The sequence below is a fragment of the Lampris incognitus genome, chromosome 18 (genome assembly GCF_029633865.1).
Source record: "Lampris incognitus isolate fLamInc1 chromosome 18, fLamInc1.hap2, whole genome shotgun sequence".
In the NCBI taxonomy this organism is placed as follows: Eukaryota; Metazoa; Chordata; class Actinopteri; order Lampriformes; family Lampridae; genus Lampris; species Lampris incognitus.
This window is the reverse complement of record NC_079228.1, coordinates 42,751,546-42,895,724: the sequence shown is the minus strand read 5'-3', so window position 1 is coordinate 42,895,724 and position 144,179 is coordinate 42,751,546. Positions and strand designations below refer to the sequence as shown.

The following is a 144,179-nucleotide window of genomic DNA, read 5'->3' as shown; positions in this document are numbered from 1 at the left end:
CTCCTAGCCACAACCTGACACACAGGCGGTGGGTGTCTTATTCAGTCGTTAAGCTCTGGGGCTGAGGCAGAAAGAGCTTTTTGGCAGCTGCACCCACGACTGAGCAGCCCTATTTAGGATCCACTCTGCTCACCCCAGTAGGGGAAGGGGCTGGAAAAGGTGCCATGCCTCGGAAACTCCTGTCTGGGCTACTGCACCCAGAGGGATCACCACTAAGTGGTCAGAAACCTAAACGAAAGCAAACTTACATTGGAACCTGGAATACGCGGACCCTCATGGACAATAAATACAGTGATCGACCCGAAAGGCGAACTGCCATCATCGCCAGGTAGCTGAGAAGATTCCGGATTGATATTGCAGCACTCTCCGAAACCCGACTGGCTGATGAAGGGCAGCTGAAGGAGGAAAAAGGCAGATACACTTTCTTCTGGAAAGGAAAACCTGCTGATGAGCCAAGGATCCACGGCGTGGGCTTTGCTATTAAGAACAGCCTCATCAACCACCTCTCCGAACTCCCTGTGGGCATCAATGAAGGCCTAATGTCCATATGCCTGACGCTTGCAGGTGGCCAAAAGGCCACTGTTGTTAGTGCCTACGCTCCAACAGTTGATGCACAGGATGAAGTGAAGGAGGCCTACTATGCTGACCTGGACAAGATCTTAACCCCAAGGAGGACAAGCTAATCCTGCTTGGAGATTTCAATGCCAGGGTGGGACAAAACCACAATCTAGGAAGAGGCACAATAGGGAAGGAAGGAGTTGGCAACACGAACTCCAACAGCATATTACTGCTATCAAAGTGCTCAGAACACAGCCTGGTCATCACCAACACAATTTTCCGCCAAAAGAATAAACTCAAAATATCCTGGACGCATCCTTGCTCTAAGCTCTGGCACCTCATCCATTACATAGTCGTCCGTGCCAAAGACCACCATGATGTGCTCAACACCAGAGTGATGACCAGTGCGGATGACTGCTGGACAGACCGCCGCCTCATCTGCTCCATCATGTCCATCAGTCTCACGCGGAAAAGAAGGGTGCAAAAAAGGCAGTGTCGGCCAAAGCTCAACATCGAACGGCTGGGTGACACCACCTTTCGAGAACAGCTCCAGGCTACTCTCAGTGCTGCTCTGCCCAAGCAATACCCAGAAGATATTGATACACACTGGGACCTGCTTAAGTCTATCACCATGGAGTCCTGCAAAAGCACCCTTGGCTACAAAACCCAGAAACATCAAGACTGGTACGATGAGAATGACAACGAAATCCCACAGCTCATTGACATCAAGCGGCAAACCTTCATTGCCTGGCAAAATGACATCAACTGCAAGGCTAAAAGAGTAGCCCATGCCAAAGCAAAGGCACCTGTTCAATCTTGGGTTAGGCAACTTAAGAACCAGTGGTGGACAAGGAATGCTCTGGAGATCCAGCAGCTTGCTGACTGTGGGGATACCAGAGGTTTCTTCGATGCCACAAGAGCGGTATATGGCCCCAGCCACCGTTGCCTAGCCCCCCCCCCTTTGCTCTAAAGATGGGCTAATGCTGCTGAAAGATAATAAGTCAATGACCAACAGATGGAAAGAGCATTATGAGGAGCTACTGAACAGGGACACACCTCCTGAGATGGAGTCCCTTGACCAACTCCCTCAACAACCCATCAACAGGAATATGGGAGCACCACCCAGTCGGAGCGAGATGCAGGATGCCATAAGGAAGATGAAGAACAACAAGGCTGCTGGACCTGAGTGCATCCCAGCAGAAATCCTGAAGGATGGTGGGCCAGTTCTCCTTAGTCACATCCACACCCTGCTCCTCAAAATATGGGAAAAGGAGGAAATCCCTGCACAACTTAGGGATGCCCTCATTGTCTCCATCTTTAAGAAGGGAGACAAGGCAGACTGCGGAAATTACCGTGGCATTTCCCTGCTATCCACCACTGGGGAAACTCTCGCCCGGGTTTTGGCTAATAGACTCCTCCCCTGTCAGAAAACATTCTCCCTGAGTCTCAGAGTGGATTTCACCCAAATAGAGGTACCATGGACTGATTTTCACTGCTCACCAACTACAAGAAAAATGCTGGGAACAAAATCAACCACTATACATAGCCTTCATAGACCTTACCAAAGCCTTTGACTCTGTGAAACGTCAGGCTCTCTGGCTGGTTCTGGCAAAAATTGACTGCCCGGACAAATACATCCGGATACTGAGACTATTGCATGACAATATGTCAGCCACAGCACTCAGTGGCAGCGGAGATGAAACAGAACCCTTCAGGGTTCACACTGGAGTCAAGCTGTGTCACTGCTCCTACCCTGTTCTCCATTTTCATTTCTGCTATTCTCCATCTTACGGGTAAACGCCTGCCACAAGGAGTCAGAATCATGTACAGAACTGATGGACAACTCCTGAACATCAACAGATTCAGGGCTAAAAGCAGAACCACCACCATATCCATCATGAAGCTGCAGTATGCCGATGACAATGCCCTCGTGGCCCATTCAGAAGAGGACCTACAGTGCATTCTGGATGCTTTTGCCAAGGCATCCAAGCAGCTTGGTCTGGCCCTTAACATAAAAAAGACCCAGATCCTCTACCAGCCACCACCCAACACATATAACCCTGCTCCACCCCCAACTATCTATGTTGACAAAACCAGCCTGGAAAATGTGGACCACTTTACGTATCTCGGAAGCCTCCTATCCTCCAAAGCTAACATTGATAAGGAAATACACCACCGCCTCAGCTGTGCCAATGGGGTTTTCTCAAGACTGAGAAAAAGGGTCTTTGAAAACCGCGACCTCCAGGCCAGGACGAAAATTCTGATCTACAGAGCGGTAGTGTTGCCCACCCTACTGTATGGATCAAAATCCTGGACCACATACAGCAGGCACCTGAAGGCACTAGAGGCACATCAGAGGTGCCTCCGAAAAATCCTCAAGATCACCTGGGAAGATAGACGCACCAACACCAGCGTCCTGGAGGAGGCTAACATTCCCGCTATCACTGCCACCATCACCCAACACCAGCTCAGATGGACTGGCCATTTCATCCGTATGCCTGACTCTCACCTGCCAAAACAAGTCCTATACTCCCAGCTTCTCACAGGACAATGTGCCCCGGGAGGTCAAAAGAAAAGGTATAAGGATAACATCCAAGCGAACATCAAAAAATGCCACACAGACCCTAAGATCTGGGAGGACACAGCAACCAACAGGGCGACCAGCAGAATACTTGTCCGGGAAGGAGCTGCACTATTTAATAATGATCTCCGCCATGCTGCAGAAAACAAGCGCAGACTCAGAAAGGAGGGAGTTTCCACCAAAAAGGCCCAAACCAATCCCACGATTACCACCGCCCACCCCTGCCCACACTGCACCAAAATATGCGGCTCCAGGATCGGCCTCTTCGCCCACCTGAAGACCCACAAGGACCAAGAAGGAGGACAGTCATACTCGACCCCGAGTGACCGCCGATGATGATGATTCGACAAGAGTTCCGGCCATATGCCATTGGGTTAATCGGGTGGGATAAGGGGAAAAACTAGACATAAATTTATTTTTTTTAAAAAGTTCATTGTTGATTAATTGCTCGTGTGTTCATGTGTGAAATATAAGCAAAGTTCAATAAAAATATTGTTAAAAAAACATGATTCTGATGAAACAATAATTGTGCCGCCAGGCTTATAACAACATTATGCTATGACAGAAATGGCAATAAAATCAGAACATTCATCACACTGCACTTTTTTAGGATCATCATCGGCAATCATAAAATGCTCCCAAACTGGTGATTTCTTCGACATCTTTTTTTTTTTTATAAATTTATTTCTGATTTTTCCCTTTTTTCTCCCAATTTAGTGGCCAATCGATCCCTATTTTAATTCAAACACCCACCCTCGTACTGCATGTGTTCGCCAACTGCGTCTCTCCGTTCTGTGCAACCAAACGGTTGCACAGAACATTAAATAGACATAAAAAAAAGCTGCGCTGCATGTTGAATGGTGATTTAGAATTCGAATGTCAACATTATGAATAAAGCTTCAAACAAGTCAGCAGCCCTAAACAGCTCCAGGAGTTCGGAAGAACCTCCACTGGACCAGTTAACACTGACTGACAATGTAGAACTTCCCTCCTAAGAAAGACACCCAGTGTTCTGAACTGATCAAGTGACCACAACAGGCATTCAAATATTTTGAGTGGGAATATTCGCTTTCACCTCCAAGTCTGAGGCCATGGTTCTCTACCGGAAAATGGTGGATTGCTCCCTCCGGGTTGAGGATGAGTTGTTGCCTCAAGTGAAGGAGTTCAAGTATCTTGGGTTCTTATTCAAAAGTGAGGGTAGGATGGAGCGGGAGACTGACAGCCGGATTGGTGCAGCATCAGCAGTAATGCGGATGTTGTACTGGACCGTTGTGGTGAAGAAGGAGCTGAGCTGGAAGGCAAAGCTCTCAATTTACCAGTCAATCTTCGTCCCAACCCTCACTTATAGTCATGAGCTTTGGGTAGTGACAAAAAGGGTGAGATCGTGGATACAAGCGGCTGAAATTAGTTTCCTCCGTAGCGTGTCTGGGCTCAGCCTTAGAGATAGGGTGAGGAGCTCAGACATCTGGAGGGAGCTTGGAGCAGAGCCACTCCTCCTTCATGTAGAAAGGAGCCAGTTGAGGTGATTCGGGCATCTGATTAGGATGCCTCCTGGGCGCCTTACTTTGGAGGTTTACTGGGCACAGCCAATTGGGAGGAGACCCCGGGGTAGACCCAGAACTCACTGGAGGGACTACATGTCCAATTTGGCCTGGGAATGCCTTGGAATCCCCCAGGAGGAGCTGGAGGGAATTGCTGGGGAGAGGGACATCTGGAGTGCCCTACTTAGCTTGCTGCCACCCTGACCCGACCCTGGAGAAGCGGCTGATGATGAATGAATGAATGAATGAATATTCCCTTTCCAATAAAATCAGGCCTAAACAACATCTTATTACTTACAAGAATCTTGTCGTTCTTCATTTTGTATAGACCAGACTGAGATTCTCGGGTCTCCATCCTGTCATCCTCACTGTCTTCAGTGTCAGTCTCACAGCAGTGCGAAGAGAGGAGCTGTCCATCACTAGTTGGTTGTAAATCAGCAGCTGGATCCAAGTTCCCAGCTGGTTCTGATAGTCCACAGTCATCTCCATCAGCTTCTATTTTCATCTCTTCAACTGAGCTGCTGGCTTCCTCAGTTTGGCTTCGGAGTCCCTCCTCTTCCTCTTTAATGTGTGGGGGCTCTGACTCCTCCCGGACCAGACTGGGACTCCACTCTTGCTTCACAGAGGAAACCTCCTCTTCAGGAACTGAGAGCTGCTGAAGGTCTACAGGAGAGAATGAAATGTAACATATATGCAATATAGAAAGTCAGTGCTTGACTGTATATTTACATTTAATCATTGAGCATATATCAAAGAAGGTTGAATCAGTTCATCTGGACACAATGTTTATTGACAGATACGTTTCATCATCATCTAATTGACCTCTTCAGTCTCAACTGACTGCCGGTATCCCCACCTTTATAAACAATACGGTGGCATAACGACCGAAACCAACAGTCAGTTTCATATGCAAATTGCTGTGACCATTAGCTAGAGTTACAACGGCCATGTGTATTATTCACAGAGGATTGGGAATGTTTGCAATCACAGCATTGTAACATGGTGACAGATGTACTCTTAGCCCCCCCCCCTCGGTTCAGGGATGGTCGTTCCCTCTTCACATAGATGGCCTCTTTGACTCCCTGTTCAAACCAGCATTCCTCCCCATCAAGGATGTGCCCATCCTCATTCTTGAAAGAGTGGCCACTGGCCAGTAGATGGTGTAGACTGTGGAGTCCTGGTCTGATGTGTTAGCTCTCCTGTGTTGTGCCATCCTCTTGGCCAGCGTCTGTTTAGTTTCCCCAATGTACAAGTCATGGCAATCCTCCTGGCACTTAACAGCTACACTATATTGCTCTGTTTGTGCCGGGGTACCCGATCCTTGGGGTGGAGCAATTTCTGGCGCAGCGTGTTTTGCGGTTTGAAAGCAACTGTGACGTGATGTTTGCAAAAAATGCATCTCAGCTTTTCTGACACTCCCACCACTTATGGAATCGCCTCTGGTTTACACTTAGGCAGCTGTTGTTCTCCTGTCTTTGATTGGCTGGTGCACTGTTTGGGATCTTCCTGGCTTTGACAAACACCCAGTTAAGATAACCACACTTAACCAGGGCCTAGTTTAATGTGAGATTTCTCCCCTTCCCCGGCCGCTGTGTTGGTGGGAACCTTATCAGCTCAGTGGTGCAGCGCCCTGATGACTCCTAGTCTGTGCTCCACAGGATAATGAGTCAAACCTTAAGAACTGATCAGTATGTGTTGGTTTACAGTAAACATCAACAATCAAATGTCCCCCATCACCAACTGCAGTTTCAGTGTAAGAAGGCTAACCTGTCATTTTTCACATCCTCCCTGGTGAACCTGATATGGTGTCCACAGAGTTAATGTAGTCGGTGAAATGTGGTACGTCCTGACATTTAATTTTCCACAAATCTGAACCAATGGCTAGGTGGTGTACCTGGATAGGACATCAAAGCCCTCTTTTCCACTTCCTCCATATACAAGTTGTTCACTACAGGTGAGACTGGGGAACCCATAGCACACCCAGGCCTCTGCCTTTTTTATAAGGGTGGGATACCTGCAGTCAGTTTAGACTGAAGAGGTCACTTAGATGAGTGATGAAACGTATCTGTCAATAAACGTTGTGTCCAAATGAACTGATTCAACCTTCTTGTATTTTCTTACCTAGATTATTGAGCATGCATCAAGACATTTAGCATATATCCAAAGGAATTGAATCAAGTGCAACTGGACTTGATTCAATTCCTTTGGATAACCATGATCTGGATGAATGAGAACATTCACAGACATTTAGCATAAACTTTTACTCAAAATGACTAACAAGACAGTCAGCTATTGACATATAAATTCAAGTGCTACCAACTAATATCATAGACTGCTACACGGTAATTATATCACAGTAGAGTACATGTCATGTCGAGTACATTTAGTGTAAGTGGGTCTTAGATCATCTAAGCGTGGTAAAAAGTACAAAGTAGAGTTACAATGACTCATATCAGTATAAAGCCCTTTCTCACTGGACAGAAATCGCCCAGGATGTTTTCTGCTACCCCCCCCCCACACTGTGATTTCTTGTTAACCTATACTTTGGGCCATCACAATTTGATAAAGAGCACCCCCAACTCAAGGCCATTTGGTCTCAGGGGGCCCAAAACCCCTTTTTACGGACATGTTTGTGGTAAAATGATGTAAATGCAAATGTTAACGTACTACAGTTACATAACCTCACCTCACCTAGGCCGTCCATCAGGACGCCCCATTACATAAACAGTCATACAAGTATGACATTTGGCAAGGAGTATCCTGAAATAAAGGGGAAAGCAGGAAAATAAGATTCTGGGGCTTGCTGCAAATCTATTTTAAAATATCACCCACAACATCCCCAAAAAGAAAAAAATTACTGTATGCTTGACAGATTCTCATTAAAAATGATTATTTTCCCACACTGTATGGTAATATAACTGCCTAACTTGTATGTAAAAACTTCCCAAGTTCATAAGCTTCAATTTGAACCTATGATGACCCTTCTATTTTGAAAATTACACTTGCTGTGGCCGAAATTCTTCATTATACACAAAGCAGAGAAAACAGAATTTCCAGTCAGCCTTCCAGATGCCCTGCTATGTATCCATTTTACAGCCATGGTAACTGTGGGCTGTATCAGAAGAAACACGAATACCACAAGGCCACTAAAGATTGAAGATTTGTATTAGGTTTTAGATCAGTGACTAACATTTTTTTCAATGATTAGATTAATTATTAAACTGATATTTAACAATATAGAGCATGATTAAAGTTAATCTCTAGGAGGCTTAGCCAATGTGAGATTCCTGAAAAATTAGGTACACCATCATCTAACAAAATGACATAACAGTAAAATTACCACAAATATATTAAAATAATAATGTTTTAGCAAGCTATCACAATTAACTTGCTATGGCTGGAGCTCTCCAGATGGAAGAGATCCTCTGAAGGCCTGCCATCTTCATAGAGGCCGGTCAAGCCCCCGAAATAGAATCTCAAGCTGGAGTGATCTCAAAAGAACTTCTACCTGAGATCTGTTCGAACCATGAAGAAACTGATGTGAGGATGATCATTTACATCAAGTATATCAAAACAAAAATGCCTCATATCAAAACTTTCAGAGTCTGAGCAAAAGACTGACATTTTCTTCATTCTCCTCTATTACACCAAATCATTCACAGATGACATCTTCTTTGACATAGGAGATAAGTTGATCAATATTAACCAGCTGGCTCAAAATTATTCACAAGAACACATTTCAGCTCTACAGGCCTTGCATGCCTTCACTGGTGCCGACTGCAGTTCAGCATTCAAAGGCAAAGGAGAGCTTCAACCAATCAAGCTACTGAATCAGAATTCAAAGTTCATGCAGATCTTTACTGCAGTGGGCAACTGAAGTGGGGAATTCTTGGGAGCTTGATAAGCTTGTGCTTACTGGTGCTGAAGAGTTCACCTGATGCCTCTGTGGCTTTGGTCCTCTTGTCAAGCAACTTGATGAGGCAAGAGAGATTAAGTTCAAGAAAATTGTGTCTTGGGGCATCTGGGTGGCGTGGTGGTCTATTCCATTGCCTAATCTGTATTCCGTTACACAGGGATCTCTGGTTCGAATCCCCGTGGTACATCCCGCTCGGTCGGACATCCCTACAGACACAATGCACTGTGTCTGCGGGTGGGAAGCTGGATGTGGGTATATGTCCTGGTTGCTGCATTAGCGCCTCCTCTGGTTGGTCGGGACGCCTGTTCGAGGGGGAGAAGGAACTGGGGGGAATAGCGTGATCCTCCCATGTGCTATGTCCCTCCCATGTGCTATGTCCCCATGGCGAAACTCCTCAATACTACTACTACTACTACTACTACTACTACTACTACTACTACTTTCGGCTGCTCCCGTTAGGGGTCGCCACAGCAGATCATCCATTTCCATGTCTTCCTGTCTTCTGCATCTTCCTCTGTCACACCAGCCACCTGCATGTCCTCCCTCACCACATGCATAAACCTCCTCTTTGGCCTTCCTCTTTTTCTCTTCCCTGGCAGCTCCATATTCAGCATTGGCGAAACTCCTCACTGTCAAGTGAAAAGAAATGGCTGGCGACTCCACATGTATCGGAGGAAGCATGTGGTAGTCTGGAGCTGTGCCCGGATCGGCAGAGGGCATGGAGCAGCGACCGGGGGCGGCTCGGAAGAGTGGGGTAATTGGCCAAGTACAATTGGGAAAAAAAGGGGGGGGGGTCAAAAAAAAAAGAAAAGAAAACTTTTGTCTCGAGCCTCACGCTTCAAACAGATCTCTCAATTGATCTTTCAACCTTTTCACCTTGCAAGAGGGTCCTCTTGCAGCACATGAAAAGAGTCAACTCTCAGGTATGCATCTGAAAAAGGGTTCATGAACACTACCCAGAAATCCCATCCCCTCTTGACCATGGGTTTCATGTCAGCTCTGAAAATGACAAGCTAGAACCACTATGGTTTGAGGATGACATCATCCCCAAAGCCCTTGCTGATGTCTCGGCTGAAGAGGGTACAGACGAGGAGGATATAGTTAATGAAATCCATACAAATATGGAGATGATGAGAGAGAGGTTTAAAATGACGGATATGATGATGATTAACCTGTTAAAATCCACCAGCTTGGCAGTGCACCAGATCAGGGTTATGGTTTGGGAATGCCAGTGGCACCGCAAACTAAAAACTCACTAGCTCCATTAAAGTTTGGCCCACAAGTCTAAATTCCCCCCGCCCCTTTTTCTCCGAATTGTACTTGGCCAATATACCCTACTCTTCTGAGACATCCCGGTTGCTGCTCCACCCCCTCTGCCAATTCGGGGAGGGCTGCAGACTACCACATTCTTCCTCTGATACATGTGAAGTCGCCAGACGCTTCTTTTCACCTGACAGTGAGGAGTTTCGCCAAGGGGATGTAGCGCGTGGGAGGATCACGCTATTCTCCCCAGTCCCCCTTCCCCTTGAACAGGTGCCCCGACCAACCAGAGGAGGCGCTAGTGCAGCAACCAGGACACATACCCACATCCGGCTTCCCACCCGCAGACATGGCCAGTTGTCTCTGTAGGGACGTCCGACCAAGCCGGAGGTAACACGGGGATTCGAACCATCGACCCCAGTGTTGGTAGGCAACAAAATAGACCGCTACTCTATGCGGACACCCGAGTCTAAAATTTTACACAGATGTAGTTGACATGACGTTATTGTTTGTCTTTGGCTTTTTCTGCTGTTGTTTCTCCCTTTGTCTGTATTTAGAGTGTCTATCTTGGTCTGTTGTTAAATGTTAAGTACTTAGGTGCACATTGAAAGAAGGCTGAATCAGTTCATCTGGACACAACGTTTATTGACAAAACCTTTCATCCCTCAACTAAGTGACATCTTCAGTCTAAACTGGCTGCAGGTATCCCCACCCTTATAAACAATACAGTACAATACAGTGCCTAACGTCCGAAACCAACAACCAGTTTCATATGCAGATATGAGTGTGACTATTGATCATGTGTACTGTTCTCAGAGGATTAGGGATTGGTGCAATCACAGCATTGTAAAATGACGACAGATGTATAACGACCGAAACCGGCAACCACCAGCCTCGTGATCAAATATGGGTGTGACCATTAACTAGTAGTTCATAGTGCGGCCCCACTCTATATTGAGACGAGGCCATACAATCGGCTCCCGAAAGCTTTTTCTTCAGCTGTAACGGGGCCGGTAGGGCTCAGATCCTAGAGGGCTGCGCCTATACCAGAAACTAGAGTTTACAGTACGTAACTATCATTCCATTTCGTGTAGGCTTCGCCCTCTAGGTTATCGCTAGTGGGTTATGGGTGAAGCATGATATGGTCTGCATACTGGATCCGAACGGTACCGCAAGTGTGGCCCCTGGTCTTTGGCCTGCGTGTTGTGCAGCAGCAGCAGCGAGTGACTCGTCAGGCTGTATGGGTTCATTGACGTGTTTTTATTGCGTCCCTCAGTCCCGTGCGTGCTGACGGGACCCTCGTGAGAGACGACGAGCCTCCTGCGTCCTTTATTCCAACGTGGCCAGAGGAACTCTGAGTGGCCTGGTAGCTCCAGAGTGCTATCTGGTTTTCCTCAGCGTTTCCTCGTTGAAAACACTGTATGATCCCTCTTGGTTAGCTTTGTTAACTAATGGGGAGCCTACTGTCCATCCACTCTGCTAACGAATGCACTGTATAGCTTACTGTGCCGCTTAATTAGCGAGCGTTACTCTGCTGCTCACGAAACAGGCAAACACCCTCCCGTCGCAGAATGTCGAGTTGACATGACAGTCCAGGAATTAGGCCACAAATGGATATGAACGTGACTTGAAACTTTTGGCGTTACCTTTTCAACAAAGCCAACATATTTCTCCACTCACGTCCTTCTCTTCCCCTTATCACGTTTAGCGATCACAGCGAGTGCCCACTTTAACACCGTAGGAGGGCGCCAGGAATACAATACCACGTTTCTGTAACTAAAGGTCATGAGAACATTCCTGCCTTGGGAACAATCACGCAATATTTTGAAGAACTCCAACGTATTGACATGCGGGTACTTTTTACTCCTGCTACACAAGCACAAGCACAAACCCAAACCCAAACACATATCTACCTCACCACAAACAAGCTTTGCCATGCAGCCGTGCGTAACGGCACCTCACGACTCCCCATGTGACGTAATACAAAGTCACCCTACTGCTGTTCCCCCATTTCTTTTTTTAGTGTGGCTCTTTCTTTTTGATTGTAGACATTGCTCTTCAGTGCCTGCTACTTGCTGAAGAAAAACGGGAGCAGAACGTATGGCCTCGTCTCAATACTGCAGCGAATTCAGGGGGCAGCCCGGGAACCGCCACAGCCGGGACGCGAACCCGTGGCTCCCACTAACGAGAGAGGGCGAAGCCTATACGAGTAGATCATGACACCCGGGTAGACACGCTAATTTCCGCCCCTTTCCCGGCACGTTCGTGACGGTTCATTATTATTATTATTATTATTATTATTATTAACCAGTCTTGTTGTAACCCCCTATCATATGACAATAGTTCATTTACATTTATGGGTACTTGTGCCTAATGCGGTACTGTTACTTTAAGAGACCGTGGTCCTACGTCAGGCTTGTGGGCGGTACTCTTCCGCATTGCGTTCTATGCAGCTGGCAGGTCACCAGTCGTTACCGTGGTTACAAGCCTGAACATTTTTATTTCTTATAACAGCGAACTGGTGTTTGGACACGGCCCACAACCTAGCCATTAAGGTGGCGTCTTCCCGCCATTCTACTTTGGGACCGGATGTAGTCGGCAGATTCATCCGTCCTAAATCGTCCATCATTGACTGCGTAGCGCCTCCTGTTGGCGAACTCGATAAGCTGTGAGCCAGGAAACGCTTCACGGATGTGTTCAAGTAGAACTTCCAGTTAAGGGCCCCAGCGAGATATCTCCTTTTGTCTAGTAATGTGTTATTTGGGTGTTGGGCACAACAGGGGTATTGCAGCGCTGCAACTTATCAGTGTATAATTCATACTTGTGTTTGGCATATTTTTTTTCTTTGTGTTTGCGAACTGCATTGGTAAATACTGTTATTCCCCACCTACACCTATCTAAGGTGTATTTCCATGCAACTCTGCTTCACCTTGTGCCTCGTCCAGATTATTCACATACACAGTCCACTCATACTGTACCTGACCTGGAGGTACAATTCTGTCCTTATTAAAGAAGGCCGACATTCTCATTTGTCTTGTAATGTATCTGGCTGATAGGACGTTTTCATTTCCCTCCGACAATTAATAAAGTCAGCATCTATGTATCTATGGGCATACTCGTCTACTGGCAACGGGAAGGAGTCAATCGTCTATTTTTAGCGGGTTTTCCCGCGTAAAAAACCCGACACTCGCTAATGTTGGTGGGAAAGGGGGGGCATAAGCAAGTATTCAGCAGCAGCAGCAGCAGCAGCAGCAGCATAACAAACTACAAAGTGCAGGTAGAAGGACAAAACAACGAATAACCATAAACTGTTGCTTAAGTAAAGGCACAACAGCAATGGCCAACATCAGCATCATCAGTAGCAGCAGCGTTAGTGTTTATTATCACTGACCAGAATGTTATTATGTTGCCTTTTATATGTAATGTTAATGTTCTTGTTGTCACCACTACTTCTACTCATTCTTATCAGACATGAGGTTGCTGCAGCTCTGCACTCATTGCTTCAGTGAGCGAATGAAAAGAACTTCTAATGAAAGCAGCTAAAACTGGGGGAAAACGAGAGCGACATCAGGTGACCTGTCAGCGGAACGAGGAAGACGTTGTTGTTACTACTACTACTGTTGTGATGTCGTCTTAGTGAAACCGTGTAGCAATGCGGGGCTGGTACCGACCGGTGGAGGTGCTCAGCAGCCTGCCGTTCTCCTCCTTCAAACGGCAAACTTCCTGCTCGTATTCCAGCAGCGTCTTCTCACACAGCGAGCAGATCTCGTCGACGGCCGCGGCCACGGTCTGGGCGATGAACCCTCTCAGCATCTGCGCCGTCAGCATTTTCTCGCGGGCTTGACGCCAGAACAGCCTGACTATCACTGCTGCGCTCCGCCGTGTGGCTCCTTCTTTTTCACCCCCCCCCCCCCATTCATCTTCTTCTTCCTCATCCCTTTGTGTTAAGAGACTGCACGGACGCTCTGCAGGGCGCTGCTGCCACCTGCCGGTTACAAGAAACGACTACATGGAGACTGTGGAGCCCAAAAGTTTAGTGAAATGGTCGTTTTTTGTTTTTTTTTAACATTTGACAATACGTTTAATATGCTGATGGAACAAATGATCAGAGTGAGCGCACATGGCAATTTCTTATGAATGGTCAGTGACTCGGTCTAAATCCTCGGTCTAAATCCTCGTGGTCCTTCCATGCAGCATGGTCCCTGCTTCAGGACCATCCCATGTTTTTCTGCCAGAGCTGCAAATATGTCTTCTTATGACATTACAAGGGCAAATAACAGTTTGCTCCACTTTAATGAGACTGTGGAAAACAAGCATATCCATTCATATTAAAGTATCTTGTGTGTACGTTTTAATAACTTGTTCCCTCGACAGAAGACATTTTAACACACATGTTCTGTTCCCACAAGATAACAAATACAACATTCTCAGTGCTTGGGGGTTCTAGCTTGCCGTTTTCAGAGTTGACATGAAATGACAAATAAAGTTTTCCTGATTCTAACAGGTCAGCTGTAGCTTTTTACGATGATCTACATATTCATTACCGTCCTTTATATACAATATGCTGTATTGCACAATAACTATTGACACTTTATTTCTAGAACGTCCACAGAACTACAGCCAAACACCATGAAGGTTATCGTTAAGTCTGTTTCAGAGTTTTGTCTCGGGGTTTGTTTTTTTTAATCTTCTGCAGGGTTCTTTTGTATTTGCTCCTCTTTGCCCACGGTGTGACATGCAGCAGTTTTCATACATGTATCTCTTATATTTCTATTTCTATATCTTTATATTTATCTTTATCCACAATCAGCCCAAAAGCAGATGGTTTGATGCAAAATGGAGTCTCCAAGAACCCCAAAATGTTACCACAGGATCTGCAGGTAACCCAAACTGGAGGCATCTACGATGAGAAAGAGATCGCACAAATGTGACCTCAGGCTGCATGGGGGGCTGTTAGGAAATAGCCTTTGCTGTCTAACAAGAACATTAGAGCAAAACTATAGCTTGTCAATGAACATACAGGCAAAGAGCGGGCCTTCTGGAATACTGTGCTCTGGACAGAGGAAGCAGAGATAGAGTTGTTGGGCCACAGTACCAGTAGAAACATTTGGCACAGACCAAAGCTTTGCAGGAGAAGAAGCTCATACCAGCTGTTAGGCACAGGACATGTTGTGGTTTGGGGTTGCTTTACTGCCTCAAGGACAGGGCAAGGGAGTTTGAATGGAAGAGAAACATACCGTTTCTTTGTGTAAGAATACCACCACATTTATCTGAATAGGCACTGTTTCACAGAGGATCAGACGTTTACTTCTCAGAAAATTTGTTAATATATCAACAAAACAAAAAAACAATTTCCGTTGGACGTACTTATTTTCTCAGATGAGCGTATAACATCCACACATACAAGTGTTCTGGACTCTGTTAGTCATTGTTTAAGTTGAGACTGTAGAGGAGCTCAAGCAGGAGTCGTGACAACTTTCTCCTTCGGCTACACAACGTGCACCATTTATTCCTTCCACCATTACAACAACAACCTAAGCCCCCGCAGCGGAAGTGCGTCACTGTAAACCCGAACCGAGAAAACACCAGCTGTAAACCAATGTTCCTACTAGCTCAATAAGGGGAGTTATGTACCCCCATAACCACTACACACGTCCCCCCAGAATTCGCCTTAATAGGAAAAGTCAGCGTGGCGAGGGGGGCGGATCTCTCTGCCCCAACGGCTCCGCTGAACAGGAGCTGGGGGCTGGTTAACCGCAGGCAAAGCAGCAGAGTCCTCACAGCTGGACCGGGGAAAGGGAGGGGCTGGGGTAGCAGGGGGCAGTTCGCTGGGGGAGGGGGGCAGGGCCGGGGGGCGCCCCCGTCGTGGGGGCAGGGCCAGACCAACAGGGCGGTCTAAGTCCAGGTGAGCAGGCTTGAGGCGGTCCACAGAAACCCGCTCCAGCCTGCTGCCAACCTCCACCACAAAGTGCTTATCTCCAGTGTCCCGTACCCGAAATGGGCCGTCGTAGGGTGGCTGCAGGGGACCGCGGTGCGCGTCGTGACGGATGAAAACATACTCCGCCGACCGCAGCTCCGTGGGGACATAGGACTGAGAGCCGCCATGCTGAGGTGTGGGGACCGGTGCAAAAGCCCTGGCTTCTTCCTGCAGCGCAGTCCGTTGGCAGCTGGAGGACCAGGGAGCTGTGGCGGTGGGAAGGAAATCCCCCGGGACCCGAAGTGGCTGTAGATCAGTTCGGCGGATGAGGACTGGAGGTCCTCCTTGGGGGCCGTCCTGAGCCCAAGCATGACCCAAGGCAGTTTGTCGACCCAGCGGTCGTCCTTGAGGGTAGCCCGCAATGCGACCTTCATCGAGCGATGGAACCTCTCGACCAATCCATTCGCCTGAGGGTGATACGCTGTGGTGCGATGGAGCCTCACCCCTGAACCCGCGGCGATCTCCTCCCAGAGCGCTGACGTGAATTGCGGCCCTGTGTCCGAGGAGAGGTCAGATGGGGTGCCAAAGCGGGCGACCCAGGTTCCGATGAACGCTCGGGCAACCTCAGGCGCTGTCGTGGACGAAAGCGGGACGGCTTCTGGCCATCGTGTGGTGCTGTCGACCATGGTGAGCAGGTATGTGAAACCACGGGAAGGGGGTAGGGGGCCTACCAGGTCCACATTCACGTGGTCGAACCTCCTCTCAGGTACCGTGAAAGGTATCAGGGGCGCTTTGACGTGCCGGAGCACTTTGGAGCGTTGGCACTCCACACAGATGTCAGCCCAGTCCCTCACATCCTTTTTGAGTCCATGCCAGACAAACTTTGCCGCCACCAACCTCTGTGAAGGCTTTCTGCCAGGGTGAGACAGCCCATGGCCTGCGTCGAAGACCCGCCGCCTCCAAGCAGTCAGAACGACGGGGCGGGGCTGACCCGTAGAGACGTCGCACAGGAGCGTGGCGCCGGCGTGGTCGAAAGCCACATCCTCCAACTGCAGCCCTGTGACGGCGGTCCTGCATGCCTGCACTCCTGGGTCGGCGGCCTGGTCAGCCGCCATCTGGCTGTAGTCGAGTCCCAAATGGGCGGCACCAGCGATGGCCCGGGAGAGACAGTCGGCGACCGGGTTGGACTTCCCAGCGACATGCCTCACGTCGGTGGTAAACTCTGAGATGTAGGCCAACAGTCGCTGCTGGCGGGCTGACCACGGCTCTGCCACCTTGGCCATCGCGAACACCAGCGGTTTGTGATTGACGAAAGCCCTGAACTGACGGCCCTCCAGTAGGAAACGAAAGTGCCCTAACAGCGAGGAAAAGGCCAAGCAGCTCACGATCAAAGGTGCTGTATTTGCGCTCTCTCAGGTTCAACTGCCGGCTGAAGAAGGCACGCGGCTGCCACGCGCCGCTCACCCACTGCTCGTAAACCGCGCTGACAGCGTAGTCCGAAGCATCCGTCGTGATGGCGATGGGCGCTCCAGACACAGGGTGTGCCAGCATCGCTGCGTCAGCCAGGGCGGCCTTCACATCCTTCAAAGCCTTGTCCCTCTCTGCAGACCAGTCCACGGCGTGTTTGGGGGCTGTGCCCTTCAGAGCCTCATATAGGGGGCGGAGGAGATCGGCAGCCCGGGGGATGAACCGGTGGTAGAAGGACACCATGCCAATGAACTCCCGGAGGGACTGGCCCGTGTGTGGGCGTGGAAAGTCTGCGACGGCCTCCACCTTAGCTGGAAGGGGGGCCGCCCCGTCCTTGGTGACCCGGTGGCCCAGGAAGTCGATGGTGTTCAGACCAAACTGGCATTTGGCCGGGTTAACTATTAACCCGTGCAGGCTGAGTCTCTCGAAAAGGGCTCTGAGGTGGGACAAGTGCTCAGACACGGAGGTGCTAGCGACCAGGATGTCATCCAGGTACACAAAGAGGAAAGGCAGGTCCCCCAACACTGAGTCCATGAGGCGTTGGAAGGACTGCGCGGCGTTCTTGAGCCCAAACGGCATGCGCAGGAACTCGAACAGTCGGAACGGAGTTGTCACAGCCGTTTTGGGGACATCAGCGGGACGGACGGGCACCTGGTGGTATCCACGGACGAGGTCCACCTTGGAAAAGATCACTTTCCCAGCCAGGTGGGCGGAGAAATCTTGGATGTGAGTGACCGGGTAGCGGTCCGGTGTTGTTGCGTCATGGAGCTGACGGTAGTCCCCACATGGACGCCACCCACCGCCAGGCTTAGGCACTATGTGGAGGGGTGAAGCCCACGGGCTGCTGGAGCGGCGGATGATGCCGAGGCGCTCCATGTTCTCAAACTCCGCCTTGGCGACAGAAGGCCTGGTCGGGTCGAGGCGCCGAGCTCGGGCGTGCACCGGCGGGTCAGTGGTGACGATATGGTGCTCAACCCCATGTTTGGTCGTAGATGACGAGAATGTGGGCTGAGTGAGGTCAGGGAACTCGGAGAGAAGATGGAGAAACACGTCCTCGTTGGAGAGCATGCTGGACAGCCTGACGGAGCCTGTATCGCTGAGTGCACACGCGTGTGAAGCGAAGGTGACGGCATCAATCAGGCGTCGATTCCTGACGTCCACCAGCAGCCCGTGAGCACAAAGGAAACCTGCACCGAGGAGGAGAAATGCCACGTCGGCGGTGACAAAACCCCAGCTGAACCGCTGTCCGTTAAAACACATGTCAGTGTGCCTCGTGCCGTACGTACGGATAGAGCTGCCGTTAGCAGCTTCCATGGGAGGGCCGTGAGCGCCCGACAGGGCGTCCACCCTCCATGCAGGTACGACACTCCTCTGCGCCCCAGTGTCGCATAGGAAACGCCGCCCCGAGATGGAGTCTCGCAGGAAAAGTAGCCTGTTGTCCTCCACGCCGACGCCCATGGCCACTAGTGAGCGCCGGCCTCGGCGTTTCCCGACGAGCTGAGATTGCACGGGGAGGTGCACTTTTTCGCCTTGGCCCCGAACTGTGCATGGTAAAAGCACAGGCCGGGCTCCTGTCTCCGACCGGGGGTTGCCGTGGCGACCACCATGGAGTCACCAGGTGGTGGCGTGTGGGGGTGGGCAGGGGTGAGCACGGACGCGCAGTGCTGCTGTTGGCTGGCCAGGAAGAACTTGTCAGCTTCTTCAGCTAGCTTGCAGCAATCGGTAATGCTGGTGTTAGCCAAAGCGGTCCGCACCTGAGCAGGCAGGTGTCGCAGAAACAGTTGGACAAAGAGGAAATCAGGTGTGTGCGCCGGTCCCAGCAGATTCAGCATTGTGTCCATGAGCTCGGATGGCTTGCTATCACCCAAGCCTTGCAGAGAGAGACGGTGGGCCCTCTCGGCGTCGGACAGTTCAAACATCTTCAAGAGGTGGTCTTTGAGCCCCTTGTATTTGTCTGCCGCCGGAGGATTTGTAAGGAGACTCACCACTCTAGTTGCAGTCCAACATCCGAGCGCCGATACCACGTGGTAGTATTTAGTAGCATCATCCGTTATTTTGCGGATAGCAAACTGCGCTTCCGCCTGGGCGGACCATGTCGTTGCCGATGACTCCCAGAACTCTGGCAGTTTGAGAGAAACCGCGGTGATTTCGTCAACCATGTTCGTTCGAAAGATTGTCTCTGATAACTACCAAGAGACAAACGTCGGGGTCACCAGTGTAGAGGAGCTCAAGCAGGAGTCGTGACAACGTTCTCTTTCGGCTACACAACGTGCACCATTTATTGCTTCCACCATTACAACAACAACCTAAGCCCCCCGCAGCGGAAGTGTATCACTGTAAACCCGAACTGAGAAAACAGCTGCTGTAAACCAATGTTCCTACTAGCTCAATAAGGGGAATTATGTATCCCCATAACCACTACAAGACCTTTATTCTGTCGACGTACTTTTATTTTGAAGTACTTCCTTTGTAATCAGGGAGTGTCATACCATCTTACCAGTACATTGTGTGTGCCGCAAAAGGTTATCCGCCATCCTTGATTCTTACGTCTTGATAAACGCAATGTTTTAAGTATTTCAGTTTATGTGGGCTATATTTACTACAGCATTACAAAGTCTATTCCATTCGTTTTTTCGTTTTAGCTGTAGTATGTTTAGCCTTGTTGGTTTGTGCTAGCTTGCTATGTGTTAGCATGTTCCCCTTTGCTAGCCGTATGTTACGTTATACCTATCTGTATATTGGCTAGTCTACAGCTCTTATTTCGTGCTCCGAGGCACTCTTATTTGTACCTTTGATATGTCTTATGTGTTCATTTTGTGTACTTTGTAGTACTTCCATTTTATAACTGCAGTGTTATACTGTGTTTGTATATTTCAGTTCACCTTTTGGCAAGTAAACATCATAAAATTCACCCCGCCTCCTGAAATGATTGATTACCGAAGAGTTTAGCTGACTGGATAGTTGGGTTATTGCTCAGATTCTCCGAGATCCATACGATGAAAAAACAGCATATCATCAAGCCGTAAGAAGGGAGCGGCAGCCTGCTACATCCATCCCACTCTACAGACCCCTTCCAATGAAAATGGAGCCGCTCTGGCAGAACGACAGAGGAGCGGACAAGAGAGATCAACAATGACCCCTCAGTGATCCTAATAATAACCAAAACAGAGCGGTCAGCCCAGGCACCCCTGACACCTCCACCAGGTTTCTTGCACGGAGCCAGTTGGTGACCTCAGGGTTGGCCAATTTCGATGACAAGCCAGAGAATTACTGGGCATGGAAGTCCACCTTCAATGGAGCCATCACAGGCCTGTGCCTGTCAGTGGGAGAAGAACTTGATCTTCCCATCAAATGGCTTGGCAAGGAGTCTTCAGAACAGGCACGGAGACTCAAAGCAGTCAACATCAGGCGCCCTCAGGTCGGATTGATGATGGCTTGGCAGAGACTGGAAGAATACTATGGCTCACTTGAGGCAATCGAAAGGGCTCTCTTCAATAAACTTGAAGACTTTCCGAAGGTGACGCACAAAGACCCGTACAAGCTCCGTGACCTGGGTGACCTGCTCCTAGAAGTGGAAGCCGCAAAGAGGGATGGCTACTTACCCGGTCTGTCTTACCTGGACACCTCCAGAGGAGTGGCTCGCATCATCAACAAACTTCCATACAATCTTCAGGATAAATGTGTTGTGCGTCGGAAAGGAACCAGTGCAGGGGCCAGGCAGGGTCAAGCCCGTAGGCACGTTTATTTATACTCAGTGAAGGGAAATTCGGGACGTGTATGGTGCAACCAGAGTCCTGGATGTGGGGTGTGTAAAAGACGATGTGTCTGTGTGCAGGGCGAGTGTGGTGCATGTGTGCAGGAATGTAAATGACTGGAGGGTGTTTGTGCGTGTGCATGCTGGTGATGCGCAAGTCCAGGAGTAGGGGTTCTGCGGGAGGCAGCGTGGGAGCACAAGGGAGAGGTCCGAGGAACACAAGGGACGCGAGGAAGACGGAGCCCGAGAAGCACCGAGGGTTCTGGGAGGACGGGGGAGAGAGACACACGGAATTAGACTCAGGAATCACAACGCAGGAATTGCAGGAGAAAAACACAGCCAAAGTGTCTAGTGATCTACTGGGTAACTACCGTACTAGATGGCACAATCTGGCACCGATTGCACGTCAGCGTCTTCTCTTATAGCTGGCTGCAGATTGGCTTCAGGTGCGCTGATTTCCGATGAGCCTCTGGTGCGTGGCTGCGCTCTCAACGAGCGCGCTGATTGAACCCTGCTGGTGGACTCAGGTGGAGACGCGCCTTGCGTCTGGACCACAACAAAATGGGAATCATTTGGATCTACGTGCAAGCAACAAAACAATGTGGCCTTCCCTCCATTCACTGTGTTTGCTGACTTTATCCGCAGGGAAGTCAGAGTAAAAAAGATCCCAGCTTCAACCTCCCACCATACCACACGGCACCTGAAAGGAATGAGAGGTCAGACAGACAAGGGAAGACAGCTATATCAGTACATAAGACGCAAGTGTCTCCTACAGAGAAAACTGAAGGTCAAAAGAAAGATATTGACCCTGGAAAACACCGCCCAATCCACAATAAGCTCCATCCACTGCGGAAATGTAGAGGCTTCAAGGAGAAGACTCTAGAAGAGTGAAAACAGTTCCTCAAAGACCATCACATATGTTTCCGATGCTGCTCCTCCACAACCCATCTTGCTAGAGACCACAACATAGAAGTGGACTGCACCTCAGTACTCCACCCGGGTCTGGCTCCCTGGAAGTCCAAGTCGTCTCCTCCCACTTCAGAGAACGGCGGGGAGGGAGAACAAGCAGACAACCAGGAAGTCACCTCCAACTGCACTGAAGTATGTGGAGAAGGAATGAGTCTTAGGGCATGTTCGAAGAGCTTCCTAGTCAACGTTTATCCTGAAGGATGCCGGGGGGGGGGGTCCAGAAGGATGTATGCCATCCTTGAAGAGCAGAGTAACCGTTCCTTGGCAACACCAGAGTTCTTCAGCATATTCAAGGTAACGAGTAGTCCATCATCATACACACTCAAAACATGTGCAGGACTCAAAGAGACAGCCGGCAGAAAGGCCTGGGGCTACACTGTGGAGTCGGCAGACGAGAAGGTCAGCTTCCCTCGCCCCACACTACTCGAATGTGATCAGGTCCCAAACAACCGGACGGAGATCCCACCCCTGGACCTGGACGCAGGCATACTGCTGTTGCTTGGCAGAGACATTCTGAGAGCACACAAAGTGAGGAGCCAGATAAATGGTCCTCATGACGCCCCATTCGCCCAAAGACTGGATCTTGGATGGCTCGTCATTGGCGATGTGTGCCTTGGAGGAGCACACAAGCCACCTCACGTCAGAACTTTCAAGTCCTCCATTCTGGAAAGTGGACGCCCCAGCTTTCTCAGCCCATTCAGCAGCCAGGTCCGGGAGAAAGAGACATTTTCCCACATCTACCCGGTGTCAGCTGCCCTAGACAGCACACGGAAGATGCTCGACGGAGAGAACCTGGGTCAGTCAGTCTTCCTTCACACAGCCAGCGACCACAAGCTTGCTCCTTCGATAGATGACCTGAGATTCCTGTAGATCATGGACAATGAGTATCGCCAAGATGAGTCTAAAAGCTGGGTCGCACCCCTACCCTTCCAGTCACCACGGAAACGACTGCCCAACAACAGGGAGTATGCCCGAAGCCGTCTCAACTCTCTTCGCCGTACTCTAGACAAGAAGCCACAGATGAAAGCCCACTATGTAGAGTTCATCGAGAAGATGCTTACCAACAAACATGCAGAGATCGCTCCACCCCTGCAGGAGGGCCAGGAGTGTTGGTATCTCCCATCATTTGGAGTCTACCACCCAAAGAAGCCAGACCAAATCCGTGTGGTTTTTGACTCCAGCACACCTTATGAGGGAGTCTCTCTCAACGACGTGCTCCTCAGGGGCCCCTATCTCAACAATAGCTCATGAGATTTCGGAAGGAACCTGTCCCCGTCACTGCTGACATTTAGTACATGTTCCACTGTTTCATAGTACATGAAGACCACAGGGACTTCCTCCGCTTCCTGTGGTTCTGCAACAATGACCCCGACAGCAACATTATGGACTACAGGATGCGCATCCATGTCTTCGGCAACAGCCCAACTCCTGCAGTCACCATATACGGCCTGAGGAGAGCAGCCAAGGAGGAAGAAGAGAACTTCGGTAGCAACGTGATAAAGTTCATCGAACCAGAGTTCTATGTAGACGATGCACTGAAGTCTTTCTCTACCGAAGCAGAAGCCGTCAGTGTCCTTGGATGTGCCCAAAGGATGCTTGCAGAGTCGAACCTCAGGCTGCATAAAATACCCTTCAACAGACTTGCTGTGATAGAAGCAATCCCTCTGGAAGATCGTGCTAAGGATATCAAGGACCTCAACCTTGTTACTGATGACCTTCCCCTTCAACGCAGTCTTGAATTGTCCTGGAACATTGCCTCAGACACGTTCACATTCCAGGCCATGGATGAGAAGAAGCCCTTCACCCGTAGAGGGGTGCTGTCTACGGTGAACAGCCTATATGACCCCCTTGGTCTCTTAGCCCCTGTCACAATACAAGGCAGGCTGCTCCTGAGGGACCTCTCCAAGCAAGCTGAGGACTGGAACTCACCCCTCCCCAGAAGCATGGAAGCAGAGTGGACAAAGTGGAGAGACTCACTAAAAGACCTACAGGAGCTACAGATACCCCACACTTATACGTCTTTCTCATCCTCTGGCACTGTATTCAAGGAGCTTTGTGTCTTCGCGGATGCCTCTACGAAGGCCATTACAGCAGTAGCTTACCTGAAAGCCACCACTGAAGAGGGACAGACCGAGGTTGGCTTCATCTTTGGAAAAGCCAAGCTGGCACCCCAACCAGACCTCTCAATTCCTAGACTGGAATTGTGCGCAGCAGTACTTGCAGTCAAGATTGCAGAGTCGATCGTCGAAGAGATGGACCTGGAGTTTCACCGCACCACATACTACTCAGACAGCAAGGCAGTCTTGGGGTACATTCATGTTCAAGAAAGGCGGTTCTATGTATACGTAAACAACAGAGTTCAGAGGATCCGGCAGTCCATCTCCAGACCAATGAAGGCATGTTCCGACTGACGACAACCCAGCTGACTATGGGTCTAGGTCTATCCCAGCAACTCTCCTAGGCAGCACGACATGGCTCTCTGGACCAGCCTTTCTTCGGAATCCATCTCCCCACTCTTTCGAACTCCAAGAGACATTCAACCTCGTCAACCCTGCCTCTGACTCCAATGTACACCCTTAGGTTGCTGTGAACCTTACCTCAGTCTCTCAAGACCTGTTGAACCCCAACCGCTTTGAGCGTTTCCCAAAATGGACCACTCTCATCCCCACAATCCCATGCTTGATCCATATTGCTCGCCTGCCCAAGACGGCAGCTGCCGTGGATGGCATATCTGTCAAAGAGGCCTCTCAGAGGAGGAGCTGGATAGAGCCAAGATCCTTGTGATGAAGAGCGTCCAACATGAGCTCTATGCTGAAGAACTGAATCCTCCAAACAAAGTCTTCCCTCTCGGAGTAGTCTGCTGAAGCTAAACCCTATCAACGACAACCATGGGCTCCTCAGAGTTGGAGGCCGTACAGCTCAGTCCAAGCTAGCAACTGAAGAAACGAGCCCCATCATCATCCCAGGTCATCATCAGCACGCGAACCTGCTCGTGCGACATCACCACAAGGCCGTAAAACACCAAGGGAGACACTTTACAGAAGGCGTCGTCAGAGCAGCAGGGCTCTGGTTGGTCGGAGCTAAAAGATGCATCAGCAGCCTTCTCTTCAAGTGCGTCACCTGCAAGAAGCTTCGCGGGAAGACAGAATACCAACAAATGGCAGATCTGCCTGCCGAGCATCTCCAAGTAGGATGTCTTCGGACCATGGGACGTTACCTTACGTCGTAACAGAGGAGGACACACCAACAGCAAAAGATGGGCTGTCGTGTTCTCATGCATGTGCACAAGAGCCGTGCACATCGAAGTAATAGAGACTATGAGTGCCAGCAGTTTCATTAATGCCCTGAGAAGGTTCTTTGCCATCAGAGGTCCAGCGAAACAAATACGCTCAGACCAAGGCACTAACTTCATCGGCGCCTACAGAGAACTCAAAGATGGATAAACCAAGCTCCAGCTCAGAGACTGTGGAGAAGTATCTCCAGGAGCACAACTGTACCTGGGTATTCAACCCACCCAACTCTTCTCACATGGGGGGCGCATGGGAGCGCATGATTGGAATCGCCCGTCGCATCCTCGACTGTATTCTCCTCCAAGGTGGATCATCGCGTCTCACACACGAAGTCCTGACTACCCTCATGGCTGAGGTTACTGCAGTCATGAATGCTAGACCCCTCGTCCCAGTGTCCTCAGACCCAGAGTCTCCTCTCATACTTACTCCAGCTATGTTCTTGACCCAGAAATCATGCGCAGGAGATCTTTTCTAGGAAGAATGGAAACGGGTTCAGAGTCTAGCAGACATCATTTGGAGCAGGTGACGAAAGGAATATCGCCACACACTTCAAAGCCATCGCAAGTGGCAGGACAAGCGGTCCAACCTCCAAGTAGGAGACATCATCCTAATGAAGAACAGTCAAGCCAAAAGAAACCAGTGGCCTATGGCTATGGTTGTAAAGACGCTTCCAAGTCAGGACGGGATGGTGAGAAAGTAGACATCAGAGTCGTCAAAGAAGACACCTAGAGAGTATTCTCCCACCCAGTCTCCGAAGTGGTCCTGTTGCTTTCTACAGAAGACTGATAAATAGTTTTGGGTTTATTTAAAAGACCCCAGGCGGGGAGTGTTCTGGAATCTGTTAGTCATTGTTTAAGTTGGGACCTTTATTCTGTCGACATACTTTTATTTTGAAGTACTTCCTTCGTAATAAGGAAGTGTTATACCATCTTACCAGTGAATTGTGTGTGCCGCAAAAGGTTAACCGCCATCCTTGATTCTTACATCTTGATACACGCAATGTTTGTAAGTATTTCAGTCTATGTGGCCTATATTTACTACAGCATTACAAAGTCTATACCATTCATTTTTTTTCGTTTTATCTGTAGTATGTTATGCCGTGTTGGTTTGTGCTAGCTTGCTATGTGTTAGCATGTTCCCCTTTGCTAGCCGTATGTTACGTTATACCTGTCTGTATATTGGCTAGTCTACAGCTCTTATTTCGTGCACTGAGGCACTCTTATTTGTACCTTTGATATGTCTTATGTGTTCATTTTGTGTACTTACTCTGTAGTACCTTCAACTTTATAACTGCAGTGTTATATTGTGTTTGTATATTTCAGTTTCACCTTTTGACAAGTAAACATCATAAACTTCACTCCGCCTCCTGAAATGATTGATTGCCGAAGAGTTTGCTGACTGGATAGTTGGGTTATTGCTCAGATCCTCCGAGACCAGTACACTAAGCAAAGCCTCCCTGCTGCTAAACAATAAGCAAAGCATCCCCACTGCTAAACACTAAGCAAAGCATCCCCACTGCTAAACACTAAGCAAAGCATCCTCACTGCTAAACACTAAGCAAAGCATCCCTGCTGCTTAACACTAAGCAAAGCATCCTCACTGCTAAACACTAAGCAAAGCATCCTCACTGCTAAACACTAAGCAAAGCATCCCCACTGCTAAACACTAAGCAAAGCATCCTCACTGCTAAAAAATAAGCAAAGCATCCCTGCTGCTTAACACTAAGCAAAGCATCCTCACTGCTAAACACTAAGCAAAGCATCCTCACTGCTAAACACTAAGCAAAGCATCCTCACTGCTAAACACTAAGCAAAGCATCTCTGCTGCTAAACACTAAGCAAAGCATCCCCACTGCTAAACACTAAGCAAAGCATCCTCACTGCTAAACACTAAGCAAAGCATCTCTGCTGCTAAACACTAAGCAAAGCATCCTCACTGCTAAACACTAAGCAAAGCATCCTCGCTGCTAAACACTAAGCAAAGCATCTCTGCTGCTAAACACTAAGCAAAGCATCCTCACTGCTAAACACTAAGCAAAGCATCTCTGCTGCTAAACACTAAGCAAAGCATCCTCACTGCTAAACACTAAGCAAAGCATCCTCACTGCTAAACACTAAGCAAAGGATCCTCACTGCTAAACACTAAGCAAAGCATCTCTGCTGCTAAACACTAAGCAAAGCATCCCCACTGCTAAACACTAAGCAAAGCATCCTCACTGCTAAACACTAATCAAAGCATCCCCACTGCTAAACACTAAGCAAAGCATCCTCACTGCTAAACACTAAGCAAAGCATCTCTGCTGCTAAACACTAAGCAAAGCATCCTCGCTGCTAAACACTAAGCAAAGCATCTCTGCTGCTAAACACTAAGCAAAGCATCCCCACTGCTAAACACTAAGCAAAGCATCTCTGCTGCTAAACACTAAGCAAAGCATCCCCACTGCTAAACACTAAGCAAAGCATCCTCACTGCTAAACACTAAGCAAAGCATCTCTGCTGCTAAACACTAAGCAAAGCATCTCTGCCGCTAAACACTAAGCAAAGCATCCTCACTGCTAAACACTAAGCAAAGCATATCTGCTGCTAAACACTAAGCAAAGCATCCTCACTGCTAAACACTAAGCAAAGCATCCTCACTGCTAAACACTAAGCAAAGCATCCTCGCTGCTAAACACTAAGCAAAGCATCCTCACTGCTAAACACTAAGCAAAGCATCCCCACTGCTAAACACTAAGCAAAGCATCCTCACTGCTAAACACTAAGCAAAGCATCTCTGCTGCTAAACACTAAGCAAAGCATCCCCACTGCTAAACACTAAGCAAAGCATCTCTGCTGCTAAACACTAAGCAAAGCATCCCCACTGCTAAACACTAAGCAAAGCATCCTCACTGCTAAACACTAAGCAAAGCATCTCTGCTGCTAAACACTAAGCAAAGCATCCTCACTGCTAAACACTAAGCAAAGCATCCTCGCTGCTAAACACTAAGCAAAGCATCTCTGCTGCTAAACACTAAGCAAAGCATCCCCACTGCTAAACACTAAGCAAAGCATCCTCACTGCTAAACACTAAGCAAAGCATCTCTGCTGCTAAACACTAAGCAAAGCATCCTCACTGCTAAACACTAAGCAAAGCATCCTCACTGCTAAACACTAAGCAAAGCATCCTCACTGCTAAACACTAAGCAAAGCATCTCTGCTGCTAAACACTAAGCAAAGCAGCCCCACTGCTAAACACTAAGCAAAGCATCCTCACTGCTAAACACTAAGCAAAGCATCCTCACTGCTAAACACTAAGCAAAGCATCTCTGCTGCTAAACACTAAGCAAAGCATCCTCACTGCTAAACACTAAGAAAAGCATCCTCACTGCTAAACACTAAGCAAAGCATCCTCACTGCTAAACACTAAGCAAAGCATCTCTGCTGCTAAACACTAAGCAAAGCATCTCTGCTGCTAAACACTAAGCAAAGCATCCTCACTGCTAAACACTAAAGAAAGCATCTCTGCTGCTAAACACTAAGCAAAGCATCCTCACTGCTAAACACTAAGCAAAGCATCCTCACTGCTAAACACTAAGCAAAGCATCCTCACTGCTAAACACTAAGCAAAGCATCCTCACTGCTAAACACTAAGCAAAGCATCCTCACTGCTAAACACTACGCAAAGCATCATCACTGCCAAACACTAAGCAAAGCATCTCTGCTGCTAAACACTAAGCAAAGCATCCTCACTGCTAAACACTAAGCAAAGCATCCTCACTGCTAAACACTAAGCAAAGCATCTCTGCTGCTAAACACTAAGCAAAGCATCCTCACTGCTAAATACTAAGCAAAGCATCCTCGCTGCTAAACACTAAGCAAAGCATCCTCACTTCTAAACACTAAGCAAAGCATCCTCACTGCTAAACACTAAGCAAAGCATCCTCACTGCTAAACACTAAGCAAAGCATCATCACTGCTAAACACTAAGCAAAGCATCTCTGCTGCTAAACACTAAGCAAAGCATCTCTGCTGCTAAACACTAAGCAAAGCATCCTCACTGCTAAACACTAAGCAACGCATCTCTGCTGCTAAACACTAAGCAAAGCATCTCTGCTGCTAAACACTAAGCAAAGCATCCTCACTGCTAAACACTAAGCAAAGCATCTCTGCTGCTAAACACTAAGCAAAGCATCCTCACTGCTAAACACTAAGCAAAGCATCCTCACTGCTAAACACTAAGCAAAGCATCCTCACTGCTAAACACTAAGCAAAGCATATCTGCTGCTAAACACTAAGCAAAGCATCCTCACTGCTAAACACTAAGCAAAGCATCCTCACTGCTAAACACTAAGCAAAGCATCTCTGCTGCTAAACACTAAGCAAAGCATCCTCACTGCTAAACACTAAGCAAAGCATCCTCGCTGCTAAACACTAAGCAAAGCATCTCTGCTGCTAAACACTAAGCAAAGCATCCTCACTGCTAAACACTAAGCAAAGCATCTCTGCTGCTAAACACTAAGCAAAGCATCCTCGCTGCTAAACACTAAGCAAAGCATCTCTGCTGCTAAACACTAAGCAAAGCATCCCCACTGCTAAACACTAAGCAAAGCATCTCTGCGTCTAAACACTAAGCAAAGCATCCTCGCTGCTAAACACTAAGCAAAGCATCTCTGCTGCTAAACACTAAGCAAAGCATCCTCACTGCTAAACACTAAGCAAAGCATCTCTGCTGCTAAACACTAAGCAAAGCATCCCCACTGCTAAACACTAAGCAAAGCATCCTCACTGCTAAACACTAAGCAAAGCATCCTCACTGCTAAAGACTAAGCAAAGCATCCCCACTGCTAAACACTAAGCAAAGCATCCTCACTGCTAAACACTAAGCAAAGCATCCTCACTGCTAAACACTAAGCAAAGCATCCTCGCTGCTAAACACTAAGCAAAGCATCCTCGCTGCTAAACACTAAGCAAAGCATCCTCGCTGCTAAACACTAAGCAAAGCATCCCCACTGCTAAACACTAAGCAAAGCATCCTCACTGCTAAACACTAAGCAAAGCATCCCCACTGCTAAACACTAAGCAAAGCATCCTCACTGCTAAACACTAAGCAAAGCATCCTCACTGCTAAACACTAAGCAAAGCATCCCCACTGCTAAATACTAAGCAAAGCATCCCCGCTGCTAAACACTAAGCAAAGCATCTCTGCTGCTAAACACTAAGCAAAGCATCCTCACTGCTAAACACTAAGCAAAGCATCCTCACTGCTAAACACTAAGCAAAGCATCCCCACTGCTAAATACTAAGCAAAGCATCCTCACTGCTAAACACTAAGCAAAGCATCTCTGCTGCTAAACACTAAGCAAAGCATCCTCACTGCTAAACACTAAGCAAAGCATCCCCACTGCTAAACACTAAGCAAAGCATCTCTGCTGCTAAACACTAAGCAAAGCATCCTCACTGCTAAACACTAAGCAAAGCATCCCCGCTGCTAAACACTAAGCAAAGCATCCCCGCTGCTAAACACTAAGCAAAGCATCCCCGCTGCTAAACACTAAGCAAAGCATCTCTGCTGCTAAACACTAAGCAAAGCATCTCTGCTGCTAAATACTAAGCAAAGCATCCCCACTGCTAAACACTAAGCAAAGCATCCTCACTGCTAAACACTAAGCAAAGCATCCTCACTGCTAAACACTAAGCAAAGCATCCTCACTGCTAAACACTAAGCAAAGCATCTCTGCTGCTAAATACTAAGCAAAGCATCTCTGCTGCTAAATACTAAGCAAAGCATCTCTGCTGCTAAACACTAAGCAAAGCATCCCCACTGCTAAACACTAAGCAAAGCATCTCTGCTGCTAAATACTAAGCAAAGCATCTCTGCTGCTAAACACTAAGCAAAGCATCCCCACTGCTAAACACTAAGCAAAGCATCTCTGCTGCTAAACACTAAGCAAAGCATCCTCACTGCTAAACACTAAGCAAAGCATCCTCACTGCTAAACACTAAGCAAAGCATCCTCACTGCTAAACACTAAGCAAAGCATCCCCACTGCTAAACACTAAGCAAAGCATCTCTGCTGCTAAATACTAAGCAAAGCATCTCTGCTGCTAAACACTAAGCAAAGCATCCTCACTGCTAAACACTAAGCAAAGCATCTCTGCTGCTAAACACTAAGCAAAGCATCCCCGCTGCTAAACACTAAGCAAAGCATCTCTGCTGCTAAACCCTAAGCAAAGCATCCCCACTGCTAAACACTAAGCAAAGCATCCCCACTGCTAAACACTAAGCAAAGCATCCCCACTGCTAAACACTAAGCAAAGCATCCTCACTGCTAAACACTAAGCAAAGCATCCCCACTGCTAAACACTAAGCAAAGCATCCTCACTGCTAAACACTAAGCAAAGCATCCTCACTGCTAAACACTAAGCAAAGCATCCCCACTGCTAAACACTAAGCAAAGCATCTCTGCTGCTAAACACTAAGCAAAGCATTACATTACCTTACATGACATTACAGTAATTTAGCCGACGCTTTTATCCAAAGCGACTTACAGTAAGTGCATCATTTAACGTAGGAGATCAGGAGAACTACTAGTCACCAGAGGTCATAAGTGCATCTAAACAAGCATCTAAGAGCAAAACCAGTGCTAAAGTAAAAGTTCAAGGAAGAGTTTTTTTTTAAATGAGTGAATACGATAAGTGCTAAGAACAAATAACAGGGTAGTAGTTCTTGAAGAGGTGAGTTTTCAACCTGCACCGAAAGATGGGCAGCAACTCCGCTGTCCTGACATCAGTGGGGAGTTCAGTCCACCACTGTGGGGCCAGGACACAACAGAGCCGGGACCGGGTCGATCGGCAGCAGGGGCCTCTGAGCGACGGGGCAACCAGGCGTCCCGGGCAGCAGAGCGAAGTGGTCGGGGGGGGGGCGGTGTAGGGCTTGACCATGGCCCGGAGATAGGAAGGAGCTGTTCCTTTCACTGCCCTTCCCTCCAAAGTGCAGTATTCTCCCTTCAGTGGGAATGTGTCAGACAGCAACTCCCTAGTGTTTCCAGGCTGTTCAGACAGACGGGTGTTGTTTCTTTTGCATTCAAGCATGTCCAAGTTCTTCAGCAGGGTTCCTAAATGAAGGCTGCAGCCCAATCAGCAATGGCTGTAAGGCAAGTTTGCAAGAGGGAGAATCAAGACAGCAGGTGAGACGGTGCAGACGTCACCTGACCATTATAGGCGGTTCCAAAGTAACAACTCATGTTACTGATGAGATGTGGTAAACCTGTCAGGTCTGACAGTAACACAACTCATGTTACTGATGAGATGTGGTAAACCTGTCAGGTCTGACAGTAACACAACTCATGTTACTGATGAGATGTGGTAAACCTGTCAGGTTTGACAGTAACACAACTCATGTTACTGATGAGATGTGGTAAACCTGTCAGGTCTGACAGTAACACACAACCAGTGATGGAGAGGATCAGAGTCATAGTGCAAGACAGGATGAGGAGTCAAGTTTTAATCGAACTTCCCCACAGAAATGTTTAACTGCCCCCTGAGACCAGGGATAATTCATTTTTAACTGCCCCCTGAGACCAGGGATAATTCATTTTTAACTGCCCCCTGAGACCAGGGATAATTCATTTTTGACTGCCCCCTGAGACCAGGGATAATTAAAGTTTGTGTAATTCAGATTTCATTAGATAACAAACAACAACAGAACAAAAAAGGTCACAGTAGAAAAACACGAGCGTTTGCTGTGGACACTGGGACACTGTTTGCTGTGGACACTGGGACACTGTTTGCTGTGGACACTGGGACACTGTTTGCTTTGGACACTGGGATGCTCTTTGTTGTGGACACTGGGACGCTATTTGTAGTGGACACTGGGACACTGTTTGTGGTGGATACTGGGACGCTGTTTGTGGTGGACACTGGGACACTGTTTGTGGTGGATACTGGGACGCTGTTTGTGGTGGATACTGGGATGCTGTTTGTTGTGGACGCTGGGACACTGTTTGTTGTGGACACTGGGACACTGTTTGTTGTGGACACTGGGACACTGTTTGCTTTGGACACTGGGATGCTGTTTGTTGTGGACACTGGGACACTGTTTGTGGTGGACACTGGGACGCTGTTTGCTGTGGACACTGGGACGCTGTTTGCTGTGGACACTGGGACGCTGTTTGTTGTGGACACTGGGACGCTGATTGTTGTGGACGCTGTTTGTTGTGGACACTGGGACGCTGATTGTTGTGGACACTGGGACACTGTTTGCTTTGGACACTGGGATGCTGTTTGTTGTGGACACTGGGACACTGTTTGTGGTGGATACTGGGACGCTGTTTATGGTGGACACTGGGACGCTGTTTGTCTTTCCTTGCTATAAAATAGTCACAGCTTTGGAAGAAAGACAAACGATAATCAAATACAAAAAAGTACTGAAAACATCTTCAACAGGTTCAGATTTAGAAAGTTCTAGAGACACTAACAGAATTTGAAAATGTGACACAAAGGCAGCAAAGATTTGTGGGGCTGAAAGAAAGATTGTTTTCCTTCTTGATTTATCTGTTGATGATTTGTTCAGTTAATTGTTTAATTTAGTCTTTAAAATGTCCGGAAACTGTCAACAATGCACAAGGTGACAAGGTGAGCCAGCTGAAGGCATGTTACACAGTCACATGTGTGCAGATGATCAGGACGGTACCACCTCTGCCTCTCCCCCCCCCCCCAAACTTTTTCTCCCTGATTGTACTTGGCCAATTACCCCTCTCTTCCAAGCCGCCACGGTCGCTGCTCCACCCCCTCTACCCGTCCGGGGAGGGCTGCAGTCTACCACATGCCTCCTCCGATACATGTGGCATCACCAGCCCCTTCTTTTCACCTGACAAGTGAGGAGTTTCACCAGGGGGACGTAGCGCGTGGGAGGATCACGCTGTTCCTCCCAGCCTGGGTATCTCTGAACAGGTGACTGTGGCTCAGGGGGCTTAGGGGCTAAGGGCTTTGGGATTTGTTCAGGGTGGATTTCGGTCCAGTCCATGCCTTTCAAACCACATTGCTGAAAGTGGTGATTTTCAGCCACTGGGAGGATCTTGAAGTGGGATGAGTTTCTGGTGATGACATGGTCATTGTGTTTGGCTGTCACCATGGGGCCTTTGATGGCGATGACCCTGTATGGGCGGGGATTGTAAGCAGGCATAGCTTCCCCTCCTTCTTTTGATGACACAGGGCCCTGTCACCTACTTTCACAGCCAAAGGAGCAGCATGGCGCATGGTGTCAGCATTGTGTTTCATCCTGTTCTTTGCCACTGCATCTGCTTGTTGTAACTTTGCACCAGCCTGAGACTGGAAGGGAAGAGGAGATTCAGGCAGCTTGATTCTGAGGGGCCTACCGAACAGCACATCTGCAGGCGCCATTCCAGTTGAGCAGTGAGGCGTGGCACAGTAGTTGTGGAGAAATGTGTACAGAGTCTGTTTCCATGGGCAACCTTCACAGGCGACGTGGGCAGCATGTATGGTCTTTTCAAGGGTACGCATGAAGCTTTCAGCCTCAGCATTGGCCTTAGGCACATCGGAGTTATCTTCCTATGCCTGAAACCCAAGTATGTAGCCAAGTCTGCATATTCCAAGCTCTGGAAGGGTGGGCCGTTGTCAGTTTTGACCTCCAGTGGAATTCCCAGTGTAGAGAATATTTTGTCAAGTTTAGGGATCGTGGCTCTGGCTGACGTGGACTGCAACTCTCTACCTCTGGATACCTGGTGTATTCATCTATGACCACCAAAAGGTAATCACCAGAAGGGAATGGACCACAGAAGTCCACACCAACTTTTTCCCCATTTTGACGGTGGTAGCGCAGACATGCGGAGAGGTTCTTGCATGTGATTAGGCACAACAGCCTGGCATGGGATGCAGCCAACGATCATGGTTTCTACTTGTCTGTCAATGCTAGGGAACCAGACTTTCTTTCTGATCAACTTCTTAGTTTTGATCACCCCCTGATGACCTTTGTGTGCCAGTGACAAGGCCCTGATTTGTAACGAATGAGGGACAACAATCCTCATGCCTCGTAGCACAGTGTCATCCATAGCAGTCACAATTAGTTCATCTTTGATTTTCTTGAATGACATGAGAGCAGCAAAATCCACTCCGTCAGCAACATCTTGCTTTTCGGACAGTGACTCCCATGAGCCTTCTTTGATGAGTCGAATGACTTTGCACACAGTGCGGTCAGTTTTGGTCGCCTCTTGAATTTCACTCGGTTTCCTTGCCTTAGGGACAGCATTTGCTGTAACAAAGTTGACATACTCTTCCGCTTGTCTTTCATTGTCTGAAATGTGATGAGAGATATGTGGTACTCATGCAGGGTGGCGTGACATATAGTCTGCCGGGTTGTCCTTACCAGACTTGTAGCAGACTGTGCAGTTGTAAGGCTGCAGACATAGACTCCAGCGTTCTATACGAGCAGGTGGCTTGGATTTGGGGTTGTGGAAAATCCATTCCAACGGTTTGTGATCACTGATAAGTGTAAAGGGTGCTCTGTAAAGGTATATGTGAAAATGTTCACAGCCCCACACAATCGCAAGTGCTTCCCGTTCTGTTTGTGAGTATTTTTGTTCAATGGGGGACAGCGCTCTACTTGCACAGCTTATCACTCTAGCTGGTTTATTTGGGCCATTCCTTTGTGCCAACACAGCCCCAAGACCTACTGGACTTGCGTCGACTACCAGTTCAGTTAGTCTGTGTGGGTCAAAGCAGGTCATCACAACATCACTTGTTAGACTTCGTTTTGTTAGGGTTTGTGGAAGACCCCCAAAGCGCACGACACCAGGCAGAGAAAGAGTTAGCCGAAAACCGGCGTAGTTTAACAATAGTTCAGACGAAGGTCAACACAGGAGGGCAAGGAGCAACTTGCGGGTTATGGTTTTGCATAATGTCACCACTTTGGCCCCTAGAGGCAGCTCCTGCTCCTGTTCACTTAGGGCAACATTGAAAAATGTGGATGCCCTTTGATGCCCCAGAACAATTTAAAGCCCCGCGTGTTTGGCTTGTTGGCAATATATTGATGGAGACTGTCAGCCCTTGTGCCTTTATATGCCACCATGACCTCATCCACACTGTGCTTGTTAGTGGATGGGATCAGGAGACACTGCTCACGAAGCATCTCCAAAAGGGGGTGGACACTGTAGAATCGGTCTGGACTGTCATTGCACTGCTGATTATCACTGAAGTGAATGAACCGGCGTAACAGCTTGAATGTGTTCTTCGGCATGATATCAGCTATCACGTCGAAACGTGACTCATGGTGCCAGTAGTCATCTATGGCTGGGAAGTTGAAAATACCCATGAAGAGTAGCATTGCCAGGAAATCTTCGATCTCTTCAGGGCTAGTCTTGATTGGAGGATTTTCTGGTATAAGTGCCAGAAAATGTTTTAGTGTCCATCTGTTATTTGTAAGCGCGTGCGCCCAGAGGCATGAGAGAGCTGATATGCTGTAGCACGGGGACGCGCTTCCCGCAGGAGGGGGGGGGTAGGTAGTGTAAAGACCACGGAGGACTAGACTTGGATGCTTTAGTCGACTGGTTAGCGTTGTCGCCCGTTGTGCAGGAGACCCGGGTTCGCGTCCCGGCTGCGGCGGTTGCTGGCTGCCCCCCGAATTGGCCACAATACTGAGCACAGACCGTAGTCAAGGCCAGCCGCCACGTGCAAGCGTAATACCGTTCGTCTCCCCCTCCTCCCCCCTCCCCCCACTGTCGTCCGCGAGCAGCAGACGTCGTTAGACTCAGCTCAGCAGGCGTCTTCTGTGGTTTGTTCAGTGACATGAAACTAAAACCAACCGTGTGAAATGTGACTGACGACAGAACGAGAGGTATGGCAGTACTCCATCTCTCCGTCTGTCCATCTCTCTGTCTCTCCGTCTCTCCGTCTGTCCATCTCTCCGTCTGTCCATCTCTCCGTCTGTCCATCTCTCTGTCTCTCCGTCTCTCCATCTCTCCGTCTCCATCTCTCCGTCTCTCCATCTCTCCGTCGCCATCTCTCCGTCTCTCCATCTCTCCGTCTGTCCGTCTGTCCGTCTGTCCATCTCTCCGTCTGTCCATCTCTCTGTCTCTCCGTCTCTCCATCTCTCCGTCGCCATCTCTCCGTCGCCATCTCTCCGTCTCGCCATCTCTCCGTCTCTCCATCTCTCCGTCTGTCCGTCTCTCGGTCTCTCCATCTCTCCGTCTCTCCGTCTGTCCATCTCTCCGTCTCTCCATCTCTCCGTCTCCATCTCTCCGTCTCTCCGTCTGTCCATCTCTCCGTCTCTCCATCTCTCCGTCTCCATCTCTCCATCTCTCTGTCTCTCCATCTCTCCATCTCTCCGTCTCCATCTCTCCGTCTCTCCGTCTCCGTCTCTCCGTCTCTCCATCTCTCCGTCTCTCCGTCTCTCCATCTCTCGGTCTCTCCATCTCTCGGTCTCTCCGTCTCTCCATCTCTCCGTCTCCGTCTCTCCATCTCTCCGTCTCCCCGTCTCTCCGTCTGTCCATCTCTCCGTCTCTCTCAGGGCAGACGACACGCGTGGACACGAGAATCAGAGTATGGTTTCAGGTGGAGTAAGGAGAAAGGGTACCACGCGTCCTGGGCCCGGGGGTGGGGGGACACGCGGGGGTGATAAACCAGGCCGGGTGTTATTCACCGACTCGTGGACGTGGACGTTAGCGCGTGTGTAAGAGTAACATAGTAGCATGCCGCCTGGTGGTTACACAGAGAGCAGCGGGGAGCGAGAACCCCAACCCACGTGGCAGTGTTCATGATCTAGGCACGCGCAACATCCGCCTTGCCGGTCTGAGCCCGATCAGGACTGATGAACTAAACGCATAAGAACCGAACCGCCTGAGAACAGAATCGAACATGGAGGTTAATCGTTTCTTGGCCATCGTTTTCCCCCCAATCATAATTAGGGGATTACGATTACTAATAAAGACGTGAAAAGGAACTAAGTAGCGAGATGTGTTTGTTTCCGCCGGACCGCATTTAACGTAACGCAAAACCGTCACGACCCGTAGACGTACCGGATGACGTCAGTGTGATGTTGTTTACTAGTTCGACACTTTTCTAGTGTTCCGTCATGTTTCTTGTTTGTTTTTTTGTTTTTTTTTACTAATTTGATAATTTTCTAGTGTTCCGTCATGTTCGGGCAGGATTTCACCTCCGACTACGTCTGCGTCACTCCGCACAAAGACGACTGCGTTTACACCCGCTGCTACTGGTAGCCTGCACCCACACCCGCACCCACCACCCTAACCCGCACCCACACCCGCACCCACCACCCTAACCCGCACCCGCACCCACCACCCTAACCCGCACCCACCACCCTAACCCGCACCCGCATGCCTGTTTACACGCAGCCACACGGTTCCTCACTTTACTCTTTTACCTGCTGCAGGACACGTCAGTCTAACATTAATCTGCTGCAGGACACGTCAGTCTAACATTAATCTGCTGCAGGACACGTCAGTCTAACATTAATCTGCTGCAGGACACGTCAGTCTAACATTAATCTGCTGCAGGACACGTCAGTCTAACATTAATCTGCTGCAGGACACGTATGCTGCAGGACACGTCAGTCTAACATTAATATGCTGCAGGACACGTCAGTCTAACATTAATCTGCTGCAGGACACGTCAGTCTAACATTAATCTGCTGCAGGACACGTCAGTCTAACATTAATCTGCTGCAGGACACGTCAGTCTAACATTAATCTGCTGCAGGACACGTCAGTCTAACATTAATCTGCTGCAGGACACGTATGCTGCAGGACACGTCAGTCTAACATTAATATGCTGCAGGACACGTCAGTCTAACATTAATCTGCTGCAGGACACGTCAGTCTAACATTAATCTGCTGCAGGACACGTCAGTCTAACATTAATCTGCTGCAGGACACGTCAGTCTAACATTAATCTGCTGCAGGACACGTCAGTCTAACATTAATCTGCTGCAGGACACGTCAGTCTAACATTAATCTGCTGCAGGACACGTCAGTCTAACATTAATCTGCTGCAGGACACGTCAGTCTAACATTAATCTGCTGCAGGACACGTCAGTCTAACATTAATCTGCTGCAGGACACGTCAGTCTAACATTAATCTGCTGCAGGACACGTCAGTCTAACATTAATCTGCTGCAGGACACGTCAGTCTAACGTTTGCTGTTCTTCTTTAGCGAAGAAAACGTGTGGAAACTGTGTGAGTTCATCAGTGCACAGAAACAAGTACCGGCCGGAGAAGTTCATGTGGTTTTCATATCCAACGAGAGAAGAATGGTGAGCTATGTCATAGCTGTACAGCAGTGCTAAATATGTAAATATAATGTATGTAATGTAAATACATAATGTATGTAAACATTATTACATTTCTTTTGTTTGTGTCCCCAACAGATTCCTCTCTGGAAACAGAAGTCCGGACAAGAGGATGAACCAGTGATCTGGGTTGGTAGTGTTGTGACAATAATAATAATAGTCACAACAATAACAATGTTTTTTGTAGCTCTTTAAAAAAATTACATACAAAGTGCTTTACAGCTAAGTGATGCAAATTGAACAATCATATTTTTAATCTTATTTTTGCTCTCATGTATTGGAAACTTCTTTTATTGCACTTGTTTTGATGCATGCTCAGTAGTCCAGGTAAGAGACTCACAGAAAGCTGATTCGTTGGTTTCAGTCGTTATGCATCTGTATTGTTTATAAGGGCGAGGTACCTGCAGTCACTGTATTGTTTATAAGGGTGGGGTACCTGCAGTCACTGTATTGTTTATAAGGGTGGGGGTACCTGCAGTCACTGTTCTGTTTATAAGGGTGGGGACACCTGCAGTCACTGTATTGTTTATAAGGGTGGGGACACCTGCAGTCACTGTATTGTTTATAAGGGTGGGGAAACCTGCAGTCACTGTATTGTTTATAAGGGTGGGGACACCTGCAGTCACTGTATTGTTTATTAGGGTGGGGGTACCTGCAGTCACTGTATTGTTTATAAGGGTGGGGACACCTGCAGTCACTGTATTGTTTATAAGGGTGGGGACACCTGCAGTCACTGTATTGTTTATAAGGGTGGGGACACCTGCAGTCACTGTATTGTTTATAAGGGTGGGGACACCTGCAGTCACTGTATTGTTTATAAGGGTGGGGACACCTGCAGTCACTGTATTGTTTATTAGGGTGGGGGTACCTGCAGTCACTGTATTGTTTATAAGGGTGGGGACACCTGCAGTCACTGTATTGTTTATAAGGGTGGGGACATCTGCAGTCACTGTATTGTTTATAAGGGTGGGGACACCTGCAGTCACTGTATTGTTTATAAGGGTGGGGACACCTGCAGTCACTGTATTGTTTATAAGGGTGGGACACCTGCAGTCACTGTATTGTTTATAAGGGTGGGGACACCTGCAGTCACTGTATTGTTTATAAGGGTGGGGACACCTGTAGTCACTGTATTGTTTATAAGGGTGGGGTACCTGCAGTCACTGTATTGTTTATAAGGGTGGGACACCTGCAGTCACTGTATTGTTTATAAGGGTGGGGACACCTGCAGTCACTGTATTGTTTATAAGGGTGGGGACACCTGCAGTCACTGTATTGTTTATAAGGGTGGGGACACCTGCAGTCACTGTATTGTTTATAAGGGTGGGGACACCTGTAATCACTGTATTGTTTATAAGGGTGGGGACACCTGCAGTCACTGTATTGTTTATAAGGGTGGGGACACCTGCAGTCACTGTATTGTTTATAAGGGTGGGACACCTGCAGTCACTGTATTGTTTATAAGGGTGGGGACACCTGCAGTCACTGTATTGTTTATAAGGGTGGGGACACCTGCAGTCACTGTATTGTTTATAAGGGTGGGGACACCTGCAGTCACTGTATTGTTTATAAGGGTGGGGACACCTGCAGTCACTATATTGTTTATAAGGGTGGGGACACCTGCAGTCACTGTATTGTTTATAAGGGTGGGGACACCTGCAGTCACTGTATTGTTTATAAGGGTGGGGACACCTGCAGTCAGGTGAGACTGAAGACGTCACTTAGATGATGATGAAACGTATCTGTCAATCAGCGTTGTGCCCACAGGAAGTGATTCAACTTTCTGTGGTTTACTGCACTTGTTCCTTGCAGTTGTTGTTAATGAACATTTTGTTTTTTGATCTGTGCTACTACTACTTATGTCCAGGACACTCCTGCAAAAAATATTTTGAATCTCGGTGGTACTTTTCTGGTTGAATAAAGGTTAAATAATATCACCATATATGCTGTGATGGTCTTGCACTAGAGGGTTGTTACTGACAATGAGGTTTTTTTAAATATGCCAGTGTGACGTGTCAGTCGTTGCTGGTTCTGTCCTCCGTCTCCTTTCAGCTCCTGTTTGTTTTTACCTTCATGTTAGTCTGAGGTGGAGCTGAGACAGCCATGTTGACTCCTGCTGGTTTTTTCTTCCTCAATGTGGGTTTGTTTTGTCTGTGTTTACTCCAGGATTATCATGTGATCTTGCTCCACGTTAGCGTGCGGTGGGGGCAGAGTTTCATTTATGACTTGGACTCCACACTGCCGTTCCCCTGCGACCTCCAGCTGTACGCCGCCCAGGCGTTCCGCTCTGACCAGCAAATCAAGTCCAACTTCCACAGGTAGGATACGTTGCGACCCCCTGCCTTGACAACAACGTCATTCAACTACAATTACTGCTGCTTCGATTGATACTGGTAGTACTACTACTACTACTATAAATAACAGTGATACATTTTTTTTCTGGACACCCAAGCTCACTTTCCATCTGAATGAAAGAGAGACAGGCGTGTCCATCATTGATATAAACACACAGATAAACAGAAAGGAACAGTCATAAAAACAGAGCAGCGATAAAATGAAGTAAAAGGATGTGTCAGAATCAGAGATGAGCATCAGAGAAGCAGGAAGTGTTGGGAATAAATATCTGGTCGTTGATAAGCGAGTCTTTACAACGACCAGACTGGAACTCTCATTCGCTCTCTGACAGGAAGCTGCGTGTGGTGTCATCTGAGGACTTCCTGAAGACGTTTGCATCGGACCGCTCCCACATGAAGGACACTGAGGGAGCCTGGCGCATGCCCCCCCCTCCATACCTTCCAATTCACACTGCAGGTACCTCCTCCGTCTTCCCACCAGAACCTCTCTGCACATCCTGCACACCGGGGCCTCCTGTCTGCTCTTCCACACACCAGAAATCAAATGAAAGGAAGGTTCAGATAGAGTCGCAGGTTCACACCCTCCTTCTTTTGCATTTACCAGCTGCAGCTTGGATTACAACGCTGGAGAGTCCACCACTCACTCCTTGGAGGAGTAAGTGGAAGGAGAGCGGTAGAATTAAAGTTGACATTTTTCGGGGCAGTGGCGTCAGTCAGGAACAAACCATCGTTCCTGTTGTTGAGTTGATTAAAATTGCTTTGGAAATATTTTATCCAGAGAGTATAGCTAGCTACAATGCTTCATCACCAGCATGACCGACAGAATTACAAGCTCCATGATTGGCTGTTTCTTTAACACAATGCACACTGGGACTTGTAGTTGACTGGTCTGTATGGACACAGTCTTGTACCACTGAAGTTTATTCAAGAAACCAGATTGTTTTCGGTGAGCTTCTAACTGTTCATCGTGATGATTCAGCCTGGACAGATCTGTGACCATCCAATGCTTAGAAAAAGGCTCCAAGGGCCAGTCACATGACGTTGTCCTCAGGAAGAAGAATGGGTTTTTTCTGCAGGGAAGCAAGGCCCCCTGATGTAACACCACACACTTCTCCACCCTAGAAGCAGAATACACAAGGCTCTGTGAAACAAACGCCAGCTTCGCCTGTCCTCTTCTAGGCCTCCCCCCCCTTTTTTTTCTCCCCAGCTGTACTTGGCCAATCACCCTGCTTTCTGAGCCATGCCGGTCTCTGCTCCACCCCCTCTGCTGATCCAGGGAGGCTGCAGACTACCACATGTCTCCTCCCATACCTGTGGAGGTGCCAGCCATTTCTTTTCACCTGACAGTGAGGAGTTTCACCAGGGGGACGTAGCACGTGGGAGGATCACGCTATTCCCCCCAGTCCCCCCCCCCAAACAAGCGCCCTGACCGACCAGAGGAGGCGCTAGTGCAGCAACCAGGACACATACCCACATCCGGCTTCCCACCCGCAGACACGGCCAACTGTGTCTGTAGGGACGCCTGACCAAGCCGGAGGTAACATGGGGATTCAAACCGGAGATCTCCATGTTGGTAGGCAACAGAATAGACCGCTACGCCACCCGGACACCCCTAGACGTTTCTTAAGTGTGGACTGTGTGTGCATTTTAGAGAATATTTGTCTTTTAGCTACACACTGAAAACACACACACACACACACACACACACACACACACACACACACACCATCAGATGCAGAAGCAACATTTCATCAGCCATCCTCCCTACATGTGTGTGTGTGTGTGTGTGTGTGTGTGTGTGTGTGTGTGTGTGTTTCCTTAGAGTCGGTAATGAACCTAGATGACTTCATCAGCATGGAGCCAGCCATGGGACCAGGACGAGTCTACTCCCTGTCAGAGTTTGTCACTCAGTTTGGAAGACAAAGGTCACATGACTCACCAGCAGCAGTCTGACCCAAACCTTCCATCTTCATCTGCCGAGACCCGTTTGGCTGATGAAGCGGGAGTGGACCGGAATGGGAAATGACTTGATATTAAAGGGAATGGGACCCTGTCCGCTGTTACTGATCCGTTGAAAAGAAACGTCTGCTGGTTTATTTTATTATATGTAAAAGGCAAGCAGGCAGTCCACCTGGAATGATGTGTATTTATTTTGAACCATGACATTCAGAGACCTCTGTTACTGCTGGTATACTGGTGATGTTCAGTGGTCCCCAGAGACCTCTGTTACTGCTGGTATACCCATGATGTTCAGTGGTCCTCAGAGACCTCTGTTACTGCTGGTATACCCATGATGTTCAGTGGTCCCCAGAGACCTCTGTTACTGCTGGTATACCCATGATGTTCAGTGGTCCTCAGAGACCTCTGTTACTGCTGGTATACTGGTGATGTTCAGTGGTCCCCAGAGACCTCTGTTACTGCTGGTATACCCATGATGTTCAGTGGTCCTCAGAGACCTCTGTTACTGCTGGTATACCCATGATGTTCAGTGGTCCTCAGAGACCTCTGTTACTGCTGGTATACCCATGATGTTCAGTGGTCCTCAGAGACCTCTGTTACTGCTGGTATACCCATGATGTTCAGTGGTCCTCAGAGACCTCTGTTACTGCTGGTATACTGGTGATGTTCAGTGGTCCTCAGAGACCTCTGTTACTGCTGGTATACTGGTTATGTTCAGTGGTCCCCAGAGACCTCTGTTACTGCTGGTATACCCATGATGTTCAGTGGTCCTCAGAGACCTCTGTTACTGCTGGTATACTGGTGATGTTCAGTGGTCCCCAGAGACCTCTGTTACTGCTGGTATACTGGTGATGTTCAGTGGTCCTCAGAGACCTCTGTTACTGCTGGTATACCCATGATGTTCAGTGGTCCCCAGAGACCTCTGTTACTGCTGGTATACTGGTGATGTTCAGTGGTCCTCAGAGACCTCTGTTACTGCTGGTATACTGGTGATGTTCAGTGGTCCTCAGAGACCTCTGTTACTGCTGGTATACCCATGATGTTCAGTGGTCCTCAGAGACCTCTGTTACTGCTGGTATACTGGTGATGTTCAGTGGTCCCCAGAGACCTCTGTTACTGCTGGTATACCCATGATGTTCAGTGGTCCCCAGAGACCTCTGTTACTGCTGGTATACTGGTGATGTTCAGTGGTCCTCAGAGACCTCTGTTACTGCTGGTATACTGGTGATGTTCAGTGGTCCCCAGAGACCTCTGTTACTGCTGGTATACCCATGATGTTCAGTGGTCCCCAGAGACCTCTGTTACTGCTGGTATACCCATGATGTTCAGTGGTCCCCAGAGACCTCTGTTACTGCTGGTATACTGGTGATGTTCAGTGGTCCTCAGAGACCTCTGTTACTGCTGGTATACTGGTGATGTTCAGTGGTCCTCAGAGACCTCTGTTACTGCTGGTATACTGGTGATGTTCAGTGGTCCCCAGAGACCTCTGTTACTGCTGGTATACTGGTGATGTTCAGTGGTCCCCAGAGACCTCTGTTACTGCTGGTATACTGGTGATGTTCAGTGGTCCTCAGAGACCTCTGTTACTGCTGGTATACTGGTGATGTTCAGTGGTCCCCAGAGACCTCTGTTACTGCTGGTATACTGGTGATGTTCAGTGGTCCCCAGAGACCTCTGTTACTGCTGGTATACTGGTGATGTTCAGTGGTCCTCAGAGACCTCTGTTACTGCTGGTATACCCATGATGTTCAGTGGTCCCCAGAGACCTCTGTTACTGCTGGTATACTGGTGATGTTCAGTGGTCCCCAGAGACCTCTGTTACTGCTGGTATACTGGTGATGTTCAGTGGTCCCCAGAGACCTCTGTTACTGCTGGTATACTGGTGATGTTCAGTGGTCCCCAGAGACCTCTGTTACTGCTGGTATACTGGTGATGTTCAGTGGTCCCCAGAGACCTCTGTTACTGCTGGTATACTGGTGATGTTCAGTGGTCCTCAGAGACCACTGTTACTGCTGGTATACCCATGATGTTCAGTGGTCCTCAGAGACCTCTGTTACTGCTGGTATACTGGTGATGTTCAGTGGTCCTCAGAGACCTCTGTTACTGCTGGTATACCCATGATGTTCAGTGGTCCTCAGAGACCTCTGTTACTGCTGGTATACTGGTGATGTTCAGTGGTCCTCAGAGACCTCTGTTACTGCTGGTATACCCATGATGTTCAGTGGTCCCCAGAGACCTCTGTTACTGCTGGTATACCCATGATGTTCAGTGGTCCTCAGAGACCTCTGTTACTGCTGGTATACCGGTGATGTTCAGTGGTCCTCAGAGACCTCTGTTACTGCTGGTATACCCATGATGTTCAGTGGTCCTCAGAGACCTCTGTTACTGCTGGTATACTGGTGATGTTCAGTGGTCCCCAGAGACCTCTGTTACTGCTGGTATACTGGTGATGTTCAGTGGTCCTCAGAGACCTCTGTTACTGCTGGTATACCCATGATGTTCAGTGGTCCTCAGAGACCTCTGTTACTGCTGGTATACCCATTATGTTCAGTGGTCCCCAGAGACCTCTGTTACTGCTGGTATACCCATGATGTTCAGTGGTCCCCAGAGACCACTGTTACTGCTGGTATACCGGTGATGTTCAGTGGTCCCCAGAGACCACTGTTACTGCTGGTATACCCATGATGTTCAGTGGTCCCCAGAGACCACTGTTACTGCTGGTATACCCATGATGTTCAGTGGTCCCCAGAGACCACTGTTACTGCTGGTATACTGGTGATGTTCAGTGGTCCTCAGAGACCTCTGTTACTGCTGGTGTACCCATGATGTTCAGTGGTCCTCAGAGACCTCTGTTACTGCTGGTATACCCATGATGTTCAGTGGTCCTCAGAGACCTCTGTTACTGCTGGTATACTGGTGATGTTCAGTGGTCCTCAGAGACCTCTGTTACTGCTGGTATACTGGTGATGTTCAGTGGTCCCCAGAGACCTCTGTTACTGCTGGTATACTGGTGATGTTCAGTGGTCCTCAGAGACCTCTGTTACTGCTGGTATACCCATGATGTTCAGTGGTCCTCAGAGACCCCTGTTACTGCTGGTATACTGGTGATGTTCAGTGGTCCTCAGAGACCCCTGTTACTGCTGGTATACTGGTGATGTTCAGTGGTCCTCAGAGACCTCTGTTACTGCTGGTATACTGGTGATGTTCAGTGGTCCTCAGAGACCTCTGTTACTGCTGGTATACCCATGATGTTCAGTGGTCCTCAGAGACCTCTGTTACTGCTGGTATACCCATGATGTTCAGTGGTCCTCAGAGACCTCTGTTACTGCTGGTATACCCATGATGTTCAGTGGTCCTCAGAGACCTCTGTTACTGCTGGTATACTGGTGATGTTCAGTGGTCCTCAGAGACCTCTGTTACTGCTGGTATACTGGTGATGTTCAGTGGTCCCCAGAGACCTCTGTTACTGCTGGTATACTGGTGATGTTCAGTGGTCCTCAGAGACCTCTGTTACTGCTGGTATACTGGTGATGTTCAGTGGTCCCCAGAGACCTCTGTTACTGCTGGTATACTGGTGATGTTCAGTGGTCCCCAGAGACCTCTGTTACTGCTGGTATACTGGTGATGTTCAGTGGTCCCCAGAGACCTCTGTTACTGCTGGTATACTGGTGATGTTCAGTGGTCCCCAGAGACCTCTGTTACTGCTGGTATACTGGTGATGTTCAGTGGTCCTCAGAGACCTCTGTTACTGCTGGTATACTGGTGATGTTCGGTGGTCCCCAGAGACCTCTGTTACTGCTGGTATACTGGTGATGTTCAGTGGTCCCCAGAGACCTCTGTTACTGCTGGTATACTGGTGATGTTCAGTGGTCCTCAGAGACCTCTGTTACTGCTGGTATACCCATGATGTTCAGTGGTCCTCAGAGACCTCTGTTACTGCTGGTATACCCATTATGTTCAGTGGTCCTCAGAGACCTCTGTTACTGCTGGTATACTGGTGATGTTCAGTGGTCCTCAGAGACCTCTGTTACTGCTGGTATACTGGTGATGTTCAGTGGTCCTCAGAGACCCCTGTTACTGCTGGTATACTGGTGATGTTCAGTGGTCCTCAGAGACCTCTGTTACTGCTGGTGTACCCATGATGCTCAGTGGTCCTCAGAGACCTCTGTTACTGCTGGTATACTGGTGATGTTCAGTGGTCCTCAGAGACCTCTGTTACTGCTGGTATACTGGTGATGTTCAGTGGTCCTCAGAGACCTCTGTTACTGCTGGTATACTGGTGATGTTCAGTGGTCCCCAGAGACCACTGTTACTGCTGGTATACTGGTGATGTTCAGTGGTCCTCAGAGACCTCTGTTACTGCTGGTATACCCATGATGTTCAGTGGTCCTCCGAGACCTCTGTTACTGCTGGTATATTGGTGATGTTCAGTGGTCCCCAGAGACCTCTGTTACTGCTGGTATACTGGTGATGTTCAGTGGTCCTCAGAGACCTCTGTTACTGCTGGTATACTGGTGATTTTCACTGGTCCTCAGAGACCTCTGTTACTGCTGGTATACTGGTGATGTTCAGTGGTCCTCAGAGACCTCTGTTACTGCTGGTATACCCATGATGTTCAGTGGTCCTCAGAGACCTCTGTTACTGCTGGTATACCCATGATGTTCAGTGGTCCTCAGAGACCTCTGTTACTGCTGGTATACCCATGATGTTCAGTGGTCCTCAGAGACCTCTGTTACTGCTGGTATACTGGTGATGTTCAGTGGTCCTCAGAGACCTCTGTTACTGCTGGTATACCCATGATGTTCAGTGGTCCTCAGAGACCTCTGTTACTGCTGGTATACTGGTGATGTTCAGTGGTCCTCAGAGACCTCTGTTACTGCTGGTATACTGGTGATGTTCAGTGGTCCTCAGAGACCCCTGTTACTGCTGGTATACTGGTGATGTTCAGTGGTCCTCAGAGACCTCTGTTACTGCTGGTATACTGGTGATGTTCAGTGGTCCTCAGAGACCCCTGTTACTGCTGGTATACTGGTGATGTTCAGTGGTCCTCAGAGACCCCTGTTACTGCTGGTATACTGGTGATGTTCAGTGGTCCTCAGAGACCTCTGTTACTGCTGGTATACCCATGATGTTCAGTGGTCCTCAGAGACCTCTGTTACTGCTGGTATACTGGTGATGTTCAGTGGTCCTCAGAGACCTCTGTTACTGCTGGTATACCCATGATGTTCAGTGGTCCTCAGAGACCTCTGTTACTGCTGGTATACCCATGATGTTCAGTGGTCCTCAGAGACCTCTGTTACTGCTGGTATACTGGTGATGTTCAGTGGTCCTCAGAGACCTCTGTTACTGCTGGTATACCCATGATGTTCAGTGGTCCTCAGAGACCTCTGTTACTGCTGGTATACTGGTGATGTTCAGTGGTCCTCAGAGACCTCTGTTACTGCTGGTATACTGGTGATGTTCAGTGGTCCTCAGAGACCTCTGTTACTGCTGGTATACTGGTGATGTTCAGTGGTCCTCAGAGACCTCTGTTACTGCTGGTATACTGGTGATGTTCAGTGGTCCTCAGAGACCCCTGTTACTGCTGGTATACTGGTGATGTTCAGTGGTCCTCAGAGACCCCTGTTACTGCTGGTATACTGGTGATGTTCAGTGGTCCTCAGAGACCTCTGTTACTGCTGGTATACTGGTGATGTTCAGTGGTCCTCAGAGACCTCTGTTACTGCTGGTATACCCATGATGTTCAGTGGTCCTCAGAGACCTCTGTTACTGCTGGTATACCCATGATGTTCAGTGGTCCTCAGAGACCTCTGTTACTGCTGGTATACCCATGATGTTCAGTGGTCCTCAGAGACCTCTGTTACTGCTGGTATACTGGTGATGTTCAGTGGTCCTCAGAGACCTCTGTTACTGCTGGTATACTGGTGATGTTCAGTGGTCCTCAGAGACCTCTGTTACTGCTGGTATACTGGTGATGTTCAGTGGTCCTCAGAGACCCCTGTTACTGCTGGTATACTGGTGATGTCCAGTGGTCCTCAGAGACCCCTGTTACTGCTGGTATACTGGTGATGTTCAGTGGTCCTCAGAGACCCCTGTTACTGCTGGTATACTGGTGATGTTCAGTGGTCCTCAGAGACCTCTGTTACTGCTGGTATACCCATGATGTTCAGTGGTCCTCAGAGACCTCTGTTACTGCTGGTATACCCATGATGTTCAGTGGTCCTCAGAGACCTCTGTTACTGCTGGTATACCCATGATGTTCAGTGGTCCTCAGAGACCTCTGTTACTGCTGGTATACCAATGATGTTCAGTGGTCCTCAGAGACCTCTGTTACTGCTGGTATACTGGTGATGTTCAGTGGTCCTCAGAGACCTCTGTTACTGCTGGTATACCCATGATGTTCAGTGGTCCTCAGAGACCTCTGTTACTGCTGGTATACTGGTGATGTTCAGTGGTCCTCAGAGACCTCTGTTACTGCTGGTATACTGGTGATGTTCAGTGGTCCTCAGAGACCTCTGTTACTGCTGGTATACTGGTGATGTTCAGTGGTCCTCAGAGACCTCTGTTACTGCTGGTATACTGGTGATGTTCAGTGGTCCTCAGAGACCCCTGTTACTGCTGGTATACTGGTGATGTTCAGTGGTCCTCAGAGACCCCTGTTACTGCTGGTATACTGGTGATGTTCAGTGGTCCTCAGAGACCTCTGTTACTGCTGGTATACTGGTGATGTTCAGTGGTCCTCAGAGACCTCTGTTACTGCTGGTATACCCATGATGTTCAGTGGTCCTCAGAGACCTCTGTTACTGCTGGTATACCCATGATGTTCAGTGGTCCTCAGAGACCTCTGTTACTGCTGGTATACCCATAATGTTCAGTGGTCCTCAGAGACCTCTGTTACTGCTGGTATACCCATGATGTTCAGTGGTCCTCAGAGACCTCTGTTACTGCTGGTATACTGGTGATGTTCAGTGGTCCTCAGAGACCTCTGTTACTGCTGGTATACCCATGATGTTCAGTGGTCCTCAGAGACCTCTGTTACTGCTGGTATATCCATGATGTTCAGTGGTCCTCAGAGACCTCTGTTACTGCTGGTATACTGGTGATGTTCAGTGGTCCTCAGAGACCTCTGTTACTGCTGGTATACCCATGATGTTCAGTGGTCCTCAGAGACCACGGTTACTGCTGGTATACTGGTGATGTTCAGTGGTCCCCAGAGACCACGGTTACTGCTGGTATACTGGTGATGTTCAGTGGTCCTCAGAGACCTCTGTTACTGCTGGTATACCCATGATGTTCAGTGGTCCTCAGAGACCTCTGTTACTGCTGGTATACTGGTGATGTTCAGTGGTCCCCAGAGACCACGGTTACTGCTGGTATACTGGTGATGTTCAGTGGTCCCCAGAGACCACTGTTACTGCTGGTTTTCTTTTCTGCTTGGTGGTCCATCACTTCTTATGAGAAATAAATCAAAAAACACTGTATTTTCATCTCTTGACAAACAGAAATATAACAACGACTGACTAAGCCATAAAAGGCTGTTTTGGTGTTCACACACCCAGCTGTCCACCAGGCGGGATTAATGTGCTGATGAGCCCCCTGCTGGACACTCTATTCACTGCACACAACACATGTTTTCTTCCACCAACGCAGTATTTTAATGTGAATGAATCCAGGGTTAATTTGCTAAAACCTTCATTAACATTGGCTCAAAAATGGAATTGAACAATACAGGTTATTTTAGAAATGTGAAGAATGACAATTAGGAATTCACAATCAGAAGATCTAAGACGGGATAAAGAGATTAGACATAATGGCCGTGAGTAAATGATTTAGGAGGAAGTATAGATTTGTGAATGTTCGTTAGGATGGACATCCTTGAGTAGGAGATTAGCATCAATTTCAGGTTTTTTCAGTTTTGTATTTTCCGTTGTGGGTTATGTTTTCTCAAATCTTCTACTTTGCAAAAATTTTGCAATGGTATAAACCGATGTTGTATTTGTAATTTGAACCACGGATTCTTGCATGTTTTCTGTCGCTATGCCACTGTATTGTTTATAAGGGTGGGGACACCTGCAGGCAGCTGAGAATGAAGAGGTCACCTAGATAATGATGACACGTTTTCGTCAATAAACACTGTGTCCAGATGAACTGATTCAACCTTCTGTGATGTTCTTACCCGGATTACTACCTGGATTACTGAGTATGCATCAAGACGTTCAAACAATGAAGCTGTTCTCTGCATTTAATCCATCCTATTTTATAGGAGCAGTGGGCAGCTGCAGCGCCTGGGGACCAACTCCAGTTTTTTCCATTGCCTTGCTCAGGGGCACAGGCAGGAGTCTACTATTACTACTACTACTACTACTACTACTTTTGGCTGCTCCCGTTAGGGGGCGCCACAGCAGATCATCCGTTCCCATCTCTTCCTGTCCTCTGCATCTTCCTCTGTCACACCAGCCACCTGCATGTCCTCCCTCACCACCTCCATAAACCTCCTCTTTGGCCTTCCTCTTCTCCTCTTCCCTGGCAGCTCCATATTCAGCATCCTTCTCCCAGTATACCCAGCATCTCTCCTCCACACATGTCCAAACCATCTCCATCTTGTCTCTCTTGCTTTGTCTCCAAACCGTCCAAGCTGAGCTGTCCCTCTAATATACTCCTTCCTAATCCTGTCCTTCTTCATCACTCCCAATGAAAATCTTATAATCTTCATCTCTGCCACCTCCACCTCCACCTTTAGCACTTTGAGGTTTCTATGAAATGTAAAGTGCATTTACAAATAAAATGTATTGTTATTATTATTATTATTGTTATTTACCTCCTGTCTTCTCATCAGTCCCACTGTCTCCAGACCATATAACAAAGCTGGTCTAACACAAATGCAATAATAACTCTGATCTAAACTGAGATTAACGTTCCGCCCCCCTCCGCTGCTATTGGCTGACACTGACCAATGGGAATACAGAAGAGGACAGCTTGGAAAAAGACCCTCCCCCACAGCCCTGATGTTCATGTTTTCTCCTCCATATCTCAGAGGGGTGGAGCAACAACGCTGTTTATTCATTGTGATCCCGCCCCTCTCTCCTGATCTACCTCTCCTCCCCTCCACCTCTCCTCTCATCTACCTCCCCTCTACCTGTCCTCTCATCTACCTCTCCTCTCATCTACCTCTCCTCTCATCTACCTCCCTTCCACCTCTCCTCACATCTACCTCTCCTCTCCCTCCTCTCATCTACCTCCCCTCTACCTCTCCTCACATCTACCTCTCCTCTCCCTCCTCTCATCTACCTCCCTTCTACCTCTCCTCACATCTACCTCTCCTCTCCCTCCTCTCATCTACCTCTCCTCTCATCTACCTCTCCACCTCTCCTCTCATCTACCTCTCCTCTCCCTCCTCTCATCTACCTCCCCTCTTATCTACCTCCCCTCTACCTCTCCTCTCCCTCCTCTCATCTACCTCCCCTCTCATCTACCTCCCTTCTACCTCTCCTCTCCTCTACCTCCCCTCTCATCTACCTCCCCTCTACCTCTCCTCACATCTACCTCTCCTCTCCTCTACCTCCTTTCATCTACATCCTCTCTCATCTACCTCCCCTCTACCTCCCCCCTCATCTACCTCTCATCTACCTCCCCTCTACCTCTCCCCTCATCTACCTCCCCTCTACCTCTCCCCTCATCTACCTCTCCTCTACCTCTCATCTACCTCCCCTCTACCTCTCCCCTCATCTACCTCCCCCTAACTACCTCTCCTCTCATCTACCTCCCCCTAACTACCTCTCCTCTCATCTACCTCTCATCTACCTCCCCTCTACCTCTCCCCTCATCTACCTCCTTTCTACCTCTCCCCTCATCTACCTCCTTTCTACCTCTCCCCTCATCTACCTCTCATCTACCTCTCCTCCCCTCTACCTCTCCCCTCATCTACCTCTCCCCTCATCTACTTCCCCCTAACTACCTCTCCCCTCATCTACCTCCTTTCTACCTCTCCCCTCATCTACCTCTCATCTACCTCTCCTCTCATCTACCTCTCCCCTCATCTACCTCCCCTCTACCTCTCCTCTACCTCTCCTCTACCTCTCCTCTCCTCTACCTCTCCTCTCATCTACCTCTCCTCTACCTCTCCTCTCCTCTACCTCTCCTCTACCTCTCCTCTACCTCTCCTCTACCTCTCCTCCACCTCTCCTCTACCTCTCCTCTACCTCTCCTCTCCTCTACCTCTCCTCTCATCTACCTCTCCTCTACCTCTCCTCTACCTCTCCTCTACCTCTCCTCTACCTCTCCTCCACCTCTCCCCTCATCTACCTCCCCTCTACCTCTCCTCTACCTCTCCTCTACCTCTCCTCTCATCTACCTCCCCTCTATCTCTCCTCTCATCTACCTCCCCCTAACTACCTCCCCTCTCATCTACCTCCCCCTAACTACCTCTCCCCTCATCTACCTCTCATCTACCTCCCCCTAACTACCTCTCCTCTCATCTACCTCTCATCTACCTCTCATCTACCTCCCCTCTACCTCTCCTCTCATCTACCTCCCCCTAACTACCTCTCCTCTCATCTACCTCCTTTCTACCTCTCCTCTCATCTACCTCCCCCTAGTTACCTCTCCCCTCATCTACCTCCCCTCTACCTCTCCTCTACCTCTCCTCTCATCTACCTCCCCCTAACTACCTCTCCTCTCATCTACCTCCCCCTAACTACCTCTCCTCTCATCTACCTCCTTTCTACCTCTCCTCTCATCTACCTCCCCCTAGTTACCTCTCCCCTCATCTACCTCCCCTCTACCTCTCCTCTACCTCTCCTCTCATCTACCTCCCCCTAACTACCTCTCCTCTCATCTACCTCTCATCTACCTCTCCTCTCATCTACCTCCTTTCTACCTCTCCTCTCATCTACCTCCCCCTAGTTACCTCTCCCCTCATCTACCTCCCCTCTACCTCCCCTCTACCTCTCCTCTACCTCTCCTCTCATCTACCTCCCCCTAACTACCTCTCCTCTCATCTACCTCTCCTCTACCTCTCCTCTCATCTACCTCCCCCTAACTACCTCTCCTCTCATCTACCTCTCATCTACCTCTCCTCTCATCTACCTCCTTTCTACCTCTCCTCTCATCTACCTCCCCCTAGTTACCTCTCCCCTCATCTACCTCCCCTCTACCTCCCCTCTACCTCTCCTCTCATCTACCTCCCCCTAACTACCTCTCCTCTCATCTACCTCCCCCTAACTACCTCTCCTCTCATCTACCTCCTTTCTTTCTTTTTTTTTTTCAAATTTATTTCTGATTTTTCCCTTTTTTCTCCCAATGTAGTGGCCAATCGATCCCTATTTCCCCCCCTAATTGTACCTGGCCAATTTCACCACTCCTCAGAGCCGTCCCGGTCGCTGCTCCACCCCCTCTGCAGACTACCACATGCCTCCTCCCATACATGTGGAGTCACCAGCCACTTCTTCTCACCTGACAGTGAGGAGTTACACCAGGGGGACGTAGCGCGTGGGAGGATCACGCAACCCCCCCCCCAGTTCCCTCTCCCCCCTGAACAGGCCCCCCGACCGACCAGAGGAGGCGCTAGTGCAGCGACCAGGACACCCACATCCGGCTTCCCACCCGCAGACACGGCCAATTGTGTCTGTAGGGACACCCGACCAAGCCGGAGGTAACGTGGGGATTTGAACCGGCGATCCCCGTGTTGGTAAACAACAGAATAGACCGCCATGCTGCCCGGACGCCCCCATCCCCTCTATCGTACACTAAATGAGTACATCAACATTCACTGAATGAAGGTTTACTGATCTTTTTTTTACAGAATAACAAACACGAGCCTTGCAAGTTTGTGTTGACTCCAAACCTTTTTTAGGAAAGGTTTTCCCCACAGACCAAGAGCCGAGAGAACTTGTGGCTAAATATGCTCATTAACCTCTAAAACCGTATCAATAACGTGTGATGGACTGATTGATTACTTCTGGGTTCGAGACCCAGAACTACTCTGGGGTATTGGTAGCTGTGACATCTGACCTCTAGTCTGGAGCAGAGCAGCAATGTGTTAAAAAAATCCTGTAGGTACAACACAGAGACTCGACTTTACATCCAACAGCCAGACCACAGACAGTCTGCTAGTGTGGATCCGGGCTAAACTGGGTTCCTATGGCCCGCAGAGTCCCAGACGAAGCAACGTCGATGAGAAAACTTACAGTTCTGGTTGATAACAGCTGAGCTGTAGCTTTTTACGAGGATCTGCGTATTCATTACTGTCTTTTACATACAAAGCCCAGTTCCAGTGAAGTTGGGACGTTGTGTAAAACGTAAATAAAAACAGAACACAATGATTTGCAAATCCTTTTCCACCTATATTCAATTGAATACATGACAAAGACAAGATTGTTAATGTTCAAACTGATAAACTTTGTTGTTTGTTGCAAATATTCACTCATTGTGAATTTGATGCCTGCAACACGTCCCAAAGACGCTGGGACAGGGGCATGTTCACCACTGTTCACCACATCACCTTTCCTTTTAACAACACTCAATAAGCGTCTGGGAACTGAGGACACTAATTGTTGAAGCTTTGTAGGTGGAATTCTTTCCCATTCTTGCTTGATGTACGACTTCAGTTGCTCAGCAGTCCGGGGTCTCCGTTGTCGTATTTTGTGCTTCATGATGCACCACACATGTTCAATGGGAGACAGGTCTGGACTGCAGGCAGGCCAGTCCAGTACCCGCACTCTTTTACTACGAAGCCACGCTGTTGTAACACGTGCAGAGTGTGGCTTGGCATTGTCTTGCTGATATAAGCAGGGACGTCCCTGAAAAAGACGTCGCTTGGATGGCAGCACATGTCGCTCCAAAACCTGTATGTACCTTTCAGCATTAATGGTGCCTTCACAGATGTGCAAGCTACCCATGATGCCATGGGCCCTAACACCCCCCATACCGACACAGATGCTGGCTTTTGGACTCTGCGCTGAGAACAGTCTGGATGGTCATTTTCCTCTTTAGCCCGGAGGACACAACATCCATGATTTCCAAAAACAATGTGAGATGTGGACGCGTCAGACCACAGCACACGTTTCCACTTTGCGTCAGTCCATCTCAGATGAGGTCGGGCCAGAGAAGCCGGCGGTGTTTCTGGGTGGTGTTGATATCTGGCTTTGGCTTTGCATGGTAGAGTTTTAACTTGCACTTGTAGATGTAGCGACCAACTGTGTTAACTGACGATGGTTTTCCCAAGTGTTCCTGAGCCCACGAGGTAATATCCTTTACAGAATGATGTTGGTTTTTAATGCAGTGCCACCTGAGGGGTCGAAGGTCACAGGCATTCAGTGTTGGTTTTGGGCCTTGCCGCTTACGTGCAGAGATTTCTCCGGATTCTCTGAATCTTGTGATAATATTATGGACTGGAGATGATGAAATCCCTAAATTCCTTGCAGTTGTACTTTGAGAAACGTTGTTCTTAAACTGTTGGACTATTTGCTCACACAGTTGTTCACAAAGTGGTGAACCTCACCCCATCCTTGCTTGTGAACGACTGAGCCTTTCGGGGATGCTCCTTTTATACCCAATCATGACACTCCCCTGTTCCCAGTTAACCTGGTCACCTGTGGAATGTTCCAGACAGGTGTTTTTAGAGCATTCCTCAACTTTCCCAGTCTGTTGTTGCCCCTGTCCCAGCTTCTTTGGAACGTGTTGCAGGCATCACATTCACAATGAGTGAATATTTGCAAAAAACAATGAAGTTTATCAGTTTGAACATTAAATATCTTGTCTTTGTAGTGTATTCAACTGAATATAGGTGGAGAAGTATCTGCAAATCACTGTATTCTGTTTTTATTCACGTTTTACAAAACGTCCCAACTTCATTGGAATTGGGGTTTGTACAATATGCTGTATTGCACAATAACTATTGACACTTTATTTCTACAACGTCCACAGAATTACAGCCAAATACCATTAATGCTATCGTTAAGTCTTGTTTCAGAGTTTTGTCTCTGCGTTTTTTTTTAAATCTTCTGCAGAATTATTTTGCTGTTGCTCCTCGTTGCCCACAGTGTGACATGCAGTTTTCATGCATGTATCCCATCTTTATCCACGTGTCTCATCTTTATCCACAAACAACTAAACAACAACTATATGTTCTGCTGTTAGTGTTACTGTTACTGTTAGTGTTAGTGTTATTGTTAGTGTTGGTGTTAGTGTTATTGTTAGAGTCACTGTTACTGTTAGTGTTAATGTTACTGTTAGTGTTAATGTTACTGTTTGTGTAAGTGTTACTGTAATGTTAGTGTTAGTGTTACTGTTAGAGTTACTGTTACTATTATTGTTGGTGTTGGTGTTAGTGCTACTGTTACTGTTACAGTTAAGGCTAGTGTTACTGTTAGTGTTATTGTTAGTGTTACTGTTACTGTTAGTGTGACAGTTACTGTTACTGTTAGTGTTACTGTTACTATTAGTGTTGGTGTTGGTGTTATTGTTACTGTTAGTGCTACTGTTACTGTTAGAGTTAGTGCTTCTGTTACTGTTAGTGTGTAACTGTTACTGTTAGTGTTACTGTTAGTGGTAGTGTCACTGTTAGTGTTACTGTTACTGTTTGTGTTAGTGCTTCTGTTACTGTTACTGTTGGTGTTATTGTTACTGTTAGTGTTACTGTTACCGTTAGTGTTAGTGCTACTGTTACTGTTAGGGTTAGGTTACAGTTAGTGCTACTGTGACTGCTACTTTTAGTGTTAGTGTTACTGTTACTTTTACTGTTGGTGTTATTGTTACTGTTAGTGCTACTGTTACTGTTAGAGTTAGTGCTTCTGTTACTGTTAGTGTGTAACTGTTACTGTTAGTGTTGGTGTTAGTGTTACTGTTAGTGGTAGTGTCACTGTTAGTGTTACTGTTACTGTTAGTGTTAGTGCTTCTGTTACTGTTACTGTTGGTGTTATTGTTACTGTTAGTGCTACTGTTACTGTTAGTGTTACTGTTACCGTTAGTGTTAGTGCCACTGTTACTGTTAGGGTTAGGGTTACAATTAGTGCTACTGTGACTGCTACTTTTAGTGTTAGTGTTACTGTTACTTTTACTGTTGGTGTTATTGTTACTGTTAGTGCTACTGTTACTGTTAGAGTTAGTGCTTCTGTTACTGTTAGTGTGTAACTGTTACTGTTAGTGTTGGTGTTAGTGTTACTGTTAGTGGTAGTGTCACTGTTAGTGTTACTGTTACTGTTAGTGTTAGTGCTTCTGTTACTGTTACTGTTGGTGTTATTGTTACTGTTAGTGCTACTGTTACTGTTAGTGTTACTGTTACCGTTAGTGTTAGTGCTACTGTTACTGTTAGGGTTAGGGTTACAATTAGTGCTACTGTGACTGCTACTTTTAGTGTTAGTGTTAGTGTTACTTTTACTGTTGGTGTTATTGTTACTGTTAGTGCTACTGTTACTGTTAGAGTTAGTGCTTCTGTTACTGTTAGTGTGTAACTGTTACTGTTAGTGTTGGTGTTAGTGTTACTGTTAGTGGTAGTGTCACTGTTAGTGTTACTGTTACTGTTAGTGTTAGTGTTAGTGTTAGTGCTTCTTTTACTGTTACTGTTGGTGCTACTGTTACTGTTAGTGTTACTGTTACCGTTAGTGTTAGTGCTACTGTTACTGTTAGGGTTAGGGTTACTGTCACTATTATTGTTACTGTTACTGTTAGTGCTACACTGTTATCGTTACTTTTAGTGGTACTGTTACTGTCAGTGTTAGTGTTACAGTTAGTGCTACTGTGACTGCTACTTTTAGTGTTAGTGTTACTGTTACTTTTAGTGTTAGTGTGTCGGTGTCCCTTTCTAAATGTTATTTCTAATTATTTCGCTGTACATTTTTTTTAGTGATCTCTGAGATTCTTCAGTTCTCCATCCTCTCAAGTTATTTTAATGTGGATGTGAACAGATATGTCTCCATGTTTAGTTTAGTTTAGTTTATTGTTTATTTAACAGGGACAACGCATAATTTTACAATTGCACCAGAGTTAGCCGGCAGCTAATTTACATATGCAGCCCCTGGGCAGGCAAACAAACAACAATTAATACAGAAGTAAAAACATAACAATACATAAGAAAACTACTGAACAGGCAGACAAAGAACAATCAAGACAAAATAAAAACATGACAATACATCAGAAAACCAATCTCAAAAGTTATAAGTACAACCTGATCTCTTTAAAACAGTGGATATAAATAGCAATCTGGCCTATATGACAACAATGTTATTTCAATGTGGATGTGAACAGCTATGTCTCCATGTTATTTTTATTTTTTTTACATGATGATGCTGCTTGCGTGGCTTGGGTCCTGGACTGTTCCGTTGACACATGGACACTGCTTGGCATCCTGTGCATCATGTTCTTCATAAATGTTATGTCCATTATAATTCTGTTATCCTCTTTCAATGTTGTATTATGTAAATTGCGTGAACACAACATCCATTGCACGCTGTCCATCTTGGGAGAGAGAGCCCTCCTCTGGTGCTCTCCCTGAGGTTTCTTCCTATTTTCTCTCCCTGTTAAAGGTTTTTTTTAGGGAGTTTGTCCTCATCCGATGAGAGGGTCTAAGGACAGCATGTTGTGTTGCTGTTAAGCCCATTGAGGCAAATTTGTAATTTGTGATATTGGGCCATACAAATAAAATTGATTTGATTTTAATGTAGCTGTGAACAGATATGTCTCCATGTTATTCTAATGTGGATGTGAACCAATATGTCTCCATGTTATTCTAATGTGGATGTGAACAGATATGTCTCCATGTTATTCTAATGTGGATGTGAACAAATATGTCTCCTTGTTGTTTTAATGTGGATGTGAACAGATATGTCTCCATGTTGTTTTAATGTGGATATGAACAGATATGTCTCCATGTTATTCTAATGTGGATGTGAACGGATGTGTCTCCATGTTGTTTTAATGTGGATGTGAACAGATATGTCTCCATGTTATTCTAATGTGGATGTGAACAGATATGTCTCCATGTTATTCTAATGTGGATGTGAACAGATATGTCTCCATGTTATTCTAATGTGTATGTGAACAGATATATCTGCATGCTATTCTAATGTGGACGTGAACAAATATGTCTCCTTGTTGTTTTAATGTGGATGTGAACAGATATGTCTCCATGTTGTTTTAATGTGGATATGAACAGATATGTCTCCATGTTATTCTAATGTGGATGTGAACAGATGTGTCTCCATGTTGTTTTAATGTGGATGTGAACAGATATGTCTCCATGTTATTCTAATGTGGATGTGAACAGATATGTCTCCATGTTATTCTAATGTGGATGCGAACAGATATGTCTCCATGTTATTCTAATGTGTATGTGAACAGATATATCTGCATGTTATTCTAATGTGGATGTGAACAGATATGTCTCAATGTTATTCTAATATGGATGTGAACAAATATGTCTCCATGTTATTCTAATGTGGATGTGAACAGATATGTCTCCATGTTATTCTAATGTGGATGTGAACAGATATATCTCCATGTTATTGTAATGTGGATGTGAACAGATATATCTCCATGTTATTCTAATGTGGATGTGAACCAATATGTCTCCATGTTATTCTAATGTGGATGTGAACAGATATGTCTCCATGTTATTCTAATGTGGATGTGAACAGATATGTCTCCTTGTTATTCTAATGTGGATGTGAACAAATATGTCTCCTTGTTGTTTTAATGTGGATGTGAACAGATATGTCTCCATGTTGTTTTAATGTGGATATGAACAGATATGTCTCCATGTTATTCTAATGTGGATGTGAACAGATGTGTCTCCATGTTGTTTTAATTTGGATGTGAACAGATATGTCTCCATGTTATTCTAATGTGGATGTGAACCGATATGTCTCCTTGTTATTCTAATGTGGATGTGAACAGATATGTCTCCATGTTATTCTAATGTGGATGTGAACAGATATGTCTCCGTGTTATTCTAATGTGGATGTGAACAGATATGTCTCCGTGTTATTCTAATGTGGATGTGAACAGATATATCTCCGTGTTATTCTAATGTGGATGTGAACAGATATGTCTCTATGTTATTGTAATGTGGAAGTGAACCAATATGTCTCCATGTTATTCTAATGTGGATGTGAACAGATATGTCTCCATGTTATTGTAATGTGGATGTGAACCAATATGTCTCCATGTTATTCTAATGTGGATGTGAACCGATACGTCTGCATGTTTCTGCCTCCATTGCTGTTATGTAAAACACACGTTACGTAACAAATCTGCACCGACGCAGAGCTGCAGCCATGAACACGGACCCACAACAAAAGCCACCAGTTACCATTCACACGAGGAGGGAGGGGCCACAAGCCTGCTCATCAACACGCGCGCGCGCGCGTACGCACAACCACGCGCGCACAGCTGTCCCCGCAGAGCGCCGCTCCGCCTCCGCCGCCACCTCCGTTACTCTGAGCGTGACACGGCCGAGCTACGACGGTGCAGAAATGGCGACAGTACGATGGACGTAGCGTTACTGCTGACCAAGAAGCAAACAGCGTCAGAGATCATATTAGATATATTTTAGACTACATTAGCATATATATGCACACATATATATATATATATATATAAATATAAAAAAGCTGTTTTAGGCGATGCGGGAGTTTCTTCTTTGTGTTTTGTTTTGGGCACTGAGTTAGCTAGCTTCAGCTGGTTAGCTTAGCTAGCGCTATCGTCCAGTCGGCAGATCTCGGGGCGGCTGATTGATTTCTCACTGCGTCTACAACAAAGCTTTATACCTGCTTAGCTTTATACCTGCTTAGCTTTATACCTGCTTAGCTTGCGTTTGACACCGTAAACTAGGACACATGTAAAGAAATGTAGATTTTGTAGGTTCAACCCGATCCGCTACTGAAAGCTAACTGTTAGCCGAGTGGCTAACTGGATGTGAATGCCTTTGTCTTTTACTCCGAGTGGACTTGGTTCATTGGGGATGGGAGCCGCAAAGGGTGTAAAAATTAATTTTGAAATAATGTAAAAGGTATATTTCTGAAACGTGTAAATATAATGTAAAAGGTATATTTATTCCAGGTGGTAGGTTAGTTAGAAGGAAACGGGTTTTGGTGGCTGTTGTTTTGGATCGTCTTGGTCTTTGTCTTCGGTCGGCATCAGCCACCATTAGCACGGGCAGATGGTTTTGTTTTAGCTTTGGGAGCTGCTCATCATGCGGTCGTTGTGTTGTCATTCAGCGCACACATTGTGATGATAGACTGAGAACTGTGCTGTAATTTCTAGTACACATGTGGATGATAGACCGTCATACTGGGAGTTAGTCCCGTTAAGACAGAAATGATGGCCTTCACAGCCTGGACATGTCTTCACACTACCATCCTCATCTGCATGGGTAAGTATGATGGCTCACTGTATGTATGTATGTATGTATGTATGTGTGTGTGTGTGTGTGTGTGTGTGTGTGTGTGTGTGTGTGTGTGTGAGAGAGAGAGAGAGAGAGAGAGAGAGAGAGAAGCATGATCATGTCATACTATACACACTTGTCTGACAGGTGTGGACCAGTGATGGTCACAGTGTCAGTAACATACAACATGTCTTTATGTGTTTGCGTCTTCTCTGCTTGGGTCGTGTTAAAGATTAACTGTTAGCTTTCTAACAAGGCTACCCTTCACTGTCTTACATCTGATATTAGCTGATTAATTAGCATTGAGTTAGCATGTAGTGCTACATAACGGCTGCCCTGGAAGGTTGCTGGTTCTACATCTTGGTTAAATTGTTAGTAGTATTGGTTGTATGAATATTCTAATGATTACTTCTGAGTCTAGTGTCATTTCCCACAGAATGTACATTATGACAATTAAAAGTGTATGCAGGCGGCACGGTGGTTAGCGCGGTGGCCTCACAGCAAGAAGGTCTTGGGTACGAGCCCCGGGTAGTCCAGCCTTGGGGGTGGTCCCGGGTCGGCCTCTGTGTGGAGTTTACATGTTCTCCCCGTGTCTGTGTGGGTTTCCTCCGGGAGCTCCGGTTTCCTCCCACAGTCCAAGGACATGTAGGTCAGGTGAATTGGCCGTACTAAATTGTCCCTAGGTATGAATGTTTGTGTGTGTTGTGTGTGTCTCGGCCCTGTGATGGCCTGGCGGCCTGTCCAGGGTGTCTCCCCGCCTGCTGCTCAATGACTGCTGGAATAGGCTCCAGCATCCCCGCGACCCTGAGAGCAGGAGAAACGGTTCAGCTAATGGATGGATGGAAAAGTGTATGCAACGTTAAGATGATTGTCTCTCTCTTTTAAAGCCTGGTCTGTCAGTCCTGTGAGTGGCTGTGTGTGTATCTAGCTGTGTATGTCTTGTCTATCTGTATGTATGTTTATTTCATAATAGGGGTGGGAATATTTTGGAATCTCACGATCCATTCAAAACCGGATTTTCGATTCAAAAGGATTCCCAATTCAAAATGGATTCTAGATTTGGTACATAGGGGTGCTGATTTCAGGATCTAGTCCAGTCTGCTGTGCGCTAAGAAAGGCGGTGTGGCAGGTTATGGCATGAAAGAAGACTAAAGTATAAGGTTATGTAGTTTTTATATTTGAAAAAGTTATATCAATTGATTGCAATAATATGAACACACAAAGGCAAAGCTAACCTCTCTCAGTAAAATCCGACGTGATGGTATGTGGTACTTTGGCTCAGTTGTCTGGGTCATAAATCTAAAGCCTTCATTGTGGACTACGCTGTAGGGGCGCAGGGCGTTTGAAATGAAACAGGGGATGGATCTAGTTTTGTTTTTTTTGTTTTTTAAATTTTGCCTGTCAAGAATTGGCTGGGAGTTTGGTAAAGTGGTGCAGTGTGTGTTGGTTGTGTGTTAATGTTGCAAGAGGTCATTGTTCCACTTCTTTCAACTCTGGGTGATGGCGTATGATGTGAGACCTAACATGTGTAATGTTCCTGAAAAACCCAACTCTCGTTTTGCAAATATGGCATATTGAATGAGTCGTGTCAAGCTCCGTCTTCCCAGGGAGATGGTAAAATCCAAAATGCGCCCAGACGCTTGCCTTCAATGATGAGGGGGCTGACTGAATTTGTTGCTGCTCCATTTTTAGAAAGGCTACCAAGAGCTAGCATCAGCAGCGACTGACTAGCCACTGTCGTGTTTTCCGGAAGCCGGAACAGGTGCGCAGCAAGTCAACATTGCCAGCAGCGAGGAGGCTACTTAAGACTGGAAAAACCAACCAACCATAACCGTTATCCCAATTGGGGTCGAGGGATGCTGGAGCCTATCCCAGCAGTCATTGAGCAGCAGGCGGGGAGACACCCTGGACAGGCTGCCAGTCCAGCTCAGGGCCGACACATTCACACCTAGGGACAGTTTAGTACGACCGATTCACCTGACCTACATGTCTTTGGACTGTGGGAGGAAACTGGAGCACCCGGAGGAAACCCACGCAGACACGGGGAGAACATGCAAACTCCACACACAAGACAACCTGGGATGACCCCCAAGGTTAGACAACCCTGGGGTTCGAACCCAGGACCTTCTTGCTGTGAGGCAACTGTGCTAACCAGTGCGACCAAAATTTTTAAAAATCAATTTTTGGAATTTGTGAATCTATTCAGAATCGTAGACGATAAGAATCGTGATTCTTACGTGAATCGACCCCCCACACCCCTATAACCCCATATGTGACCTCAACTCTTCATGACCTTATGTTGCTCTGCGATTCGGTAACATAAGCTTACTATACACTGGCCGCTATTAGGAATAAATCAAAATGCTATTTTTTTTACTCGTTTTGAACCCGCTGTAGTATGTTTGGAGGTATGCTCATAGCCTGTAGCACAGCAGACAGCCACACAGGAGGTGAAAATATTGGATTCAAACATTTATTTTACCCAAGCTAAACAATTTAGCCTACCGGCGGGACTGCATAAGCCTTTGGGACAATGAGTATACCTTCAAAGATGCTATAGTGGTTTGAAAACAGGTAAGAAAATAGGCTTTTGGTTTATTTCTCTTAGCCACCTATGGTAAGCTTCTGTGACTGGATCTCAGAGTAACAGAGGTTATGAAGAGCTGAGGTCATCACACGGGGCTTCGTGTTGGAATAATGATGAGCTAGTATGCAAAAGGTGTTTAAATGCTGTTTGATTGGACTTTTAACAGTGCGGAGTAATGTGTGTTAAAAGTGAAGTGTAATATTAATTAAATGTAGTTATGATTTATTGATGTAAGGTGGTATGAGTTACTCGCTAGTAGTGATATTGATGCATGGACATTAGCCTGGTCAGAGATCTGGCTGCTAGTTTCAGCAAACAGCCAAAAAAATGAACTGCAGAAAATGGGACAGCTAATAAAAACAGTTCAAGCCATAATTAAACACACAAAAAAACTGTGAACCATCCACAAAACAAAACATCTTTTGTGTATTTCCGATGCTAGATTCTTTTCTCAGACCACGCTATATGTTGGAACTACTTTTTGTTGAAGGACGCCGGTGTATTACTCCACACTGGAGGTGGTTTACATTTCTCAGGTTTCTGATTGTATCGCATTCCCCTTGAAACAACTGATATGCGTTGTGAACAACAATAAACTGAGGAGTAATGTGTGTGAACTGTGAAGATTAATGTTTTAAACAGGCCTTCCTGCTCCCTCCAGCTCAATGTGTTTATTCTGGGACTCCACTAGAGTAGCTTTGCATGATTCACAGTTAAAAAAACAAAACAAATTTATTTATCTTGTACTGGCGCTGTATGCAGCCCCTCAGTTCATCCTCTGTCTGAAACAAGTGGTTCTAGCTTGTTTAGCTGTCTCTTGAAGCCCCCCTCCCTAAAAGCCCACCGCTTTCTTCTGATTGGCCAACTTCTGGAAGCCTACCGAGGGCTATCCTTGAGTCTGTGTGAGCACCGACTCATCCTCTTGCCAGTGTTGTATCGAACTCTGTTTCCCCATCCAAATCTGTTTCCCGATCCACATCTGTTTCCTCATCCAGATCTTTTTCCAGATCTGTTTCCCCATCCACATCTGTTTCCTCATCCAGATCTGTTTCCATATCTGTTTCCCAATCCACAGCTGTTTCCTCATCCACATCTGTTTCCCCATTGAGATCTGTTTCCTCATCCACATCTGTTTCCCCATCCACATCTGTTTAATCATCCACATCTGTTTCCCTGTTGACATCTGTTTCCCTATCCACGTTTCCCCATCCACATCTGTTTCCCCATTGAGATCTGTTTCCTCATCCGGATTTGTTTCCTCATCCACATCTGTTTCCCCATCCACATCTGTTTCCTCATCCACACCTGTTTCCTCATTCACACCTGTTTCCTCATCCACACCTGTTTCCTCGTCCACATCTGTTTCCTCATCCACATCTGTTTCCCCATCCACATCTGTTTAATCATCCACATCTGTTTCCCTGTTGACATCTGTTTCCCTATCCACGTTTCCCCATCCACATCTGTTTCCCCATTGAGATCTGTTTCCTCATCCAGATTTGTTTCCTCATCCACACCTGTTTCCTCGTCCACATCTGTTTCCTCATCCACATCTGTTTCCCCATGGAGATCTGTTTCCTCATCCACATCTGTTTCTCCATCCACATCTGTTTCCTCATCCACATCTGTTTCCCCATCCACATCTGTTTCCTCATCCACATCTGTTTCCCCGTCCACATCTGTTTCCTCGACCACATCTGTTTCCCCATTCACACCTGTTTCCTCATCCACACCTGTTTCCTCGTCCACATCTGTTTCCTCATCCACATCTGTTTCCCCATTGAGATCTGTTTCCTCATCCAGATTTGTTTCCTCATCCACATCTGTTTCCCCACCCACATCTGTTTCCTCGTCCACATCTGTTTCCTCATCCACATCTGTTTCCCCATTGAGATCTGTTTCCTCATCCACATCTGTTTCCTCATCCACATCTGTTTCCCCATTGAGATCTGTTTCCTCATCCACATCTGTTTCCCTACTGAGATCTGTTTCCTCGTCCACATCTGTTTCCTCATCCACATCTGTTTCCCCATTGAGATCTGTTTCCTCATCCAGATCGGTTTCCTCATCCACATCTGTTTCCCCACCCGCATCTGTTTCCCCATTGAGATCTGTTTCCTCATCCACATCTGTTTCCCCATCCACATCTGTTTTCTCATCCACATCTGTTTCCTCATCTACATCTGTTTCCCCGTCCACATCTGTTTCCTCGTCCACATCTGTTTCCTCATCCACATCTCATTCCCCATCTACATCTGTTTCCCTGTTTCCCCTTTGCCAGAGTTGGATACCACACCAGGACACTTGTGTAAACACAACATCCATCTGGGGCCTGGTACAAGAAGTAATAGCTCCGTTTTCTACTGTCACCCAAAAGTGAAGGAAGCCAGGCGGACACACCGAAGACACACAAAATGGCATGCGTACACACACACACACACAGGCACACAATACACATTTCACAGATTTTGTTTATCTGCATAGTATAGAGCAGCGTTTCTCAAACCTCTTCTGGAGGACCACTTCTCCTGCATGTTTTAGATCTCTCCCTGCTCCAACACAGCTGATTCAAATGATCAACTCGTTATGAGCTCCCAAAGCTGCCTAATAACAAAACTGATCATTTAAATCAGCTGTGTTGGAGCAGGGAAAGATCTAAAACGTGCAGGACAAGTGGTCCTCCAGGAGAGGTTTGAGAAACGCTGGTATAGAGGCAAGTTGACAGTGGCAGTCTCCACCCACAGGAAATAGCAATCAACAGCTACAACAAGGCTAACCTCATCTTAACTAGAAAAATATGCTTTTTTACTTATTGCTAGCCATTGTTGTGCTGTATAGTGTCCTTGTTGACACGGAAGCCCTTTGGCCAGCGGCATTGTCATTATTTGCATATTGAATGAAATTGAATTGAATGCACCCACTGGGGTAGTAAATTGTTTGTTTTATTTTTTTTCCTTTTTTTTTTTAATGTATTTCTAGTTTTTCCCCTTATCCCACCCGATTAACCCAATGGCATATGGCCGGAACTCTTGTGGAATAACTCCCCTGGCTCACGTTTCCACGGGAAGGAGATAGGCGTTACACCAGCTTCCTTCAAACTCGTGTCGGCTGCTCTCGCTATCTTACACACTGAAGCCTCCTCGCATGGATTGCATCACCTTCAAGCCACGAAGGAGGCGTAGGGAGAATGCTTTCAGTTGCTTGGCTGCAGGCGCCCGGTTGGGCCAGAGGGGTAGTTGGAGAACGACAAGTCCCCGAACACTACACCGATCTACACCCACTATCCCTCGGGTAAGGGTGGCCTAATGAATGCCTGACGCCATGCACGCTCTGGCCGTGACCGGTTACGGCGAGTCTGGGATACGAACCTCCCAGCCACATGACGAGCGGACTGCAAGAACGGCGGTTTATTCCGCTCCGCCACCAGAGCGGCCAATTGCATGTTTTAACATATACTGATGGTTTCTATATCAGTAACGATGATTATGATCATGAGAAGAACTGGCTCTCGTCTGGAGTTTTATCGTAGCCCTTATAACGGCTCTGCTGGCAGCGAGCCGCCTTGCACAAGGAGACGTTTTCTTCATTCATTCACATCCTCCCTGGTGAACTTGATGTGGTTGTCCACAGAGTTACTGTGGTCGGTGAGAGCGTTCCTCTCGTCTGTACTGATGTTGGATGGCGGCGCCTTCTGACTTACCTTGTAAGTATCACCGCTGTGGTGACCCCAGACGGGAGCAGCTGAAAGAAGTCAGTCATACATAACGTTATTCTCTGGAAGCCTTGCTCCTGGAGGTACAGGAGGACAGTGGCGTACTAAAAGAATATTGTGAATAATCTTCATTCTTGTTTTGATCTAAATGTGTGACGTTCACACCCATAATGAATTTCTGCTTTCTTCATCAGATATGTGGATTGACAGGTCTGAAATGCTTGCCTCTGTTTAGCTCTCTGTCAGTTATGAAGAGCCCAGGTGTAACTCGTCTAGACGTCCTTGATCAGCCCCACTCGGCTTTAGTTTTACACACACACACACACACACACACACACACACACACACACACACACACACACACACACACACACACAGTCTTGTGTGTTCATGGTTTAACTTTAGGCAGCAAACCTCCACAGCTCAGCTTGATCTCTTCCGAACTCCACTATATTCCTCCACATGTATTTTATCTTTTCATAAAAAAGGCGGCACGGTGGCCCAGTGCTTAGCACTGTTCTTCACAGCAAGAAGGTCCTGGGTTCGAATCCCAGGCCATCCCAGGTCCTTTCTGTGTGGAGTTTGCATATTCTCCCCCGTGTCTGTGTGGGTTTCCTCCCACCATCAAGAAGACATGTATGTTAGGGTTAACACTCCTACCTATGCCCCTGAGCAAGGCAATGGGAAGAACTGGAGTTGGTCCCCAGGTGCTGCAGCTGCCCACTGCTGCTGTACAAAAGGATGGTTACAAGCAGAGAACACCTTGTTGTAAGGATACCATGTCAAATACAGCATACAAAGGAGACGGTGTTTTGTTTATTATGCTGGGATGCCCAACAGCATCAGGCAGAGGGACTGCTGATAGAAACTAGCCTGCTAGCTAACTCGGGTACATTTACATTTGTTTCAAATGTTGATTAATGTACATTGTCAATAAAAATAAACCCACATAAACTTTTTAAATAAAGTGGCTTTGTTTTTCCACATGACCTTTCCTTTACTACCAGAAATCGGGAGGCCGATCTGTAATTCACCAACCCATCAGATGATTTTACCAGAATATATTTTCAAGGTGGTGGATCCCCACCCTTGTCAGCCCTGCAGCCTCTAACAGTGTGCTTGTGTCTTGCAGGGTACACAGCAGCCTCTCAGAGAAACGACAACATCTACATGTCAGAGATCACCAATGGTGAGTGCATCCACCTACACGATGCTGCTTCCTGCCCTGTCAGCCTGTGCTACCCTGTCAGCCTGTGTACTTCAGCCATTTTTATGGATAAATCCATAAAGTCATTGGGGTGTTTTTTTTTTTGCCATGAAAGGGGGAAGAAAAACGTACATTTGTTTATATACTGTTCATATACTTGTTTTTGTCTTTCGATGTCTTGCACAAAAATGAAACCGCTATTTTAATTCTGTGAGAAAAAATGCGGGGTTGAACTGAAATTATGTTTACGCAAAGTTCTTCGACTTGATTGCAATCATAAGCTGATTTGATGGTAAGGAATCAATATGAAACACATGCAACACTGACGAAAACTCATGCTCTTCTGACTCTCCCTCTCAGATACTTGTAGTGTTGTTTGACTACTGCTGAACTCTAGCTAGCGCTGATGGTTTTCACTGTGTTTGTGTGTGTGTGTGTGTGTGTGTGTGTGTGTGTGTGTTTAGCAGCCTGTGGAGATGTTGCAGAACTGTTGAGGGCCTCCAGTGGGGTGATCACCAGCCCAGGGTGGCCATTTGAATATCCATCTAGAGTCAACTGTAGCTGGAACATCCGAGCCAAGCCTGGAGATATTATCACCATCAGGTATAGCTCACACGCTAACATCACCATCAGGTATAGCTCACATGCTAACATCAGATATTATCACCATCAGGTATAGCTCACATGCTAACATCAGATATGATCACCATCAGGTATAGCTCACATACTAACATCAGATATGATCACCATCAGGTATAGCTCACATACTAACATCAGATATGATCACCATCAGGTATAGCTCACATGCTAACATCAGATATGATCACCATCAGGTGTAGCTCACATGCTAACATCAACGTCAGGTATAGCTCACATGCTAACATCAGATATTATCACCATCAGGTATAGCTCACACACTAACATCAGCATCAGGTATAGCTCACATGCTAACATCAACATCAGGTATAGCTCACATGCTAACATCAGATATTATCACCATCAGGTATAGCTCACACACTAACATCAGCATCAGGTATAGCTCACATGCTAACATCAGCATCAGGTATAGCTCACATGCTAACATCAACATCAGGTATAGCTCACATGCTAACATCAGATATTATCACCATCAGATATAGCTCACCTGCTAACATCAGCATCAGGTATAGCTCACATGCTAACATCACCATAAGGTATAGCTCACATGCTAACATCACCATCAGGTATAGCTCACATGCTAGCATCAGGTGTAGCTCACATGCTAACATCAGCATTAGGTGTAGCTCAGATGCTAACATCAGCATCAGGTGTAGCTCACATTCTAACATCACCATCAGGTATAGCTCACATGCTAACATCAGCATCAGGTATCGCTCACATGCTAACATCAGCATCAGGTGTAGCTCACATGCTAACATCAGCATTAGGATGGGTGTTTATCAGTACCAAGAACACACGTCTGTACTGTGGTTCTCATGAAGAAGATTCCTCTGCAGTTAAACTAGGAAGAAGAATCGGAGAAGAAAACTCGGATAGGGGATTCCTCGTGTGTTTATATGTGGTTCTGTGTTTGAGATTTATTGTAGTCACAGACCTTCCGCCGCCACCATTGAAGATGTCTAGCTCTGCCTCAAATAAGTGTTTTTATGTCTATTTAATGGTTTTGTTGAGTGTTTCTTTTCAATCTCTTCTGGCTCACATCAGCGATGACAGGCGAACATTGCTGGACATTAGCAACATGATAGATTCAGAGCGATCACGGACGATGATGGGGTGCAGGGTAACGTCACAGCCTATAAATATGATGCTTAATATCTCAAAAAGCACTACACGGAGCTCTGAGGGATGACCTGTCCTATGAAGCGTCTGGGTGGTGTGAGACACTTCCACTTTCTGACAGTGGATCCAACAGTGTTGCGTGGGACATCCAAACCCTCGGATATTGTTTTGTACCCCTTTCCTGCCTTCTGCATTTTAACCACTTTGTGTCTTACTTCAGTATTCTGCTCCTCTGTCTTCGTGTTCTGATGGAAGTCACGCCTGGCTGATGAACTTTACACAGAGTGCTTTTATACCATAAACCAGACCGGTACTTTAATATCTTGCAGCTGCACACTCATTGTGTTTACCTGAGTTTGTTTTAGGAATAGTTTGTCATGTGTGTAAACTTGGAGCTTTCACAGCACAAGGGGTTGAATACTTGTGCAAGCAGTGTATTTTACTTTTTAATTTATTTACAAAAAGTCAGCGAAACATAACTCGTTTTGGCTGTGGGAACATGCTGTTAGACCTTATGGCTTCACAACAACAATACTGTGCAGGAACAGATGTGTGAGTGTCTTTTATATTCCGGACATTAGTGACGACTGTCAAGGGGGTTGAACACTTTTGCAAGGCGCTGCATGTGTGACTTGGCTGGTGAGGGGCGCTGTCTAGTCAAGACCATAGCGAGCACGGAGTACATCCTACATCGACACGCCCTCTGTGCTATAGGTCAAGTGTACGGTGTTGGCTCAGGTCAAAATAAAGTGTAGCGGCACGCACTTTATTTCACATGTTATGTCAGGTGCGTTATTGCCATTGTGTGTATTAGTCATACACCACCTAGATAGTGTGTGTATTAGTCGTACACCACCTACATATTGTGACTTCTACGTTACTACGTGTACCAACAAACAGAGGCACAGTTTTAACTTCCCTCATGCAAAGCCAAGGTCCAGTTGTGACGTACCTTCAGCCCTCATTATCAGAAATGAATACAAGTACGGGCGTCCGGGTAGCATAGCAGTCTACTCTGTTGCCTACCAACACGGGGATTGCCGGTTCAAATGCCCATGTTACCTCCGGTTTGGTCGGGCGTCCCTACAAACGCAATTTGCTGTGTCCGCGGTTGGGAAGCCAGATGTGAGCATGTGTCCTGGTTGCTGCACCAGCGCCTCCTCTGGTTGGTCGGGGTGCCTGTTCAGAGTGGAGGGGAAATTGGGGCGGAATGACGTGATCCTCCCACACACTACGTCCCCCTGGTGAAACTCCTCACTGTCAGGTGAAAAGCAGCGGCTGGTGACTCCACATGTATGGGAGGAGGCATGTGGTAGTTTGCAGCCCTTCCCAGATCAGACCGGGACAGCTCAGAAGAGCGGGGTGATTGGCCAAGTACAATTGGGGAGAAAAAAAAGGGGGGGGGAATCCAAAAAAAAATAAATAAGAAAGAAATTAATACGAGTAACTTCATTCTGGGTAATCTACAATATTTCTTTGCGTCCTAATCCATCTCTCCTACGAAATCCATACAGACTAGCTACGACTCTTTTTTTACCCGAATAGTCAAACTTATGTTTTTTGTATTTATTAGTTTAGTAGTTAGAGTATCTACAATTATAATACATGCCTTCTATGTTTATTACGTTTATATTTTCAAATTTAGCAGACACTTTTATCCGAAGTAACTTGCAAGAGTCAGCAGTTACCCCTAACAGGAAGTGGTGTAATGCTTTGTCATCACATTTTTTTTTATCTTAAACTGAAAATCATACCAACATCCGCCTTTGCTGGTCAATGTTACATTGACCAACAAAGGCGGATGTTAGCAGGGTTTTTTTGGCTAGTGTGAAAGGGATATTAGTCCTTTTCTCATGAGTTTAAATTTGCTTTTCCTATTTTGTAGTTTCCAGGACTTTGAGCTGCAGAATTCTCATCGATGTGGTTTGGACTGGATCTCTATTGGCAGCTTTAAGAACCTTGATGGTTTCCGGGCGTGTGGTTCCTCTCTGCCTGCTCCTTACATCTCCTCCCAGGACCATGTGTGGATTAAGTTCCACTCTGACGACAGCCTGACTGGGAAGGGCTTCAGACTGGTCTATATAACAGGTAATAGGGCTGGACAAAGACATTGCATGGACGGTACTGGGTGAGGCCGCTGCGAACGTGAATTTGCGCTGCCATCTTCCCACACCAGGAGTGGAACATGTGACTTGTTTTGACCCCACCCCTCAAAGAATCAGAATTAAGAGTAATTCAGAATCGGAATCAATAAACAGAACCAGAATCAGAATCGTTAAAATCCAAACAATACTCAACCCTATTCATAAGACACCTTGTACAAACACCCGATAACCCTGTGTTTTTATGCCTGTTCTGAACGGTCTACACTGGAAGGTGGGGGAGAGGTTGTACACCAGCTCTACCTCTGGAGTGTGCTCTTTCAGCCTCTACAGTCTCCCTACAAGAATTCAGGGATCTTTAGATGTTCCTTTGAAATCGTGATAGAAGTTTCATTTGTGTAGCTTCCACTTTAGCTTGTAGCTAGTGTGATCATATGTGTAGCTTCCCCATTAGCTTGTAGCTAATGTGGTCATTTGTGTAGCTTCCCCATTAGCTTGTAGCTAATGTGGTCATATGTGTAGCTTCCACATTAGCTTGTAGACATTAGCTTGTAGATAATGTGGTCATATGTGTAGCTTCCATGTTAGCACATTAGCTTGTAGCTAATGTGGTCATATGTGTAGCTTCCACATTAGCTTGTAGATAATGTGGTCATATGTGTAGCTTCCACATTAGATATGTGTAGCTTCCCCATTAGCTTGTAGCTGATGTGGTCATATGTGTAGCTTCCACATTAGCTTGTAGACATTAGCTTGTAGATAATGTGGTCATATGTGTAGCTTCCACATTAGATATGTGTAGCGGTCATATGTGTAGCTTCCCCATTAGCTTGTAGGTGATGTGGTCATATGTGTAGCTTCCACGTTAGCACATTAGCCTGTAGCTAATGCGGTCATATGTGTAGCTTCACATTTGACCATTTTGAACCATTCAAAATAAACGAGGTCAAATGATGGGAGCAGCGGGTTAAATAATGACATCAGACAGCACCGTTATTGTATGAAAATTCCGACGTGTATTTTTTTAGTTATAGAAAAGGAGTAGGACATATACAATGAGCTCACACACTTTCACCATATGCAATGGTAACTTTCAGAAAGAAATATCTGGATTCTCCTGTGACAATTCTTAACTCTACATTCAACTGAATTCCACATTTTAATCCCACACATTTTGTGAACTGGTTGCATGGTGGCACAGTGGTTAGCATGGTCGCCTCACAGCAAGAAGGTCCTGGGTTTGAGCCCCGTGGTAGTCCAGCCTTGGTGGGTCATCCCGGGCCATCCTCTGTGTGGAGTTTGCATGTTCTCCCCGTGTCTGTGAATTTCCTCCGGGGGCTCCGGTTTCCTCCCACAGTCCAAAGACATGTAGGTCAGGTGACTTGGCCATACTAAATTGTTCCTAGGAATGAATGTGTGTGTGTGTGTGTGTGTGTGTGTGTGTGTGTGTGTGTGTGTGTGTGTGTGTGTGTGTGTGTTAGCCCTGTGATGGCCTGGCAGCCTGTCCAGGGTGTCTCCCCGCCTGCCACCCAATGACTGCTGGGATAGGCTCCAGCATCCCCGCGACCCTGAGCAGGATAAGCGGTTAAGACAATGGATGGATGGACATTTTGTGAACTCACACCAGTGCAACTGCAAACAATGTGGGATGGAAACACCAGAGGGACCTCTGTAGTGCAGTACCTGTAAGCTAATGGCTAACAACAATATACCAAAATGCATAAAATAAAATGCAGTTCTAAACTAAATGCAGTTAGGTGTGATCCATAAACTATCATGTGATAGGAGGTTGTCGTTGGAAAATAAAATGTGGCATGTCAAAAGAAGGCTAGCACAAGTCAGGCTAACGTTCTCCCTGTCTTACTTCTCTGTCTTCAGCCATGCACTCATTCCTGCTCATGTCTCACTTTCTTTCTGTCTGTCTTTGTCTTTGTCTTTGTGTCTGTCTGTTTGTCTTGGTCTGTCTGTTTGTCTTTCTGTCAGTCTGTTCCTGTCAATTTACCTGCAAAAATGTTGAATTAACACTTGTCTAAATCTGTTATCTCTGTCCGTCTTTCTCCTCCCAGGTAAGTCAGAGCAGTCGAGCTGTGAGACGGACCAGTTCCGCTGTTCTAATGGGAAGTGTATCCCAGAGTGGTGGAGGTGTAACTCCATGGACGAGTGCGGCGATAACTCTGATGAGGAGCTGTGTGTGCAGACCAACCCCTCTGCAGCCTTCTCCTTCCAGCCCTGCGCCTACAACCAGTTCCCCTGCCTGTCCCGCTACACCCGCGTCTACACCTGTCTGCCGCACGCACTCAAATGTGATGGCAGCATTGACTGTCAGGTAGATAACACACACACACACACTATGACTGAAAGCTTATGTGGAATCAGGAACAATTTATTTGTCATTTCATCTATGTACTGTGTACACAAAAGAAACCAAATGCCATTTCCCCCAGCCCATAGCAGTGCAACACAAAAGACAAAAACACACATCCAAAAACTACCAAAAACATACAAAAACAGTGAAAACAAAAAACAAAAAACAGGTCCAACTACACAGTCCACCCAGTGCAACACAGCAAAAACTACACTGTCCAGAGAACGAATGCCAGCCAGTTGACTGTTGGAACTGCCGGTCTGCATGGGCTAGCAGTTAGCCTAGCCTGCCCCGCGTCCACGTCCTGTCAGACTGCCCACGGTGTTTCCTCTGCAGGCGAAGCTCCAGGCAGGGCCGTGGTCCCCAGGCCCATCACGTGCAGCAGACCAGGCTCCTTCAGCCGATCCAATGCCAGCTCTCCAGCCAGACACCTTAGACACACCTCCCCACACTCCACACGATGACACAAACACAGACACAGATAAAAACACTGCACAGTCGATGCTAGGCGAGGCCGCTGCCAGACTGCCTCCGTGTTTTCTCTCGTGCAGGGCCGTGGGCTAGCAGTTAGCTTAGCCTGCCTGGCTTCCGTGTCTTGTCAGACCGCCCTCGGTGTTTCCTCCTCGGGCCGCAGCAGACCAAGCTCTCTCAGCCGATCCAGCGCCAGCTCTCCAGCCAAGTGATTGACGATCAAAACAAAAAACTTCACACGATGACACAAACTTAGACGCAGACATGGATAAAGACACTGCATAATTGGTACTGGGTGAGGCCACTGCAAACGCAAGTCCGTGCCGCCATCTTTAGCTAATGCTATTCCATGGATGAGTTATGATAACACTGCTGTATTCCCTCTGTTGGGTATATTGGATGTTTCATCTCACTAAATTTTTATGAATAATCAATTTATCATTTTTATCGTGTGTGTTTTTTCAATAACCTGCCTGTTGAGCCTTTTTTATAAACATAGGTGTCCATGTCTCTCTGCCCTGGTAGCGAGCAGCCTCGCCACAGTAATATTTGTGGGACATTCCATCATGGAAATCAGTGAAATAGCATTGCAGTCATTCATGTTGTGATTCATTTGCTGTGGAGGGTGGATGACAGTTCAGCTGCTTGAACACTTAAATGGAAGTATCTCCCCAAACGTCAGTCAAATTATAAATTTATCAATTTCTTCACAGACTACCGTAGCTGTTGTTAGCCTCCATTTTTTTCAAGTGATTCGCTGTCTACACCGATGACAGTGTTCAGGGCTCTGCGTATTGTAAAAAAAAGAAAGAAAAAAAAGTTGCATTTTGGCCACTTCCACTGATAATGTAAATATAGACTGTTATAGAGTGGTTAAAGACTGATGTTTGTTTGTAAGCCAACAAAAGTTAGCTTCACCATGGCTTTTTCTGCTATCTCTATGGAAAAATCAAATAGAGTTTTGGCCTGAAATGGTTTTGGCCTGAAATGAGATCTGTGGACAACACAAGAGATTTGGATGGTTTGTCTATGAGATAGTTTTTCTGTATCTCATAAATACTTGAAGATTTATAAAATCAAGGTTTGATGGTACAGATGTGTGAAATCAATTCTTTTTCCCATTGAGTGAGCCAAGGTAAGCCATGGCTGTAAAATGTCAACCTACTTTTGGGGTTAAGTAATGAAAACTGGACCACTCTATGAATTTGGTTGTTTCCAGGACCTGGGAGACGAGATCGACTGTGATGTTCCGACATGCGGGGAACGCTTGAGGAACTTCTATGGATCCTTCAGCTCTCCTAATTACCCAGACTTTTACCCTCCTGGCAGCAACTGCACCTGGCTTATAGACACCGGTGACCATAGGAAGGTAACTTTGTACCCAACTGCCCATATTTCTACCATTCCTGCCATCTCTGGACCTGGGCTAGATTGGGAGTTTAAAGGATGAATTGATCCCACAATCTGCATTAAACAATCGTTTCTACGTCCTCTGACATCCAACTCCCCACTAAGATCAACAGAGAGCATAGAGAGAAAATACCAGATTAGTTTAAAGAAGCAGCAATGATGAAAAGGTGTTGTGGGAACTGTAATATAGAGCCAATTCAACCTGTCCAAACAACTGTTGTAATTCACAAAGTAATGTGGGAAAGGAAGGACTTGCAGTTGTTGTGAAAATGGTGAATAGTAGTCATATGTTAAGATGTAGATTGGGTTTGATTAGAATGCTTTTGGCATTTCAGGTGTCCACCTAGAACAGCCAGTACAGAGCACAGCAGTAGCAGTAAAGTTGAGACAGTGATAGGTCTGCTGAGTAGGATGTTAAGATAAGCCTAGTAGTTTAGTTTCCTTTGTCATGCTGCTGGTTCCTTCTGAAAACTGTGTCCTGTCTACAGGTCATTTTACGGTTCACGGATTTTAAGCTGGACGGGACTGGCTATGGAGACTATGTCAAGGTTTATGATGGTTTGGAGGAGAACCCCCGACACCTCCTCAGGGTCTTAACGGCCTTTGATTCCAGAGCTCCTGTTGCCGTGGTTTCATCATCCGGACAGCTCAGAGTCCATTTCTATGCTGACAAGATTAATGCTGCGAGAGGATTCAATGTTACCTATCAGGTATGTCCTTCCATCTGTCTGCCTGCCTGTTAGGTTGTTGTGGTCTTCTTGTGAGGAGACACAGCAGGAAACAAACTACTGAGACTAGCAGTGCTAGCCTGATAACCACAGAAAATTACCACAGAACCACCTCGGTAATTTTCTGAACCAAAGGGGGGGGGGGGCTAAGAGTACATCTGTCACCATCTTACAATGCTGTGTTTGCAAACATTTCCAAATCCTCTGTGAATAGTACACATGGCCACTGTGACTCTAGTTAATGGTCACACCCATATGTGCATATGAAACTGGTCATTGGTTTGGGTCGTTATGCCACTGTATTGTTTATAAGGGTGGGATACCTGCAGTCAGTTGAAATTCAGTTGACTGAAGAGATCACTTAGATGATGATGACACATTTCTGTCAATGAACATTGTGTCCAGATGAACTGATTCAACTTTCTTTGATAAAAAAAAAAAAGTACAAATGTACAGCTATGAAACAAACCGGTTCTACTTATGCTTCTGGATCTCAGTCAAAGTTTTGCCCTGGCTACAGCCCTGCTTATAACCTGTGTGTGTGTGTGTGTGTGTGTGTGTGTGTGTGTGTGTGTGTGTGTGTGTGTGTGTGTGTGTGTGTGTGTGTGTGTGTTGATAGGTGGATGGGTTCTGTTTGCCTTGGGAGATTCCTTGCGGGGGGAACTGGGGTTGCTACACAGAGCAGCAGCGCTGTGACGGGTTCTGGCACTGCCCCAACGGTCGGGATGAGCTCAACTGTTCCGCTTGCCAAGAGGATGAGTTCCCCTGTTCACGAAATGGAGCCTGCTACCCTCGATCGGACCGCTGCAACTACCAGAACCGCTGTCCCAATGGTTCTGATGAAAAGAACTGCTTCTTCTGCCAGCCTGGAAACTTCCACTGCAAGGTAAATGCCTTGCATTTGCTGTATTGCAGCACATCCTAGCTTGTCCCCTCACTGTCAGTCATCAGTCTGAGCTTGGGAAGATGCTGTTGGAAAAGACACAAGTACCATTGATCAAACAGAACAATCAGCAACATGTTCCTTTTCTAGCAACAAATTGTTTCTGCAAGATTGTGCATAGTGATGTTGATCAGTCACATATCTCTGGTACAGAATAATCGGTGTGTGTTTGAGTCATGGGTATGTGACGCCCAGGACGACTGTGGGGATGGCAGCGACGAGGAGAGCTGTCCCGTCATTGTACCTACACGAGTCATCACTGCCGCCGTCATCGGTAGCCTCATCTGTGGCCTCCTGCTGGTCATTGCTCTGGGCTGCACCTGCAAACTCTACTCCCTCCGCATGTTTGAACGCAGGTGAGGAAGGCCAGCTACTTGTGAAGGGAAGTGATTGTACATCACTGAGCTCCTGAGTTGTCAGAATCACTGTTGACCAGAGGCTTTAGGTGTTTATACAGCTCAAATATTTAACCTCAGGTTAGTCTTGTTTTCCAAATGTAGCAGATTTTCGTACAAATCCTTGTAAAGCTGAACTAAAGATTTCATTCATGTTCTCAGACATTGAGTCGTTGTTTTCATACGCCTCCAAAATCTGTCAACATTTTGATGCCCACCTGTAAGGACATATGTCTGGATACGTATGCATTTCAGCTCTATGAAAAAATGGATGGGGTTGGAAATAGATGGCTTCAAACTATGTCCAATGGTATTATTATTGAACTGTTTTACCTTTTGATTTAATGTTATAATTATGGGGGGGGTTTTTTCTTCTGAGATGAAATATTGAAGTTGCAAAAAAACATTTAAAAATCACTGCCCTACCTAGTTGAGCATAAATTCTCAGTGGTGTACCAGTGTCCCTCCCAACTCCACCATTATCCTTCCATCTAGGTCATGTGCTGTCATAGTAGGTTCAATTGCTGATATTTCATCTTTTTACAAGACGAAAACAGAGAAGTATTAAAAGGGATGGAACCCATTATGTTGCTGGGCATCTAATAAAATGTGGCTTTGTGTTAGCCAGATTAGACTGGGTTTTGTCACAGTATGTATGATGTCCATCCTTCCCTTACAAAACCCATAGTTTAATCTGGCTAACACAAAGCTACATTTTATTACATGCCCAGTAACATCCCTTTTAATACTCCTCCTCTGTTTTCATCTTGTAAAAAGATGAAATATCAGTAATTGATATCACCGCGACAGCACATGACATAAAGATGGCAAACGGAGTGGGTGCGATGATGCGTCCCTGTTTCACCCCTGTTTCCACAGTAAAGGGCCCTGACTCAGATCTGCTGTTTCTGAGTTCTGTGAGTGACGTGCCATCATGTAGAAGCCTCAATATTCTTATGTCTTTGTCAGGGCAGCCATATCTTGATAGTATGCTCCACAGAGCCTGGCAGTCTACTGAGTCAGATGCCTTTGTCAGGTCTATGAAAGCCATGTACAAAGGCTGCCTTTGTTCACGGCATTTTTCCTGGAGTTGGCATACTGTAACTATCTTGTCTGCTGTACCTCTGGATGGGCAGAAGCCACACTGAGATTCTGGGAATACTTACTCAGCCAGTGGTAGCAGTCGGTTTGCGATGACGTGAGCAAGGACTTTGCCTGTTGTTGACAGGAGTGAGATGCCGCTGTTGTTTCCGCATTCCGCCTTGTCCCCTTTCTTGAATATGGCCACTATTAGAGCATCCCCTGAGCACTGAAGGAAGTTCTTTACCCGGACCTTGAAGAGGATGGCATGGATGTGGTACAGGAGCTCTGGTCCACATTCTTTTAAGATCTCAGCTGGGATCTCAGCTGGGATCCCCTCTGGACCAGTGGCCTTGTTTTTCTTAAGGCTCCTGATGGCATCTCGAACCTCTGTCATGGTGGGAGGTTCCCCAATGTCCACTCTGATGGGACTCCGGGTAATGTGGCTGGCAATGTCTGGTTCAGCTGTGCTGTTGCGGTTGAAGAGTTCCTGCAAGTGCTCCTTCCATCGGGCGTTAATGGACTCGTCCTTCAGCAGCTCCTGCCCGTCCTTTGAGCTCAGGAGGTTTAAGTCACGATTTCTTGGACCATAGACGGCCTTAGTAGTGCTGAAAAAGTCTCTGGTGTCACCTGAGTCTGCCAGTTGCTGGATTTCCAGAGCCTCTTCTGTCCAACAACAGTTCGTAACCTCCCTCACCCGTCTCTGGACGTCCACCACTCTTAACCTTGCAAGTTACATCATTTTGCCAGGCATGCAAGGCTTTCCTTTTCTTGGAGGTGAGGTGTTCTAGCTCTATGTCATTCTCATCAAACCAGTCCAAGTGTTTTCTGGACTTGTACCCAAGGGTAGTTTTGCAGGTGTTGAAGATGGTGGATTTGAGCAGGCTCTAGTGCTTCTCAATGTCATCATGATATTCCTGTTGGAGGATTTCCTCAAGAGAAGTCTGTAGTTGCTACTGGGTGGCAGTTTTATTCAAGCTTTCAAGTTTCAGTTTTGACCAGATCTGCTTCTTTTAAACCTTCCTGTTCCTCTTGAGTTTGATGGACATCGTGGAGTGGATAAGGTGATGTCCAGCAGTCATCTGCATTGATCATAGCTCTCATGACATTCACATCACAGCGGTCCCTGGTTCGTACAATGACATAGTCAAGGAGCTGCCACTGTTTGGAGTAGGGGTGTACTCCAAAATGCCTTAAATTTGTTTTTCTGGCAAAACAGAATGTTAGTGATGGTGAGGTTGTACTGAGCACATTTGCTAAGAAACAGAACTCTATTGGAGTTGATGTTCCCGATGCCTTCCTTTCCTATAGTGCCCTTCCAGAGGTGTTGGTCCCGGCCGACCCTAGCGTTGAAGTCTCCTAGAAGAATAATCTTATCCTTTTTGGGGATTCTTGACAGGGTCTCGTCTAAGCACATGTAGAAGGTCTCGTTTACTTCCTCTTCAGAGTCTAAAGTAGGGGCATAGGCACTCACAACTGTTGCCATCTGGTTGTTGGCAAGCAAAAGATTGATGGTCATGAAATGCTTACTGAGCCCCACAGGAAGTTCAGAGAGGTGGCTGATAATCTGGTTCCTGGTGGCAAATCCAACACAATGGATCCTGGGCTCATCAGCAGCTTTTCCTTTACAGAAGAAGGTGTAGCCACCTTTCTCTTCCTTCAGTTGTCCTTCATCTGCCCGTCGGGTTTCAGAAGGAGCAGCTATGACAATCCGGCATCTCTTCAGTTCTCTAGCGATGATCGCGGTTCTCGTCTGCCGTCTGTCACTGGTTGCACTATCCATCAGTGTGGGCACATTGCAGGCTCCAAAGTTCATGTTTCTATGTTTCTGACCATATGTGGTGATCCCTCTGGATGTGGTAATCCAGTCAGGAGATTTGAGGCAGGCTATTTTTAGGGCACGTTTTCTAGCCCCTTCCCCAGGTGGGGTGAGTAGAATGGATCCTAAAGAGCGCTGCACAGTCATAGGTGCAGCTACCGAAGGGCTCTTTCTACCTCATTCTAAGAGCCCAGCGACTGAATCTGGTACCCACCACCTGATGTGCCGGCTCATGACTAGGGGCTTCCAGATCTCACAATCCTGCCCCCATCGCCACTTGCCAGTCGCCATAGGACTTAATCTGGGATGTTAGCGTGGATTCCTTTTATGGAGGACACCTGTGTGTGACTTTGTTGAACATGGGGAGACTGGTGCACAGACAGCCACCACACGTTCCTAGACATAGCTGGTTCAGGATCCAGTGGCATGGAGTCTAAAACGACTGGGGGTCCATTTCTGCTGCAGCCTTCATCCGCCTTCCCAGCTGTTGTGATCCTTCCCTAAAGTCAGCCATCATCCTCCACCTGTTCCACTGTTGAGGTGTTGGTTGGATTGCTGTTTGTCAGGGACCTCCCCCTTGACCTTACCGCCATGGGTGACCCTACCAGGAGTATAGCTCCAGATGGCATTGCTCTCAGGATCTCAGGACCATGCAAACTTCTCCACCACTACAAGGTGACAATCCATGGAGAAGACACATCTATCAGTACATATCGATCAGTCTCAGTACATGTCCATCAGTCTATCAGTACATATCTATCAGTCTCAGTTCATTGATAACCACCTCCTCCAGTTCCTACAGGAACCTTGGGGTGATGACCGAAAGATTATCATTCTCTGACCACATTATGACTGTCTCCAGTTGCTGCTTTGTATAAAATTTGAAAAATCACATGGTGTCTATGAGAACATGTTACCAGGTCCTGGTCCAGACTCTAGTCCTCTCTGTTAGACTACCTGTTAGACTGCAAAAGAAAGTGTAATATACTTATCATTAACGCTGTAAAGAATCCAGATTGATGCTGTGTATTTGGTTTTTAACCTGACAAGATATGAGCATGCTTCTTCTATTTGTGTCTTTATATTGACTACCTGTTGATGAACACAGAAAATTCAAAACCTGGTTGTTCAAACCAGACCTGAAGTCAGTTATGTATCAATGTGAGCCTATTTTGACCTATAGATTGTTTGCATATGATGTCACGTCACTGTGTTGCTGTGGCACGAACTACAGATGGAGGGCAGGAAGTAATTTTTTACATATGAAGCACTATCACAAACTTTCGAAATGCCTGTTTGGCATCATTTATGGTTGCTCAAATTGATCAAACTGAGAAACCACAAGGAGTTTTTATTGAGTACCAAAAGTTGTTGTTCATGGGGGGGATGCAAGAAATTGACCAAAAAACGCCGGAGAAAATGGCTTGCAAACCTTTTACATTACATTCCAGTCATTTAGCCGACACTTTTATTCAAGGCGACTTACAATAAGTGCATCATTTAACGTAGGAGATCAGGAGAACTACTAGTCATCAGAGGTCATAAGTGCATCTAAACAAGCATCTAAGAGCAAAACCAGTGCTAAAGTAAAAGCACAAAAGCTTTTTTTTTTAAATGAGTGCTAAGAGTGAGTGGTAAGTGAAAAAGATAGGAAGGTACTTGGTGTGTCATCTGGACAGAAGAAAGACAAGGAGACTTGGTGGTACTCGCTCAGGTTGTCAGCCATTGTTACTTTCTGAAGCGCAACTTTAGAAACATGTCTTGAAAATTACATCACCTTAAACGCTCTCACATCACATCCGCATCTAAAGGGAGACGCATGCACATTGTACCCGGTCTTAAAGCGATATACACACAAATGTTGCGTCCATTCTTAATGGGTTGTCATTTATCGGCCGTTATAAACGCCGATGCCAATTTATCTGCAATTAACTCATATCGGCTGATAATATCAGCACGCTGATGTATTTTGATTTGATTTTGATATACTTTAATCATCCCCATAAGGAAATTACACTCTGCATTTAGCCCATCCTAGTTGTGTAGCTAGCAGTCAAGTCAATTTATTTGTATAGCCCAATATCACAAACAGTGGGCAGCTGCCGTGCAGCGCCTGGGGACCAACTCCAGTTCGTCTTGCCATGCCTAGGTCAGGGGCACCTTGGTCTAGCAGAGTCAGATAAGGCTTATGTATGCAGTGACCACTTTGTCAAAGGTAACATAACTTATGTGGCTATGTTTATGTAGCTAACTGTTCGTCCATAACATGGAACATTTTAAGATATGACATTGCAACTACAATTTGTGTTGTTTGGCTTAGTCTAAGACACACCTTAGAAATTATAGTTGCTGTGTTTGATCTTAGTTTCCCTGTGTTGGGATCTGCAGAAGTGTGTTTTAGAAACTGACAGTTACTGTCATTTCCCTTCGTTGGGTAGGGTAGGCTACAATTACATGTACATACATCTTATACAAAAACAAAAGCAATTAATTTACTGGTGTTTCACCGGAATTTTGAGTGGTTAATCCAGTAACGTTAAGTAAACAACCGTAACGTTAACATTGAGCGGTGCCACGGCATTTACTGTTTGTCGCTAGGTTAATCCACAGGACCATAAAAGACAACCCACTCACCCTGGCAAAAACCAAACGACAGTCATTGTGCAGCACCTTGGTGCCAAGGTTGTGGACCCAACTGCTAACAAAAGTTGTATGCCTCCATGCTTTTGTATGCTGCATTTGTTTTCTTGAATATAAGGATGTCTGGAGGACAAGGTAATTGCTTATACCTACTGCCTCAATAGCAGGCAAGTCTTTCAATTCAGTTAAAAAAATCCCTCTTCATAAAATAAGGATCATGTCCAGCATATCTTACTTTCTGTTGATACCTTTCTCTCATAATATCATCTAAGCTAGCATAGTTCGGGCTTTCCGCCATCTTGTCCATTCTGCTTTTCACTTCCTGCCCTCCATCTGAATCTTGCGCATCATCAGAATCACGTGACTGCAAACAAGCTATACAGACTGTGACTGGCTCCTGCCTGGCGGCCCTTCTTCTTTAGATAATTGATGTAATTGGTTATTACAGGTCGTTTGAGACCCAGCTGTCTCGGGTGGAGGCGGAGCTACTGAGGAGGGAGGCCCCGCCTTCTTATGGTCAGCTGATTGCCCAAGGGCTCATCCCACCAGTGGAAGATTTTCCTGTCTGCTCTGGAAATCAGGTACTCGCACTCAGAATACACACAGACAGACAGACAGGTTTTCAGACACTGAAACAGGCAATCACACAGACTTACAGACAGACAGATGGGATGTTTATTAGTCTTGAACTCCCCCAAAACGAGCATGGGAGCATCTGGTGTACATAGACAGTTGCAACGTATACCAGATGCTCCCATGCTCGTTTTGGGCGATTTCAACCATTGCAAACTTGAAATGTCTGTAATTGAGTTTCAACAGTACATTAAAGTGACACTAGAAACAGTAAAATTCTTGACAACTGCTATTGAAATATCCAGAACACATATACAGCTAGAGCCAAACCGCTGCTGTCCAATTTTAATCACAACACTGTTCAGCTCATTCCCATCTACCACTCAATCCTTAAGAGGAGCAAATCTCTTGTTAAAACTGTTAAAGTCTAGTCCACTGACAGTATTGAAACTCTGAAGGGGTGTTACTTAAAACACAGACTGGGACATCGTCCATGAGTCTGATTTGAACAAATCCACAAGAGTCATCACAACTTACATTAACTTCTCTGTGGATGCTTTGATACCTTAAAAAACATAAAAAGTATCCAAACGAGTCCAACATTACTGAGGACATCGAGGATTGTATTGGATGCAGTAGGTTTGCTTTGAGGAATAAGGACCAAGTGCAACTAAGCTCAGCACAGAGCGAGCTGAACCAGAAACTCAACACAGCGAAAAGACTATACAGGTAATCCATTGAAAAGGAATTCTGTGCAAATAATACAAAGAAACTGGTCCACAATGAAATCTATTACAAATATGACTCCCACCAGGAAAACACTACACACAACAGACGACGATACTATGGCAGGTGACTTGAACAACCTCTATATTAGTCAAAGAAGGTTGAATCAGTTCCTCTGGACACGTTTATTGAGAGAAACGTTTCATCACTCATCTATAAGTGACCGCTTCAGTCTCTACTGACTGCAGGTATCACCACCCTTATAAACAATACAGTGGCAGGATGTCTGGGTGGCATGGCGGTCTATTCCGTTGCCTACCAACACGGAGATTGGCGGTTCGAATCCTCACGTTACTTCCGGCTTGGTCAGGCGTCCCTACAGACACAATTGGCTGTGTCTGCGGGTGGGAAGCTGGATGTGGGTATGTGTCTTGGTCGCTGCACTAGCACCTCCTCTGCTTTGTTGGGGCACCTGTTCGGTGGGGAGGGGGAACCTCGGGGAATAGCGTGATCCTCCCACATTCTATGTCCCCCTGGTGAAATTCCTTACTGTCAGCTAAAAAGAAGCGGCTGGCAACTCCACATGTATCAGAGGAAGTATGTGGTAGTCTGCAGCCCTCCCCGGATCAGCAGAGGGGGTGGAGCACTGACCAGGATGGCTTGGAAGAGTGGGTTAATTGGCCAAATACAATTGGGGAGAAAATGGGGGGAGGGGGCCCAAAGTGGCATAACGAACGAAAACAATGATTGGTTTCGTATGTAAATAGGCGTGACCATTAACTAGAGTTACATTGGCCATGTGTACTATTCACAGAGGATTGTGGAATAGTTGCAATCACAGCATTGTAAGATGGTGACAGATGTACTTAGCCCCCCCACCCTCAGCTCAGGGATGGTTGTTCCCTCTTCACATAGATGGCTTCTTTGACTCCCTGTTCAAACCAGCGTTCCTCCCTATTAAGGCTGCACAATATTAGGAAAAAAATCGATATGCGATAACGCTGTTGAATATTGTGACGACGATATGACTCACGATAAATAAACAAATATTGAAGTATACAATTTTAATGTCTTTCTGCTTCAGGTTGGCTGCTAACATAGAGCCCAGACATTGAACAGCCTGTGCACACTGAATAAACACTTGAAACGCAGTATTTCCATTCCAGCAACATGGTTTTATTGAAAAAAATGCACCTGGCTACAGCTGCTATATTGACTATGAACAAATACCACCAACTTGGTTCCATGGCAACACAGTTTCTTCATCACTTTAACACATTTGGGCCTATTTAAATACAGCAGCTACTAGGAGTTTAAATTATACATGATTGTGTAACAGTCTCCATTTAAAACTGATGTCTTCGGGCTTGCAATACATGTTTAATGGATGCTAAAATGCCTCCATCATGAAATGAGGGCGTTATCTCGGTTATCCCAAAGGAGGGAAAGGACAGATTAGAATGTGGATCATACAGACCAATTTCAGTGCTGAATATTGATTACAAATTATATACAGCCATCCTTGCCAAAAGACTGGAAAAGATCCTTCCCCAGCTTATACATAATGACCGGACTGGGTTTATCCCACAAAGCCAAGCTCACGATAATATTAGACGGTCATTGCACATATTAAACCATATCCAACATTACAAATTGGAAGCCCTCTTAGTTAGTCTGGATGCTGAGAAGGCTTTTGATTCAGTGAGTTGGCCGTTCTTATACAACATTCTTGAAAAATTTGGCCTACACAAAAACTTTGTAAAGGGCATCCGTACATTATATAATAAACCATTAGCCCGAATCAAAATAAATGGGTACCTTTCAGACACTATATATTAGAGCGTGGTTCGAGACAAGGGTGCCCAATCTCACCATTACTCTTTGCGCTTTATATTGAGCCTCTTGCACAGTGGATAAGGTAGACTGAAAGCATCAAAGGCATCTGCATAAATGGAGAAGACCACAAACTGGCATTGTACGCTGATGATAGTTTGATTTATTTAAGTAAACCCCTGAACTCACTTTCTGAATTAATGAAACTCCTAGAAACATTTGGTAGATATGCAGGATACAAACTAAATGTAAAGAAAACGCAAATTCTGGCTTTTAATTATGCACCCTCAAAACACCTTAGGGGAAAATTCCACCTTAATTGGAATCAGAACTCATTGAAATATTTAGGAATATACTTACCGAAAAAAATCTCAACACTGGCAGAGATAAATTATGGTCCCCTCTTAACAAAAATTAAAGATGACATACATAGATGGAATGCTGTCTCTTTCCTTGGTCTCAGTCATCGAATTGATTCTGTGAAGATGAACATCCTTCCACAATATCTCTATTTATTTCAAGCACTTCCTGTAGAAATGTCTTCAAAACAATTCTCCGAATTAAATAAGATCATTTCCAGATTTATTTGGCAGGGAAAAAAACCCAGGGTTAAACTCAAAACTCTACAACTACCAAGCGAGAAAGGAGGAATGTCATTACCCTGTGTCAAGGATTATTTTTATGCAGCTCAGACTAAACCCTTAATCAACATATGTAACCCAACATTTCATGCCAGGTGGAAAGACATGGAACTCTCCATTATGAATGATTCTCCAATTCATGCAGTATTGGCTCACAAAAATTTAGGAAGGTTTATAGATAAGGTGCAAAATCCATGCGTTAACGCCCAACTAAAAATCTGGAATATGATAAGAGAAGAATATAAACTGGGCCATACATTACAAATAATTCAATGGTGTGCCTATGATCCTGAGTTCAAGCTTAATAAAATGGATTATAGATTAAAGTCCTGGATTTCAAAAGGAATAACAACATTCTATTCCCTAACAGAAAAGGGACACTTAAAAGACTTTGAAAAGTTGAGGAAAGAATATGATCTTGAAAATCTGATTTTTATAGGTATCTCCAGATACGTAATCATTTTGAACATACCGTTAAAGATAAAACAGACTTTAATGATCCTATACTGAGGATATTTATTGGTGCCTATCAAAGAGACTCAAATAGGGGTGTTGTCTCGAGATGTTATAAAGGCCTTATGACAAAAAAATCCCACTCTACAGAATACATCAAAGAAAAATGGGGAAAAGAAGGTAACTTGACAATATCAAATGATGATTGGCTTGATGTATGTAAATTCCATTGGAAATGCACCAACTCCCACATATGGCGGAAGTTTGGGTGGAAGTGTTTTAGTCAATTTTTTATTACACCAAAACAGAAAGCACATATTGATTGGGGGGGGGGGCACCAAATGTTGGAGACAGTGTGGACTTCAGGAAGCCAACCACTGGCACATATTCTGGGAGTGCCCAATGATAAGACCTTTCTAGGCAGAGCTTCACAAAGCATTGAAAAGCATCCTGAACAATGATCTGCCCTGGCAATTTTCCACAATATTATTAGGAAATGCCGATTTCCAGGCAGGACGGCTGGATTAATATTTATTTGGTATTTTGACATGTGCTGGTAAAAAAGCACTCACAAGACATTGGTTACTTCCTGAACCCCCCACAATACAGGAGTGGATAGATATAGTAAATGACATTTATGTTATGGAAAAGATGACTTTTTCCCCCCGTCTTCAGAAAAAGAAGTTTGTTAAATTCTGGACCAAGTGAGTCAAATATGTGTGGCCCTTAAGGCCAGATTTTGTGGAGATATTGAATTAATTAGATTTTAATACACCCTCTCTCTCTACCCTCACACTCCTTTTCCCTACCATGCATTGGGAACCTTCATACTCTCCCTACCACAAACTGGGAATCCTCATATCACCTCTCTCCTGTATAGTCTTATGTACACACGTTACCTCTCCCAAATTGTATAAAGTTCTTAAAGTTTGCCTTTTTTTATGTGTGTGTGTGTATGTATGTATGTATGTATGTATGTATGTATGTATGTATGTATGTATGTATGTATGTATGTATGTATGTATGTGTATATATACGTATACAGTGCATCCGGAAAGTATTCACACCCCTTCACTTTCCCCACATTTTGTTATGTTACAGCCTTCTTCCAAAATGGATTAAATTCCTTTTTTTTCTCTCATCAATCTACACACAATACCCCATAATGACAAAGTGAAAAAGGTTTTGTAGAAATTTTTGCAAATTTATTAAAAATAAAAAACTGAAATATTGCATGTACATAAGTATTCACACCCTTTACTCAGTACTTGGTTGAGGCACCCATGGCAGCGATTACAGCCTCAAGTTTTCTTGGGTATGAAGCTACAAGCTTGGCACACCTATATTTGGGGTATTTCTCCCATTCTTCTCTGCAGATCCTCTCGAGCTCTGTAAGGTTAGATGGGGAGCGTCGCTGCACAGCTATTTTCAGGTCTTTCCAGAGATGTTCAATGGGGTTCAAGTCTGGGCTCTGGCTGGGCCACTCAAGGACATTCACAGACTTGTCCCGAAGCCACTCCTTCGTTGTCTTGGCTGTGTGCTTAGGGTTGTCGTCGTGTTGAAAGGTAAACCTTCGCCCCAGTCTGAGGTCCTGAGCACTCTGGAGCAGGTTTACACCAAGTATCTCTCTGTACTTTGTTCCATTCATCTTTCCCTCGATCCTGACTAGTCTCCCAGTTCCTGCCGCTGAAGAACATCCCCAGAGCATGATGCTGCCACCACCATGCTTCACTGTAGGGATGGTATTAGCAAGGTGATGAGAGGTGCCTGGTTTCCTCCAGACATGACGTTTGGCATTCAGGCCAAAGAGTTCAATCTTGGTTTCATCAGACCAGAGAATCTTGTTTCTCATGGTCTGAGAGTCCTTTAGGTGCTTTCTGGCAAACTCCAAGCGGGCTGTCATGGGCCTTTTACTGAGCAGAGGCTTCCGTCTGGCCACTCTACCATAAAGGCCTGATTGGTGGAGTGCTGCAGAGATGGTTGTCCTTCTGAAAGGTTCTCCCATCTCCACAGAGGAACGCTGGAGCTCTGTCAGAGTGACCATCGGGTTCTTGGTCACTCCCTGACCAAGGCCCTTCTCCCCTGATTGCTCAGTTTGGCTGGGCGGCCAGCTCTAGGAAGAGTCCTGGTGGATCCAAACTTCTTCCATTTGCGAATGATGGAGACCACTGTGCTCTTCGGGACCTTCAAAGCTGTAGAATTTTTTTTGTACCCTTCCCCATATCTGTGCCTCGATACAGTCTTGTCTCAGAGGTCAACAGACAATTCCTTTGACTTCATGGCTTGGTTTCTGCTCTGACATGCACTGTCAACAGTGGGACCTTATATAGACAGGTGTGTGCCTTTCCAAATCATGTCCAATCCATTGAATTTACTAGAGGTGTGTAGAATGTTGAGGAAAAAAAAGAATTTAATCCATTTTGGAATAAGGCTGTAACATAACAAAATGTGGGGAAAGTGAAGGGGTGTCAATACTTTCCGGATGCACTGTATATGTAGTTTTTTGTTTGTTTGTTTGTTTTTTTTTTGTTTTTGTTTTTTTACTTGTAAGTTTAAAAAAAACCTGAATGGCAGAAGAAAATGAAACTTATTGTTTTGATATACATTTTCTGGTGTGAAAAATAAAGAATTAAAAAATAATAATAAATAAAACTGATGTCTTACCAATTGTGCACGGTAACTAATGTTAGAATTTTATTTTTTACATTATATTTTGTTACTGAGGCGGAATCAGCCAAGTGACACTACCGTCTTTTTTTCCAGAAGGGGCCATCAAAGTCAACACAACCTGCATATACCATTTATCGCAGTTCAACCAGTCTTTTGCGATAGGTATATCGCACATGTTGATGTCGCGATGATGGTAAATTTTCGATATATTGTGCAACCCTACTCCCTATCAAGGATGTGCACATTCTCATCCTTGAAAGAGTGGCCACTGGCCTGTAGATGGTGTAGACTGTGGAGTCCTGGTCTGTAGATGGTGTAGACTGTGGAGTCCTGGTCTATAGATGGTGTAGACTGCAGAGTCCTGGTCTGACGTGTTAGCTCTCCTGTGTTGTGTCATCCTCTTGGCCAACGTCTGTTTAGTTTCCCCAATGTACAAGTAACAGCAAATCATCCTGGCACTTAACAGCTACACTACTATATTGCTCTGTTTGTGCCAGGGGACCTGATCCTTGAGATGGACCCACTTCTGGTGCAGTGTGTTTTGGGATTTGAAAGCAACTGAGACGTGGTGTTCTGAAAATACGTGTCTCAGCTTTTCCAACACTCCCACCACATACAGAATCACCACTGGTTTACACTTAGACAGCTGTTGTCCTTCTCCTCTCTTCGATCAGCTGGTGCACTGTTTGGGCGTCTTCCTGGCTTTGACAAACGCCCAGTTAGGATAACCACACTTAACTAGGACCTGTTTAATGTGGGTTTTCTCCCCCCGGCCACTTTGTTGGTGGGGACGTTGTCAGCTCGGTGGTCCAACGTCCTGATGCTCCTGGTTTGTGCTCCAGTAGATGATGAGAGTCAAACCTTAAGTACTGATCAGTATGTGTTGGTTTACGGTAAACATCAACAATCAAATGTCCCCCATCACCAACTGCAATTTCAGTGTAAGGAGACTAACCTGTCATGTTCCACATCCTCCCTGGTGAACTTGATGTGGTGTCCACAGAGTTAATGTGGTCGGTGAAATGTGGTACGTCCTGACATTTAATTATAACCCAGGTGTCAGCCACAAATCTCAACCAAAGGCTTGGTGGTTTCCCTGGACAGGACATCAGAGCCTCTTTTCCACTTCCTCCATATACAAGTTGGCCACTACAGGTGAGACTGGGAAACCCATGGCACACCCTTTCTTCTGCCTTTTTTATAAGGGTGGGGTGTCTGCAGTCAGTTGAGACTGAAGAGGTCACTTAGATGATGATAAAACGTATCTGTCAATAAACGTTATGTCCAGATGAACTGATTCAACCTTCTTGTATTTTCTTACCTGGATTACTGAGCATGCCTCAGGACATCTGGGGGATCATTGTCCACCACTGATCCATAAGGCTTTTATTACTCAGGTTCATTCTTACACATACTTGGGTGTATATATTGACAGTAATCTGTCTTGGAATGACCATTGTAATTCTGATTGTACCAGGATCCACCAGAGACTACTTTTTTACTTGTTGCGTAGGGTGTTTGGGGTTGGACAGAAGGTAATGGTGTTATGTTGTCATGCTGTGATAGAGAGTATGTTATATGTTACAGGATTTCGGCTTGCTTTGGTAACATATCAGTTAAGTTAAAATATCACAAACACAGCAATGAAAGTGATGGGGGTGAGGGAGCATCCCTTCCTCCCTCCAGATGCTTTTTGAGAAGACAACAGTTGAACAGGCCGGGACCCCTCTCATGTTCTGTATTCAGAATACCAACTTCTCCCATCAGGCAGATGCTACAGGGTTCCAGTTAAATACAGGAAAACATACCTGAACCGATATCAAAACTCTTTCATCCCTCTATCAGTGAATCTCCTAAACTAGGAACACAAGGAGGGTGGAAATGAGGGGCTGTGTTGCACGTATTTGTCTGTGCTATGCACTTGATTTGTGTTATTGCGCTATGATGCATGTATTTTTGTGTTCAGCCTTTATGTCCCAGACACATGTCCCTAGGGACAAATAAAGTAATATTGAATGGTTTGATTCTCTTCTCCATCTTCCCTCGGTCTGTCCCACCAAGTCGTTTTAGTTTAACAGAGTATGCTCACTGTTCTGAATGCATGTATGTTTCTCTGTCTGTCTGTCTGTCTGTCTGTCTGTCTGTCTGTCTGTCTCCTGCTGTTTGCTCAGGGAAGCAGGTCAGTTCAGTGGAGAATGATCTTTCTCTCCTCTTGTTCTCTCCTTCTCTCCTCCCCAGCTCTGCTTTCCTCTCTACTCATATTGTAATCTTTCTTTAGTCCCCCCTCTTCTCTTCCTCCCCTCTTTCCCGTCTTCCATATCAAGAGGATGGTTTGATGTCTCACCTGCTGGCTCCCCTGTAACCTCCTTCTCAAGCATCTGTCACTTCCTCCTTATAGAGTCTCTGTTTTGTGGAACATAGATGAATGTATCTGTAGCAGGTGACAGCTCAGATCTGTCAGACATGACATGCTGTATGATTTATGATATGTGCAGTATTCTACATGATGTATGCTAATGGACTTATGGTAGAAGTAATTGCTTGATAAAGTGTTGCTATTAGGAGCTCTCACCAAATTCTCCTCTTTTCTCTCCAGGCCTCAGTCTTAGAGAATCTGCGCCTTGCTGTCCGCTCACAGCTTGGCTTCTCCTCCCTGCGTCTCACCTCCTCCAGTCGTCATGGTAACCTGTGGAGACGTTTCTTATCCTTCTCACGATCAAGGCGGTCAGGTTCTCTCCCACTGGTCTCCTCTGACCCAGAGGACAGTGGTGGTAACGGCAGCACTGGAAGTTCTGGTTCTGGCCAGCGTGACACAGAGCGTGGCAGTCGGCAGCGCGGCCCACTGACCGTGGACTCTGATGATACTGACACTGAGAGCGAGAGGGGGGGGGCTGTGGGTGGGGCAGTTGCACCCCTTCCTCACAAAACACCCCCCTACCATGCAGTGGAAGCCATCGTATCCATGACAACCAGCACCCCCACCCCCGGCTGTGACCAGAGCAGGGGGGTGTTTGGAGAGATACGGCCCAGGGACCGGTCCCCTGAGGGTGGTCCAGCTGTGGTGGCCAGCAGACTTGGTCCGGAGCAGCCGGTCTGCTCCTCACCACTTCTCTCTGCTCCTCAAACCTCTGAAGGCCCACTGGGCTCCGCTCTGAGCCGCCTGGCCCACAGCCTGCGCTGGGTCCGACGCTTGGGCAGAACAGGGCCAGAGCCCCAACAGAACCGGAACCAGAGCCCGCTGAGACATCTGGAGCAGGGAGGAGGGGACAGGAGGAGCAGCAGAGAGGAGGAGGAAGATGTAGAACTCCTCATCCCTATCTATGACTCTGACTCTTCTTCTTCCTCCTCATTGCTGGAGCCACGCCCATCCTCCAACTCTAGCCATATCCACCACCATCATCATGGTAGCAGTTGCCATGGAGGCAGAGAGGGTCTATGTGAACACTGTGGGATGGTTCATACAGCCCAGATCCCCGACGCCTGCCTAGAGGTTACAGGCAAGACAGAGAGCAGTGACGATGAACTACTGCTGACCTGCTAACTACACTGGACTACAGCTAAGCAGCATGCTAGGCTAATATATTAGACTGGACCACAGCTAACTAGCACACTATGCTAACACATAAAACTGGACTTAAGCTAACTATTAACACATTAGATTGGACCACGGCTAACTAGCACACTTGACTAACACATTTGACTGGACTACAGCTAACTAATTTGCTAGGCTTACTCATTAGAACACAGCTAACTAGCATGCTAGGCTAACACATTGGGCTGGACTCCAAGATAACCAGCTGTTTATGATGACAGATTAGACTTGACTACAGCTAACCAGTACTCTATGCTACCACATTAGACTTAACTACACAGAAGTAGCTAGCAAGGTTAATGTATTGAATTTAACTGCAATTACAACCATGCTGGGCTAACATGTCACATGACTGGACTACAGTTAAGCAGCAGGCTAGCGTAAAATGTTACATGACTGGACTACAGCTAAGCAGCGGGCTAGGCTAACACATTAGACTGGATTACAACAAAGCAGCAGGTTAGGCTAGAATTTTAGACTGGACTACAGCTAAGCAGCAGGCTAGGCTAACACATTAAAGTGAACTGGACCAAAGTGGGGATAAAGAGAAGCAGTGTCTGCCTAAATGACTGAGAGTCAGACTGGTGTCAGGTCAGAGAGCCACTCACACCAACTTGGTAAACCAACCCTGCTGGTTTAGATTCAAAAACTGTGGAAAATATAATGATGATGTCATAACCTGTTGGTACAGCCATAAATATGTTCCTCTATTGCTCTTTCTGCTCCACCCTTAATTAAGCTCCCTTCTACTCAACAAGGAATCCACTAACGACAGGCCTGAGCATTTCATTTGGTATGACATTAACCGTAGGTCCATCCATATTCACAGTCCTCAATGTTCTCCCTCCAGACCCTCTCCAGTTGGAGGGCTGCTCTGGATGACTGACAGACACATGTTGGTACGACATTTAAAGGTATCGCCCCTCGTCGCTCCCTGTGGTGGTCCGGCTTCTACATTTCACCATCCTGACTTCCAGTCAGCCCATTTGCATCCCTGAGACCTTTTTGCTGTGACTCAGATTTGACTTGGTACTGAGTGTTGGACTCTATTGTGATGTGAGAGAGCAGCATTGTGCTGACAATGTCCCTTCTACACTAACTGGCTTTTGTGTGATGGAACCTGACTTGCATCAGAAAGAATAGTCCAATTCTGTACTGAGAATATTTTTATCATTTTTGGAGATTTACTGAGATGGTCCTGTTTACACTCTGTGACAACACAACTGTATGTCTCTTCTTCCCCCAAACCATCTCCCTCTCTTCTCTTCCTCTCCTCACAGTGTCTCACTCCTCTCTCCCTTTGCTCTGTACAGAGGAAGCAGTTCTCTCTATTTATTAGTTTGTCCCAAATGTGGTGCTGAGATGACCCAGTGTGAGTGTGACTATATATTTATTATTAATACTATTATGAATATTGATTTGCTGGTAAGTAGTTGTTACCTGATGTTGCATGTTTCAAGCCGTCTTGTGATTTTTTATTTTACTTTATTTTTTTGTCAAGTGGTAAGGTGTTGAAAAGAAAGTAAATTTAATTGTTACTGCACTAAAGATTAAAGAGTTCATTCTGCTAACCTGCTGCGTTCTTTGTTTGTTCATATACGTAAACTGTAATCTCGATGAGCTGGTATTAAATACCACCAGCCTGTGGACCACCAGACCAGAACCACTGAAGCCACGTTTCCACCGCAGAAACCTTCCCCAGGAACTCGGAACCTTTTGAGGAACTCGGTGCATTTCCACCGCAGGGACCAGGGTCTAAATTAAGTGCAGGGGACATTATTTTACTCTCCAAAAAGTCCCTGCTCGGGGGGGGGGGGGTAGTACTTCCCAAAAGTACAGGAACTTTGGGTGTGGAGCTTGTAGCACTGAACATGTTGTGGTCCAGACGCAAGGCGCGTCTCCGCCTGAGTCTACCAGCAGGGTTCGATCAGCACCAGAGGCTCATCGGTGATCAGCGCACCTGAAGCCAGTCTGCAGCCCGCTAGAAGAGAGGACGCTGACGGGCAGTCGTTGCCAGATTGTGCCATCTAGTACGAACCCCCGGTGCTTCTCGGGCTCCGTCTTTCTCGCGTCCCTTGTGTTCCTCGGACCCCTCCCTTGTGCTCCCACGCTGCCTCCCGCAGAACCCCTACTCCCGGACTTGCGCTTCACCAACACGCACAGACACCCTCCAGTCATTTACATTCCTGCACACCCGCACCACACTCGCCCTGCACACAGACACATCGTCTTTTACACAGCCCACATCCAGGACTCTAGTGGCACCATACACCTCCCGCATTTCCCTGCCCTGAATAAGAATAAACGTGCCTACGGGCTTGACCCTGCCGGACCCCCGCACTGGTTCCTTTCCGACCCACAACAGTACAATCTGGCCACGATGGAACCGGGTGCAGCAGGAACTCCGGCGGCTACCCCCAGCAGATCTGGCGATCCTCCGCTCATCGTAGGACTCAACGCAGCAGTCCAACAACCGGACACACGGATGACGGCGCTGGAGAACCGTCTCACCAGTTTCAGCTCGGTTCTCGGGCCCGCTCATAGAGAGCCCAAGCTAACCCCCCCGAAGTCCTATGAGGGTGAGTTCGAGCTCTGCCGTGGCTTCTTAGTCCAGTGCGAGCTGGTGTTCTGCCACCAGCCCAGCCGTTACACTTCAGACGGCGCTAAGGTCGCCTTTATCATGTCCCTGCTTACGGGTAAGGCTCTCAGATGGGCCACGGCTGCCCTAGACCAGAAACCCGCCCTATCTTCTGATTATGCAGCCTTTTTCGGGGAATTCACGAGTGTGTTCGATCACCCCATTGGTGGCTGTGACGCCACCGCCCGTCTCCACATCATCAGTCAGGGCTCTCGTTCGGTGGCCGAATACGCCGTCGATTTCCGAGTCCTGGCCGCAGAATGCCGTTGGAATGACGAGGCCCTGCTGAGTGCATACAGGCGGGGCTTAAGCGAGAAGGTCAAGGATGGACTTTTTAGAGACTGGCCGGCGACCTGCAATGAGTTAATCGGCCTGGCTCTGAAGATGGACCAACGCCTCCAGGCAAGGCGAGATGAACGCGCTCGAGCTCAGCGCCAGTCCCTCACCCCTCCCCGGGATCCCCAGCCAGCACCAGCAGCTCTGCCCACTCCCTCGCCACGACCACCTGAGCCTGGGGTGGAGCCCATGGAGGTGGCTCGGTCACGCCTCACCGGGGCTGAGTGCGAACAGCACATGCGAGGCCGGCTCTGTTTGTACTGTGGGCAGGGTGGACACTTCATTCGGGACTGTACCACACGCCCAGAAGGCCGAGCTTACTAGGGGAGGGGCTACTAGTAAGCTGCGTGACTCTGCCCCAGAACAAGCCTTCCCCCTCTCCTTTATTCCCTGCGTCTCTTTCCTGGGGTCAGCAGTCTCTGCCTATCGGCCCCTTTATCGACTTTGGAGCCGACAGGAGTTTCATTGACGGGGCCCTAGCTCGGCAGGCTGGCATCAGTCTCACCCCGCTGGAGACCCCTATTGAGACCAGCTCGCTGGATGGACGCGCTCTCTGTCGCATCACCTACACCACTGAGCCTCTCAAGCTAACAGTCTCAGGCAACCATGTCGAGACAATCCGCCTCCTTGTGTTCACTGCTCCCTCCTCACCACTGGTTCTCGGGAGGCCTTGGTTGCAGAGACATGACCCCAACATCGTCTGGTCCTCCGCTCGGATCGTCGGGTGGAGTGTTGCGTGCCACGCGAACTGTCTCCGCTCCGCCTCCTATCGTCCTGGGGCTCCTAAGGCTGAGCCTCCTCCTCCAGACCTCTCCGATGTGCCCGAGGTTTATCATGACCTTGCGGCTGCCTTCAGCAAGACAGATGCGCTCTCTCGGCTCCACCCAGGGGCATCTACGAAGGATGGCACCCAGGAGGGTGCCCTGGACACCCTCCTGCCTCCGACCTGTGTTGTGGGCGTCGTCACCTGGGCCATCGACTCTCTGGTCGGGACCGCCCAGCGAACTCACCCCAGCCCTGGTAACGTTCCCCTTAACCGTCTGTTTGTACCTGCCCCTGTCCGCTCCAGGGTTCTCGAGTGGGGCCATTCCAGCTGCTTCACCTGCCACCCTGGCGCTTCCAGGACACTGTCCGTCCTCCGGCGGCGCTTCTGGTGGCCTACCATGGAGGCTGACGTTCGGGAGTTTGTGGCGGCGTGCATCACCTGCGCCTGGAGTAAGACCTCCCATCGCCCCCCTGCTGGTCTCCTGCGTCCCCTCCCGGTCCCCAGTCGCCCCTGGTCACACATCTCCCTGGACTTCGTGACTAGACTCCCGGTGTCTCAGGGTAACACACTCACCATTGTCGACCGTTTTTCCAAGCAGGCCCATTTCGTGGCGCTCCCGTCCTCCGCTGAGACCGCCGAACTGCTGGTTGTCCACGTGGTCCGTCTCCATGGCATTCCCCTGGACATTGTTTCTGACCGGGGTCCCCAGTTCTCTTCCCAGGTGTGGCAGGCCTTCTGTAGGGGAATTGGGGCCACGGTCAGTCTCTCTTCTGGTTACCACCCTCAGACAAACAGACAGGCGGAGCAGCCAACGAGAGCCTGGAGTCGGCCCTGAGATGTGTGACCACCAGCAGCCCCTCGACCTGGAGCAAGCACCTGGCCTGGGTTGAGTATGCTCACAACACCATGACTAGCTCTGCCACTGGAATGTCTCCTTTTGAATGTTCACTGGGCTACCAGCCCCCCATGTTTCCCCAGCAAGAGACTGAGGTGGCGGTCCAGTCAGCCAGGGATCATCTCCGCTGATGCCGCCGCATGTGGAGGTCTGCTCGTGCCGCCCTGCTGCGAGCCAACGACCGGTCCCAACGCTCCTCTGACCGGCGTCGCGTCCCAGCCCCGGTCTACCAGCCTGGTCAGCGTGTCTGGCTCCTGGCCAAGGACCTCCCCATCCCGACGACCTCTCGCAAGTTCGCCGCTCGCTACATGGGACCCTACACTGTGGAGAGGATCGTCAACCCCACTGCAGTGCGTTTGTCTCTCCCTCCTTCTCTTCGGGCACATCCCGTGTTTCATGTTTCCAAGCTGAAGCCTGTGTCTGTCAGTGCCCTCTCCCCACCTGTCGCAGCCCCGCCTCCTCCCCGTGTACTCCAGGACGGCGACCCGGTCTGGCCGGTCAGGAAGCTGTTGCGTGTCCGCCGCCGTGGGAGGGGCTTCCAGCACCTGGTGGACTGGGAGGGCTACGGTCCGGAAGACCAGAGCTGGGTGCCCCGGTCTTACATCGCCGACCCCGCCCTCCTGTCGGACTTATACTTGGAACACCCTGATGCCCCTGGACGGTCGCCCGGTGGCTCCCGTAGGAGGGGGGGGGGGTACTGTTGTGGTCCAGACGCAAGGCGCGTCTCCGCCTGAGTCTACCAGCAGGGTTCAATCAGCGCGCTCGTTGAGAGCGCAGCTGCGCACCAGAGGCTCATCGGTGATCAGCGCACCTGAAGCCAGTCTGCAGCCCGCTAGAAGAGAGGACGCTGACGGGCAGTCGTTGCCAGATTGTGCCATCTAGTACGAACCCCCGGTGCTTCTCGGGCTCCGTCTTTCTCGCGTCCCTTGTGTTCCTCGGACCCCTCCCTTGTGCTCCCACGCTGCCTCCCGCAGAACCCCTACTCCCGGACTTGCGCTTCACCAACACGCACAGACACCCTCCAGTCATTTACATTCCTGCACACCCGCACCACACTCGCCCTGCACACAGACACATCGTCTTTACACAGCCCACATCCAGGACTCTAGTGGCACCATACACCTCCCGCATTTCCCTGCCCTGAATAAGAATAAACGTGCCTACGGGCTTGACCCTGCCGGACCCCCGCACTGGTTCCTTTCCGACCCACAACAGAACATTTCTGATTGGTCGAGTACTCGCAGCATTTTATTTCAACCGCCATTTTTAAAAATCAGCAGCCACAAAGCAGTTTGTTTAACTTTACTTTAACTTTTAACTTAACTTTTTTTAATTTTACTTTTATGTCAAGTTTATTTCCCAAAATGACGCGTAAAACAGCCGTCGCTTTTTAATACGCCAGCAGACTAATTTGCCTAACCTTTACGGTCTTTAAACCGTGGTGGAAACACAGACAACAATGGGCTGAAGGAAGCCGTCAGGTCCTGGGAGTAAAAGTTCTGGGTACTTTCGATGGAAACGCGGCTTGTGGCGAGCAGACTCATGCACATGCATGAAACTGGTGCGGAGGGAGGGAGGAAGCTTGGGGGGGTATTTTATTAGTTGGGTTCTTTTAAAATCTAGCTCACTCTTGCTCATTGCTCCAGTTATGTATTATAGCGTTAAGTAGTTTGTTGTTTTAAAATGTACTTGTTATGTGAAACTTGAAAGTCGTGTTTTCAGTGTGTCAGTAGTAGAGTCATCCCAGTCACCCAGGTAGTGACATGTCCAAGACTGGACATTGGTTTTCAGTGTAATCCAGATGGCCTCTTGAGTCCAGATGCAAGGTGGACTGATCCCACTGTTTACCCCGTGGTAATACCAGGCCTCTTTGAAAGAGGACCTGAGTGGGGACAGCTGTTCAGAGCACGTGTTCTTGTGGTGTGTTCTGAATGTAACGTCCCTCCACTCTCCCTGTCTTTTCAGTGTGTATTTTTCTACCTTCAAGTAGAGGGATTGCTTTATGACACAGGTATTTTCCTTTACCTCTTCTGAGAACACAACTGCTTGGCGGTCTTTTCAGGATTAGCTTGTAAATGCAGTATCTTGTTCCTACGCCGGCAAGAATAAGAAACCCTCGGTTAACTTTGTGACACTTGACAAAGCAGACATTGCTAACATCCAAAAAGTGTCCTGGTGCTGCTTTAAATGACATGGTTGAGTTGGAAGTAAGAAGGAATGGACAGACTCTGGTTATGGGCTTTTCCTCTGACAACTAACCGGAGCCCACTTACCGTTACGAATTTGGATGTTGTGAATTTCAAAATCACACAGAAGTACTCATGCGCTCTAGAAGTGGAAACAGACAAGTCGGCAAAGAGACGGTGATACAAAGCAGTGGTATAAGGGTTTTCCAATTTCTCCTACACAAGCAACGTGAATATGGAGCTGCCAGAGAAGAGGAAGGCCAAAGAGGAGGTTTATGGAGGTGGTGAGGGAAGACATGCAGGTGGCTGGTGTGACCGAGGAAGATGCAGAAGACAAGAAGAGATGGAAACGGATGATCCGCTGTGGCGCCCCCTAATGGCAGCAGCTGAAAGGATTAGTAGTAGTAGCAGTAGACATTTGATTTGGCAAGGGTTTTACCCCGGATGGCCTTCCTGACGCATCCCTCCTCATTTATCCGGGCTTGGGACCGACACTAAGAATGCTGGCTTGTGCATGCTCAGTGGCTGGGTTAAGACCATCTAGAATGAATAGACTGAGAAATATTACTTTTAGCTATGTATTATATATTGTTGTGATACACATTTGAGGGTAGATTCAGCAGGGGCTGCTGCTCCTTTAAGGCAGACGTTCAGCGTGCTGACGTAGGCACTGCCTGGGGTTTCCGGGGCGGAGCCATGTTGGCAGCAGCCTAGCGGTTGGTTAGCTGGTTGCCAGGAGAGATTGATTTGTATCGGTGTCGTTTTGTGTGGCGAGTAAACGGAATTGACTCGACTCGATCTGTCCTTCTCATTCCCGCACTCCCACAATATATTTATTTATCTATGTTGCTTTGATTCCCTTTAATTATGTCGACTGTGTTTCTTGTTTTGATTGTAGTTGTTTGGTAGAAGTATTGAGGGTAGTGCTTTAGTTCACACTCCACATCAGTCAGAGGCGGTAATGTACCCGAAAGCTGTTTGCCAACCGCCAATGAAATTAGAAGCAGCAGCAGCAGAAGAAGAAGCAGCAGCAGCAGAAGAAGCAGCGGCAGCAGCAGCAGAAGAAGAAGAATAAAAAGGGCGGGCTTAGGGCTGCAAATGTCCGTGCAGTCTGGCGGCGGAGACGGGCTTCGTTGTCGTTTCTCTAAATTATTTCACTATTTGTCATTTTCTGAACATGTCTGCTGTCAAAACGCTGAGCTCTCTTGTTCATCGGCCACTTACTGACATGTATGCGGAGTTTGAAAGAAGGGTTCTTGGATCCGAGGACGAGAAAGAGGAATATACTTGTTATCGCAAACGGTGGGACGCCATCTTTAAACCTTTAAACCCTTTCAAGGTTTATAAGTTGAACATGTTGTAAATATTAATTAGCAAGCAAGATGTTGTGTGGTGTGCCGTGGGCTTTGTTAGTGGTGAGTTTGAGGCCTGATAACAGCTGTGAGGACGGCTCTTTGCTGTTTATAATGGTAGACAGACAGTCCGAGGACGGGTTGCTCTTCCCTTAGTAATGAGGACACATGTTCCCATGCACGACGGCTGTACATTCACCTTTATATCCAGCCATTTCCCTTCAATCTGACACCTTTATATCCAGCCATTTCCCTTCAATCTGGAAAAACTAAACTCCTTCAATGAGAACTTTCATGGGGCTGGGGAGTCTACAACTGACCTTGGCGTGGGAATAGTCAGAGGCAGGATACCAGGGGGTGTGGCTATTCCATGGAATAAGAAGCTCGACTCATTGATAAAAGTGGTTAGGCTTGGTGTTGACTGGTGCATTGCAATACAGTTTACTCACAATGACGGGGGATTCTTTATCCTAAATGTGTATACACCCTTTGAATGCCAGCAGAACGAGGATGAATATTTAAATAGGCTTGCATTCATCACTTCCTTTATTCAAGCTAATACTTCTTCCAGTGTGTATGTCAATGGGGATCTGAATGCTGATATCTCAGACAAGAATTCGTTATTTGCTAATCACATATTTCAGTTCTGTCAAGATAATAATCTTATATTGTGAAGCAAAGTCTTGTTGCCTACAAATACTTTTACATACATAAGTGAGGCCTGGCACACTGCGTCATGGCTGGACCACTGTATTTGCACTGCTGATGCACATGCCTTGTTGGGGAGTATGGGTATTATGTATGGGGCAGCACCGACTGATCTCATACCTCTTGCTATGGCTATAAATGTTGAACATCTGCCTGTGCTGTCTAGTAATGGAGATAGTGATAATGCAGAAAGGTTGGACTGGTCAGCTCTTACAAAGGAGGACATCTTAGCCTGTCATGCCTGTACAGATGAAACCTTGGGTAATATACTACATCTGCTTAGAGATGCAGTTATGTGCAGAGACATTAACTGTGAGGATATGAGGCGTAGGAGAGATCTCTGGTGCATGTATGATGATATTGATAGTGGTCTGTATGAAGGTAGTAAGCCCTACTGCAAGTATAAAAATAAGACACATAACATCAGGTCTGGTTGGAACAAGTATGTAGTTGGGTATCATGAAGAAGCATGTGAAGCCTTTAAATCATGGGCTATGGCAGGCAGGCCCAGACAAGGGCCTGAGCTTGAACACAAGAAGCTCACTAATGCAAGATACAAGTACGCCATTTGCTTTATCTGTAAAAATGAGCAAGCCATGAGGGCAGATTCCATGGATAAGAAGCTGCTAGGAAATGATCCTGCTAATTTTTGGAAAGAAGTGAGAGCTCTCAACAACTGTAAAACATCTCTACCATGCACTGTTGATGGTATCTCCGATACAGACAATATTGCTGAGTTATGGCGACAGCATTATAGGACCTTATTCAATTGTGTCCACAGTGATCTGTATAAGGTGGGCAATATTGAGAGTGATGATTCAGTATTGATCATGTCACACGTGGTGTGCCAAGCTATAAACAAGCTGTCTGTTAACACGGCAAGTGGCTTAGATCATATTACTGCTGAACACCTTAAATATGCCAGTCCGAGGTTAGCTCCTCTCCTTGGTATCTGTTTTACTGGCTTTATGGTCCATGGCTTGTTACCAGACTCAATGTTGTCTGTACTGTTAGCGCCAGTCATTAAGGAAAAAGCTGGTAAAGTATGCAGCCTAGATACCTACAGGCCTATAGCTCTAGCCAGCATACTGTCAAAAGTCCTAGAAAGAATCCTGCTGGATAGAGTGCATGAATTTATCAACTCCACAGATAACCAGTTTGGTTTTAAAGCTAGACATGGTGCTGACTTATGTATATTTATATGTATATGCCTTAAAGTAAATTATTAACAAATACAGACGTCAAAACTCTGACTTATATATATATGCCTTAAAGGAAATTGTAAACAAATACAGAGGCCAAAACTCACCGGTTCTTATGTGTCTTTTTGATGCTTCTAAAGCTTTTGATCGTGTTAATCGTAGAAAGTTGTTTGTTAAACTGAGTCAAAGAGGGGTGCCTAAATACATTGTGAGAATTCTGGCTTATTGGTATGCCCACCAGACTATGCAAGTGAAATGGGGTAATAGTGTTTCAGCCCCATTTGGGGTTAGCAATGGTGTCAGACAAGGGGGAATTCTGTCTCCGGCTCTCTACAATTTATATATTGATGATTTGTCCAAGCAGCTGAAAGCCTGTAACACTGGTGCATGACTGGTAGGTAATACCTTGGTGAACCATGTTATGTATGCAGATGACCTTGTCATTCTTAGTCCCTGTAGCGCTGGTCTCCAGCAGCTCCTTGATATATGTTGTGTGAATGGTGTGGAGCATGACATCAAATACAATGTTAGTAAGTGTTGTCATGATCTGCAGAACCAAAGAGGTCAATCATCTAAAACGTCCTGATTTTAAATGGTCTGATAATAATCTTGGGGTGTGTAATAAGATGAAATATCTTGGGCACTATATTATTGAACAAATTACCGATGATGATGATGATGTTTATAGGCAATGCCGCATAATGTATGCACAAGAAAAGACTCTGTCACGCAAGTTTGGTATGTGTTCAGTTAGTGTGAAGATGCCTCTGTTCAGAGCATATTGTACAACACTCTATACTGCCCCCTGTGGTCAAACTATAAAAAAGCAAGCTTACAGAGGCTTCAAGTAGCTTATAATGATGCTATGAGAATACTACTAAAAAGACCTAGATGGTGTAGTGCAAGTGAAATGTTTGTGGCTGCAGGAGTCAGTACCTTTCAGGCTCTTCTAAGAAAGCTCATGTATAAATTTATTTGCCGGCTCAGTGACTCTGATAATGTAATCAAGAGTTTAACTAATATAAGATTCAGTGCCACACTCTACCAAGCCCAGCAGTGGGACCACTGGTATAGCTGCCTTCTTATAACACACTGACTTGTTCCATTTTTGTTATTTATTGTGTTTACTCTGTCTATTGTCTAGGGGTTGTCTTTTACCTATTTGTCTTTGTCTGTTATGGACCCTGAGTCTGCAATAAAGTTTTGAATTGAATTGAATTTGACACCTTTATCCCGAGCGACTAGCAAGAGTCAGCAGTTAATAGATAAATTCACATGCTACCAACACACCTCAGAATGAGGAGTAGCAATCCTATCCGAGTCATACTATATGTACTAGTACTAGTAGTGGTAGTAATAAATTGTCCTACAGTAATCATATCTCCACCATGTGGAGTACATTTAGTGATCATCTAGAGACACTGAACAGGGGAATCAAAGTACAAAGTTCATTTACATTAACTTCTATCAGTATAAAAGACAAAAGATAAAATATGGCATACATGTAGAAGGAGGACACAATAGGAGACACTGATTATAATGGCGTGTAAGTAAGTAAGTAAGGACACAGTAGTAATAGTAGTATGAGATGGTTTATATTTTTATTATATTTGAAGCGTGCTACTAAAGACTGGACAGTTTGAGTCGTGCTTATAGACCATCTATGGCAGACATAGGTAACCATGTACATTGAGTGTGAACAGTATGCAGATTTTCCTTCCAACCAGTTAATATTTCATTGATTAACACATCTTCAGCCAAAGACGACTGACTCGTCAGTGACTTCAGCTGGTATTCTAACTGGTTGGAAGGAAAATGTGCCTACTCTTGGCCCTCAATGGAAAATGGTGCTCTGACTAATGGAGGTAGGAGGTATACCAAGCCTGGGCATTCCTTTTCTGTCTGAGAATATCAATACCTAAGGGAGGCCTGGAAGAGGGAAGTTTTTAGGTCTTTCTTGAATGAAGTGAATGAGTCTGTAGCTCTGATTGAGGCCGGAAGTCCATCCCACTGTTTTGGGGTCAGGTGAGAGAGTTGTCTCGATTTATAGCTTGTCGCCTTTGGGGTGGGCACAGGTAGAAGTCTATGAGATGTAGAACTAAGGGCTTTATTCCAAACCCAGCCCTGATCTCCTCTCTAAACACCCACTTCCAGGTGACGACCACCACCCGCCTCCAGTTTATAACCGAGACAAGAGAACAACAAAACTATTGAGATACAATTAACATAGTAGTGTCAACTCCAGTACATATTTGTACTAATCAGACATCGTCATTGATAACTGGCTGCTTGGCTTTGGTGTTCTCTCTGTAGCTAGTAGTGTTGTCACCAAACCAACATTTTTGTTTCGATACCGTTACCACGTCATGAATTTCCATACTTTTCAATACTTTAAAAAAAGGGGGGGGGGGACAACACTCTCACATGTTATTGTGCTTTATTTCCAACCTGGACAACGTTTTCAGTCAAAACACAAACATGAGAACAATAAATAAATTAAAGCAATGGCATTTAGTGTAAAATGACAATAATCCAGGTTAACTAAAATAGCAGCATAATCTCAAACTCTTGACTTACCTCTAACCCATCCTAAATCTTGGCTGTGTAATCTTTTGTCTTTCTCGGTCAAGAAAAGTATTGTCAACTCAGCCATTGAGCTTTATCTTAATTCTGAACAACTTTTCTTTGTCACTATTCAGAATACATTTGTATATGTTGAACATTAAGAAATGACGTTCAACACAATGAGAGCTGACAAAAATTGGAACATTAATAGCCCAACTAGTATGGCAGCATAACTGGCTTGAATGGTATTGTGTCACTACTCAGCCTGAACCGTAGTCCTAGGCTGGCTGGTTTTCGTTTGTTACTCGGTCCCTTTGCCTTGTTTAGATGTGTGGCCAAGAAAACAAGGGTGTCTACATTTTCCTCACTTGGTCTAGAACGCCTAGGACTGCAGATATTTCCAGATGTGCTAAAGACACACTCAGATGCACAGCTGGATGCTGGAATACACGGATACCATTGTGCGAAGTACCATTGTAAACTCCAGCATTGACTGCTGCTCCGTATGTACACTATGTTCACTATGTCCTGTGCCGCTTGGTTCACACCCAAATGAATTAATCCAAGGAAATCTGAGATAAACTCTCCGTAGCTAGACACACACAAAATGTGCACAATTTCCTGCTCCATTGTAGCAAGTGTGACTGGAACCTAAATGTGGAAAAAGACAACAGTATTATAGATCACTTAATGCAAATATCTGGGAGCATCATTCTTTATCAAATGCATCCCTTTGTAATCTACCTGTTCCTTTATGTGGAGAAAGTTCACATCTGCTCTCTGAAACACCTTTGACAGCATTGATATGTGGGGCAACACATGTGCTTGAAGGTAGAGGGCAGCCACAAAGCGGTATGTGGCACAGAAGATGTATATAGGCCTTTGGCCACTGGGCACTTCCTTGTGCTCGCCCCCTCTGTAAGATCAGCCAGCATGTCTGGAAGGCTCCTCTGGAGATTTTGTATGGCTAGATGCCGAGATAATCACCTGGTATCTTTCACTTCCTACCAACAAGTAAGTATAAAATAAATGATATGAGCCCACAATGGTATTGTGAAAATGGTGAAAACGCACCTTAACGTTCAAGTCGCTCAGACCGAGAGTAGTGGCAGCGGCTCTCAGTGTGGCTGATGTATGTGCGCTGTTTCTAAAGAACAGGCGCAGTTCCTGTAGATGGTCCCTAAAGGTAGCCATATATCTGACAGCATCTGAGGCATCTTTGCATGCCAGTGCTAGTCTGTGAGCAGCACATGCCACAGAAACCAGCTTTGGAAAACTGTGAGCTGCTTTGCCACTCCAGTCACACGCCTAGGTTTAAGGCGTAAGTTTAGTGTTGGGGGTGTCATTTTGTTTCCTTTGTTAAATGTGGGCCTATAAAGCCCTTTGAGACTGCAACTATGATTAAGGGCTATACAAATAAACTTGACCGGTGTTAAATAACAGCTGACAATACAAATTTCACACAATCTACCAGATTTAACAAAAACTCCATACCCGTCATCACCGCTCTACTGTCTGTCCAGAGGTTTTCTCAAAAGCCAAATATGCAGACACACATGAGAACCCATACAGAAGAGAAAGCTAGTAGTTGTGGTGAGCGGGTTTAATGTGGAGGTGTTGCACATATGGCAAGCCACTTATTGTGCTTATTACAAGTGGGCAGCTCTGTTTGCAATTACTTCCTCTTTTTCATTAACAACTGGTTCTTGCTCATACCCTTCCTGTACTATAGAGGATCCTTCTTCTTTCTCCCCTTAGTCTTGATCGTCAGAGAGCGTTGTTTCTGTCACTGTCCCTGAATGTGACTCTCCTCTGGACTCTTAACATTTCTGCTTCATCTGTGATACGTTCTGGCAATACATCTCCCTCATCCTCCTTTACTGGTAGATGGCCTGTTGCAGGATGGCAGAGAGCTGCTTCCCTGGACTGCCTGCTCTGGCTCCCTAGACCAACAATACGATATTATATGATGTTTATTTGGGTAAGACTGCTTGGTGACAGAGTCGATGTCTTACAACAGTAAGCCTCACCAGACCGTAACTGTCATGGCCCAAATTCAATACCCTACCACATGGCTATTTTTCCTGCAGACACATTTTAATGGGCTATTTGTCATTTGGCAATGTTTTAACAGTATTAAGGTAAATAAAAGATTACTGCAAGTGTTGTAATGTAGATGTAATTTATATAAATTTAGTACAAAATACCCTACTAATATTCAGCTAAAGTAGCTTCATGTCTGATTTAGAATCACCAAACCACTTTGTGTAGTTCAAATAAATTGTGGACCTATAATAAGAGATTTCAATAAAATTAGATGAACAGTTAAAGTTTCAAATCCGAGCTTGTAAAGGGACAGTTGTCCCTGAACATGACTCTGCCCTGGACTGTGACCTTTTTTCTTCCTCTGTGATGATGGGTTCTGTATCAGGTGGCAATACATCTCCCTCGTCCTCCTTACTGGTGGATGGCCTGATCCAGGATAGCAGAGAGCTGCTTCCCTGGGCTGCCTGCTGTAACTCCCTTTCTTTTTGTTTTCTTACCGTGTGTTTTCTTGGCATTATGCCTGCTACAATTGGTAAATGAGCAAAAATCAATGTTGTGCAAGATAATTAAGGATTAACTCCCCAAAATAGAGTATGATATGTTTACTTGGTTAAAACTACCTGGGGAAGATTTTCGCACATCAGCACTCACTTTCATCAAATAAAACAACTAACGTGTTAAATACTAAGCGTGTTGCAGTCAGTATTGTTCACTAGTGTTAGCTAGCTAGCTAGCTGGCTCATTTCACTTCACGACCTTTGGCTAGCTAGCTCTCTAACGTGTTAAATACTAAGCGTGTTGCAGTCAGTATTGTCCACTAGTGTTAGCTAGCTAGCTAGCTGGCTCATTTCACTTCACGAACTTTGGCTAGCCAGGTCTCTAACGTGTTAAATATTAAGCGTGTTGCAGTCAGTATTGTTCACTAGTGTTAGTTAGCTAGCTAGCTGGCTCATTTCACTTCACGAGCTTTGGCTAGCTAGCTCTCTAACGTGTTGAATCCTAAGCGATCCTAAGCGTGTAGCAGTCAGTATTGTTCACTAGTGTTAGCTAGCTAGCTAGCTGGCTCATTTCACTTCACGAGCTTTGGCTAGCTAGCTCTCTAACGTGTTAAATACTGAGCGTGTAGCAGTCAGTATTGTTCACTAGTGTTAGCTAGCTAGCTAGCTGGCTCATTTCACTTCACGAACTTTGGCTAGCCAGGTCTCTAACGTGTTAAATACTAAGCGTGTTGCAGTCAGTATTGTTCACTAGTGTTAGTTAGCTAGCTAGCTGGCTCATTTCACTTCACGAGCTTTGGCTAGCTAGCTCTCTAACGTGTTGAATCCTAAGCGATCGTAAGCGTGTAGCAGTCAGTATTGTTCACTAGTGCTAGCTAGCTAGCTAGCTGGCTCATTTCACTTCACGACCTTTGGCTAGCTAGCTCTCTAACGTGTTAAATACTATGGTGTAGCAGTCAGTATTGTTCACTAGTGTTAGCTAGCTAGCTAGCTGGCTCATTTCACTTCACGAACTTTGGCTAGCTAGCTCTCTAACGTGTTAAATACTAAGCGTGTTGCAGTCAGTATTGTTCACTAGTGTTAGCTAGCTAGCTAGCTGGCTCATTTCACTTCACGAACTTTGGCTAGCTAGCTCTCTAACGTGTTAAATACTAAGCGTGTTGCAGTCAGTATTGTTCACTAGTGTTAGCTAGCTAGCTAGCTGGCTCATTTCACTTCACGAGCTTTGGCTAGCTAGCTCTCTAACGTGTTAAATCCTAAGCGTGTTGCAGTCAGTATTGTTCACTAGTGTTAGCTAGCTAGCTAGCTGGCTCATTTCACTTCACGAGCTTTGGCTAGCTAGCTCTCTAACGTGTTAAATCCTAAGCGTGTTGCAGTCAGTATTGTTCACTAGTGTTAGCTAGCTAGCTAGCTGGCTCATTTCACTTCACGAACTTTGGCTAGCTAGCTCTCTAATGTGTTAAATACTAAGCGTGTTACAGTCAGTATTGTTCACTAGTGTTAGCTAGCTAGCTAGCTAGCTGGCTCATTTCACTTCACGAGCCTTGGCTAGCTAGCTCTCTAACGTGTTAAATCCTAAGCATGTAGCAGTCAGTATTGTTCACTAGTGTTAGCTAGCTAGCTAGCTGGCACATTTCACTTCACGTGCTTTGGCTAGCTAGCTCTCTAATGTGTTAAATCCTAAGCGTGTAGCAGTCAGTATTGTTCACTAGTGTTAGCTAGCTAGCTAGCTGGCTCATTTCACTTCACGAACTTTGCCTAGCTAGCTCTCTAATGTGTTAAATACTAAGCGTGTTACAGTCAGTATTGTTCACTAGTGTTAGCTTGCTAGCTAGCTAGCTGGCTCATTTCACTTCACGAGCCTTGGCTAGCTAGCTCTCTAACGTGTTAAATCCTAAGCGTGTAGCAGTCAGTATTGTTCACTAGTGTTAGCTAGCTAGCTAGCTAGCTGGCTCATTTCACTTCACGAGCCTTGGCTAGCTAGCTCTCTAACGTGTTAAATCCTAAGCATGTAGCAGTCAGTATTGTTCACTAGTGTTAGCTAGCTAGCTAGCTGGCTCATTTAACTTCACGAGCTTTGGCTAGCTAGCTCTCTAACATGTTAAATCCTAAGCGTGTAGCAGTCAGTATTGTTCAGTAGTGTTAGCTAGCTAGCTAGCTGGCTCATTTCATTTCACGAACTTTGGCTAGCTAGCTCTCTAACGTGTTAAATCCTAAGCATGTAGCAGTCAGTATTGTTCACTAGTGTTAGCTAGCTAGCTAGCTGGCTCATTTCACTTCACGAGCTTTGGCTAGCTAGCTCTCTAATGTGTTAAATCCTAAGCGTGTAGCAGTCAGTATTGTTCACTAGTGTTAGCTAGCTAGCTAGCTGGCTCATTTCACTTCACGAGCTTTGGCTAGCTAGCTCTCTAACGTGTTAAATACTAAGCGTGTTGCAGTCAGTATTGTTCACTAGTGTTAGCTAGCTAGCTAGCTGGCTCATTTCACTTCACGAGCTTTGGCTAGCTAGCTCTCTAACATGTTAAATCCTAAGCGTGTAGCAGTCAGTATTGTTCACTAGTGTTAGCTAGCTAGCTAGCTGGCTCATTTCACTTCACGAGCTTTGGCTAGCTAGCTCTCTAACGTGTTAAATACTGAGCGTGTAGCAGTCAGTATTGTTCACTAGTGTTAGCTAGCTAGCTAGCTGGCTCATTTCACTTCACGAGCTTTGGCTAGCTAGCTCTCTAACATGTTAAATCCTAAGCGTGTAGCAGTCAGTATTGTTCAGTAGTGTTAGCTAGCTAGCTAGCTGGCTCATTTCATTTCACGAACTTTGGCTAGCTAGCTCTCTAACGTGTTAAATCCTAAGCATGTAGCAGTCAGTATTGTTCACTAGTGTTAGCTAGCTAGCTAGCTGGCTCATTTCACTTCACGAGCTTTGGCTAGCTAGCTCTCTAATGTCTTAAATCCTAAGCGTGTAGCAGTCAGTATTGTTCACTAGTGTTAGCTAGCTAGCTAGCTGGCTCATTTCACTTCACGAGCTTTGGCTAGCTAGCTCTCTAACGTGTTAAATACTAAGCGTGTTGCAGTCAGTATTGTTCACTAGTGTTAGCTAGCTAGCTAGCTGGCTCATTTCACTTCACGAGCTTTGGCTAGCTAGCTCTCTAACGTGTTAAATACTAAGCGTGTTGCAGTCAGTATTGTTCACTAGTGTTAGCTAGCTAGCTAGCTGGCTCATTTCATTTCACGAACTTTGGCTAGCTAGCTCTCTAACGTGTTAAATCCTAAGCATGTAGCAGTCAGTATTGTTCACTAGTGTTAGCTAGCTAGCTAGCTGGCTCATTTCACTTCACGAGCTTTGGCTAGCTAGCTCTCTAACGTGTTAAATACTAAGCGTGTTGCAGTCAGTATTGTTCACTAGTGTTAGCTAGCTAGCTAGCTGGCTCATTTCATTTCACGAACTTTGGCTAGCTAGCTCTCTAACGTGTTAAATACTAAGCGTGTAGCAGTCAGTATTGTTCACTAGTGTTAGCTAGCTAGCTAGCTGGCTCATTTCACTTCACGAGCTTTGGCTAGCTAGCTCTCTAACATGTTAAATCCTAAGCGTGTAGCAGTCAGTATTGTTCAGTAGTGTTAGCTAGCTAGCTAGCTGGCTCATTTCACTTCACGAGCTTTGGCTAGCTAGCTCTCTAACATGTTAAATCCTAAGCGTGTTGCAGTCAGTATTGTTCACTAGTGTTAGCTAGCTAACTAGCTGGCTCATTTCACTTCACGACCTTTGGCTAGCTAGCTCTCTAACGTGTTAAATACTAAGCGTGTTGCAGTCAGTATTGTTCACTAGTGTTAGCTAGCTAGCTAGCTGGCTCATTTCACTTCACGAACTTTGGCTAGCTAGCTCTCTAATGTGTTAAATCCTAAGCGTGTTACAGTCAGTATTGTTCACTAGTGTTAGCTAGCTAGCTAGCTAGCTGGCTCATTTCACTTCACGAGCCTTGGCTAGCTAGCTCTCTAACGTGTTAAATCCTTAGCATGTAGCAGTCAGTATTGTTCACTAGTGTTAGCTAGCTAGCTAGCTAGCTGGCTCATTTCACTTCACGAGCCTTGGCTAGCTAGCTCTCTAACGTGTTAAATCCTAAGCATGTAGCAGTCAGTATTGTTCACTAGTGTTAGCTAGCTAGCTAGCTGGCTCATTTCACTTCACGAGCCTTGGCTAGCTAGCTCTCTAACGTGTTAAATCCTAAGCATGTAGCAGTCAGTATTGTTCACTAGTGTTAGCTAGCTAGCTAGCTGGCTCATTTCACTTCACGAGCTTTGGCTAGCTAGCTCTCTAACGTGTTAAATCCTAAGCGTGTAGCAGTCAGTATTGTTCACTAGTGTTAGCTAGCTAGCTAGCTGGCTCATTTCACTTCACGAACTTTGGCTAGCTAGCTCTCTAATGTGTTAAATCCTAAGCGTGTTACAGTCAGTATTGTTCACTAGTGTTAGCTAGCTAGCTAGCTAGCTGGCTCATTTCACTTCACGAGCCTTGGCTAGCTAGCTCTCTAACGTGTTAAATCCTAAGCATGTAGCAGTCAGTATTGTTCACTAGTGTTAGCTAGCTAGCTAGCTGGCTCATTTCACTTCACGAGCCTTGGCTAGCTAGCTCTCTAACGTGTTAAATCCTTAGCGTGTAGCAGTCAGTATTGTTCACTAGTGTTAGCTAGCTAGCTAGCTGGCTCATTTCACTTCACGAGCCTTGGCTAGCTAGCTCTCTAACGTGTTAAATCCTTAGCATGTAGCAGTCAGTATTGTTCACTAGTGTTAGCTAGCTAGCTAGCTGGCTCATTTCACTTCACGAGCCTTGGCTAGCTAGCTCTCTAACGTGTTAAATCCTTAGCGTGTAGCAGTCAGTAAGAGTGCTTGGTGCGAGAGTCGATGCAATTCAACAGTAAGCCTCACCAGACCGTAACTGTCAGTGACCCTGTTTCCCTCGCCAACGTTTAGCTTAATTTTGAAGCACAATTTAGCCGCCCCCCCCCCTCCCCAACAAGCAAGCATGACAGGGTCAATACTGTAACGTGTATGGAGAAGTAGACCCGCGGACCCTTTAGTCGACTGGTTAACGTGGTCGCTTGCGGAGTGGGAGATACGGGTTCGCGTCCCGGCTTGTGGCGGTTCCCGGACTGCCCCCCGAATTCGCTATAATACCAATGGATGCCTCAGGTCATTCAGATCAGATCAGATTGTTTTATTAGCTACATGACCAAGGCCGGTGGAGTTCGTTTTTGGTACACATTAAACTTTGCAGCACAATACTACATACATGGACAAACAATACAGTTACACAATAACAACAATAAACATATCACGCATAACAAGTTTCATATGAGTATCATATCTTCACTCCAGCTCTAAAAAGGAGCCCTCTACAGCCTCTGACAGTAACGTTACCTGGTGGGTCCGCGGTGGTGCGGCGGTCTAAGCATCGGCTTGGTGTCGATGCAGTTGCCCACTGGGGAGCGGGGTTCGCGCCCCGGTCTCGTCAAATCCGACTATGGCCGGACCGGGTGAAGCAGCAGTGATTGGCAGCGCTGTCTTCGGGAGGGGGCGGAGTCGGCCTGTGTTCGTCACATGACTTCGTCTCTGGGTGTGTGGGGGGAGGAAAGCAGTGGGGAGGCCTCCTTCCAGACTGCCGGCCGGAGAGACGCAGTTGGCGAACGCACGCGGTACGAGGGTGGGTTAGGGTTAGTGGGTTAGGGATCGATTGGCCACTAAATTGGGAGAAATCAGAAGTAAATTGAAAATAATGTGGATGCCGCTTGTGTGGCAGCTGCATCATGAAGGGGGAGAGGGAGAGAGGGAGGGGGAGAGAGGGAGAGGGAGGGGCGGGGACCACAGAGTGCGGTCTCACAGAATTACTCAAAGGCAGTTCTCAGGCATTATTACATGCTTTTAGCTGAGAATTGATGCCATGGGCCACATTTTTTTAAATGTCTTTCAAAAAGGGCACATCTAGACAGAGGGCAGGTGCTTGAGCACTACCTGGGGTCTATGTGCAGGTCCCTGATGGTTACTGTTTCATAAGCACTAGTGTTGCATTCCCCAGACGTCTAACAAATGGGTAGATTTTATGTTAGCTTGTATCTGAGATGGCTTGGCCTTGTGCTAAGGATGGAACAGGACCAAAACCCTGGAGTCACACCTTGCGATGTACTCAACCTGGGAAAAGAACCTGGAAGGCCCAAAACCTGCTGGTGTCAAACAGTGACTGAAAAGCTGGCCAAGATGAACTTCACGTGGCACAACCTTATATAATGGAGGGTGATACCAGGTGGTTTTGAAAATCACTTATTGCTTTTTATAATTTGTGTCCCTCGTGTCTATGCAAGTGGTACTTTCAACATCACAGCATCCATCACACGTTGTCTGTCTTGGGAGAGAGATCCCTCCTCTGTTGCTCTCCCTGAGGTTTCTTGCTATTTTTCTCCTTGTTAAAGGGTTTTTTTTAGGGAGGTGTTCCTTATCCAGTGAGAGGGTCTAAGGACAGGATGTTGTGTTGCTGTAAAGCCCACTGAGGCACATTTGTAATTCGTGATATTGGGCTGTACAAATAAAGTTGATTTGCTCAGCTCCACCCCTCTGGACCTATACGTGCGCATCACCCCTCTCTTAATGCAAGTCTGGCCCCAGTCAAGCGCCGCCCTTCGTCAAATCGTACTTTAACCAAAAGGGGGAAAAATCAGTTTATAGTTGATGAGCAAAGGTTAGGTCAAAGTAACCTTCAGACTTGCATGGAACTTTACATGCTATCACATCACCTTACTTTTCTTTAACATCTTTCAAGATGCCACCAGCATGAAATGTTGCATCATGAATTCATCAGCATCATGGACAATGTCTGCCACCCACTCCATGTTGAAGTTATGTGCCATCATGGACAATGTCTGCCACCCACCCCATGACGTGCTGGTCAGGCACAGGAGTACTTTTAGTGATAGACTCATTCTGCCAAAATGCACTACAGAGCGCCACAGGAGGTCATTCCTGCCTATGGCCATCAAACTTTACAACTCCTCCCTCAGAGTGTCCGACACTCTGAGTCAGCAGTCATCAGACTGGCCCTTCTACTTGTTTTACCCTGTCGGGTGTGTTTTGTGCTGCGGTAGTGCAGCATAGACAGGGTGTTCTATGCTGGAGCATGGTGCACATATGTTTTATATGTTATTCTTATTTCTGTTTCTATTTATTTCTATTTTTCTTATTTCTATTTCTTGTTATTTTGTATCTTGTTAGTTTTTCTTTACTAGAGCGCGAGTGTCTGTAATAGAACCCAATTTCCCCTCGGGGATGAACAAAGTGTTCTGATTCTGATTCTGTTCAGCATTGTGTCTGTGGCAAATGGCATGACTGGACTTACAAGTAGGCAATGTGAGAGGTGACTGTGTGTGCACCCCTGCCTTCTTTTTCCCACTGCGTTATGATGTAGGCTATTTGTGAATTAATCTCAGTCATATCTGATTAATGTGGGAACTCAGTTGCAAGTCAAGAAAAAAAGTATCACACCTGTCTGCTGTTTTTGTCTTGTTTGTTCTTTAGCTATTTTCCCTTCGTGGTTTAAATAATCTAAATACTATACTGTGTGATATACACAGGGGGAACAGTTACAATCACAGCATTGTAAGATGGTGACAGATGTACTCTTAGGCCCTGCAGCATCTTACAATGCTGTGATTGCAGCTATTCCCCAGGCCTCTGTGAGTAGTACACATGGCCAGTGTAACTCTAGTTAATGGTCACGACAATTTGCATATGAAACTGATTGTTTCGTGCTTGGCTCCAGGTAGGGTCACCCAAGGCGGACAGGTCAAGGGGGAGGTTCCAAATGAAGCACGATCCTCAACGGCAGAACTGGTGGAAGATGCCTCTAGGTCACAATGGCAGTGAAGGTGGATGAAGGCTGCAACAGAAGGTGGTCCCCAATCGTCTTGGTTCTCCATGCCATTGGACTCTGGCCACCCCCTGCCAAGGACTGTGTGGTGGCTGCAGGCGCATCAGCCTCTCCATCTAAAAAGCTGTCATACACAGGCGTCCTCCCATTATGTGGCTCCAGGATCAGCCTGTACACCCACCTGAGGACATAGAGGATGGTACTACTCGACCCCAAGTGGCCACCGATGATGATGATGATGATGAAACTGGTCATTGGTTTTGGTCGTTATGCCACTGTATTGTTTATAAGGGTGGGATACCTGCAGTCAGGTGAGACTGAAGAGGTCACGTAGATGAGTGATGAAACGTTTCTGTCAATAAACGTTGTGTCCAGATGAACTGACTCAACCCTCTGTGATTTCTTTACCTGCATTATTGAGCATCAAGACAATATTCCAGTCTTGTTTCATTAGGTCTTGTTTAAAGGGGCTGACGGCCTCTTTTGATGTGTATCTAATTGTTTTAGTGTCATTCCTGGTCCTAGCGCAGCTCTGGCGATTGCAAAGCCTGGCAGATGATCACTTGTGTTGTTTATTAATAATCCACGTGTTACTTCCCGTCAGTAACAGTAACTATATAAGCAATCGGGTCATTATACAGAAACGTCTGCTTTTGGAATGGCAAGATGTGTTAAAATGTGTTTCTTTTTCTACCATTTAAACTTAGACCACAGTGTTATATAACTTATTGACCAAATTATTATATAACTTTATTGACTTTATGAAAACATAAATGAAAGCTTAATGATTTTTTAAAATATTTTTTGTGCATTCATTTAAAGACCATGTGTACTGTATTTTTGTCACTGGTGTCATCTTCCTCCTTTGGCAATATAAACGGCTTTTATAAAATATTTCTTAAATCACTTCACCACATGTAGACAATCACAGAGGAATAATGATAATGCAACAAATCAGGAGATTATCTTTTATTTATTTTAATCGGTGTTCAAAGTGTGACTGAAGGATGTTAATTCATTTACGCAACCATGTATTTGCTATAACAATAAAAATATTTGAAAAAGTTATAAGCAGTGACACAATCCTTTACATCTTAACTCTTGGGTGTCGCAAAATTCAATGGATGTAAAATTAGTATCATGTCAAACGTGACACATTTTATTTAACGTGACAGAAAAAAAACAGTAACACCAGTGACTTAAGACCAAAGACTCTCATTCGTCAACTCTAATTAAGTAGATGACACTAAATTGTTACATTTGGCATAAAAATCAAAGACTATCACTGACACTAAGTGAAAGCACTTAGTAAAAGATCATAAGCAACAGTTTCAAAACACATTTTAACTCCATTAAAAACAAATAAAATGTCCAGCAAAGGTAATTGTCTAACCCGCAGTTGTCCACTACTATGCTATGTCATACTATGTTACTGGGTTATGACTAAAAGGGGTAAACTTGGAACTGTCCCCAGTTTACATTTCATGGTGCCTTAATTTACTTGTGCAGCTGCCCCATAATGAACTCCCAGAACCGCTGATCAATCTGAACTGAACGCTTATTCAGTGCTAGGGGCTCTGGAATCAGGCACATGATCTGGTCATCACCATGCCAGTTAACATCATCTCTGGAATCAGGCACATGATCTGGTCATCCCTGTACCAGTTAACATCATTTCTGGAATCAGGCACATGATCTGGTCATCACTGTACCAGTTAACATCATCTCTGGGATCAGGCACATGATCTGGTCAACACCGTACCAGTTAACATCATCTCTGGAATCAGGCACATGATCTGGTCATCACTGTACCAGTTAACATCATCTCTGGGATCAGGCACATGATCTGGTCATCACTGTACCAGTTAACATCATCTCTGGGATCAGGCACATGATCTGGTCATCACCGTACCAGTTAACATCATCTCTGGAATCAGGCACATAATCTGGTCATCACCGTACCAGTTAACATCATCTCTGGAATCAGGCACATGATCTGGTCATCACCATGCCAGTTAACATCATCTCTGGAATCAGGCACATGATCTGGTCATCCCTGTACCAGTTAACATCATCTCTGGAATCAGGCACATGATCTGGTCATCACTGTACCAGTTAACATCATCTCTGGGATCAGGCACATGATCTGGTCATCACCGTAACAGTTAACATCATCTCTGGAATCAGGCACATGATCTGGTCATCACCATACCAGTTAACATCATCTCTGGAATCAGTCACATGATCTGGTCATCACTGTACCAGTTAACATCATCTCTGGAATCAGGCACATGATCTGGTCATCACCATACCAGTTAACATCATCTCTGGAATCAGGCCCATGATCTGCTCATCCCTCTACCAGTTAACATCATCTCTGGAATCAGGCACATGATTGGTCATCCTTCTACCAGTTAACATCATCTCTGGAATCAGGCACATGATCTGGTCATCACCATACCCGTTAACATCATCTCTGGAATCAGGCACATGATCTGGTCATCACCATACCCGTTAACATCATCCCTGGAATCAGGCACATGATCTGGTCATCACCATGCCAGTTAACATCATCTCTGGAATCAGGCACATGATCTGCTCATCCCTGTACCAGTTAACATCATCTCTGGAATCAGGCACATGATCTGGTCATCACTGTACCAGTTAACATCATCTCTGGAATCAGGCACATGATCTGGTCATCACCATGCCAGTTAACATCATCTCTGGAATCAGGCACATGATCTGCTCATCCCTGTACCAGTTAACATCATCTCTGGAATCAGGCACATGATTGGTCATCCCTCTACCAGTTAACATCATCTCTGGAATCAGGCACATGATCTGGTCATCACCATAACAGTTAACATCATCTCTGGAATCAGGCACATGATCTGGTCATCACCATACCAGTTAACATCATCTCTGAAATCAGGCCCATGATCTGCTCATCCCTCTACCAGTTAACATCATCTCTGGAATCAGGCACATGATTGGTCATCCTTCTACCAGTTAACATCATCTCTGGAATCAGGCACATGATCTGGTCATCACCATACCCGTTAACATCATCTCTGGAATCAGGCACATGATCTGGTCATCACCATACCCGTTAACATCATCTCTGGAATCAGGCACATGATCTGGTCATCACCATGCCAGTTAACATCATCTCTGGAATCAGGCACATGATCTGCTCATCCCTGTACCAGTTAACATCATCTCTGGAATCAGGCACATGATCTGGTCATCACCATGCCAGTTAACATCATCTCTGGAATCAGGCACATGATCTGCTCATCCCTGTACCAGTTAACATCATCTCTGGGATCAGGCACATGATCTGGTCATCACTGTACCAGTTAACATCATCTCTGGAATCAGGCACATGATCTGGTCATCACCATGCCAGTTAACATCATCTCTGGGGCTCGGTCAGAAGAACTTATTCACTCTGTTGCGGTGCATGCATTTGACTTTCACACCGTTTTCCTCCACCTGCAGGATGATGCCAGGGTAGAGTTCATCGTCACATCGCACAACACACCACTGCCCGCTGTGATGCTGTTCGACGACATTGGGTCTGAAATCTTTCCGTTTGATCGACTGCATGCATAGCTACCAGAGTGACCTCCTCTAGACTGTGACATGGACAATCAAACACTCCCTCATCAGCCTGGCAGAAACAGCTGCTGGGAGAAACGCTGAGGACCTCATGCATTCTCGTGGTGCCTTTAATTGTGAACAAGGGCACCTGCCTTAAACCTTCATCTCAACTTCCTCCTCACTCACATAACAGAGTTTCACCTTGCTTGTATCCTTCAGCAGCTGGAAAAAGCACTGTGCATCAGGGATATCTTTCCCTTGACGAACTAATGTGTCAGCTGCTCTCTTCAGTGCAGCCCCCACTCCATCTGGTGCACCCTTTTCTCAGGGACGCGGGATGGGGGGGGGGGGGTTGCTGAAGCACCCTCTAGCCTGCCATTTTAGACGCAGCAGTAGCCTAAGTGATATGCCGAAATGAAAACGAAAAAAAACAAAAACAAATAAAAACATCAATATGAGCCCAGTAATGACCGTGACACTGACGACGGTTTAAAAATATTTTTGATTATTTATTGAAGAAATTATTTGTTTTGGAAATGTATTCATTCATCTTTAAGCATCTTTCTGTAAAATATGGTAAAATGATTTTATATATATATATATATATATATATATATATATATATATATATATATATGTATATATATATGTATATATATATATGTATAATGACGTCACACTTTTACATTCAGTTGACAGCACCCTCTACTTAGACCGTCTTCCTTTCCGTGGCTTGCCTCGAAGAAGTTCCATGTCACTATCGAGAACCACCTCTGGTGTGGCTCAGTGGATATGATGTAAAAGTGAGCAGTTTTTGTATTGGGTGGCAGGACCATCACTAAAAAAGTGAAGGTGTTGGACATCAGTGTGGTCCTTTGCCAGCAATTGAAGAATAATTTCCAAATGAGCCCATATAGTTGGTGGGTCATGCCTTCTACTGGGGGAGATGGTGCAGAAGGGCATGGGGCCCTGGATTGCCAGATAAAGCACTCGGGTGTGGAGAGCCACCTACTGATGTGACCCTTCAAAGTGGACTGACTGAATTTCATCGAAGTATTTACAGGTATAGTTCTCGCTGAAAATCGATGTGGATCAGGGAGTCTTTGGCAGTGAGGCTCTCTCTGAGATTCCTGTACACATTGTATCGCCTGCGTGATCTATCTGGTGATGATGGGGGGGTCAATGCTCCTGCCCTGAGTCTTTGCCTGCGTCTTTGCTGACGGACCCTCCATGCCTTACGTTCAGCTCTCTTCTCCCTTTCACTTAAATCACTTATTCTCTTTCTCTTTTTTGTGTCAATGTCTCTGGCGTAGCCCTGTTTTCTTTTCTGCAAGTATTCTGCTCTGCGTTCAGGGTCAGCATTCCTACGCTGTCTGTAAAGTCGCTGCTTCTCAGCTGCACTCAATTTAGCCATACCTGACCAAAGGAGGATTAACAATGATAAGGACAAGTTAGAATAATGAAATTTTAGTGCTTTTATGCAAAGGAACTCAATGAACAGCTTTGAAAAATTCTGGACAAAAGCAGTACTGTTTACACCTTGTCTCGTCTCCATTTATCCTGACAAGGTGAAACAGTTGTGCTTTTGTCCACAGGGGGCGCAAAGTCAACAATACAGAATTCCTCATAGCAGCTGTAATTTTGTAATTTACCAGAGATATTGTTCTCACTGAAAAAAAACCCTGATTTTTTGCAATCACACGTCAAGTTAGAAAATTGTATACACTGTACATTGGTTGTGATGTTATTTTCAAGAAGTTTATAAAAACGAACTCTTCGTCTATCAGACATGTTTTTTATGTACAGCATTATTATATATCGAAACAAGAAACTTATTTTGAAGGCTTCAAGAAAGAAAAAAAAACATGAGCAGAAGATGCTGCTAACAATGTGTAGCTTGCTATTAGTTTGGCAAAGATGGGACAAAAAAAGAAGAGAACTGAAAAACTTAAGGCAGATTAGTGCATTAAGTTTTCCTTTGTAAATGCATAGAGATGGTTTAAAGATCACATTAACACCTCATCTCTACGATACATGCGAACACACATCCCCTGCAGTTTGCACAGGACTGAAAGGTGGGATAACGCCATAAAATCCATGAGTGAAATGGGATAACATCTTACTCATGGACTTTCACCTGTATTCAACACAGTGAAACCCAAACTCCTGGTACAGCTTCACTCATCAGATGGACCAAAACCCACCCCATCCATCCTGTTGTGATGGGATGAAGTCATTTCAAGATTCAAGATCAAATGAACTGGTTTTAAATACAGGTGTGCCTCAAGGCTCTGTTCTGTGTCCGCTGCTGTTCTCCATCTGTACAGATGGAACTGGACGTAATGACAAACAGCTTAACTTTAAGTATGTGGATGACATGAGACTTGTTTAACAGACTGTTCCTCCCTAAACCTTCATGTAAGTGAACACTTCAGCTCAGTTGTTTGAGGACAATTTTCTTGTGTTAAAATGTGTCAACGGTTAAAAGAGTAATGCTTGCAAGTAGGGATGTGCGCCGACTAGTCGTATAGTCGTTTAAACGAAGCTGCCCCTGCTAGTCGGAACAGAAAAACTAGTCGGTTAAACTATTATTTTAAAAATAATAAGATATAAGACAACGTTTTGCTGTCCACATTTCCACAATTTGCACCCAAATTGCTGTCACGTCTTCTTAATAAAACGTTGCTTTTTAAAAACTAGGCTATGAAAAAGTAGCCTACTTGCATTGTTACCATGGTTGCAAGATAAACGGTCACGTGAACTAGAGAAAATGTCGAGTCGAAAAACCAGCCGCGCGTGGCAGCACTCTGACGTGGAAAAGGATGGAGAGGTTTTATGTCGGTTGTGTGGAATGAAACTGGCGTATAATCATTCAGCTGGAGCCTTGAGGAATCACTTAAAATATAGACACCTGGACGTGAACCTCCAAAGGGAGACGGCTAGTGCTGCTAAAGGTAACACTAGTGCCAGCAGCCCAAAGCAATCCCTTCTCTCGCTTACTGCTCGCCTCTGTGACCCCCCCTCCCCAGCCCCCCAATGGGAAAACACCCCAGCTGATCACCGAGAGGATAGCAGGAGACACGCTGCCGCTCAGCTTTGTTGAAGGCCAAGGCTTCCCACAAGTGCTGAACCTCATGGAGCCGGGACGCACGGTGCCGGGGAGGAGGTGGCAACTCCTCGGCTGGAAGTGGAGCACACCCAGATGACAGCAGCTGGGACAAAGAACCTGGGAAAGGCACAGCATGTGGCCATCACCACCGACGGCTGTGCATCCACGACTACCCAGTCGTATAGGACCATTTCCATTTGTGAAATAAATATTTCACGGATCTATAAAAATGTGTTGTAGGCTACTTGCTTACTTTGACACAGCCCGTGTCTGCGCTGCCTGTCTTTTCTGCGACACAACTGGGAGAGCGGAAATGGTCTGTTGGACATTCGTAAGCCTATAACAATGGTCTTTTCCACATTTTGTGCTAAGCCTAAATACCCGTTTATTGTTGAATTAAATTAATTGTTTTGACGTGCAGTTTGTCTGAAATGAAACCATTTTGCAGAACCATTTCTTCGCATGCCCGGAAAAGTAGGCCGCCCTTCTCTGCAGCGTTTAAAATACGAGTTGGTCAATTGAATAGCCTTTATATAGTCACAATGTTTTCTCCTTATGGCCCTATAGATGGAAATGTGCTCAGTTTTAGCTGTTTTCTCAATGTAGGCTCGTCGGCTAGCCCATTACAAAACAGCGGCTAAACGTCGAGGGAAACAGTCGGCTGTGCACATCCCTACTTGCAGGAAAAACTCAGAATGGATAAAGCCAATTAGCTCTCCTTCATGGACCAGGAGCTTGAGAGTGGATGGCTTTGTCCTGTTGAGGCAATGTTGGGGTATGTTCTCAACGAGGCCCATCAACGTCTTACTGACGTGAAGAAACGTACAGCGAGCTGTGAGCGCATCTCTCACTGAGAACATCATATCATTTAATGCACAAATGGACGTGCTTTCATCACCTGACTACTAAAGATAAAGCTCAACTGGCATCAAACCAGCGAAACCACAAGTGTAGATCAACCTCAGCTTTCCACACCTTAAAGCTGTCAATAGAATGATGCACAAAACAGAAATCATTTCCTCCAGATCTCTTTTCAACAATTACAACTTAAAATCCCACTGGTAAGGAATGCTTGCTACAGCAGCTGGTTCAGCCCTGGCCCCAGAGCTGCGTTCAAGGCATCCACGCAAACACAGCCATGGTGGACTGGTCTGAAAAGTGCAATGCTTATTGCATAATTAACATTATTCATCTACGGCTTTTGTATAGTATTTAAACATAATAAAGTCAAAGAAAAAATTGCTTTAATGTAAAAGTGGATAATAAACATTTGAAATTCAATTATGCAGTTAGGAATTAAACCTGCAATCTGTAAATTTGCACATTCTCAATATCTCCTGGTGACGAGAGGTAACTGAAACAAATTCGAACGTGAGAATGTGTGTACTATTTAATGACTCAATGAAATGAGCTAGTAAAGCAAGCCGTGAGCGGTGCCATTACTGTACATTTCACTCAGGGGGTCCAGATTATTTTCTTTGCAGCTAGTTAGTTGAAAGTGCCATCTCAAAGATTTTGTATGATCAAACTGAAATGTAATGACAATGTGCTGATTTCTTTGGACAATCAACCAATAGCACAGCAGAACAGTGTTCCAACACGGCTGGATGTAGCAGCCAGACAGAACCAGAACTACTGGAACCGATTACAGTTATACCCAACATCTCTCCTCCACACATGTCCAAACCATCTCAATCTTGCCTCTCTTGCTTTGACTCCAAACCGTCCAGACTGCAAGATTTCAACCTGATAATGGCCTGTCCTGAAAGACGTGAGGCATCTAGAACAACGGTGAAAATCGGGAACAGCGAATCATTTAATGTTGTGTGGTGACATGTTGGCAACTGATGCAGCATCTGAGAAACCTCATGACACCTACTGCTACTACTACTACTTCCGGCTGCTCCCGTTAGGGGGCGCCACAGAGGATCATCAGTTTCCATCTCTTCCTGTCCTCTGCATCTTCCTCTGTCACACCAGCCACCTGCATGTCCTCCCTCACCACCTCCATAAACCTCCTCTCTGGCCTTCCTCTTCCCCTCAAAGGTGTAGCAGACACTGTGGCTCGTGTGGCGCAGCTTGGCAGTTAATAGTCCGCATCCTTGTAACAAATGCAATCCTCGGACCAGAGCCAACACAAACCGCCTAAACGTCATCAAACTACATCAAACTACATGGTCACATTGCTTTTTACTTCCACTGATCATCTGTCTGACAGAGGCGTCTCCATATCGGCGTCACATTTCAATCTTTCGTCCTGCTGGAGTGGTTTCCAACACGTAGATGTTTGCCGCCGCACCAGCATTTGTCTTACCCCATCAAAACATTTCAACAGTGGTATACGGAGTGTCTCCAACCATGGTATCGATGGCTGGCAGTATTATGGAACCGGACCCCATCGTACACATGGACGATATATGTAACTGATCAATGGAGGAACATTACAGATCGCATCTTGGAAATTGATTCTATGTGAACTTCAAAAATCAGTGTCTAATGTCTAAGAGGAGTACAAATTACTGCACTTGTGATAAGACCAAGAAGTGGCTTGCCATATCTGCAAAACCTCCACCAGCAAACTTGCTCACCACAACCAAGCATCACAACCACTAGCTTTCTCCTCTGTATGGGTTCTCATGTGGTCCTGCATATTTGGCTTTTGAGAAAACCCTTTACCACAAACTGAACAACAAAATGGCCTCTCTCCGGTGTGTATTCTCATGTGGTCCTGCATATTTCCTCCTTGAGAAAACCCTTTACCACAAACTGAACAACAAAATGGCCTCTCTCCGGTGTGTATTCTCATGTGGTCCTGCGTATTTCCTCCTTGAGAAAACCCTTTACCACAAACTGAACAACAAAATGGCCTCTCTCCGGTGTGTATTCTCATGTGGTCCTGCATATTTGGCTTTTGAGAAAACCCTTTACCACAAACTGAACAACAAAATGGCCTCTCTCCGGTGTGTATTCTCATGTGGTCCTGCATATTTCCTCCTTGAGAAAACTCTTCACCAAAAACTGAACAACAAAATGGCTTCTGTCCGGTGTGTACTCTCATGTGGTCCTGCATATTTCCTCCTTGAGAAAACTCTTCACCACAGCACGAGCAGCGAAATGGTTTCTCTCCCGTGTGGGTTCTCATGTGTTGCTTCAGAACTCCTTTTGCGGTGAAGCCTTTACCACAGACTGAGCAGCTAAAGGGCTTCTGTCCGGTGTGTACTCTCATGTGGTCCTGCATATTTCCTCCTTGAGAAAACCCTTTACCACAGACTGAGCAGCTAAAGGGCTTCTCTCCGGTGTGTACGCTCATGTGGTCCTGCATATTTCCTCCTTGAGAAAACCCTTTACCACAGACTGAGCAGCTAAAGGGCTTCTCTCCCGTATGGGTTCGCACGTGGTCCTGCATATTCCCGTGTTGAACAAACCCTTTACCACAGAAAGAGCATTGAAACGGCTTCTCTCCAGTATGGGTTTTTGTGTGTTCTCGCATGTGACCTCTTTCAGAAAACCCTTTACCACAGATGGAGCAACTGAAAGGTTTTTCTCCTGTATGCATTCGCATGTGTGTCAGCATATTTACCTTTTTGGAGAACCCCTTACCACAGGCAGAGCAACTAAACGGCTTCTCTCCTGTATGTTTTCGCATGTGGCCCTGCATATTTCCTCGTTGGGAAAACCCTTTACCACAGATGGAGCAACTGAAAGGTCTTTCTCCGGTGTGTTTTCTCAGGTGTTTCTGCAAATGTCCTCTTTCAGAGAACTCTTTGCCGCACACTGAACAAAGTGAAGGGTTTTTCTCCTGTATGCGTTCTTACATGTGTCTGCATATTGGCTTTTTTGGAGAACCCTTTACCACACACGGAGCAAGCGAAAGGTTTCTCTCCGGTGTGTACTCTCATGTGGTCCTGCATATTTCCTCTTTGAGAAAACTCTCTACCACAGCACGAGCAGCGAAATGGTTTCTCTCCCGTGTGGGTTCTCATGTGTTGCTTCAGAGTTCCTCTTACAGAAAACCTTTTACCGCAGACTGAGCAGCTAAAGGGCTTCTCTCCGGTGTGTACTCTCAGGTGGTCCTGCATATTCCCTCCTTGAGAAAATACTTTACTACAAAATGAGCAGCTAAATGGTTTCTCTCCTGTGTGAATGGTCATGTGTGTCTGCATAGCGACCCTTTGAGAAAACTCCTTACTACAAACGGAGCACCTAAAGGGTTTTTCCCCTGAATGGCGTCTCATATGTCTCTGCAAATTTCCTTTTTGACTAAAGAATTTCCCACAAACTGAGCATTTGAAGTTTCTTGCTTCAGCAGCTCTCCTATTACTAATACGCTCTACTTTGTATTGTGTTGTGTCTAAGCCTGACTGATGTTCTCTAGTCTCCATTCCCTCATCCTCACCGTCTTCAGTGTCAGTCTCACAGCAGTGTGAAGAGAAGAACTGTCCATCACTAACTGGTTGTACATCAGCAGCTGGACCCAAGTTCCTGGCTGGTTCTGACAGTCCACAGTCTTCTCCATCAGCTTCTCTCTTCATCTGCTCAGTTGAGCTGCTGGCTTCCTCCCCAGTTTGGCTTTGATGAAGCTGTGAGAACTGAGCTTCCTCTTCATCACTGTCACTCTTCACAGGGACAGGAGTGAATGGAGACTTGGTGATGTCAGCCCCCTTCTCCACTGCTTGAGGCTGCTTTTCCTCTTGACTAATCTGGAGCTCCTCCTCCTCCTCTTTAACATGTAGGGGCTCGGGCTTCTCCTGGAGCAGACTGGGATTCCACTCCTGCTTCACAGAGGGAACCTCCTCTTCAGGAACTAAGAGCTGGTGGAGGTCTAGAGGGTGGAATATAAAAACAGCATAATTTAAAGGAAAAAAATTGGCAATTTTCGACCTCATGCAACATGGATGGTACATGAAAAACTCCTGCACTTGTCCTGATCATTTCTGTCTCTCTGGAGTTGCGGTGAAACCGAGTTGTTTTGTGGCACCAAATGATGTTGCATGTTGTCAGTCGGTGGCCGGACCACCTACAGCCTAACAGGGTTCAAAAAACACATCCTTATTCTCTCGACTAAGCAGTGTTTCTGTTGCTGTAAATGACGTCACACAACACTGGGGCGCAGAGGATGTTATGGACGACCGACCATACAGAAGCTTGCACGCAGCAATGCGCTGTGGCGCGTGTAGGTGCTGTGGGGAAGCCTGAGCACAATAACACGGATCTCTCCATTAATACAGCGCGCACACACACACACACACACACACACACACACGCTTTACGTGGGCGGGCCGCCCCGCCCCGCCCCGCCCAGGCATGTTAACGGTCGCCAACCCCATTTTAGCGTCTCTTATTTTTAGGCGTTTATTCCCCCGAGAGACCGACCGACGCCATCTGCGATCCAGTCCCTCCAGTGAACGACCTGCCCTCGCGCTACCCCTCCCGTACCTGTCCGTTCTGCTATCGCGAGAAGGGGCTAGTGACAGTCGCGCCGCTCTGCGGATCCGCCGAGTGGCGCTCTCCGGCATGACGTCGTTAAAGAGGCGGACACGTAAAGCGGCTCCTTCTCTCCGCGCTGTGCGACTGCTCTCGGACTTTGGTCACAGGTTCGAGTTCTATGAAAGAAAGCGGCGACTCTGCTGCGCCGGCAGCCACAAGACTCAAGAGTGTGTTCACTACACGTGACGTGACGTGACGTTGCGCAGCATGCAGCGTCGTCCTGGCCACGATGATCCCGGTGACCCCTTATCCGCGGATCCGCGGGCTGGGTTACCCGCGGTCCCGGTTACCCGCGGGCTGGGTTACCCGCGGATCCGCGGTCCCGGTTACCCGCGGGTTGGGTTACCCGCGGGCTGGGTTATACCCGCGGTCCCGGTTACCCGCGGGTCCCGGTTACCCGCGGTCCCGAAGTACGGAACGCAGAATTCCAGAAAAACAACTCACACGTTTTAAATAGCGCGCCGTTCTGAGTAGCGCGATGAACTCTCGCGCCGTCCCGCCCGGGTCGTCAATCATCCCTTTGTCCAGCGTATCCACGCCGTATAGGAGGGTTTCCGTGCAACGTCATCACAGAGATGCGTGCGCAACTAGGGGGCAGAAAGCAGCTACAGCGCAGAGATTTTAACCAAGACAGAGCGCAGATACAGCAGAGATGACGCGCAGTTGTTGTGCAATAAACTGCACAAACCGCCAAAAGGACGGGCGGGAAATGTTCCGCATTCCATGTGACCCCTTTGGAATGTTGACCATGTTCACTGTTGAACCGCTTTGGTAGCTCTCAAAAGATTATGCATCTCATAATCTTTTGAGAGCTACCAAAGGGGTTTTGCCCCCCTGGCTGCGCACGCACCCAGTAACGTTTGTAAACAGGAAACCCGTCTATACCCTACCCGCCCGTTACTCACTTAGTACTGTGTACATAGAGTTCGGTACTATCGGCGGTTTCAGGCATCCGCTGGGGGTCTTGGAACATACCCCCGTGAATAAGGGGGGTCTACTGTTTTCTCTTCGGGCTATGGCAGTTAGAAAGACACAGACTAACTTCAGCTAAGGTTAGACTACTAATTTTTCAGGCAGTGACTCAGCACATATGAGTATTGAAAGATATTTTAAGAGAATAGGCGTGAGGAAGAGAGACGCATGGCACCACAGGTAACTTAGCCAACGTTAGCATTTAGAGTGAAATGGCAATAAATAAATGCATAAGCCTCAATAATTACATGTGTCAGTCAATTTGATGTGAAATTACAATTGCTGTCAACAGTGAGACGAAATGCAGAAACGAGACTAGATTCAAGCTTGTTCTCAATTCCAGGGGTCGGTCAGTGAAGCTGCTGGCACAAGTGGTGGGAGTGACGAGGGAGAGGCAGCAGCAGCAGGTCCCAGTGTGGTAGAGGCAGGTGAGCAAGCAGCACAGCTCCAAGCATCCCATTCACTGAGAGAGACATGGTATGACAGAGCAAGGGGAACCCCACCGTTTAAATGCTGTATTCCAACCAATGCACCATTTTCAGTTTCCAGGCGTCGCAAATCAAAATGAAACCCTGACTGGCTCAAAATTCCACAGTTCAAGCACTGGCTCTACCTCACGAAGCACGGTACGAATGGCATTTGCAAGGCCATATTTGTAACAAAACTTATTTTTGTAAGAATTAACACGTTTTTTTTTTAGGAATGTTTTGCCGAGTGTGCAGGCAACAAAAGCCTGCAGTAAAGAAAGGCCCCTTAAAACGGGCTTTCATAGAAGCTGGGGCTCTTGTATTTCGCAAGAATTACGTGGAGTGCCACATCTCCTCAGAGCCTCATTAATAGAATTTAAAGCAGGGGTGGCTAACCATGTGCCATGGAGAGCCACGTGTATGCAGGTTTTCATTCCAGCCGGACTCCACACCAGGTGGTTTCACTGATTAGCAACCCTTCAAGCAAAGAGAAGAATGTATTCTTCCTCTTTGCTTGTCGGGTTGGAATGAAAACCTGCATACACATGGCTCTCCATGGCACATGGTTAGCCACCGTTGGTAGAAAAGAATCAGGCCTCACTTGCATCAGGTATATAAGTTTTTTAATGTATAGCTCATTTCTGCAACTTATTAACCATGACTGGCCCATATTATTTCTTTGACCTTGGTCTAGGCTACTCAGTGTTGCAGGCTTTTGAGCGCACCATTATTATCGAGCATGAGGCCATCATAGGGGTTTCAAGCCTTTACTGTCTAGTAAAGAATGAGATTGCTCACCACACCAACTACCCTAAGCTGTTAAGTCTAGCTCAGCTTTTAGGTTGTGATTACTTTGACAAGCTGAAGGTAAACCTATTACAAACTGATGCTTGTGAAACTAAGAACTTTAATCACAGGCCTAGCAAAATGTTAAATTACCTCCCTTTCTCAGGTGGATCAAAGAAACAATTACCAATCACACAGAATAGTGGATGAAAAGCTGGAAATCCTTACAGATAGTAGATCTGCCTATTGTGGAAGAGGTAAGGTCATCTCAAGCAATCAGCCTAGAGGTTGATGAATGTTAGGTGGGTTTTTTTTTGTGTGTTTGTGTGTGTGTTTTTAAGGAATGCTGTGCGTTTAAATAAAGATTTAGGCCTAGTTGATACTTATTAATATAAGATGTGTGAAAAACTATTAATTTTATTTTAGACATCTGGATGAAGAGGGGTATGTTTTTAACCACTTCCTTGACCTGGTAACTCTGGAAGATGGGAAAGCTGACAGCATTGTTGCTGCCATCAAGAGTACTACAGAAGAAGGAGCTCCCGGTAGACAGGCTCTATGGACTCTGGACAGACAGTGCAGCGGTGATGAAGGGTATGGAGTTTTTGTTAAATCTGGTAGATTGTGTGAAATTTGTATTGTCAGCTGTTATTTAACACCGGTCAAGTTTATTTGTATAGCCCTTAATCATAGTTGCAGTCTCAAAGGGCTTTATAGGCCCACATTTAACAAAGGAAACAAAATGACACCCCCAACACTAAACTTACGCCTTAAACCTAGGCGTGTGACTGAAGTGGCAAAGCAGCTCACAGTTTTCCAAACCTGGTTTCTGTGGCATGTGCTGCTCACAGACTAGCACTGGCATGCAAAGATGCCTCAGATGCTGTCAGATATATGGCTAACTTTAGGGACATTCTACAGGAACTGCGCCTGTTCTTTAGAAACAGCGCACATACATCAGCCACACTGAGAGCCACTGCCACTACTCTCGGTCTGAGCGACTTGCAAGTTAAGGTGCGTTTTCACCATTTTCACAATACCATTGTGGGCTCATATCATTTATTTTATACTTACTTGTTGGTAGGAAGTGAAAGATACCAGGTGATTATCTCGGCATCTAGCCATACAAAATCTCCAGAGGAGCCTTCCAGACATGCTGGCTGATCTTACAGAGGGGGCGAGCACAAGGAAGTGCCCAGTGGCCAAAGGCCTATATACATCTTCTGTGCCACATACCGCTTTGTGGCTGCCCTCTACCTTCAAGCACATGTGTTGCCCCACATATCAATGCTGTCAAAGGTGTTTCAGAGAGCAGATGTGAACTTTCTCCACATAAAGGAACAGGTATGTCTGTGAATGTTCTCATTCATCCAGGTCATGGTTCTCCAAAGGAGTTGAATCAAGTGCAACTGGACTTGGTATATATCCCTGAAGACGTTTCGCCTCTCATCCAAGAGGCTTCCCCAGTTCATGCCTTTCTGGCTAGACCAAGCTAGTCTGACTGGCTGGTGATGAGACTCAGAATTTATCCTCTTTGGAGTCGTTGTCAGAGCTATTGATGTCCATGGCTGTTTGTGTTCCGATGTTTACCCACGCCCGTCACTAACAGAGCCGTAGATATGCGTGGCTCTCCTATGCGCCGATGTCCAGCTGCGCCCGTCGCCATCGGAGCTATTGATTTGCATTTGTTTAGCAGCGATGGTCGTTGGGGGTGTTAGTTTACGACTTCATTGTTCAGTGGTGATGAGAGCCGTTGGAGCCGTTAGTGAGCGACTGTTGTTCTTGGAGGCCAGGCTTCTTGAGTCTCCTGGGTAGAGATGAAAGGACGGCATTGTAAGTGGGAGATAGGTGGTGTCGCAGATCTCCTCCTCTGTTGAGGGATGGTTTTTCCAGTTTCACATAGATGGCTTCCTTCACCCCTCTTTCAAATATGGTTTCAAGACCTGGATGACCCAGAAGGACTTGGGGCCTTCAATTCAATTCAGTTCAATTCAATTCATTGTCATTAAAAACAATGTGCAGGCACATGTTAAAAATGAAATGAGGGCTGTGGCTTCACCAAACAGTGCAAGACAGACACAGACTTGTGGCCTTCAGCATTGCCAGTGAGGAAGAAAGGAGCAGGAGGGGACACGGAAACCAGGAGCACCCCTGAGAAGAGCTGTGGGCCAGATTCGTCAGAGATGTAAATACACCCCTTCTTACTTTGAAATTTTAAGATTCTTTTCCCCTTGAACTTAAAAATGTATAATATATCATGCCAGTTCCTCAAACCTTACATCTTCAGCCTGGAGAGCAATCTTGAGTGCAGGTTCCAGCACATTGAAATGTTAGGGGCCCTCGGTGTCCTGGTCCAAAGGCAGTTACCTCAGATGAAATGACCCACAGTTCAATGTTGAACACCCCAACAAAGAAATCCATCCCCAGACAGGAAGCCACAGTTCTGCAGGAGTGGACCTCTTACAAGTAGCATGGACTATCAGGATCATTTAAGGTTGGTAAATTACCTGAATTAATATGAACTGAATTGATTTCTGTCTCATCTGTCTTGGCAGTTAGAATTGCTTGTTTTGAAATCTGTAACTGTTTCAATTGCACTGTATGCTCTTGTGCCCTGCCTTGGTTAATCTCTGAAGGACAAGACGCAAGCCCAGACCATGCAGCTGCTGGCCAGTGAAAACAACGAATGGGCAGAAATATGCTCAAACTTCTGGTTCTAGCTGCAGCAGGGCTGGTCATCCCCATCTCCAGTGTAAATTGCAAGAGAGACTTTTCAACCATGAACGGGGTCAAGTGAATTTTATCTTTCAGCACTAAATATATTTTGCATCTAATTTCTGTATAGTTAATTTAAAGCCAAGTGTCTATTTTTCATCTGTTTCTCAGGTCAAATCTGACCTGAGAAACAGACAGAAAAGGGAGCACCTGGCTGCATGTCTGTGAATATCAATTCAATTCAATTTATTGTCATTAAAAACAATGTGCAGGCACATGTTAAAAATGAAATGAGGGCTGAGGCTTCATCAAACAGTGCAAGACAGACACAGACAAACACAGCAAACACAATATAAGATATACACACATGAAGGCCAAAAGCTAAAAATAAGTTTAAAAAAAAGAAAAAGAGCTGGAGTACAAAATATTTAAAAATATCTACAGACATTCAGTGGGTGGCCAGGTTCAGGTGGGCAACAGCTTGTGGAAAGAAGCTGTTTTTGAGCCTGGTAGTGTGGGCTCTGAGGCTCCTGTAGCGCCTCCCAGAGGGCAGGGGGGAGAACAGTCCATGGTTGGGGTGGGTGGGATCTCTACTGATGCTCAGACCCCTTCGAAGGCAGCATTTGTGATAAATGTCTTTTATGGCTGGGAGCTGGCTACCGGTGATATGCTGGGCCGCCTTGACGACCCGCTGCAGAGCTTTCTGGTCTACTGAGGTGCAGTTGCCGTACCACACTGAGATGCAGATGGTCAGGATGCTCTCTATGGTGCAGTGGTAGAAGTTGGTGAGAATTTTGGGGGGTAGATGGGCGCTCCTCAGCCTCCTCAGGAAATGCAGGTGTTGTTGGGCCTTTTTCACAAGGGCCTGGGTGTTTAATGTCCACGAAAGGTCCTTGCTGATGTGGACTCCAAGGAATGTAAAGCTGTAAACAGGCTCCACTTCCACCCCATTGATGTGTATGGGGGAGTGGTTGCAGCTTCTAGACATCCTGAAGTCCACAATCAACTCCTTTGTCTTCTGCACATTAAGGACAAGATTGTTGGTAGTACACCATGATGTGAGGTGCTCAATCTCGTCTCTGTAGGCCGTCTCGTCATTGTTGGTGATACGGCCAATGACTGTGGTGTCATCTGCAAACTTAACCATAACATTTGAAGGGTGAGTTGGCAGGCAGTCGTGGGTAAAGAGGGAGAAAGGGAGGGGGCTCAGAACACAGCCTTGAAGGGCACCTGTGCTGAGGGTCAGGGTGGAGGAGGTGTGGTCACCTAACCTAACAGACTGAGGTCTGTTGGTCAGGAAGTCCAGGATCCAGTTACAGAGGGAGGGGTTGAGGCCGAGGGAGAGGAGCTTGGTGGTTAGTTTGGTGGGGATGATGGTGTTGAAGGCAGAGCTGTAATCTAAACAGCATCCGGATGTATGTGTTGTTAAGTTCAAGGTGGGTCAGAGCAACGTACAGCGCAGTGGCAATGGCATCCTCAGTAGACCTTTTGGGACGGTAGGCGAACTGATGTGGGTCGAATGTGGGGGGGATAATGTTTTTGATGTGAGCCCGAACCAGTCTCTCAAAGCACTTCATGGCAATGGGGGTGAGTGCTATGGGTCGGTAGTCATTCAGACATGTGGATGTTGGTTTCTTGGAGACAGGAATGATAGAGGTGGTCTTAAAGCATGCTGGGACTTTAGATTGGGACAGTGAGAGGTTAAATACAGGTGTGAAGACCTCAGCCAGCTGGTTGGCACATTCCCGGTATGCCATCCGGTCCGGCAGCCTTCCGTGTGTTCACTCTGCGCAGTGATTCTCTGACCTCTGCGACTGATAGAGTGAGCACCTGGTTTTCTGGGTGGCTGGGGATTTTTGTGGCTGGGTCAGTATTGTCCTTGTCGAAGCGGGCATAGAAATTATTTAGCTTGTCTGGCAGGGAGGCATCATGGACAGTGGGACCGCGATTAGAGCTTTTGTAGTCTGTGATAGACTGAATGCCTTGCCACATTCGCCGAGGATCAGAGTTATTGTGAAAGTGGTCCTCTCTTCGTAGGGAATATTTATGTTTGGCTGTTCTGATGCCCTTCATGAGGTTAGATCTGGCTGCGCTGTAGGCCTCACAGTTACCTGACTTGAACGCTGCATCCCGGACTTTCAGCAGCTGCTGGACCTCACTGGTCATCCAGGGTTTCTGGTGTGGAAAGGTGCGGACTGATTATTTTGTTGACACTCTCAGTACAAAAGTTAATGTAGACTAGTATGGTAGATGTCTGTTCATTAATGTCTATAGGGGAGCCATGGGTAGCTGAATGTGCAAAAATAATCCAGTTGTGGCGGACACTAGGGGCTATGCCTCTCACCCAGCAGGACTGTGAGCTGGGGCTGTGGTTTACGTTCCCGGGCTATCTGGTGCAGGGTTGTTCCTGTTGTAGTTTGGTTTTTGGAGCTGAGGAATAAACTTCAAACTCGCCTTGGTCTCCTGTGTTTTTCCTCATTCCTGCCACATTGGTGACCCCGAATTGAACATGTTTGGAGCAGAAGAAGAGTGTGAATTCACTTCGGCCCCGCCGCCCCAACTCTCACAGCCGACCGTTCTCGCCGCGGCTGTGAAGCTCCCAGAGTTCTGGCAGAGCAACCCGGCTTCATGGTTCCAGTATGTTGAGGCGCTGTTCCACCTGCGTGGAATCTCCGCGGACGACTCCAGATACTATTTGGTCGTCACTGCGCTGGACCAGCTGTCCACACGCCGTGCCATGCAGCTGTTGCGCCCCCCCCCCCTGCAACACGGTAAATACGTCGCCCTCAAACATCTTCTTCTCCGGAGGTACAGCCTATCTGCTGCAGAGAGGGCAGATAGGATCCTTTCCCTATCCGGTTTGGGCGACGGGATGACTGTGGATCTCATGGACAATATGCTGTCGCTGACTCGGACGAAGGTGGATTCCTTTTCCCGCACATTTTCCTGCGCCAGCTTCCGTCTCCTGTGCACGCGGCTTTGGCTAACTCCCCGTGTCTGGCCACTGGTGACTGCCGAGATTTGGCTGAGGAGGCTGATCGGGTCCTGCTGGCTACTAGACGGTTCTCTGTGAAGAGTGTGGCATCGGAGCCTCTGCAGCCAGCGTCGGAGGATGCGGACCCGGCAGTGGTGGCTGGACTTACTGCCCGGAGACAGCGCGGGAGCGGCCTCTTTCTTCCACCAGCGGTTCTGCGGCAAGGCTAGGTGCTGCGTCCCTCCATGCACGTTTGAGGCGCCGGGAAACTCCAGGGCCAGCGCTCAGTAGCAGCTGTGGGCGCTGGTGGACGTAGTGAGCTGCTCTTCATTAAGGACTCAATGTCAGGAAGACGGTTTCCAGGCGTTTGGCACAAGGTTGGTGAATGTTTGCTTCCACAGGCACCATTTCGAGTGGGACTTTGTAGTCGCCTCCATTACTATTCCTACATAAAAAAAACATGTATTCGCGGAAAAGTGGCTGCAGGAAGTAGCCCGGCTCCAAACAGATGAGGACTGCACAGAGATGTGGTGCAAAATATACCATGAAAACCCAATCTCATGGATAAAAGCAGCACCTTTTATATGTATAGGGACAAAACATTTCAGTCATCCAGCTTTTGAAAAGCACGAGAAGAGTAAAGAGCACATGAACACAGTGCCAACTACTGATAACCGGAGCAGCAGGACCAGAAATTCACCTGCCCTCTGGACACGTGGCAGGACAAACTGAATGAAGAACAGCATTAAGCACTGCGTCATATTGTTATGTTGGCCTTTCACAAAGCCAAACATGCATGCCCGATGCCTTCATATGAGGATGATGTTGTGCTTTTCAAGAGGCTTGGACTTCATGTCAGGAGTGCATATCATTCACCAGAAGGGGGACCCACATCAAGCAGAGCATAGCACACACAATCAGTTTAGAACTGAAGGCAGCTGAATTTTGGGGTGTGCTCTTTGATGGATCAGAAGACATAACACAAGTGGAGCAGGAAATTGTGCACACTGTGTGTGTGCCCAGCTACGGAGAGTTTACCTCAGATTTCCTTGGATTAATTAATTTGGGTGTGAACCAAGAGGCACAGGACATAGTGAACGGACTGGAGCAGCCTTTCCATACATGTGGTTTAGGGGATCAGTGGAAAACGAAGTTGGTCTTGGTGCATACATATGGAGCAGCAGTCAACGCTGGAGTTTACAATGAGGTCGTTGCCGAATTGTGTGACATGGCGGCAATCGGGGATTCCCGTGTGCATAGTCTGTGTACTGCCCACACCCTCGAGAACTGCACAAAGTCAGCTGATCGCATGGTACCATACTATAGGACATTTAATCGCTCCGTTGTCAAGTTGTTGAGCTTTTATTTACAGAGAGGGGGCGCAAAAAGAAAAGAACAACTAAAGAAGACGTGATGAGGATGGCATTGCCTTTGTGAAACTAGGAAAGTTTCACCACATCAGATGGTCTTCATGGAGGCAAGAGATTGTTGAAAATATGGAGGCTGTTACCTGCCATTCAAATTCAAGCGTCTACAGTGATGACAGTGACCTAAAAACATGTCTGCACAGAGGGGTTTCAGTGTTTCCTAGCCAACATGCTGGACCCTGGAATAGGGCTGGGCAGTTAACCGCAAATGTATCGAAACCGACATTAAGAACCTCTCACCGACTTAATCTTGCTCATGTTGTTTAATTCGGTTAATAATTTCCCCAATGCGTGCGTTCATGAACTGTCCCTTTAAAAAAAACACTACGTCGTGTTCAGTCACGTGCCTCCGCCCCGTCCAACTAACGTTAGTCCGAGTTCACTCAAAGCAAGCTGGCGGCATGGACGGCACCAGCGCTGACACTGAGCCAAGACATGGGCCTCAACCTGAGCAGCTTATACCTCAACAGAACGCCATGTCCGTCATTTGGACACATTTTGGCTTCAGTGACGACGACAAAGAACAAAAAGAAGTCAAATGTAAACACTGCGGAAAAACTATTTCAGCAACCAAAGGTAACACCACCAATCTGTTTAATCACTTGGAAAACAATCACTTTACCGAATATGAAGAGTGCATGGCTCAAAAAAAGAGAGGGAGACCAACAAACGCCAAAGTGCTTCCACAAAGCAGCTCTCATTAACACAAGCACTTACAAAATGCCACACAACACACAAAGGATTCAAGAGGATGGGAAGAAATAACTGATGCCATTGCATATTACATGGCGAAGGATATGGCTCCCACAGTTACTGAGGAACACAGAGGGTTTAAACATCTCGTTAAAACCCTCGACAAAAGATATGCTGTGCCATCGTCAAAATATGTTTCCCAAATAGCGGTGCCCAACATGTACTAAACATGTGGTGAGAAGGTAGCTGCTGAACTACAATCTGTTCAACATGTACAGAACATGTGGTGAGAAGGTAGCTGCTGAACTACAACCTGTTCAACATGTACAGAACATGTGGTGAGAAGGTAGCTGCTGAACTACAACCTGTTCAACATGTACAGAACATGTGGTGAGAAGGTAGCTGCTGAACTACAACCTGTTCAACATCTCAACAATCTGTCATTCATACTTGAGCCTCAAGTTGCACTACACTGACGATGACTGGAACCTGCACAAGATGCCTTGAGACGGCATATTTTCCAGATGACCACATGCCAGAAATGATTGCCCAGGGCCTAAGAAATATGCTTTCTGCATGGGACCTCACGGAAGAGAATCTCGTGGCCATTACTAATGTCATCAAAGCTACACCGCTCAGTGGATGGACACGGGAGCGATTTGGACACAGGTTGCACCTGGCAATCAGTAGGTAGCACATCAGTTGAACAGTTGAGCTAGAGACATCTTTCAGCACACTTTAAACAAATACCGTGACAACAAGAATAAACTATTCATATAGCCCTTTTCTTAATGTTACAATGTGCTTCATATTACAAAGTTACAATGTTAACTTCACATTAGAATGTAACAAAACGCTACATCGAGTCATAATTAAAGTAGAAATAAAAATGACTCTAGAAGTGTGTTATTAATCTGACATTATTTAAATATCTTAGAATTTAGAGAGATTTCTCCTCTATTAATTTTCTTTAAGCTATAGTTTGTAAAATCTCCAGGTATAAGTGAAACCCTCAATAATCAAGTGTGTCTCGCAAAAGGAGGCAATACGTCAGACATCTGTCGGACAGACATCCTGACCTTTTCAAGGAATTGAAAGACTGACAGGTGATAGTTGACTAGTTCACTCCCCTGTTCTGTCCATGAAAGAAATACAGAGTGATCGAAAAGCCTCTCCGCAGCAGTAATGTACATAGCCTACATATTTGCATAGTGCTGAAAGGTTCGTCCATGATGTCGTGTGCAAATAACAGTGTCGAACACACTGTCACTTAACTGCGGAGACATTTCGATCCTGCATATACACCAAGCTAGCAAACAAGTCATCACAACATGCCCTGTAGCCACAACAGAAATTAATGCACACATGCATCTATACAGCGAAGTCACAGACATGATTTTATACAGAGATATTTGGCCAGTGCTCATTTAATGTTTCATACATACTGTATAAAGACAGCATTTGAACTCGTTTTCTTTTTTTTTTGTGAAACATTAACATACAATATGACATAACCTAGTCACACATTATGATATATCTAATCAGTCTCATCAACATGTTTTGCTAGGTATGGTATCTCACCAACTAATTAGGCCCTCTGCTACAATAAATGAATCACCATAAATTTTCTAGCCCATTTTTTTTCCAACTACAGAAGTCTAGTGCCTCTGGCTCAGACAGAGTGACTCCACCCACTCAAAAGCAACCGACCATGCAAGCTGTTCTTGAGCAGCATATAAAGTACTCAAAGGAGTCCAAAGATGCTAAAAGGCTCAACAGGGCAGTGGCAGAGTTCACATGTATGGGCCACGTGCCAGTATATTTAGATGAGAAAGCTGGGTTCAGAAACCTTGTACACAACCTGTACAAAAGGTATGA

General features: G+C 46.4%; 3 protein-coding genes across 4 annotated transcripts; 2 read left to right on the top strand and 1 right to left on the bottom strand.

Annotated features, from left to right (window-relative positions):
* The first annotated feature begins 38,274 nt into the window (after positions 1-38,274).
* On the top strand, positions 38,275-44,163 carry ntaq1 (N-terminal glutamine amidase 1). 2 transcript variants are annotated; one of them, XM_056297875.1, is made up of 6 exons: positions 38,275-38,458; positions 39,416-39,515; positions 39,630-39,680; positions 41,718-41,869; positions 42,238-42,362; positions 43,728-44,163. In XM_056297875.1, exons 1-6 carry the CDS (start codon positions 38,379-38,381, stop codon positions 43,856-43,858), a joined length of 639 nt encoding a protein of 212 aa, XP_056153850.1. In that variant the 5' UTR covers positions 38,275-38,378; the 3' UTR covers positions 43,859-44,163. The 2 variants fall into 2 exon arrangements, with proteins under 2 accessions (XP_056153850.1, XP_056153849.1); XM_056297874.1 differs by having other exon boundaries at positions 42,190-42,362.
* Positions 44,164-62,961: 18,798 nt separating this feature from the next.
* On the top strand, positions 62,962-98,532 carry lrp12 (low density lipoprotein receptor-related protein 12). The gene is made up of 11 exons (XM_056297872.1): positions 62,962-63,230; positions 70,674-70,730; positions 71,213-71,351; positions 74,413-74,615; positions 76,696-76,955; positions 78,685-78,834; positions 79,364-79,585; positions 80,223-80,489; positions 80,700-80,902; positions 86,929-87,061; positions 95,973-98,532. Exons 1-11 carry the CDS (start codon positions 63,176-63,178, stop codon positions 96,915-96,917), a joined length of 2,634 nt encoding a protein of 877 aa, XP_056153847.1. The 5' UTR covers positions 62,962-63,175; the 3' UTR covers positions 96,918-98,532.
* A 30,832-nt stretch (positions 98,533-129,364) lies between these two features.
* On the bottom strand, positions 129,365-132,296 carry LOC130128484 (gastrula zinc finger protein XlCGF57.1-like). The gene is made up of 4 exons (XM_056298084.1): positions 132,206-132,296; positions 131,177-131,602; positions 130,276-130,554; positions 129,365-130,107 (listed from the first exon to the last, which is right to left on the bottom strand). The coding sequence occupies exons 1-4, from the start codon at positions 132,294-132,296 to the stop codon at positions 129,365-129,367; spliced, it is 1,539 nt and encodes a 512-aa protein (XP_056154059.1).
* Between the last annotated feature and the right edge of the window lie 11,883 nt (positions 132,297-144,179).

Coding starts and splice junctions, on each gene's coding strand:
- LOC130128484 (XM_056298084.1), bottom strand. CDS start 132,296: ATGCCGGAGAGCGCCACTCGGCGGATCCGCAGAGCGGCGCGACTGTCA. Junction 130,555..131,176: donor TGAGACTGACACTGAAGACG/GTGAGGATGAGG, acceptor CACTTTGTTCAG/TGTGCGGCAAAGAGTTCTCT. Junction 130,108..130,275: donor TAAAGGGTTTTCTGAAAGAG/GTCACATGCGAG, acceptor TTTCTCAAGGAG/GAAATATGCAGGACCACATG.
- ntaq1 (XM_056297874.1), top strand. CDS start 38,379: ATGTTCGGGCAGGATTTCACCTCCGACTACGTCTGCGTCACTCCGCAC. Junction 39,516..39,629: donor TATCCAACGAGAGAAGAATG/GTGAGCTATGTC, acceptor TGTCCCCAACAG/ATTCCTCTCTGGAAACAGAA. Junction 39,681..41,717: donor AGGATGAACCAGTGATCTGG/GTTGGTAGTGTT, acceptor TGTTTACTCCAG/GATTATCATGTGATCTTGCT.
- lrp12 (XM_056297872.1), top strand. CDS start 63,176: ATGATGGCCTTCACAGCCTGGACATGTCTTCACACTACCATCCTCATC. Junction 63,231..70,673: donor TACCATCCTCATCTGCATGG/GTAAGTATGATG, acceptor TGTGTCTTGCAG/GGTACACAGCAGCCTCTCAG. Junction 74,616..76,695: donor CAGACTGGTCTATATAACAG/GTAATAGGGCTG, acceptor TTCTCCTCCCAG/GTAAGTCAGAGCAGTCGAGC.